We start from the raw sequence: 121,896 nt of genomic DNA, 5'->3' as shown, positions 1-121,896 counted from the left end.
TTAGTCCCCTGGAGGAGGAGGAGGGGTCCTTGTTCGGCCCAGAGAGAGAGAGACAGTGCCTGGGGAGGATCCGTCGGTGGTCCGCATTTTTCACAGGGAGGAATTGGCGGATCTTATTGAGCAGGTGTCTGCTATGCTCAAATTTGACCCGGCAGTAGATCCAGCTCCCTCTGAAAAGCAGGACCCGCTGGTTAAGGGGATCCGAAGGGTCTCTCGGACTTTTCCTATGAATGCGGATCTTAGAGAGATGGTATCGCAGGAATGGCTCTCGCCGGAGGCGCCGTGTAAGGTGGCACGGGCCATGGCTAAGCTCTATCCCCTTCCGCAGGAAGATAGAGATTCTTTAAAGCCTCCGACTGTGGATGCCGTAGTGCCGGCGGTGACTAAGGCTACTGCAATTCCTGTAGATGGAGGGGCTGCCTTGCGGGACCCTCAGGACAGGAAATTGGAGACATTTCTGAAGCGCAGTTTTGATTTATCGGCGCTGGCTTTGCAGGCTTCAGTTTGTGGAGGTCTGGTGGCTCGAGCATGTTTCCGCTGGGCTGAGCGGCTGCTAGATGCTCCGCAGGTTGATAGAGCCGCCTTAGTGCAGGATTTGGCAAAGTTGGAGATGGGCTCGTCCTTCTTGGCAGATGCGCTCTACGATTTGTTGTGTGCATCGGCGAAGAATATGACCCTCGCAGTGGCGGCTCGAAGGGCCCTGTGGTTGCAGGGCTGGCTGGCAGATGCCGCGTCCAAGGCAAAGTTGTGTTCGCTTCCCTTTAAGGGCGCTTTGCTTTTTGGAGACGAGTTGGATAAGTTGGTTAGGGGTCTTGGTGATACTAAGATCCCGCGGCTTCCAGAGCTTCGGCCTAAGGCGTCTAGGGGCTCTGCGGGTGCGAGGCCGTTTTCAGGAAGCTAGACGGTATCAGCCGGGTAGGTCCTCGGGGGGGGTTCCGGGGTCGTTAGTTTCAGAGAACCCAGTCCTTTCGTGGGGGGGGGGGGGGGGGGGCGAGCTGCCTCTTCGGGAGCGGCCAGCACGTCCCGTGTGTCGCAATGATGGTTTGGGGGTCCAGCCTCTGGTTCGTGTGGGGGCTCGCTTACGCTTGTTTTACCAGAGGTGGGCCCAAATCACGTCAGACCAGTGGGTGCTGCAGATAGTGCGAGACGGGTACGCGCTGGAGTTCAACGGTCCTCTGTCCGATTTCTTTCTCGTCTCTCCCTGTCATTCAAGGTGCAAGGCAAGGGCAGTGCGAGACACTCTGTCACGTCTGGTAGATTTAGGCGCTGTGGTGCCTGTTCCGCCAGAAGAACGAGGTACCGGTTGTTACTCCATTTACTTCGTGGTGCCAAAGAAAGAGGATTCTTTTCGGCCCATTTTAGACCTCAAGAGGGTCAATGCGGCTCTAAAGATTCCTTCCTTTCGGATGGAAACGTTGCGCTCGGTCATTGTAGCGGTTCAGGAAGGGGAATTTCTGACTTCATTGGATTTGACAGAAGCTTATTTACACATCCCCATTCTAGAGGCGCACCAGCGTTTTCTTCGTTTTGTGGTGTTAGGGAGTCACTTTCAGTTTTGTGCGCTCCCGTTCGGCCTGGCTACGGCTCCTCGCACTTTCTCCAAGGTGATGGTGGTCGTGGCAGCGGCTTTACGGTTGCAGGGCATTTTGGTGCATCCGTATCTCGACGACTGGTTAATTCGAGCCAAAACGCAGGCGGAGAGCGAGGAGGCTACCGCCCGGGTGGTGACCTTTTTGCAGTCGCTGGGTTGGGTTGTCAATCTGGCCAAGAGTCACCTAGTTCCGTCACAGTCTCTAGAATATCTGGGAGTTCGGTTCGACACGGAGCGAGGCCGGGTGTTTTTGACGGCTCCTCGCATTTCCAAACTGCAGCTTCAGATACGTCAGCTCCGAGGGCGCCTGCGGCACGGGAGTATCTTCAGGTGTTAGGTCTGATGGCTGCGGCTATAGAGGTAGTACCTTGGGCCAGGGCCCACATGAGACAGTTGCAGAGCTCGTTGGTCCCCTCAGTCCCAGGAGTTGGAGGAGCGGTTAGCGCTGCCGGAGAGGGTTCGGCGCAGCCTCCGCTGGTGGCTTCACACTCCGAATCTAGCGAAGGGTATGCCGCTAGAGGTGCCAAATTGGGTGGTACTGACCACGGATGCGAGTCTGTTAGGCTGGGGGGCGCATTGTCTAGGGCAGGTGGCCCAAGGGTGATGGACGTCGGAAGAGGCGTAGTGGTCCATCAATCGCCTGGAGACTCGAGCAATTCGGTTGGCTCTTCGGTCCTTCCAGAGTCTGCTAGAGGGCAAGGCGGTCAGAGTTCTTTCCGACAATGCCACGGCCGTAGCTTATGTGAATCGGCAGGGGGGGGACGAAGAGCCCAGGATTAGCTGTAGAGGCAGCGGAGCTGTTGGGGTGGGCAGAGGCTCATCTTCAGGCTCTTTCGGCAGGCCACGTAGCAGGAGTGGACAATGTGGACGCAGATTATCTGAGCAGGCACATGTTGGATCCCGGAGAGTGGGCTCTCCATCACTCAGTGTTCGAGCGGATAGTGTTGCAGTGGGGTCGGCCGGTGTTGGATCTCATGGCATCGGCCGACAATGCGCAGGTCGCGCGGTACTTCAGTCGTCGAAGAGATGCTCGAGCCGAGGGTCTCGACGCGTTGGTTCTGCCGTGGCCGACTCAGCAGTTACTCTATGTGTTTCCGCCGTGGCCGCTAGTGGGCCGCGTGGTGCAGCGGATCGGTCGTCATCCCGGCTTAGTGATTCTGATAGCGCCCAATTGGCCTCGTCGGCCATGGTACGGAGATCTGGTGCGGTTGTTAGTGCAGGATCCTTTTCCCCTGGGGTCTCGGGTGAGACTGGTGCAGGGACCGATCGAGATGGCCGACCCCTCTCCATTCTTGCTTACGGCTTGGCTTTTGAAAGGTACAGATTGAGAAAGAAGGGTTTCTCGGCCAGGGTCATTGATACAATGTTGTGGTCGCGTAAGAAGTCCACGTCGTTGGCTTATGTGCGGGTATGGCGCATCTTTGAGAGTTGGTGTCTTGAACGGAATGTTGTCCCCATGCGGGCTTCGGTGATGGAGGTTTTGGAGTTTTTGCAGGATGGTTTGGATAGGGGGCTCTCCCTTTCTTCCCTGAAGGTGCAGGTGGCTGCTTTGTCTTGTTTCAGAGGTAAGATTCGAGGAGTCTCCTTGGCAGCTTCTCCGGACGTAGGGCGGTTCCTGAGGGCAGTGAAGTTGATTCGGCCGCCCCGTCGTCCGATGGTTCCGCCTTGGGATTTGAATTTGGTCTTGGAGACTCTGGTGGGGCCTCCGTTTGAACCATTGGCGTCCATCACATGTAAGGATCTTACCTTGAAGACAGTTTTTCTGGTGGCCATTGCTTCCGCTCGTAGAATTTCAGAGTTGCAAGCCTTGTCTTGTAGGGAACCTTTTCTGTCCTTTGCGAAAGAGAAAGTGACTTTGAGGACGGTTCCTTCCTTTGTTCCTAAGGTGGTTTCAGCGTTCCATGTGAATCAAGTGATCTCGTTACCGGTGTTGGGGGATCGTTCGTGGGATGCCTCTCAGCGTCGGTTGGCTAAGTTGGATGTTCGGCGTGCCTTGCGGTCCTATTTGAGCAGAACGAGAGAATTCCGGGCTTCGGATAGGTTGTTCGTTTTGTTTGGAGGTCCCAAGAGAGGGGCTGCGGCCTCCAAGGGGACTCTGGCTAGGTGGTTGAAGGAGGCTATTGCCTCGGCTTATTTGTTGAGGCGGCGTGCGGTGCCCCCGTTACTTAAGGCGCATTCAACTCGGGGGGTTGCTGCTTCCTGGGCAGAGAGTAGTTTTGTTCCTCCGCAGGATATTTGTAAGGCAGCGGCATGGTCGTCCATTCATTCCTTTGTGAAGCATTATAGGATTGATGTTCAGGCAAAGGAGGATGCATGTTTTGGAGCGGCTGTGCTGTCTTCTGCGTTTCGAGGGTCCCACCCTTAAGTTTCTACTGCTTTGGTACTTCCCACGCGTCTTGACTGGTCTGGAGGGTCGCTGAGGAAGGTGAAATTAGGCCTTACCTGCTAATTTTCTTTCCTCTAGACCCTCCAGACCGGTCAAGAGCCCGCCCTATGGATTTTCAGAGATATTGTTCGTATCAGAAGTATTTGAGCCGTGTTCTGCTATGACTATTACTTTTCTTTCTTTGGGCTGGAGAATTTTCTTCGCCCATAATACTTGACAGAGCGGGCGCTTGTCGTTCCGTCTGTCTGAGCACACTGTTGGTGTTGACTATTGGTTTTCCAGGTACAGGGGTTTTCTAGATTCAGAGTTCAGGTTGCAGGGGGTTTTTCTCTGCTTTGCTAAGTGTATACTGGCTTTTGTGGGATGGGCACAGATTATATGTACATAGTTGAAGTTAGTGTTCTCAGTCTCCCTCTGCTGGTAGGCGAGCATAACCCACGCGTCTTGACCGGTCTGGAGGGTCTAGAGGAAAGAAAATTAGCAGGTAAGGCCTAATTTCAGCATAAGTAGCATTATAGCCATGAACACTTACGCCTATGTTGTATGTGCAGAGATAACACTTTTCATAATCCACAGGTATACACACATACTCTGCTTGTCACAGTGTGTACTTTACTCTGGTTGTCTTTTTATAAAAGGTATTTATGCCCAAATGTGGCTATATAAATGTAAAAAGGACTTTACTTCCCTATGCTCCCAGCTGTGTCTTAGTGTGGCTGACATTGGCACTGTTTTCTGTGGAGGTACTTTTTCTTCTTTGCATTCCTCAGTATCATCCCTGTTTTCTTCCCTCCTTCTGCTCCATCTCAGTCCCAAGAGGTGCTCTATTTTGGCAGCCGAGTGGGCCTGAGCTCTCCCCAGTCACTGTATCATTCTATTCCACCAGAACTGCTGCCAAAGCCTGGACTTTTGATGAGTGCCACTGGTGACATACTTTAGCTGATATGACCTCCTACCTGCCACCCAAGCCAAACGCACATATACAGATATGAAAACAGTGCCTGTGTTCCATGCTGTCTTTCATCTGGAATTAGAGTAAAACATTGCCATCCCAGCTGCCTTTTAAATTTTTTTTTTTTTACATGAAGTATTGTACAGCTGTGTTGCTTGATTTATTAGTAGTGGCCTAGAAAAATTCACAGGGATTTAACCACCAAGGTATAATTTTCATCTGGCCCTACCATCTTTATAAACAGTAACTGATTCCTTCAGCTGTAGAGGCTTATCTGCAGCCTACCACACACACACACACACACAAAATACCAATGACAGCATCTAGTGAAATACAAAGTAAGAAATCTTTACAGCATATATACACTATGTATTTGAAATGCTGTACAGCTATACCTGCTGTTGTGTAGCAAGACCACTTTGCACCAGGGTCTATATACGTTCTCTTAAATTGTTTCTGAATAATTAATGATTATAGAAAAGTTTTATTTTCAGGCAAGCAACACCAGTTCTGAAAGGCAGATGGCAATAATTACATGAGACACTACTGGCATTTCAGCAGCCATTAATCCCTGTGATGCCAGACACTTCACTCTTCTCACATAATGTTCCACTTTTGATTTATGATTGAAATTCAAGCAAAACACCAATGAAATGGAGATCTTACAATCAGACCCCATGCCTTCAAATCACAAAGCTGTAAAAGAGAAAAGAAAGAGTAAGTACAGAGATTGCAAAGAAGTCTGATTCTTATCAAGCCTGTGCATCCCACAATCCAGATGAGAGTAAAGCATCATTATCCCTGCAAAGTAACTGTGGGCAGTAACAATCTGCCAAACTATGACAGGGCTGCTCTATAAATAAGCACTCTAGGTGATGCTTCAAGCCTCTGGTCTTATGCCTCCATACACACTTGAATATTTTGTTTTGTAAGTGTTTTTGTATTTGAGGCTATGCATGTTTGCTCTCTGTTCAATGTGTTAATTAATCCTTAATGAACACCGCTAAAAATGGGCTTTTGCTGATCTAGCAGCTCAATTTGTTAAATCTATGTAGAAGGGGTTGGAGGGAGGTTAATTCACATTTAATCGCAGTGAAAAGACAACTCTGCACCCAAAAAAAATAAAACATACTAGGGACTGTGCAAGCTTTACTTACATTAACTACTACTACTTAACATTTCTAGAGTGCTACTAGGGTTACGCAGTGCTGTACAGTTTAACAAATAAGGACAGTATCTCTCCCTCCCCCAGAATCCTAAAAAGAAGACTAAACTGCCTCTAACCCTTGTTATGGCACAGATAGAACATACACTTCTGGACCGGGTTTACTTTAAAATATTGTATCCAATAAGACTAGTCCAAAGTATTCAATGCAGTGAGCAATCACACATACACAGTACAGCACACAGATCATGGTGCACTGAAGAGGACAGTACAAATAAAAAAGTAGCACATATGAATTTATCTTCTTGGGCAGACTGGATGGACCGTGCAGGTCTTTTTCTGCCATCATCGACTATGTTCATGGAAATTCTACATATTTGTGCTCATTGTGTGCGTTTGTGTTTATCAGTTTTGGCACATCTATTTTGTGTGCATCTTTGTGGGATAGTATGTCTGAGTGAAGAGGAGGACTGTTTGAAAGGTGCAATTCCTTAATCGCTATCTTACTGCAAATTGGTGTTTGTATGCTACAGCTGTTAGAACTGCTCTTCCCACAGAAATGCATTTTGGGATGGGGGGCTTCACTTCTGCCTCTTCCCCCATATGTATAAACATTTATGAGCCCTGCCCTAAATAGGCTACACAGTGCTCTAACAAACTCCCAGCTAAATCCTGCTGCCAGCCTTCCTGCTAGGCCTCAAACACCTTCCAAACCTTAGCACAGGCCAAGGATGTAGCTCTTTTTACACACTGGTAGCAGCATTGCAGCCTCAGGAAAGTAACCCTTAATACCTCAGTCAAGAGGTGAGCCACACCATAAGCCAAAAGTAAATCAGGTCCTCCATCAGAACTGGTCCTTCTGACAAAAGCCCCCTTCTAAACATACCATGAACGACAACTGGAAAAACAAATGGGAGACCTAAATCCAAAATCTGTTCCCTTCCGTCTCCTACCTTTACTTTGATCAAATGTCTATACATTTGCCCAAGAAGCAGGCAGGGAGCTGTTCTATGTATCTAGACTCAAGAATAGCCATACCAATGGTCCATCCCAGTATCCTGTTTCCATGGCCAATCTAGGTCATAAGTATCTGGTAGAATCCCAAAGAGTAGCAAGATTCCATGCTACCAATGCCCAGGGCAAGCAGTGGTTTCCCCCCCATCTATCTCAATAGCAGACTATGGACTTCTCCAAACTTTTTTTTTTTTTACCTAACTGCTCATATCCTCTGGCAATGAGTTCCAGAGCTTAACCATTGAATAAAAAAAATATTTCCTCCTGTCACAAAACACCTAGCCACCTGCCTGGGGTTACCCCGTGGTCACTTAGAGGGACTTATCCCCAGCACGGCTCAGGGCCACCTGGCACCTGCCGCTTGTGCTCTACACTAGCACCCTCCTCCCACGGACTGGGTCCCAACCGTCTCTAGGTGAGTCTCCTGCTCTCCAGTTATCCTGTGATTTCTAGGTTATTGGAGGCCATAGTTCCCAGAAAGCACTCATAGACACAATACACCACAAGAATTCATTATCTGTCCAAAGAGGCAATAAACTGAAACACTGTTCAGTTTTTAAGACAATAAACAGTTAACATAAAAAGTGCAATCAGTAAACAATAACAGGTAACTAAAATTGGATCAACTATAACACTAACTAAACATGTATTTACTTTCTAAAAAGTACCTGGGAACATCAGGACATACAGCTGCTCACAAGTTATCAAACGTAACTGTTTACAGAGCCTTAGCAAAGAGATCTGTCTCTCTCCTCCTGGGCTAAGACTGTGGCAAAAGCCTGTACAATCCAAATGAAGAGCTCCTGGGCCAATTAGAGCTCAGACAACAAGTTTGAATAGTGCAGACTGGCTTTCCAAAAGGCTTAAACAAAGAGCACAGCCTTGGTTCTGTAGCAGCTTCAAAACATAAACATGCACCACCTGTTGACCAAACTAGAAAAATACACTTCAGGAAATACCGAATACATTTTACAGGCTTAAAACACACTGTTCTGTCGGCCACTACAGACCGCTGATTGAGTCTCAATAGTCCAGTGTCAAGGTGGTTCTGGCTTTTCCTTTCTGGAGAGGCCATCAGGGTTACCAGGTTCATTGCCCTTCTGGTACTTAACAGAAGTTTTTACCACACTCAGTACATGCTAACAGCTTTAATCCTGTAAGCTTCATTTTGTGAATGGTGAGGAGTAGCTTCTGCTAGAAGCTCTTACCACGCTCGGCACATGTGAATGGTTTTAGTCCTGTGTGTATTCTCTGGTGCTTTGTTAGCTGTGATTTATGAATAAAGCTTTTCCTACTACATTCAGTGAACGTAAATGGTTTCATTCCTGAATGGAGTCAATGCTGCTTTTACAGTAATTTCCAGCAACTGACATTTTCTTACACTCTGAACTTGAAACTGGTCTCTCTCGTGGGTGAAAGTTTGCATTTTTTGTGGAGCTTCTATTATTTTGTGAAGATATTCTATTATCATAGTAGATGACGGCAGAAAAAGACCTGCACGGTCCATCCAGTCTGCCCAAGAAGATAAATTCATATGTGCTACTTTTTTATTTGTACTGTCCTCTTCAGTGCACAGACCGTATAAGTCTGGCCAGCCCTATCCCCGCCTCCCAACCACCAGCTCTGGCACAGACCCTATAAGTCTGCCCAGCACTATCCCTGCCTCCCACCACCGGCTCTGGCACAGACCGTATAGGTCTGCCCAGCACTATCCCCGCCGCCCAACCACCAGCCCCGGCACAGACCGTATAAGTCTGCCCAGCACTAGTCCCGCCTCCCAACCACCAGCTCTGCCACCCATTCTAGGCTAAGTGTTTTTCGTTTGCTTTGTTGATACAGCTTTTCCCATATTCTAACTTATACATATTCCAATTTCTTTATTACTTTTAGGTGCTGCATTAGCTCTTTCTTCATACTGAAATCTTTCTCATACTTAGAGCATGTAAAATGTGTCTCTTTTATACATGTTTCCTGTTGTTCTTCTAGTTCTACCTTTTGACTGAAGGTTTTTCCAGTCTGTACATTGACATGTACTCTCTTCAGTGTCAGATCCCTCTAGTAATGTCTCTGCTAGGCGGTCAGGTATGGGCTCACTATACTGACATTCTTCTGGTAGGCTACACACAGCTAGCACCATACCTGTGCAATTTGCATAGGCCTTTAACATATTTACAAGAAAGGTATCCTGCTCTCTGTCTTGAGAATCCATAGATATAACATAGTTTGTATCATTTAGGTACTGCATGACCTTGTAAAGTCTCACCCAATTAGCTTGAAGTTTATTCTGACAAACTGGGACTAAAACAAGTACCTGCTGGCCCTCCTAAAACTCTAGTTTGGGCCTTACCATCATACCAGGTCGTTTGCATGTCTGGGCTGCCTGCACGTTCTCATCTCTGCCACATATTAACTACATATGCAATTACAGGGGTGTCAGAGGTATCAACTTTCTCTTCCCAATGTTCTCTTATTAGATCAAGGGGCCCTCTCACCCTCCAGCCATAAAGCAGCTCAAGATAATGAGCAGATTAGAGTGGACAGATGTAAAGCGTTTGTTTATACTTTCAAACAACAACAAAACCAGGGGACACAAGATGAAGCTAGAATATGGTAGATTTAAAACAAATAGGAATTATACAAATGATTAAACAAATAGGAAGTGCTACCTCACTTGCTTATTTCCGATCTGAGGAAGAAGGGCAACCTTCGAAAGCTAATCAAGAAATGTATTAAGTTATGTCCAATAAAAAAGGTATCATCTTATTTTCTTTTCCATGTTTTATTTTGTTTGATTTCTATTGATAAACAAATAGGAGAAAGTTTTTCTTTACTCAGCGTGTAGTTAAGACTCTGGAACTCGTTGCTGGAGAATGTAGTGACAGCAGCTGGCCTTACGGAATTTAAAGGGGGGGAAAAGTCCATTGAACATTTTTTTTGGGGGGGGGGGGGGGTGGGGGGGGTTGCCGGGTTCTTGAAGCCTGGATTGGCCGCTGTCGAAGACAGGATGCTGGGCTTGATGGACCCTTGGTCTTTTCCCAGTATGGCGGTGCTTATGTACTAACCCTGTATGCAAACAGTAGGTAGGGCAAGTACTTCTCCCAATCCAGTCTCCTGTTTCTATGGAAGTCTTTAACATATGCTTTAAGGTTCACCTGCACCTGCCGCTTGTGCTCTACACTAGCACCCTCCCAACTGCCTCTGGCCAAGTCTCCCTCTCTCAAATTAGCCCCAGTGATTTCTAGGTTACTGGAGGCCACACTCCCAGTGGTCCCCCAGTTCCCAGAAAGCACTCACAGACCCAACACACAAACCACCAGGATTCTTTATTATTATTATTTATTGCATTTGTATCCCACACTTTCCCACCCTTTTGCGGGTTCAGTGTGGCTTACAATACGAGTTAAATGTTGGAAATACAATTTGTTACAGATTGGTTATGGATTACATTTTGCAGAATTATGCGAAACAATTGAAGTGTCGTTAAGGAATGTAACACTGGAGCATAAACATTGGAAGGAAACAATGGGAGCTTAGAGGGCGATAAAAAGGCATAAAGACATATGATATATATCTTTCTGTGATTGAAGGTATGAATGATGTGATGTTACGGGAATGAGAGGCACCAAAAGGCCAAAAAGATATTGAAAACTGCTGGTGACAGAAAGTTCCCCCCCCCCCCCCCCCCCCCCCCCCCCCCAAGTATAATTCCCTGCTGGTTAACTCCTTACCCATTAGACTCTGGGTTTTGGAAAGTCACAGCACTCCCAATCATCTTGCTTACAACAACAAAAAAAAAAAAAGTCTTCTTCACTATGAATCTACTAAAGAGCATTTCCAGGAAGAACAGAGGAACCTGATAATACTTCTGATTACTGTGCAGAGAGGGACCCTCTCCCCTAGTCCAACTAGCACCCTATTCTCCTTCCAGGCCTCAGAAATCTATTCAGTTGGCTTGGGGCAGATTGTGGGGGAGAGTACAGAACAGGGAAAAAGCTCTCTTTTTCATCAAGCACTGCCATTTCCTCCCCTCACCCTCCTCACAGCCAGTTTGAACTTCGTGGGTGTGGCTTGGATCTCTTTCAGGGAGAGAAAACTAACAACTTATAGCAGCAGCTTCAGAGAGCATTTTCCATCTCACAGATAGGCTGCAGAGAATACCTTCTCCTGCTTTAGACTTAGCCTGGCCTCAGAACGACATCCTATAGTATATCTCCTATCAAACTGAGCTCTCTTTTTCATCAAGCACTGCCATTTAAATGCATTACTTTTTATCTATTAGATTGTAAGCTCTTTGAGCAGGGACTGTCTTTCTTCTGTGTTTGTACAGCGCTGCGTACACTTTGTAGTGCTCTAGAAATGTTAAATAGTAGTAGTAGTAGTAGTAGTAGAATTCTGTCTTTCAAACTGCTATCTTTCACTGTATCTTAAGTTTTGATGCCATCAACATGTGTAACTGTAACATCTTAAAAACTTCCAGAATTGTCTTATAATGTCCTTTGCTTTAACACTGTCATGTATTCACCACCATGTAACACATAACCCTCTGTAAAACCAAATGTATATTCTCTTCTATTTCCAGTACCCATGATGAATTGTAAGCCACATTGAGCCTGCAAAGAGGTGGGATAATGTGGGATACAAATGCAAAATAAATAAATCTTTATTTGTTCCTCCCTCCACTGTCTTGTGGCTACTATTTACCCCCTTTCCTCAACCTTGTCTCTAATCTCACTAGCCCCTCCCCTTTTGCCAAACCAGGCAGGCTGCTTGTATTTAGCAAGTGGGATGCTTCAGAATTAGTCAGTATCTGATCTTTGCAATTATATCTGAAATAGGCATGGCAATTCAATAAAATAAGCTACTACTTGTGCCTAAGATTGGCATATCAAACTGTTTTCATAGAAAAGCTCCTGCCAGATACTTTGACCCTGAGATGCTGATGTCACCGCATGGTTCATACCTGCCCAGGGTGCCTCCAGCCTGTGTGTAGTACTTGTTGTAGTCCAGTCGTAAAAGTAGCTGTGCAAGGTCTGGATTGATCTGGTGATTCCGAACACTGGAGAGAATTTTGAAGAGCAGGGAGGATTGACAGCTGAAGCCCTGAGAAACACAGCTCTCTGTCACCACTCAGTATAATATTCCACGATCCATGTTTAATTCCAACAAAATGTTACTATGCTTCATCCTTTTTACACTAGTATAATATTCCACGATCCATGTTTAATTCCAACAAAATGTTACTATGCTTCATCCTTTTTACACTTAACTGTATGCACATTTTTAACATGACATTTAGCTAAATGTGTAATACATGCCTGTCCTCACCAGGTTTTTCATTTGTAAAATTCAGAATCCATTCTTACGTATGAACGGCTGATCCAGACAGGAAGGTAGGTAGAAATTAAATATTTGGGGAAGGAACAGCTGACTGGACTGTGATCCACATCTGACAGCCTTTAAACAGCCACTCCACACGTGCACCTACACTGTTAGTACCGAACACTCTTCTTAATTGTGGATATTTAAAGCTTTTCCTCTTTGCTAGCAAATTCTGGAGTAGCAAACTGACTTATGCGTTAATATGAACACCAAATGAGAATTAGACATATGATGCAAAAGTAGCACATAGTTACAGAGAGGGTTTCTTGCTGCTGAGTCCCACCTTGACAAGGATTTCCAGCTGTGCTACTCCACGCTCATCCAGGGGCCCCAAATTCTGACTGACCAGGGAGCAGAAACTGAGACAGAGATCCAGGATCTCATTCAGACAATGGAAAACCTACAAAGATAAGCACAGAAAGAAGAGAAAACATTTTGATGATCTGCTTGGGTACAGTAGAATTTCGAAGAGAAGCTTACCCAGGGGACTCTGGTTCTGTCAATAAATCAGAATACAGTAAGCCATGACACGAATGCTGACACTTTTTTTTTTTTTTAAAATGGCACCCAGTGAAATTATATAGAACAACAATGAAATATACAAAATATAATTTGGTGGGGGGGGGGGGGAGTCACAAGTTTTCAAGTCCTTGCATCACTTGCTGATACACAGGTACGTTGAGATAAATATTTACAACATTTGGCCAACTAACTTTGGGATCCTTTTACACAGCTGTGTGGCTTTCGCATGCCCTTTCCTTTTTTTTTTTTCCCCCAGCAGGCTAAAGCTATTTGTACTGCAGCAATAAAATGGTCAATTTTCTAATTTCGATATTAATGGCCATGTGCTAATATCTTACATCAATATACTACAACAAATGGAGAATTTAGATCACTAATTCCAAGTTTACACTCTATATCCACAATAGTGATCAAATATACGTAACACATTTAGGGATCCTTTCTCAAAGAGGAAAAATGAGCCTCAGTCAATGCTGGGAATATGACTTAATATCAAAGAGCTGTATACCACATTACTCTCCTTCCAGCTACACTCAATCATAGACTCCCAAAAAACCTCTGCGTTGAATACTTGTATAATAATAATAATATTTTCTTTTTTTTTGTAATCTTTTCTTGAATTAAATCACAAATGTCCAACAAATCCCTAAACAAACTTGCAAAAGAGACAGACGTCCAAAAAGTGACGTCAGCATTTGGACGTTTATCTCACAGAAACATCCAAATCAGTATTCTCCAAGGACAAGCACGCTGCTTGTTCTCACATGTGGGTCGACGTCTGCGTCGGCCCAGGAATTGGCATTTTGCAAGCAAAATATTTTAAAAGTTTTGCCAGAGTCTTCTGGCGCACGTGCGCGGACTGATTTCCCGCCCGTCGCGTGAGCACTTCTCTTCAGTTTTTCTTTCTCCACGTTGAGGTGCGGCAGTGCTGACGACGGATGCATCCCTCCTGGGGTGGGGAGCTCATGTAGATGGACTTCACACTCAAGGAGCCTGGTCCTTTCAGGAAAAAGGTCTTCAGATCAATCTTCTGGAATTGCGAGCAATCTGGAACACTCTAAAGGCTTTCAGGGCTGTTCAACCAAATCATATTGATTCAAACAGACAATCAGGTTGCCATGTATTATTACACCAACAAGCAGGGGGGCACCGGATCTCGCCCTCTGTGTCAGGAAGCCACCCAGATGTGGCTTTGGGCGCGCCATCACGGCATGTTTCTGCAAGCCACTTATCTGACAGGCGTAAACAACAGTCTGGCCGACAGGTTGAGCAGGATAATGCAACCTCACAAGTGGTCACTGAACATGGGCATAGTCCGCAAGATCTTCCAAGCGTGGGGCACCCCCTCGGTGCCTCTTTTTGCCACTCAGGTCAATCACAAGGTCCCTCAGTTCTGTTCCAGGCTTCAGGCCCATGACAGACTAACGTCAGATGCCTTTCTTCTACATTGAGGGACAGGCCTTCTGTATGTGTATCCTCCCATACCTCTGGTGGGGAAGACTTTGCTGAAACTGAAGCAAGACCGTGGAACCATGATTCTGATTGCACCGTACTGGTCGCGTCAGATTTGGTTCCCTCTTCTGGAGTTGTCCTCCGAAGAACCGTGGAGATTGGACTGTTTTCCAACTCTCATCACTCATCACTGAAACTGAACATGTCCAAGACCGAGCTTATCGTCTTTCCACCAAAACCCACTTCTCCTCTTCCTCCACTTTCTATCTCAGTTGATAACACCCTCATCCTCCCCGTCTCATCTGCCCGCAACCTCGGAGTCATCTTTGACTCCTCTCTTTCCTTCTCTGCGCATATCCAGCAGATAGCCAAGACCTGTCGCTTCTTCCTCTTTAACATCAGCAAAATTCGCCCTTTCCTCTCTGAACACACCACCCGAACTCTCGTCCACGCTCTCATTACCTCTCGCCTGGACTACTGCAACTTACTCCTCACCGGCCTCCCACTTAGCCATCTATCCCCCCTTCAGTCTGTTCAGAACTCTGCTGCACGTCTCATATTCCGCCAGAACCGATATACTCATATCACCCCTCTCCTCAGGTCACTTCACTGGCTTCCGATCAGATACCGCATTCAATTCAAGCTTCTCCTTCTTACCTACAAATGCACTCAGTCTGCTGCCCCTCACTACCTCTCTACCCTCATCTCCCCTTACGTTCCCGCCCGTAACCTCCGTTCACAGGATAAATCCCTCCTCTCAGTACCCTTCTCCACCACCGCCAACTCCAGGCTCCGCTCATTCTGCCTCGCCTCACCCTATGCTTGGAACAACCTTCCTGAACCCTTACGCCAAGCCCCCTCCCTGCCCATCTTCAAGTCTTTGCTTAAAGCCCACCTCTTCAATGCTGCGTTCGGCACCTAACCCTTACCGTTCAGTGAATCCAGACTGCCCCAATTTGACTGCCCCGATCGGACCGACCGTTCACTTGTCTATTAGATTGTAAGCTCTTTGAGCAGGGACTGTCTCTCTTTGTTAAATTGTACAGCGCTGCGTAACCCTAGTAGCGCTCTAGAAATGTTAAGTAGTAGTAGTAGTAGTAGAACGAGGGGTCGCTTCTACATCCCAACCTCCAGTCTCTGGCTCTCACGGCCTGGATGTTGAGAGCTTAAAATTCGCCTCCTTGGGTCTTTCAGAGGGTGTCTCCTGAGTCTTGCTTGCTTCCAGAAAAGATTCCACAAAGAGGTGTTATTCTTTCAAATGGAGGAGGTTTGCGGTCTGGTGTGACAGCAAGTCCCTAGATCCTCTTTCTTGTCCTACACAGACCCTGCTTGAATACCTTCTACACCTGTCAGAGTCTGATCTCAAGACCAACTCTGTAAAGGTTCACCTTAGTGCGATTAGTGCTTATCATCGCCGTGTAGAGTATAAGCCTATCTCTGAACAGCCTTTAGCTGTTCGCTTCATGAGAGGTTTGCTTTTGTCAAAGCCCCCGGTCAAACCTCCACCAGTGTCATGGGATCTCAACGTCGTTCTCACCCAGCTGATGAAAGCTCCTTTTGAGCCACTGAATTCCTGCCATCTGAAGTACTTGACCTGGAAGGTCATTTTCTCGGTGGCTGTTACTTTAGCTCATAGAGTCAGTGAGCTTCGGGCCTTGGTAGTGCATGCACCTTATATTAAGTTCCATCACAACAGAGTAGTCCTCCGCACGCACCCTAAGTTCTTGCCGAAGGTGGTATCGGAGTTCCATCTGAACCAGTCTATCTTGCCAACATTTTTTCCACGTCCTCATACCCGCCCTGGCGAAAGCAGTTTACATACTTTAGACTGTAAGAGAGCATTGGCCTTTTACGTGGAGCGGACAAAGCCCTTCAGACAGTCCACCCAGTTGTTTCTTTCTTTCGATCCCAACAGGAGGGGAGTCGCCATTGGAAAACGCACAATCTCAAATTGGCTAGCAGATTGCATTTCCTTCACTTATGCCCAAGCTGGGCTGACTCTAGAGGGTCATGTCACGGCTCATAATGTTATAGCCATGGCTGCGTCATTGGCCCACTTAAAGTCAGCCTCCATTAAGGAGATTTGCAAGGCTGCAACGTGGTCATCAGTCCACACATTCACATCTCACTACTGCCTTCAGCAGGATACTCGACGCGACAGTCGGTTTGGGCAGTCTGGAATTTACTCCTGAGGGGCCCCGTATAACTCGAGACTACCACTTCAGGAAGCAAGTGAAAGCCTGGCTCTTCTCCCAAGCCTTTAATACATAGGGTGACTGACTATACACCCATTCTACACATGGTCTAGCTTGCTACACACATTGCAACTTAGGCCAGGTCCTTATATCTTGATTAACTGTACAAAGAATTTGCCTTTAGCCATCCATTTATTTATCCCAGCTGACTCATCTTATCCCCATCTCTATATCTGCAATTGGCCCCTCAGCATTAGTATCATAGCAATGTTATTTGAATGTTCTAATTGTGTGCTTATTAGATATTCCATCACTATTATGCTTACATCGTACTCAGTGGCGTTCCTAGGGGGGCTGACACCCGGGGCGGATCGCCGATGCGCCCCGCCCCCCAGGTGCAGCACCCCCCCTGGAATAGCGCGATGCCCCCCCCCCCCGGCGAAAGAACCCCCCCCCCCCCCGGGTGCACGCCGCTGGGGGGGGGGGGGGGGGGGGGGGGGTGCCGCGCGCCGGCTCTTCGTTTTCATGCTCCCTCTGCCCCGGAACAGGAAGTAACCTGTTCTGGGGCAAAGGGAGCATGAAAACGAAGAGCTGACAGGCGTGCGGCACCCCCCCCCCCCCCCCAGCGCCGTGCACCCGGGGCGGACCGCCCCCACCGCCCCGCTCTTTGTACACCACTGATCGTACTATATCTCTGTTATTTGAATTTCAGTGCTGTTAAATGAGCATCTAAAAAACATTCTAGGAGCTCGCCTCTCTCTGACATTAGAGGGAAATCAAGTGGTGCGATACACAAGTGTTAGCTGAATTTGATTTGGGCCCAGGAGTACCTTGGCAGTCAACTAAACAAAAACGCACTGTGGTACAACTTTCAGTTTAAAATCAATAGTACTATGATGAATTGTAACCAAGGAATTTGAACAGTGAAAGATTTAATGGAAGGTAATGGCTTTTTGCCGTTTCAGGAGCTTGTGCAGAAGTACTGGATGCAAACTCTATGCTCTCAGCATCCAAGCTGTGAGGGCTAGAGATTGGAGGCTGGGATGCAAGCAAGACCCCCTCATTCTGAGTGACAAGAGTTGAAAAGCACTCCAGTCTACATGGATCTTCTGATGATAACTCCAGAAAGCAGGAACCAAATCTGTCTCAGCAAGTAAGGGGCAATGAGTATGGGGGGATGGGACTTGATATACCATCTTTCTGTGGTTACATTAAAGTGGTTTACTTATTATATACAGGTACTGATTTGGTACCTGGGGCAATGGAGGGTTAAGTGACTGGCCCAGAGTCATAATGAGCTGCAGTGGGAATCAAACCCAGTTCCCAGGTTCTCTGGCTGATGCACTAACCACTAGGCTGATTATCATGGTTTCCAGATCCTGCTTGAGTTTCAGTAAAGTTTTCCCCACAAGAGGTAATGGAGATACATATAGAAGCCCCTCCCCCCCCAAGGAAGGGGGACGGCATCTGACACTAGCCTGCCATGTGATCTCAGTCTGAAACAGAACTGAGGGACTTTGTTGTTGAGATGAGTGGCAAAGAGATCCACTGAGGAGGTGCCCCACTCTCAGAAGATCTGGTTAGCTACATCCATGTTCAGAGACACTCATGTGGTTGCATCACTCTGCTCAGTCTGTCCACCAGGCTCCTGTCTTTACCAGTCAGATATGTGGCCCTCAGCTCAATGTCGTAACTGGAGGTCCAATGCCACATCCTGACTGCCTCCTGACACAAGAGGTACGAGTCTGTGCCTCCCTGCTTATTGACATAATACACTGCAGCCTGGTTGTCCACCTAGATCAGGAGGTTGATGTGAAATTGAACCTCCTAAGTGGACCAGTGACCTCGAGTGTGAAGTCCTTCCATGTGAGCTCCCCAGCTCAAGTTAGATGCATCTGTTCTCAAGGTCTTGTGTGGAGGAGGAATTTGGAATGGAAGTCCTATGATCAGATTGGACTGAATTGTCCACCACATAAGAGAGACTCCCATAGAATGGGAGTGGCAGAGATGACGTAGAGAAACGCATGCACTCCCAGTCTGCGTAGATATGCTGTCTCTCACTCCAAGTCTCTTTTCTTTCTTTCTTTCATTTCTTATTTTTTTTGTACCACAGAAGAGAAAATACAGGCATCCCAAGAATTCCCCTAAAGTCTGACCCATCTTCAACAGACCTGGGTGCACAAGATCACACAAACCTACCACCTCCTGGAGACTGAGAACTACTGCTTAGCTCTGGAATGCACAAGGTACTTATAGGACCATTTTCAAACTAGTAGTCCTTAGTCTCCATCTGCTGGTAGGAAAGCTTAAACCCTCACGTCTGAACTGGTCTGGAGGGATGCTAAGGAACTGCTTTATACAGCGCAACAACCACTAACTTGAATCCTTGACAAGCCCAACCAAGTTCCTGACCTGTCCTGTTTGCTTAAACTAGTTTAGCACAATAAAGCTAAATCAAATCAATTGTTCAGTTGACTGAAATATAATTCAAAGTCCCTAGTAAAATATAGCAGCAGCAAGCAATTCCACACCCATAAAGCAAGTTGTATTTAAAGGGGGTATTTATTTATTGCATTTGTATCCCACATTTTCCCACCTTTTTGCAGGCTCAATGTGGCTTACAGTGTATTGTTATTGGTAGATAGTACATTGGGGATAACAGTTAAATTGGGAATCACAGTTAGATTGGGAAAACAAATAGAGTTACATAGATGATATCATAATCGAATAGCAGTTAGATTGGGAATCCTTACATGTTTCAGTAAGATGAATGACTGGGCCAGGAGGTTACTCAGGAAGTGATCGTGAGCCAGTCGAATGCTTTCAAAATCCCTTGTGGAGTTTATCTGCTGCAGCAGCTGCGAGAATTGGGACTCGAGCACATCCACCTGAAAGAGAAGCACTGAATCATTTATTGATCTGGACTGCTCAGACTGGCTGAAGAACTAGTTCAGAAAGCAGCACTTTTCCCAGACTTGCAGATCACACTATTAACACATTTTCCCCCTTAATGAGCTTCAGCGCTGTCCAGTTGGACCCAGAAGGTAAAATTATGTATCATACCTGATAATTTTCTTTCCATTAATCATAGCTGATCAATCCATAGACTGGTGGGTTGTGTCCATCTACCAGCAGGTGGAGATAGAGAGCAAACTTTTGCCTTTCTATATGTGGTCATGTGCTGCCGGAAACTCCTCAGTATGTCGATATCAAAGCTCCATCCGCAGGACTCAGCACTTAGAGAATTACACCCACGAAGGGACACTCTGCCCAGCTCACCACCGCCGAAACGGGGGAGGGGAATTAACCCAGCTCATCCCCACACAAGTGGGGGAGGGGAATCCGTCCAGCTCATCCCCGCGGAGCGGGGGAGGGACACCACACCCGCCGATGCGGGGGGATCTGGCTTATCCTGCAACCGCAACCGCGGGAGGAGCTGACTGACCCTAACACCGCCGAAGCGGGAGGGGTACAAAGCTGCCCTACAGCCGCACGAAGCGGGAGGGAGTGCCGGCAGAATTTAAATCTCAATCCAGCCCCGTAAAACGGAGGGGAGAGGAATGCAGCAGCTCACTGTAACACAAACTCGTCTCAACTCTTGAAGAATCCAAGTGAAAGAAGAACTTGAACACGAAGTCCTCCTGAAGTAACTGAAGGCTAAACTTGAACCTAAAATTCAACCAGAATATAAACAGTACAGATATCTGGGAGGGGCTATGGATTGATCAGCTATGATTAATGGAAAGAAAATTATCAGGTATGATACATAATTTTACCTTCCATATCATCAAGCTGATCAATCCATAGACTGGTGGGATGTACCGAAGCAGTACTCACCCAGGGCGGGACATAGAAATCCCTGACCGCAACACTGAAGCTCCAAACCGGGCCTCCGCCCGAGCAGCCACAGTCAAGCGGTAATGCCTGGCAAAGGTATGGGCCTTCGCCGCGGCCACCTAAGCCGCTGCAATGGCTTCCTTGCCCATCTTGCCACTGTAGGCTTAGAAGCCTGCAGACCCTTACGAGGACCTGTAAACAGGACAAACAGATGATCCGATTTCCGGAAATCATTGGTCACTTCCAAGTATCTGATGATGACTCGTCTCACATCCAGAAATTGAGAGCAGAGTATTCCTCTGGGTAGACCTCCCTACGAAAGGAAGGGAGACAGAGCTGCTGAATCACATGGAAGCGAAAAACAATCTTGGGCAGGAAGGAAGGCACTGTGCGAATAGTCACTCCTGCCTCAGTGAACTGCAGAAAAAGCTCTCGACATGAGAGTGCCTGGAGCTCGGAAACTCTTCTGGCTGAAGTGATAGCCACCAAAAAGACTGCTTTCAACGTCAGGTCTTTCAGAGATGCCCTCGACAAGGGTTCAAAAGGCGGCTTCTGCAATGCTCTTAGCACCAGGTTGAGATTCCACGCAGGCACCACTGAGTGCAGAGGAGGGCGCAGGTGATTAACTCCCTTGAGAAAGCGCACCACATCTGGCTGCGAAGCCAGGGAAGCACCCTTCAGGCGGCCCCTGAAGCAAGCCAGAGCCGCTACCTGAACTTTCAGGGAACTGAGCGACAGGCCTTTGTCCAGACCTTCTTGCAGGAACGCCAACACTGAAGAAATTGGAGCAGTGAAGGGAGAAAGTGAGCCTGCTTCACACCACGCTGCAAAGATACGCCAAACCCTGGCGTAAGCAGTAGAAGTAGAGCGCTTCCTCGCTCTCAGCATAGTGGCGATGACCTTGTCTGAGAAGCCCTTCTTTCTCAGACGCTGCCGCTCAATAGCCAGGCCGTAAGACCAAAGGGGGAGGGATCCTCCATCACCACGGGACCCTGATGAAACAGGCCTTGCTCCACTGGCAACCGCAGAGGATCGCCGACTGAGAGCCTGATCAAGTCCGCATACCAGGGACGTCTGGGCCAATCCGGACCCACCAGGATTACCCTGCCGGGATGCTTTGCCACCCGGTCTAGCACCCTGCCCAACATGGGCCAGGGCGGGAACACATAGAGAAGCTCTTGTGTCGGCCACTGTTGGAGAAGAGCATCTACTCCCAGGGATCAAGGGTCCCGTCCTCTGCTGAAAAAGCGCGGCACTTGACAATTGGCCGATGATGCCATCAGATCTAGGCTCGGCTGGCCCCAGCGCTTCGTGATGTCCAAGAACGCCTGAACAGATAGCTGCCACTCTCCGGCCTCCAAGGTATGGCGACTGAGAAAGTCCGCCTTGACATTCATGACTCCGGCAATGTGGGCCGCTGACAGCTGTTCCAGGTTCGCTTCCGCCCACTGGCATAGATTCATGGCCTCCTTGGCTAGAGGGGCGCTCTTGGTACCTCCCTGGCGGTTGACATAGGCCACAGCCGTGGCATTGTCCGACAGGACCCGTACAGGCTTCAACACCAGTACCGGGATGAACTCCAACAACACCAACCGAATGGCTCTGAGTTCCAGGAGGTTGATAGACCACTTGCCTCTGCAGGAGACCAGAGCCCCTGCGCTGTCCTTCCCAAGCAGTGGGCTCCCCAGCCCATCAAAGAGGCGTCTGTCGTGACGACAATCCACTCCGGGGTCACCAGAGGCATTCCTGCAGACAACTTGTCTGTCTGCGTCCACCAGCTCAGCGCCTTGCGCACTGCTGGGTCCAAGGGAAGGCGCACAGCATAATCCTCCGACATCGGAGTCCAGCGCAGCAGCAGAGATTGTTGTAGTGGTCTCATATGAGCCCTGGCCCAGGGCACTACTTCCATCGTGGCCGTCATAGAGCCCAACAGCTGCACGTAGTCCCAAGCCCGAATAGGAGAGGCTACTAGGAACTAGTCCACCTGAGCCTGAAACTTGACAATCCGATTGTCTGGCAGGAACACTCTGCCCACTTGGGTGTCGAATCGAACTCCCAGATACTCCAGGGACTGAGTCGGGCGCAGCTGGCTTTACTCCCAGTTGATGATCCACCCCAGGGAGCTCAAAAGAGCAACCACCCGGTTCACAGCTTTGCCGCACTCTGCATAAGAGGGGGCTTGGATCAACCAGTCGTCCAGATAAGGATGGACTTGAACTCCTTCCTTCCTCAGGAAGGCCGCGATGACCACCATTACTTTGGAGAAGGTCCGCGGAGCAGTAGCCAACCCGAACGGGAGGGCTCTGAACTGGAAGTGTCGGCCCAGTACTGCAAAACGCAGAAAGCGTTGATGAGGAGGCCAGATGGGAATATGCAAGTATGCTTCCTTGATGTCCAAGGATGCCAGGAACTCTCCTGCCTTCACTGCCGCTATAACAGAGCGGAGGGTCTCCATGCGAAAGTGCCGAACTTTCAAGGCCCAATTGACCCCTTTGAGGTCAAGGATAGGCCGTATAGAACCTCCTTTCTTTGGTATCACAAAGAAAAAGGAGTAACATCCCTTGCCAAGCTGATTTTCTGGCACCGGAACGACCGCCCCCAGGCGGATCAGATTGTTCAAGGTCTGCTGCACTACCACAGCTTTGACCGGAGACTTGCAGGGAGAGAGTACAAACCCGTCTTTTAAGGGTCGGCAGAACTCTAGCTTGTAGCCGTCTCTGATGACTTCCAGCACCCAAGCGTCTGAAGTTATTGTGGTCCACTCGCCCATAAACGAGGACAGCCGTCCTCCAATCTGCACTGGGGCGTGGACCAAGGCCCCGTCATTGGGTACGAGACCCTGGGGGAGGACCGGAGGGAGCACCTCCGGGACGGCGGTCTCTGCGAAAGGAATGCTGCTTGGGGGAGAAGTTCCTCTTGAAGGAAGAGGGGGCAGAGGAGCCCGACCTGCCCGGGCGGTACCGACGGGCTTCCTGAAACCGTCCTCTGGAGGTACCAGGGCGAGTACTAGCCCGAGCCCTGACCTCTGGTAACTTCTTGCCCTTAGACGTGCCGAGATCGGTCACGATTTTGTCCAGCTCGACCCCAAAGAGCAGCTTGCCTTTAAAAGGCAATCTAGCCAGGCGGGATTTAGAGGCGTGGTCAGCAGACCAATGTTTCAGCCAAAGCCACCGCCGCGCAGAGATTGTCTGAGCCATGCCTTTCGCTGAGGCCCTCAAGACATCATACAGCAAGTCTGCCAAATAGGCTAAGCCCGATTCCAGGGCCGGCCAATCAGCCCTCAAGGAAAGATCCGAGGGGAAAGCCCGCTGCACCATAGTCAGGCACGCCCTGGCCACATAGGAGCCGCAAATTGAGGCCTGCAAACTTAAAGCAGCTGCCTCAAAGGACGACCTTAAGGCCGCCTCCAATCTTCTGTCTTGGGCGTCTTTAGGGCCGTGCCACCTTCCACCGGCAAAGCCGTTTTCTTAGTCACCGCAGTGATTAAAGAATCCACGGTAGGCCACAGATAGGCCTCACGTTCACTTTCAGTCAAAGGATAGAGGCGGGACATAGCCCTAGCCACTTTAAGGCTCGCTTCCGGGACATCCCATTGAGCCGCAATTAAGGTGTGCATGGCATCATGCACGTGGAAGGTTCTAGGCGGGCGCTTCGTCCCCAGCATAATGGCAGAGCCAACAGGGGCTGAGGGAGAGACGTCCTCCGGAGAGGAAATCTTCAAAGTGTCCATGGCCTGTACCAACAGGTTGGACAAATCCTCTGAGCTAAAAAGCCGCGCTGCAGAGGGGTCATCCGCTCCATCCGAGCGGGGATCCGTCTCCTCCAAGGAATCCGCAAAGGACCGTTGGGAGACCTCAGATACGCTGCCCTCATCTACATCGGAGGAGACAAAGTCCTCCAAGGCCTGTGAATCAACCCGAGGGCGTTTACCTCTGGGAACCTCAACCTCTTTACCAGACGAGGGAGCAGGGGCAGCGTTTTGCATACGGAAGGCCTGATGCAGCAGCAAAACAAACTCGGGGGAGAAACCCCCCAGACTGTGTACTTCCGCAGCCTGGGCAACAGCCCTAGACGCACCCTCAACCGGCGCTCGCAAGAGCGGGGGAGAGACATGCTGCGCATCCAAAATGGCGTCCGGCGCGACACTCCGCGAAGGAGCCGCGCGGGAAGAACGGCGCTTAACTTTAGCCGCTTTTGTGCCGTCGCCCAAATTAAGGGCGTTCATGGCATTAATATCTCCAACCTCAAGGGCGGCCCAAGAAGAAGCCGTCCGAGCCGCGTGGCCAGCCAAGATGGCGGAGGCGAGGAGCGGGGGATGGGCGTTTATGGCGGGAAAATTCGCCACGCCGGAGGAAGGACCGGGACATTCATCGGCCACGAAACTGTCACCCAACAAGGGCGAATCAGGCTTTAAGACCCCCGCATCCCCTCTAGAAGCGCCCAAGCGATCCGGGGAGCGACTCTTTACGCCCTCGCCCTCCGACGCCATATGCCACGTGGAGATAAATCGGGGAACCCCCTGCCCGCTATAAAAAAGTAAAAATTACCTGCTGTCCGCTCCGAGCTGTAACGACCTGGTGTCCCAGTGAGTAGCTGCAATAAACGTTTAAATAAACGTCGAAATAAACGCCTTTAAGGACGTTCAAAATTTTTTTTTTTTTTTTTAACGGAGCCAGCGGGAGGGGGGAGAAAAGGAGGGACCTGGCACCACCAGGTTTGCACTTGCTCAAAAGAGCCCTCAACCCCAGGCACTCAACAAAACCTAAAAATTAGGCTTGGAGGCCTAGCCAGAGCTGCTGCTGTGTGTGACCACCACCTGCTGAGATAGAGAACATACTGAGGAGTTTCCGGCAGCACATGACCACATATAGGGAGGCAAAAGTTTGCTCTCTATCTCCACCTGCTGGTAGATGGACACAACCCACCAGTCTATGGATTGATCAGCTTGATGATATGGAATACATCTTTAGATCAGTGTGTGCTGATCATCAACTCTATCACTAACCTGAAGGTAATACTGGAGGTTATCCACCAGAAATGCCATGTGGTTCCTGAGTCTCCATTTGATCGCATCAGTTCTGTTGGACTTCAGATGCTTCCGTTGCATTTGGAGGGCCCAACAGTGCTGCAACTCGGACTGAACCCGTCGTACACTCAGTAAGTACTTGAACACAACGTTGTACCTGTTGACGAGACGAGATCATCTTTGTCACCTTCAGGAGCTGCATGTCATTACAGTACCCACATATCAACAAAGCAGTAGAGAAAAAGAATGAACAAGAACATAGAAAAATTAATGGAGCTACAAGACTTTCACTTCTCTGTTTCAATATCTTATGCTTTTAGGGAAGGAGGAAGTCAGGGGAAAAACTAACAATCCAGCAAAGGTGTAATGTACAAGCGGAATCTTTACTCAAGGCCAGTGTGTAATCAAAATACAATGCTATTCTCTTCCAGGAATAACATGTATAGAATGTTTGTACGTCTGGGAAGCTTGCCAGGTGCCCTTGGCCTGGATTGGCCGCTGTCATGGACAGGATGCTGGGCTCGATGGACCCTTGGTCTTTTCCCAGTGTGGCATTACTTATGTACTTATGTCCTCTACTTGGCACACTTTTATTACATAGAGCAGTGATTTAACCTATTGTGATGTCATAGTGGCTCATTCCACCAATAAGAGCCAACCTCATTAGTGATGTCACAATGGCTTGATTGTATAGAATGTTTGTACGTTTGGGAAGCTTGCCAGGTGCCCTTGGCCTGGATTGGCCGCTGTCGTGGGCTGGATGCTGAGCTGGATGGACCCTTGGTCTTTTCCCAGTGTGGCATTACTTATGTACTTATGTCCTCTACTTGGCACACTTTTATTACATAGAGCAGTGATTTAACCTATTGTGATGTCATAGTGGCTCATTCCACCAATAAGAGCCAACCTCATTAGTGATGTCACAATGGCTTGATTGTATAGAATGTTTGTACGTTTGGGAAGCTCGCCAGGTGCCCTTGGCCTGGATTGGCCGCTGTCATGGATAGGATGCTGGGCTCGATGGACCCTTGGTCTTTTCCCAGTGTGGCATTACTTATGTACTAAATGCAAGATGAATCCAAAAGTGTTATAATACTACATATTTCAATGGGCAGCAAGATTAGACTTACTTTTCTAGCACGGCTGGTGTGAAGAGAATGTGTAAAGGCCACTGCACTTTATAGGATAGACCCAGAGCTGCCCAGCCAGAAGAGGGAGGCTCCCGTGGGGAGGATTCTCGTGAAGGACCTTCCCGGGCCTGAGACGTATCTTTGAAGCAAAGCAAACCTTGTGCTACTACTTTCTGTTTTGTAAACCAGGCAAAAAACTCCCATATTATTAAAAGCTAAAGAGCTAAAACAAGTTTAAGTACCCTCTTCTTTAACATGTTAAAACATATGTAGAAGCCAGAATTAAATTAGTTTATAATAAGCTCCGTTTGGTTCACATGGAAATGATAGAATACAAGAAGCCCTACCTTTGTGTTCCTTTCCTTGATAATCAATTGTCAGATGGAGCAGTGGTAAGAGGTTATCATCATCCAATAACACTTTGTGTGCCGACAGCTGGAATGCCACGTTAACATCTGAGAGATACAAATGACTTACTCAAAGCTACCTCAATACAGGGCAAAACCAATAGATCTACACAGGTCAGTTTCAGAATTATGAGAGAGAGAGAAGAGAGAGAGAGGTGGGGGGGGAGGTACGGAAGGAAGAGAACTGGACACTTCTGTTCTATGCTGTTCCTTTAATACAGTTCAGACTTTTACTGCAGTGGCTGAAGCTTGCTGGGATTGGTGGATACAGCAACAGGCATGGAATGCAGTAGCCTAGAGGTTAGAACACCAGGCTGATAACTAGGGAAACCCAGTTTAAATCCCACTGCTGCTACTTGTGATCTGTTGCAAGTCACTTAACCCTCCACTGCCTCAGGTTCAGAATTAGATTATAAACCCTCCAGGGAGAGGAGAATATTTAGTATACCTGAACATAATTCCCCTTAAGCTACTACTGAAAAAGGTATAAGCTAAATCCAAATAAGGACTGATGAACAATACTCACCGTGTTCTGTCACAGCTGTGGGTGGAGTTTTTAACATATTCTGTGCTACATCAATGAAGGCTTGGAACAACTCCCCTCTCCCAAGAAGGTAAAAATCTTTAATTATCTAAAATAAAATAAAATAAAAAAGTCCCAATCATATAAGGGTGGCACAATTTTTTATCCAAAATCTTTTGGACCAAGCACATTTTGGAATTCAGAATTGTTTGGATTTTGGAATGGTTTAGTTTAAGTCAGAAAAAGCTAGATCATGTGGCAGGGGCATTTTCCATATGACATCTAAGTCCGACTTTGGACGTTTTCCAAAAAATGTCCAAAATCTGAATAGGAAAGGTGGTCATTTTCAGAAAAGAAAAACGTCTTTTTTTTAAATACTGTTTTGAACAAGATTTTGTGATTTGGATGTTTTGGTTTTTGGTCCATTTTCGAAAAAAAAAAAAAAAAAATGTCCAAGTGCAAAACGCACAAAATCAAGCCCCTGGGATGTAGGAGGAGCCAGTATTTTTAGTAGATTGGTCCCCCAGACATCCCAGGAAAGCAATAGGGCACCCTAGGGGGCACTGCTGTAGACTTCATAAAATGCTCCCAGGTACACATCTCACTATTGCTCCCTTACCTTGTCTGCTGAGCCCCCCCCCCCCAAACCCACCCAAAACCCACCACCCCCAATTGTACACCACTACCATAGCCCTTACGGGTGAAAGGGGCACCTATATGTGGGTACAGTGGGTTTCTGGTGAGTTTTGGAGGGCTCACAGTTTCCTCCATAAGTGTACAGGTAGGGGGAGGTATGGGCCTGGGTCCACCTGTCTGCAGTGCGCTGCACCCACCACTAGACTACCCCAGGGAGCTGCATGCTCTTCTAATGGGCCTAACATCTGAGGCTGGCATAGACGTTGGCAAGTAATGTTTTTAATCACATTTTTATGGGGTGGGAGGGGGGTTAGTGACTACTGGGGGAGTAAGAGGAGGTCATCCCTAATTCCCTCCATTGGTCATCTGGTCATTTAGGGCCTCATTCGTTACAAAATCATGTTTAGCTCAAAACATCTTAATTTTAGACCTGGATGGTTTTTTGTTTTGTTCCATTATGGCTGAAAAACGTACAAGTGTTAGGAACAATCAGATCCTGCCCTTAACATGCCCTTGACACACACCCCTGTGATTTGAATGCAATTCTGACTGACTTCATAGAAAAAAAAATCTAAAAATTGGATTTGAAAATACCAATTTGGACGTTTTTGTGAGAAAAACATCCAAATGCAGATTTATGCCACTTTTTGGATGTTTTTCTCTTTTGAAAATCAGCTCCAAAGTTGCCAGCATACTTTTTTTAATTTCAAAGTGAAACATTCAGTGAACTTCAAATATAAACAGGCTCAAACCAAGCTAAACATGCATCACCTTCAGGCTTTGGCAGCACTGTGAAAGATAGCCTTTTTAAAGACTTCTTCCAGTGCCATCTGTCTAATTAATATAGGCTTCTGTCTGACCAGTCTCTCTTTAGTCAAGTAAACTGCCATAAATCTCATGCCAGCTGCTAAATGCACATTGTTCTATGCCTGCAATTAATTAGTCCCACATTTTTACTATATCGTCTATAAGGAGTTTTTTTCCTATATTCATAATGTCATCATCATAATCATTACTATCGATATACTTATCTTTATTTAATACTATTTCAGCAATCTCTACTTCACCGAAACAATGCACAAGATGTGCATCATTGTCAATGTTCAGCACTTCATCGACATCAGATGCCTCTAACTTAACATTTTCAGCTGATAGACTTCTGGCGTAAGCAATAGGTTTGATATCATCATATTCTCTTCACTTATATGGAAAGGGAAAGGGAATGGGGCTTGATATATCGCCTTTCTGTGGTTTTTGTAACTACATTCAAAGCGGTTTATATAGTATATACAGGTACTTATTCGTACCTGGGGCAATGGAGGGTTAAGTGACTTGCCCAGAGTCACGAGGAGCTGCAGTGGGAATTGAACCCAGTTCCCCAGGATCAGAGTCCACTGCACTAACCACTTAGCTACTCCTCTACTCCTTTAAACCTTCAAAGTCTTTATCTGTCAGTCTATTTTCATCAAACATCGTTGATGGCCAAAGTCTGTGTCAAACAAACACTCATACAACTTCTCACAATAACCTGAACATTCTCAGGTCCAATCAATCACACAATGATAGTTTTATGGACCTCAGCAACGCCACACAGGGTCAATATACTTCATCTTCCATAATTTACACACTTTGTCATTGGTCCTTTCCTTACAACTTCTTAATATTATTTTCACTTATTTTTAAATGACAGTTCATATAAAGTAAAAGTATTCATCTCAATTTTGTGGGCTCAGGGAGTGTTTCGCTATGAAGTTTTTTCAAGGACAACCCCCTAGAAAAACAAAGGTAATTAAAACCTCTCCTTTCATATGAATAAACTATACTATACTTAATAATTTTAAGTACAAAAGTCTGCCTTTCAAAAAATCCGACTCATCTTGCCGACATGATTACTTACTGCAGTCAAGATGGTGGCCAAGTCTCTCATATGTAAATGTATAGTACCAGCTGACTCCTAAACCCACCAAAGGGACCCCACATTTCAAACCAATGTCATACATTCTGTCTCAACATTGAGCCCAGCCAGACTTACAACAATTAAGAAAAATATCCAGTGTTGCTCTTTGTAATTTAAAAAATTGACAGAACATAAATAAAGGATTTGATACACAGCATGAGAAAGCACCTCTGGTGCAACATTTATTTATTGTATCTGTATCCCACATTTTCCCACCTATTTGCAGGCTCAATGTGGCTTACAGAGTCCTGTTATGACATTATCATTCCAGGATAGTAGATACAATTAGTGAAGTACAGAGATTAAGTCAGAATAAAAAGGAAGGAGTTAGGTGGGTAAGTATAGAGGTAGAATGTCTTAACTGGTTGGGTTGGCGAGGTAATTTAATGAGGCTATGGGTTTTCTTTGTAGGCCTTGTTGAAGAGATATGTCTTCAGAGATTTACGAAAGTTGGTTATTTCGCTAGTAGTTTTCAAGTCAGTAGGTAATGCATTCCACAGCTGCTAAAAAGGGGCCATATCGTGCAAGATCTCAAGTGGCGAATAAAAGATCAAGTGGTGGGTTGGAGGGAAACAACTCTGAGAAATTTTTAAATTACAAAGAGCAACACTAGATATTTTTGTTAACCACTAAGTCCACACCGTGGAGCAATAAAAGGACATTATAACATCCTCATTTTTGTCTTCCATTTCTTTCCTAATAATACCTAACATTCTATTTACTTTCTTAAACACCACCACACACTGAGCAGAGGGTTTCAACAAATCAACGATGACGCCTAGATCCCTTTCCTGGGCAGTGACTCCTAATGTGGAACTTTGCGTTATGTAGCTATAGTTTGGGTTCCTTTTTCCCACATGCATCACTTTGCACTTGCTCACATTAAATGTCATCTGCCATTTGGATGCCCAGTCTCCCAGTGTCGTAAGGTCCTCTTGTAATTTTTCACAATCCTCTTGCGATTTAACAATTTTGAATAACTTTGTGTCATCTGCAAATATAATTACCTCAGTAGTTACTCCCATCTCTAGATCATTTATAAATATGTTTATAAATGATATAAATATGTTTATAAAGGAGACCAACTGTGGAAGGAGTGGTACCACCACACCAAGTAGAGAGAGCAGCACACCGTGAGCAGCCCACAAGCGAGCAAATACAACACTGTGGATCTGCATATACCGGGGCGACACACCTGGGCTGATCTACAGCGACCTGTGTTGCAGAAGCCCAACCACAACAGGAACCAAACTGCAACATGGAAGGATCTACAGAAATAGATCCACAGGAATCACAACAGGAACCAAACTGCAACATGGAAGGATCTACAGAAATAGATCCACAGGAATCAGATCACCACGCTATGGGCATCCCAAGCAGAAGCCTGCATCACAGGAGTCCGACTACTGGAGCGTCGCTGAGGGAACCTGATCACAGGAGCTGTGTCTCACCTCCTACACCTCAGAGAACGACTGCACCAGCTGGAAAAGAGAAAACACCTCTGCACATAGGAATACCCAATATGCCTCTTCAACCAACAGGCTCCAGGCCCAACCTCTGAGACAAAGCACCTGAAACCCAGTCGATTTCCACTTTCAGATAATCACCTTCCTTCAATCTCCACCTCCAGAGGATTATATTCTCCAGAAACTCCAGTTTCTCTCAACTAGTTCTCGCAGCTAGTTACAAAGGACCCCAGCTCCTCAGCTTTGGCCTAAAGAGAGCATTGCACCATTTCACTATCCTTCTCCACCACAGTTTTCATACAAACCAGCACAACTCAAATCACACAGCCCTACACAAAATTTAAAAAGTTGGTTATGGACACCATAAAATTACTCCTAGGAATATATACCCTGACACTAATACAAGCAATAGGAGCAATACCTCACGATGAACAAAACATTATACCCATACTACACAACCAGTACCAGAAACCAGACTTACCACTTTCTACCAGACTGACAACAGATCACACAAACGAAAGGTACCAACCTGTAAACAAACACAACAGTCAGCAAAAAATGGCCCACACAAATCCAACCCACCAAACAAACGACAACTAATAAAACTCCCCACAATCACAAAAACAGAAGATACATACCAACGAATTCAAGTGGGTTACATAAACGCCAGATCAGCAGTAAACAAAACAGAAACCTTAACAGACTGGATAGTGATGGAAGACCTCGATCTAGTGTTCATCAACGAAACATGAATTCACAACCAAGAAGATTTCATAAACCTGGACCTCTGCCCACCAGGATACAAAATCCTACATTGGACCAGAAAGGGAAAAAGAGGAGACAGCGCACTAATTTACAGATCCCACCTCACTAACAAAACCTTTGCAAAATCCATAACACCACAACTCAAAACTGCCTCGATTAGGATACAAGGAAAAACCCTACTCAACCATATGAGCTGTATCATATTCTACAGACCCCCAGGAAACTGGAAAGAAGCCCAGACAAACCTCTTGGACTTTATATCAAATACATGTGTAGCAAACCCTAATGTGTTGGTCATAGGAGATATTAACCTACACTTAGAAGATCGAAATTCAAACTGCACACGAGGATGTAAGGAATTCCTCCAACTATGGGACTTCCAATGGCCACTTGTGCAACGACAGACTCTTCTGGAAGGACTTTGCTCGAATCAACCAGTCATCCAGGAAGGACCAGGATGCCCTCTTTGCACAAGGCCGCTCCACAACCACTATCACCTTGGAGAAGGTCCTTGGTGCCGTCACAAGGCAGAACACAGTACTGATAGTGCAGTGCTGTCTTAGGACCATAAACCTCAGGAACTGTTGGTGGAAGCTGTTTAAATTTTAAGTTTCCTTATTGACAGGGCTTACGGCTTTACTTTTCCTTTGTCAAATCTCTGTTAGACATCAAAATATAACGCTGTACATAAATGAGTTAGAGAGGAGATCAACACAATGTATGAAAGATTAAAGATCTCACATCTATTCACTGACGGGGGCCTGAAGAGTGGCAGGAGGGCTTTCCTAATACCCCCTCACAAACTACAGATAATATAATGTCATGTTATTTCAGTTTGGGGAGTCATATCATTCGAATAATCTGTTCATACCTTCAGCTGTCCCAGCAAATCGGATTCTTCCACCATCAGCTTCCACAAGTGCTAGACAGGGGACAAAAGGGAGAGAGAAGTACTGACAGAGCTTACTGCTTTTAGGACCTCTCTAATCTTCTGAACAGACGCTGTTGTTTACAGTTGGGGAGACAGCAAGGTCCTCACTGCTTTGGTTTACAAAAGATGATAGTTCCATGCAATTTAGTGTAGAATACAAAATCTGGGTATACCATACTGAAAGGATTTTTTTTCAATGCCATGGTTATACGCCATTGTCCATATGGTAAAACCTACATCTCAGTAATGAGTTTTTTTTTATTAGAAGATCTAGGATTTCTCCTACAAAAACAGTTTACAAGAAAACATTTGGTTACCTCAGCAACAGTACTCCGGATTCGATCAAGCACAGATTCAAAGTCCACCAGACTGAACAGTGGCTGTTGCTTGAGCCTATGAAGCTCAGCAGCAAAAGTGTCTTCCTGGTTTTTCAGGATGGAACCTAAGGAGGAATCCAGATTTCACTGTAGCATGCACCCAGTCTAGTCACAGGGTCACAAGGACAGGCAAACATGGTGCATCAGAAGGGAGGACCCTAATCTTACCTTTAAAAAAAAACCCTTACCCACACCCTTATCACCTCTCGCCTAGACTACTGCAATTTGCTTCTCGCTGGTCTCCCGCTCAGCCATCTATCTCCTCTTCAATCTGTCCAAAACTCTGCTGCGCGTCTTATATTCTGCCAGAGTCGCTATACTCACGTTAGCCCTCTCCTCAAGTCGCTTCACTGGCTCCATATCCGCTTCCGCATATGGTTCAAACTTCTGCTTTTGACCTACAAGTGCATCCACTCTGCAGCTCCTCAGTACCTTTCCGCTCTCATCTCTCCCTACACTCCTCCCTGTGAACTCCGTTCGCTGGGTAAATGTCTCCTGTCGTCCCCCTTCTCCCCCACTGCTAACTCCCGGCTCCGTTCCTTCTATCTCGCTGCTCCCTATGCCTGGAATAGACTCCCTGAGCCAGTACGTCAGGCTTAGTCTCTGGCTGTCTTCAAGTCTAGGCTTAAAGCCCACCTCTTTGCTACTGCTTTCGACTCCTAACCATGACTCTCTTACTCAACACCCTCACTTATCACCCCTACCACTGCAATTTCCCCACCCCTGTCTGTTCATCTGTCCAATTTAGATTGTAAGCTCTGTTGAGCAGCGACTGTCTTTTTCATGTTGATTTGTACAGCACTGCGTAAGTCTAGTAGCGCTATAGAAATGTTTAATAGTAGTAGTAGTAGTAGTAGTAATCTGTCGGTCTATTGCACTAGCAAAGATATTTCTCAAACACACAGATATTTCTTACCTGTTCGGGTGAAATTCACATTTTGATTCTCAAACATCTGGACAGACTCGCCTACAAAGAGGATCTTTTCTGCAACCCTCACTGGAATATAAGATGGCAGCATTTCTACTCGCAGAGAGAACTGCTTCAAAGATGGTGCCAGCATATTCTCTTCTTCAATCAGACGCTGTTACAGACCAGAAAGGGAATATAATCACAAGAAGAACCACAAAAATCCTACAGGAGTAAAGTAAGAAAGAGTTGGGGAGAGGGAGGGCAGACCACACTGGAACAGTAATGCACAAGAAAAGTTGGGGGCAGACCATATATTTTACTGACAATTAACTGACAACCATCAATATTTTAGGAGCCTATTTTGCATTTTAAATCTTGTCTTTCAATATAATAGCCAGAAGTAACTCTTTTAAACTGGCCCACCATAAACATAATTCAAAGTTGATGGAGTACAAATATTTTTAAGACCTTCTTAAGATGGAAGTGAATGAACAGGGAACCACATGGATTTGAAAGCTCATGTACAACATATCCTTACAAACATTTTATGCTGGTTCAGTAAAAGGTATCACAAAATGCAAGCTGGGCTCCTAAGTTTGGGGGACCCTATTTTCAGGAGCTTAACAGCCTAAGTTTTCAGCTGAAAATTCATCTCACTTTAGAAGCTTAAAAGTTATGCTTAGAAAATTTAACCATGCCGTTCGTTTGCCTACATTTAGGAGTCTAATTTATGAGCCTAGTGCTGAAAATAAGTGCAAAGCTCCTAACTTTTTTTCCCTGCCCTGAACTTGCCACTCACTTGTTACATTTCTAAATTTAAGAGTTTACTGAAATTTTGAATAAAAGTTTAAGCACTCAGACCTAGTAACTTTTCAAAGAGTCCAATTTAGGTGCATAAATCTTTTGAATAGCAGGTCCAGAGTTTTCATCAGGACTAGTATGGCTATTAGAATGCTGCACTCCAAGATGACAGCTGATATGGTTATCATTCCCTTCTTGCTGTTGCTTTCCGACTTCCTGGATTTTAGGGAAATGCCAAAAAAGAAGCCGTTCGGAAAATGGCACTTAGTACAGAATTGTGCTAGTCCACTAGGTCCTGTTACTTGAATATAAAACTGCTTTTACGCTTACTGGTTAAGTCAAACTCCAAGCTTGATACTGTGGTGATGTAATTAAAGCCGGACAATCTGTAATTCATATATCTGAAAGTTGCAGAAACAGGACCGCAAAAGACAAACAAATAGGAATGGAGGGGTGGTAGTCCCTGAACGATTTTCAAAGGACTGTGCTCGTGAGGAGCTGGCAAAACTAAAGGTGGACAAAGCGATGAGGCCAGATGGCATAAATCCGAGGGTACTGCAGGAACTTAGAGAACTTCTAACGGCTCCGCTGGCTGACCTCGTCAATGCTTCTCTAGAGTCAGGAGTGGACCGGAGTAATGAAAAGAACAGATGTAGTCCTTCTCCACAAAAGCGGAAGTAAGAAAGAGAGTGAGAACTAAAGGCTGGTAAGTCTGACTTCTACGGTAAGTAAATTAATAGTGACGTTTTTGGAATCCAATGGATTACAGGATCCAAGGCAACTTGGTTTCACTAGAGGCAGGTCTTGTCAGACAAATCTGATTAATTTCTTTGACTGGGTGATCAGAGCATTGGATCGAGGGAGAGCGCTAAATGTGATGTATTTAGATTTTAGCAAAGCCACTGACACGGTTCCGCATAGACGACTAATAAATAAACTGAGGGGGTCTTTTACAAAGGCACGGTAGAATTTTTAGTGCATTCTAAACTCTTGAGACGCCAAGAGAAATATATGGGCATCTCTAGTGTTTAGCATATGCTTATTTTTAGCACATGCTAAAAACGTTAGCTCACCTTTGTAAAAGGCCCACTGAGTGCCTTTGGAATGGGCCCTAAAGTGACTGACTAGGTTAGGAACTGGTTGAGTGGAAGGCGAAAGAGGGTAGTGGCAAATGGAGCTCATTCTGAGGTGTGCTGTAAGGATTGGTTCTTAGGCCAGTTCTTTTTAACATTTTTGTGAGCAATATTGTTAAAGAGCTGTCTGATAAAGTGTGCCTCTTTGCAGAAAATATCAATATCTGCAATAGACACCTCTGATAGTGTGGATAACATGAGGAAGTGAAGCTAGAGGAACGGTCTGGAATTTGGCAGCTAAAATGCTAAAAAATGTAGGGTCATGTATTTGGACTTCAAAAACCCGAGGGAACAGTACAGTTTAGGGCAGTGATTCCCAAACCTGGTCCTGGAGGCACCCCAGCCAGTCAGGTTTTCAGGATACCCACAATGAATATTCATGAAATCGATTTGAATGCAGTAGAGGCAGTGCAAGGAAATCTTTCTCATGAACATTCACTGTGGGTATCCTGAAAAACCTGACCAGCTGGGGCGCCTCCAGGACCAGGTTTGGGAACCACTGGTTTAGGAGATGAATAACTTTTGTGCACGAAAGAGGAACAGGACGTGGGTGTGATTGTATGTGACTATCTTAAAGTGGCTGAACAGGTAGAAAAGGCAACGGTGAACGCTAGAAAGATGCTTGGGTGCACAGGGAAAGGAAATGCCAGTAGGAAAAAGGTGATGATGCCCCTGTATAAGACTCTGGTGAGACCTTATTTAGAATATTGTGTACAATTCTGGAGACCTTCAAAAAGATATAAACAGGATGGAGTTGGTCCAGAGGGCAACTACTAAAGTGGTCAGTGGTCTTCGACATAAAGCATATGGAGACGAACTTAAAGATCTCAATATGTAAACTTTGGAAGAAAGGTGGGAGAGGGGAGATATGATAGAGACATTTAAATATCTACATGGCATAAATGCACAGGAAGTGAGTCCTTTTCAATTGATATGAAGCTCTGCAACATGAGGGAATAGGATGAAGGTGAAAGGAGATAGATTCAGAAGTAGCCTGAAGACATACTTCTTCACGGAAAGGGTGGTGAATTCGTGGAACAGCCTCCCAAGTGAAGTGACAAAGACGAAAACAGTACCTGAATTCAAGAGAGCTTGGGACAAGTACATAGGATCTCTAAGGGTGTGATAGGGACAGCAGATGGCATGGATGGGTAGGCTGGATAGGTCATACGGTCTTTATCTGCCTAAATTTTTCTGGGGTTTTTTTTTCTCTGTTTCGCACTTGATTTTTGCTGAATATTAAAAGCACTAAAAATTGATGATGCAGGAGTGAAGCAAAGAAACCACGCTGAGATGTGCAGAGGTAAGAGAAATACATCAGAGATATCTAGAAAAACAGGAGGAAACACCGAAAGATCTCACCAGGTCCTGCAGTTCTCGCAGTTGTTTCCCTGTCAAGCCTCCAATACCCAAATCTTCTTCCTCTTCCTCTGGCTGGACAGGGACATTCCCAGAGGATGGGCCTTGCTTGATAAAAAACTCTTCATACTGATCCAGCAGAAGCCCGTGCAGCATCCAGGCTGAGAGCTGTTTGTACATGACCCCATGACACACTGCCAGGATTCTGAGGGGCGAAAGAGTCGCTGGTTTAGCACTATACATGCTAACGGACAGGAAGGTAACATTACAGCACAGCTGTGTTCATACAGGCACCCAAGCATTCAGCCAGACATACATGGACATGATCTCGTGCACAGTGGAAAATCCTCCCATAATGCATTTCACAACGCTTTATATGTTATGACACCAAATCAACTAGCTCAAAGGTTAGCAGCACCAATGAAGCGTACTCCACTAAAACCTTCTCAAAGCCTAACTGAAAGCCCAAAGCCATACAGCCCCACAATAAAGACCATGTCCACAGGCTCTCCACTTGCTGGCTCTCAGGACTCACTTTCAAGTAATTGCTCCACTTCCTTTCCACATGACTCAGGATAATTCACAGAAGCTGACAGAGCTAGAAGTAGGTTTAATACACATCAAAAATTCAGCAAGAAACCTTCAAATCAAAATTATGTGCCCCCCCCCCCCTCCAAAAAAAAATCCATTGTATGATATTAAGGGAAAGTTTGTGCCTGTCAGTATGCAGCACCAGTACAGGACACACAGGTATGATTTCAGTCAGAATGAAGACAATTTTAGATGCTGAGGACTAAATTCTATATATCACACCTAAAAATCTGGTGCTGAAATGAAATTCGCCTACGCACATTCTATAAAGTATGCCTTAATTTAGGCGTACTTTATAGAATAAACCTAAATTTCCACACAGTTTATAGAATACATTGAGTGCCCAGCCGCACGACTAAATTTAATCGCAGGCAGTTACGCCAAGTAAAACCTGGTGTAAATGCTGATGCCTAAATTAAGTACAGACTGGGTGTATTCTATAACAATGCACACAGATTTTAGAAACGCCCATTCCATGCCCCCTTTCAACTATGTGACTTAGAATTTACACGTAGCATGTTACAGAATATTTCCTCTGGGGGTGGAAGTACTGCTGGCGCCCGCGTTGGGCCAGCAGCAGCTCCAGATTGGAGCGTGGTACCGCCGCTTAATAAAAGGGCCCCTTAATGCCATATTCTGCAAATACCCACATAACACGTATCTGCAAGGAAGTGTACACAGGGGCAGAGCATGTGCAGGAGATATGCAGGGTTCCCACATACCACACATCCCTGCCACACTTAGGCACTTACACTTTAAGTGCAGGTGCCTATATGCTAGGCACATCAATACTGGATTACGTTAGAACCTAGGTGTCTTGTGCCGCTATAGAATAGGTTTCTATCATGTTGCCTTGGGGCATCTAGATGGAGATGCCCAGTTACAGAAATTCCCCTTATTTTTTTTCCTATTTATTATGATTAAATGATGGAATTGTTTATATGCCATTGTTTTATGTTATTGACAAGCCATTCAGCCCATTAAAACGGGCAAGAAAGCGGTCGGAGCAACGCCGGGTGCAGCCGAGCCCCAGCCCAGGAAAGCCGCCCCGGGCGATGGTGGCAGAGGAAAGTGCCCGGGTCACAGCAGCGGCAGCAGCTCAATGTACCTGTCAGAGACGGAGTGCGCCTCAGAGCTGCTGTCGGACGATCCCCGCCCGCCCGGTGCTCGCTGGTCAACGTCGGAACTCGGAAGAGATTTGTGACTTGCTGTTCTGCGCATGCGCGGCACGTCGGTCACTCTTTATTTTATTTTTGTTACATTTGTACCCCGCGCTTTCCCACTCATGGCAGGCTCAATGCGGCTTACATATTGCATACAGGTACTTATTTGTACCTGGGGCAATGGAGGGTTACGTGACTTGCCCAGAGTCACAAGGAGCTACCTGTGCCTGAAGTGGGAATCGAACTCAGTTCCTCAGGACCAAAGTCCACCACCCTAACCACTAGGCCACTCCTCCATTTATATAGTAGGATTCTATGCTAGAGTATGTACTATTTTAATTGCACAGTTTATACGCTACTACTACTAAGCTAGACAAATTCCAGGTGCCAGGTCGCCATGGTGCCTAGAAATTGCATTCCGATGCCTGGGATTTCATACCCCCAAAGAATATTTTTTTCTACCGCAGTGCTGTCCAAAACTGCTTCCCTCCGCCCTGCATGGGGCTCTCTATATACTAGAGCCATGCGGTGCAAGGGGCTCAGGAAGTCTTGCAGGATTTGAAACCACAAGACTTCCCCAGCTCCCTGCACTGAGCAGTTCAAATATATGGAGCGCCCAATCGCTGTGCACAGCAGAGAAAAGGCTGTGGGATGGGGGTATGAGAGAGACAGACTGACTGACTGGGTGAAGGCTATGGGATGAGGGTATGAGAAAGACAAACAGACTGACTGGGCGAAAGCTGTGGGATGAAGGTATAAGAGAGAGAGAGAGACAGACAGAGGTGAAGGCTGTGGGATGAGGGTATGAAAGAGACAGACAGACAGACTGGATAAAGGCTTTGGAATGAGGGTATAAGAGACAGACAGAGGTGAAGGCTGTGGGATGAGGGTATGAAAGAGACAGACAGACAGACAGACTGGATAAAGGCTTTGGAATGAGGGTATAAGAGACAGACAGAGGTGAAGGCTGTGGGATGAGGGTATGAAAGAGACAGACAGACAGACAGACTGGATAAAGGCTTTGGAATGAGGGTATAAGAGACAGACAGAGTGAAGGCTGTGGGATGAGGGTATGAGAGAGAGAGAGAGAGAGAGAGACAGACTGGATAAAGGCTGTGGGATGAGGGTATAAGAGACAGACAGAGTGAAGGCTGTGGAATGAGGGTATGAGAGAGAGACAGACAGACAGACTGACTAGATAAAGGCATGAGAGAGAGACAGACTGACTGGATAAAGGCTGTGGGGTGAAGGTATCAGAGACAGACTGACTGGGTGAAGGCTGTGGGATAACGGTATGAGACAGAGAGACAGACTTGGTGAAGGCTTTGGGAAAGGGGAATGAGAGAAAAACCGATGGGGACCCAGGCTATGAAGATAGGTGAAACAAAGAGGCAACTGCTTCTTTGCTTCACCTATGGGAGTCTATGGAATTCTGCAAGCAGAGGCACCTCAAGGAACTTGTTTATTGAAGTGTCTTTGCCTACAGGCACAAAATAGGAAAAAGAATCTTAGTAAGTCCATTTCTAAAAGAGCTACTGCTAATTCCACCCCCCAAACTTCACTGAGGATAATGTTGGAAGGGTGGGAACAGAGAAGAGAAATGTCTTAGACACTGGTTCCTAGACTTAATGAAAAATTTGCCGAGGTCTGTACTACTGTAAGCAACTTTGGATCATATTTGAGAAAAGCAGGTTAAAAGTGTAAATCATGATTTATAGTTGTCAAAATAAACCACAACCTCAAGGACAATATAAAAAGAACCAAAAATCAACAATGCAGTTTACCAGCCAGAATTAAAAAATGGACTACTTTGGACACTTTTCTTCAATCAAAGATTTCTTAATTAAGGCTATGAATAACCACAGTAGCTTGTTTTTTGCAGCTCTCATGTTCTACTACTACTTTTTTTTTTTTTTAATTTATAGAAGTCTTTATTCAACATTGTTAATCCAACATAAGTTTTAACCTTCTTTACATAATATCCATAAGGTATAGTGATTCACTTTCAATCCAGGTCAAACTAATCAAGATAACTAATAACAGTGTTAGCAGATTAACAGTTTCAGATATGGAGCTCGCAGTACTTCAAAGATTTTATGATTTTACATTTACATCTACCCCACCTTTATATCCCTTCCCCCCTCTATCAACTCTAAACCTCCCTCCCCCCTCCCACCCGTCTTCCCTCTTATTTCTTATAACATCCAAAACATATATTATTCTACGCACTTAGCCAAAAAGGGTTCCCAAATTCTCTGCCATTTAGGCAGCATTCTTCGTTTTACGGCAGTCAACCGTTCCATTTCACAGGTATAGCGAACCTTGGTTATCCATCTTACCATTGAGGGGACCATAGGGGATTTCCAGCTTTGAGCCAAATTCACCCTTGCCACATTGAGAGTGGCCCGCACCAGGAGCCACTGGTGGGCTTCAAGACCTTCAGGTCGTGCCCCCAGCAAAAAGATCGAGGGATGCCACTGCACAGACCTGCCAATCCATCCCTGAAGGCGTGCTTGAATCCCTCTCCAATAAGCTTGTGCTTTCAGACATTTCCACCAAATGTGCCCTGCAGTTCCCACCTCTCCACAGTTTCGCCAGCACCTAAGTGATATTTGAGCATTCATGTGATGTAGTCTAGCAGGAGTCAAGTACCATCTGTATAGCACCTTAACCGCATTTTCTTGTAAGGCCACTGCTAATGATACCTTCCTAATATTCTTTTCCAGAGTCAACCAATTGGCCTTAGGAAGTGTAAATTGTAGTTCTTGCTCCCATCTCTGTCTATGTAATACATGCGGTTTCGAAAGCCGCATTAAGTAATCATATAAAAAGGATATCAGACCCTTCGTACGCTTCGTGTCTACACAAATCTCCTCCATCGGGTGTGTGTCACGTTTTAAGCATATACCATAAACAGGTCCCTTGAGAAAGTGATGAAGCTGCAAGTAGGCATAGTGATCACCGGAGCTAAGTCCATAATCTTTCATCAAGTTCTCAAAAGGGGTCACCCTATCGCCCACATGTAACTGCCCTAACAAATCCAGGCCTGCTACAGCCCAGTCACTGAAAGGTCTACTACCCACACCCGGTTCAAAGGAGGGGTTATCTGCAATTGGGGCTAAGCCTGATAATATCGGTTGACGGTCTGTGAACATAGAGTCCCAATAATGAAACGTAGCCTGGACTGTGGGAGGAAATCTGTCTGTCCTTCCTCTATGTTTGCTAGGTAGCCACATTAAATGGTTCAGGGGTCGCGAGCCCACCAAAGCTTGCTCTATAGCCACCCATCTTTTATGGTCCTCCCCTCTAAACCAGTCTATAGCACCTCTCGCCTGGGCCGCCCAATAATACCACGTCAGGTTGGGGACTCCAAGGCCTCCCTCCCTCCTACTCTTGTATAGCAATGTTCGGGGCAATCGTGGTCTTTTATGATTCCAAATGAATCGGATCAAAATATCCTGAAGGCCAGACAGGAAGGATCTAGACACCTTCAAAGGCAAGACCTGGAACAGGTATAGCAGCCTGGGCAAGACGTTCATTTTAATTGCTGCAATGCGCCCGAACCAAGACAGTCCCACACCCAACCATCTGTCCAGATCCCTCTGTATCTCCCTCTTAAGGGCTTGGTAGTTATTATCAAACAGAGCGGCTATATTACTAGTGATCTTCACACCCAAGTAACTCAATGCACTCTCCTCCCACTTAAAAGGGAAGGATGTCTTCAAAGTCTCCATTACACTCGAAGGCACCCCAACTGCCATTCCTATAGACTTACTAGCATTAAGTTTATATCCTGAAATTTCCGCGTATTCCCGTATCACTTTCATGAGGTTAGGTAAGGAGATCAGCGGGTTTGTTAATGACAGGAGGACATCGTCAGCAAACAACGCTACTTTATATTCTTGTCCTCCCACCTTCACCCCGGCTATGTCTGGATGTTTTCTAATCGCCTCCGCCAGGGGCTCCATTGCCAGAGCAAAGAGTAGGGGAGACAGCGGGCACCCCTGTCTCGTACCCCTTCCTAGCTGAAACATCGCCGAGTGTCCCCCATTCACCCTCACACAAGCCCGTGGCCCCGTATATAATGCCCCAATCCAAGTTCTATATTGGGTACCTATCCCAGCCCTAGCTAGGACCTTGTCAAGAAACCCCCAGTGGACCCGGTCAAAGGCTTTCTCAGCGTCCAGCCCCAGTAAAACCACCGGGTTAGCCCTCGTCCGAGTTGCATATAAAAGGTCCACTGTTCTCCGGATATTATCCATAGCTTGTCTGTTAGCTACAAAGCCTACCTGATCTGGGTGAATTAAACAAGGCAAGAGCCTCCCTAACCTAGTGGCCAGGACCTTCGCCAAAATTTTTACGTCCGTATTGAGTATCGATATTGGGCGGTACGAAGAGCATTCAGTTCTATCCTTACCAGGCTTTGGTATTACTGCCACCCATGCCTCCAACATCGTCAATGGCAGTGGAGCTCCCTCTCGCACCGAATTAACGATCAAAGTCAAATAGGGCGCTAGTTGGGTTACAAATGTCTTATAAAATTCGTTTGTAAAACCATCTAGCCCCGGCACTTTCCCCGTTGGCAGATTCTTGATGGCCTGAATAACTTCATCTACTCCCACCGGTCGGTCCAGGTCCAATCTCTGTGTCTCAGAAAGCACATTCAAGCCCCTCGCCTCCAAATATTCATCTATTTTATCAATCTGTACAGCAGCATCCTCTCGATACAATTGTTCATAATATTGTGCAAAACAATCTCTGATTTGTGTGGATTTGTGCACCACCTCACCTCTAGTACCCCTCATCCTTAGTATATTTCGGTCAGATCTCATCTTTCGTAACTTAGTGGCCAATAATCTTCCAGGTTTATTAGCACCTGCATAGTACACCTGGTTAAGCCTTGCGTGCACAAATTTCAAACTATCCTCATGCAGATCAGTCACCTCCAGTCTCATAGCCTGCAGCCTCCGATAATCGGCCACCGACCCAGTATCTCTATATTTAAGCTCTAGCTCCCCCAATTTATCCATACATTTAGACAGGCGTTCCTTATGAACTCGAGCTTTTTGACCAGCCTGCTTGAGAAAAAACCCTCTCGCTACTGCTTTACCCAGAGATGGTCCAGAATCTATATTAATGTCAAAATACTCTTTTAGTACTGGGTAAAATCTCCCCACCAGCTCCGGGTCTTGTAATAGAGAATTATTAATCGTCCATCTTCTGTCACGCTGCTCCTCCCTCAATGATGGAATATTGACCCAGACTGGAGCGTGATCTGAAATCGTTATGTGACCTATATTAGCCCCTCCCCCTCCAATCGACAATGCCTTGTCCAAGAAAACATAGTCAATTCTGGAGTAAGAGAGGTGTACTGTTGAGTAAAAGGTGTACTCCCTCCCCCTGGTATTCCCAATTCTCCAGGGATCATATAAACCCATCTCATCGACCAAATAGTTTAAAGCACTAGAATTTTTACGGTCAATCAGAGCAGGAGGAGCTGACCTATCTAAACCTGGCTGCATGGTGGCATTAAAATCACCAGCCACAATCAGTTTACCTTTAGCAAAGGCCTGTAGTTCCTTCCTCAGGCGCATGAAAAACTTATCCTGCCTCTCATTCGGGGCATATACATTAGCCAATGTGCATTCCTCCTGCTCCAACATCACGTGCAATAGCAAAAATCTGCCCTCTTTATCCTTTCTAGAGTGTAAGACTTGTACCTGAGTGTCTTTATGAAACATTATTGCTACACCACGTTTTTTAGAACCAGCCACATCGGAGGCACAGAACACTTGCTGGTATTGTTTAAAATTCAACAGCCCTTCGTGTCTTCGCTGAAAATGAGTTTCCTGCAGGAAAACAACCCGCGGTCTCATCAAATTCAACTCCCGCATCAGTGCGTGCCTCTTGTATGGAGAGTTCAGCCCCTTTATGTTATATGTGCAAACCCTAAAATCAACCATTTATATTTCGGTACAGTGAACAATAAATTATAACCCCGGGAAGACTTAATCCTAACTCTAGCTCCCTCTCTCCCCTACTATTCCCTACCCTTACTATCCCCTCCCCCCCTTCCATACCCACCCTAACTCCTTCTCCCCTCCTGCCTCCCTCCCTTCCCTTCCCTCTTAACAACCCACCAAGCAGCTCCTTAAGATACTGCTTGGGATTTTGAAGAAGAAACTCCACTAACTGATTTCCAACCTTTTTTTTTTTTTTTTTTTATACTACAATTTTTTAACCCAAAATAAACGGAACCCCTCAATCCCCTCCTTCTCACGTCCCCACCTCCACTTATCTTCTCAGATACATATGAAAATCCACTGTCTTATTTCGTATGATAATGTTTAAGTCACTCTCACTCTCCCTTAATCATAAAGTCATCGCTTCCCCTGCTGGGGCTTTGAACTCCAGAGCTATCTTTGCACCACACTGTCCAGTTGGTGCTTCTCAGGTCTGGTTTCGTGGTTTCTTTGCTCCTTTTTCAACTCTTTTCCATCTCTGCAGCCGTGCTTTTGTTGCGGGAGCCAACTCCGTCGGCGGACTCTCTGTAGATGTTAATCCCACCTCGTAAAGGCTCTTCCATGCTGCCTCCACAGTGCGACAGCGGAGTTTCTCCCCTTTAATCTCAAAGCAAATTGCAAACGGAAATGCCCATCTGTACAATATTTTTTCCTTAGTTAGGACCTCTATGACCGGCTTCATGTTCCTTCTCAAGGTCAAGGTGTACAGAGAAAGATCCTGGTAGACCGCAACGCGGGCCCCCTTGAATTCAAGGTTGGTGGATTGTCGAGCTTTTTGCCAAATCCTTTCTTTGCAAGCATAGTTGGTAAAACGCACCACAATATCTCGCGGTCTGTTGTCCCTCGCAGGCCCAAGCGCTCTATGAGCTCTGTCCATTTCTATCTCACTGGTATCAAAATCTGGGCCCATCAACTGTGCACATATAGATCGCACCACTGTCTGGACATCTTCCTGGTCTCCATTTTCCTGAACTCCTCGAAAGCGAAGATTTTGCCTGCGCCCCCTGTTTTCAAGGTCATCTAATTTCAAACGCAGATCCTCCGCCTGGTCTGTCAATTTTTGCAAGCGTTTGTCTGTCTCGTCGTGTCTCTCCCCCAGCTCGTCTGCGCGCTCTTCCAAAGCTTCAACCCTCCCCCCCAGCTCCCTCATTTCGGCGCTCAGAGCATCCACATGCTCCAGGATTTCGTCTTTTGACGCAACAATTTCAGCCCTGAGTGCCTCCAAGCATTGAGTCAGTTCCTGTGAGGGAGCCTGAGCGGGGATGGGCTCGCAGCGCACTTCGCGAGGCGAAATCTGGCTAACTTCTGGGAGTCTGCATACCTTGGGGGAGGCGGGGTGCGCTAGGCCTCGATCCGGTTGCTTCGACGACAGACGCTCGCTCTCCCGATGCAGCGCGCCGCTTCTTTTACTCATTTTTCTGGATCCAATTAATTCAGCACCAGTTCGCCTTTCATGCGAATGTTGTGAGAGATTAATTTATAGCGAATAGTGCCTTTTTCGCAGAGGTAGGAACGGAGCTCCGGGACTAAGCAGCCATTCAGTTTCGTGACGTCACTTCCTCCATGTTCTACTACTACTTAACATTTCTAAAGCGCTACTAGGGTTACGCAAGTTAAAATAATAAAAAGAATTGAAAAAAAAAAAGAACCTCCTTCAAAACAGGTGGTTTGTGGCATACTTCTATATTTCTGCTTTGAATTTTTTAGCTCCTGCTCAGGATAATTAACAAAATGGCTCTAAGACACCACAGTGACTTTACTTCTCAAATTTGTAATTCTGACCTCTGCAAGAATCACAAGCATACAGATCCCGGTATGAAAGGCACTGAATGTTATTTTAAAAATCTCCATATTGGATCCAGCCTGCCTGCCTCCAGTAACCCAACATTGTTCAGTAAGCCTCTACCCAAGCCTTACTGTGACGTCTTGACTCCTTACTTCTCCAGAGCACTGCGGGCAGGCGGTAAGCCTCCACAACTGTGCTTGTGCACTGTCTCCAGAATCTGGCATCCATGGATCTACAGAAAACAAGAAAAAAAAATGTCTACAAAAGGTTTGAAGTGGGATGGGAAATCATTTTCAGCAGGTGTATCTAAACAAATTTATATTTTCAAAGAATGAAAGCAAAGGGCAGCGGTTAGCTTCCAGTTCTGGAGGTTATCGGTTGTGTGCCCAGAGAAGCCCCTACTTCCCTTCAGCTTCCCTGGCTGAAGAAGTTGCTGCCATTACTGACTGACAATGAAACCAATGTGTTATCATTCCTCCACTGCTGCAGGCAGATTCTTTCCTCTCCAGATGAAGCTCGCCAACAAATCAGCCTCCATAACCACTCAGACAAAATTACTTCCACCCCACAGCTATAAAACTTTGGAATGACATAATTCATTCCAACTATAACATCTTTTATAGAATGCTCTGTATATAGAAAAGGTTCATCAGTTAGAAACTTTTAGCCCTATGGAATATGTCTTTTAGGCAGCCTCCATAGTAACAGTTTACTTTAGTTTACGTAATATATCACCCTTCTTTTCAATAAAAATATCAAACTGGAGGATGGAAAGGTCACAAAGGAGCAGGAGCAGTGCTCTATAGAAGTGGAGTACATCAGAATATTCACTTCGACAGTCACGTGGAGGACAATTCTATAACTGGATGTCCACATTTACATGCTTTTTTGTGTGTAAATGTACAGAACACTAGCACTTTTGCAGGTAAGTGTGCACTTATGGAGGGAATTCTATTTATGGCGACTCAAGTTGCATGTGCAAATTTGGCAGTGCAGCCAAATTGTGCGTGCAACTTAGTTAACAAGCCAATCAGCGCCGATAATTGGGCGATAACAAGTAATTATTGGCACTAATTAGAATTTATGCGCGCAACTTTTTAAACGTATTGTGTAAAGTGGTGCGCGTAAATTCTAAAGTGCTGCTCTCAAAAGGGGGCAAGACCTTAGGAGACGCATGGCGTGTCATGTGCGTTCCTAAAAATTACGCGGTGTTATAGAATATGCCCGATCTGTGCCTGTGACAAAACGGTGGATTTTTTTAAGCCTGTAAAACTGTATTATTTCTTGAAGTGTATTTCTCTAGTTTGGCCAGCAGGTGGTGCATGTTTATGTTTAAAGCTGTTACCGAGAAATGACTGTTCCCTCTTTAGTTACAGATAAGAGGTAACCTGCAGTGATGTGGCCAGCTATTTTTTAAAACTTGTTGTTCTGGGCTCTGATTGGCCCAGGAGCTCAAAATTCAGCTAGGATATACTGGCTTTTTCTCCAGTCTCAGTTTGGGAGAAAAGAGAGAAAGATCTCTTTGCCAAGACCCTGTGAACAGTTAAATTTGATAACCTGTGAGCAGCTATATTACCTGTACTCTCCAGGCACTATTCAGGTAGTGAACAAATGTTTAGATAGTTTTATAATTGATCCATATTCAGTTACCCATTATTATGTGCTGTTTTTGTTCCATTTGTTTTTATGGTTCACTGTTCAGTATTTTTCATGAAAATAAACATTTTTTGTTTATTGCCTCTGCTTGTTTGAACTAAGAATCCTGGTAGTTTGTGTGTTGGGTCTGTGAGTGCTTTTCAGGTACTGTGGGACTACTGGGAGCGTGGTCCCAGTAACCTAGTAATCACTGGGGATAATCTCAGAGAGGGAGACTCGCCCAGAGGCACTTGGGACCCAGTCTCTGGGAGGAGGGTGCTAGTGTAACAGCACAAGCAGCAGGTGCAGGCAGACGTTAGCTGTGCTGGGGATAGACCCTCTAAGTGGCCGCAGGGTAAACCCAGTTGGGTGGCTAAGCGTTTTGTGACAGTGCCTAAGTTAGACGTGGGCATTTACACCAAGTTTCAGTTGGTGTAAATGGTTGCGCTTAAATTTCAGTTGTGGGGACGGGCGTACACAAATTTTATAAACCGCGCCTAACTCTAGGCGAGATTTACAGAATAGTGCTAAGTGCAATTTTTTCAGCACGATATACAGTTCCCCCCTTAATGTGTTTAAGTGCTAGCAAGTTGCTTAAGTGCTATTCTGTAAACAAACACACAAGTATCATAAAGGATAGTGCTATAAACAATGCACTCAAGGGTGAACAAACCCCAAATGCATTTTATTACTTGTAGTTAGAACATAAGAAGAGCCATATTGGGTCAGACCAATGGTCTATCTAGTCCAGTATCCTGTTTCCAACAGTGGCCAATCCACGTCACAAGTACCTAGTAGAATCCCAAATAGTGGCAAGATTCATGCTATTGATCTCAGGGACAAAGAGTGGCTTTCCCCATGTCTATCTCAATAGCAGGCTAATTCCATGCTTCCTGCTAGGAAAATGAAAGAGAAATAAATGAATCAGCCTAGGCCCAGTTCTTGGAGCAGGATTGTTTGTTCTCAAGACACTATCTTTCTAATTATTAGAGAACTGAGAAAAACAAACTCACCTTCTGACTTTTGATCTGTTCCAACATAATCATCACTGAGGGGAAAAGGAGCTGGAACTGGAAAACATGGGCCAAAATATAACACTTGTCACTAACAGAACAAGCTCTCAATTTAAAAAGATATCTTAAGATAGATGATTCCCCACAGATTCATGGGGCTTAAGCAGCCTATTCTGAAAATCTGCCATAATCTTCAATCAGGATCTTCAGGTTGGTTTTGGAGGAACAGATTTCAAAAGCTACAGGATCCTCTACTTCTAAAAGCTAATATGTACAACAATACAAACATGGAAAGACTAGCAGACATTTTCAAATTTTAGAACCTGGAATAATATTTCTAGACACACCACTCTTTCTGGTCCTCTTCCTAATTCTTTTCCAGAGAAAGTTCTTTCTCAGAACTTTCTCCCTTTCTTTCCATCCATCCATTTATTCTATGATCTTGTCCTATGCACCTAATCATTTCCTCCAAGTTTTGGGTACTGCATTTTTACATTATGTTTGAACTGTATTATTTTATATGGATTTTTTTGTAATCTGCTTTGGAGAACTCAGAAGGACACTGTAGACATTTTATAAATTTAGATTTTTTTCCCCATAAATTTTTCTCAGGATACTCTCATCCCTATATACAATAGTCTTTTCTTCACTGTTCACCTTCCTTGTCCAATTTCCAAACATCTTAAAACCTTTTCCTTCTCATGTTGTTGGAACATTTTCCCTGGTAACATTCCCTAAAGAAACCTTCTCTAATATGTGCTAAAATGATCTTTATCAAATGTATGCATTGCATGCACAGCTATAATAATTAGAGATGTTTTATTACAGATACCCAGCACTTCATGGCACATGATTCTGCTTCCTAACCCACCTGCTCTGTAGCTGGTAACACAAAAGCAGAAACAGAAACTAAAAGGGGTTCTAGATTGGGAACACACCTGATCCAGGGAATAGTTGACGTGAGAGATGCATAGGTGAGGATCTGCCAGGAACTGCAAGAAAATAAAGCTGTAAAGGTAATACCTCCAAAAAAAACCACAAAGAGCAGTTAAATTCAGCCTGTCAAAAACTAGAGGAATAAATCTGCTCCTGTCCCACCAAGAATTGGATGCACTACCACATGTCCTTTTCCTGTTCCCACATCAACACAGTCAATAAAGAAATTGGAAAACTGGAAACTGCAGTGCTGCTCCTAAGGCCTCAGTTAGGTTAAAGTGGATGGGCAAAGTTTGGGTTATCTTCAGCATTTCTCACAAGTAACAGGAGCTAGAAGCAGAATTTCCTTACCATGTCCCTTGGAGAAAAAGGTGAAAGGAGCAATTAGGTCTTACCTTCTAATTGGCTTTCTTTTAGTCCCTCTTGACCAGCACAGATGGGTTATGCTTTTCTGTCTTCTTTTAACTCTCTTTCCAAGGGTCTCATGTGTCATTTTTTTCTCTTCTTCGCCTCTTCCACTATAACCAACTTCAACACTGATCTGCTCCAGCTCTGTGGGGGCTGTGGGGGCTTGAGCACCCCCAATATTGACCAAACCCTTTGACTGTGTCCAGGGAGGGGTAATTTCTATTGGGTTTAGAATCCCCAATCATTTTGAAAAGTTGACTCCTATGTTCCCACCTATCCAGTCTTGCCCAATTTCTCTCACTCTCCCCAGCCCATAGCCTCTATCGCCCCCTTCTTTATCCAGTATCGCCCCATTTCTCTCCCTCCCCTCCCACCCAGTCTTGCTTCATCTCTCTCTCTCTCCCCCCCCCACCTATCCAGTCTTGCAAAATTTCTCTCTCCTTCAGCTCACAGCCTCTGTCTCTCCCTTACTTTTATCCAGTATCACCCCGTCTCTCTGGGTCACTCTCTTTCCCTACCCATCCAGTTTTACCTAAATTTTTCCCTCTCCCCTCCCCTCCACAGCAGCACAGTCTCTCTCGCTCCCTCCCTCCCACGTACACCAGGTCCGCACTAATAAACTACCATGGGAGTCATGCAAGACCCAACTCTCTGAAGCGCTGTTAGTGCTTCCTGCACCAGTCTCGGAAGTTTACATTAGAGAAGGAGGGCCTGGAGCAGGAAGCACTAATGGCACTGCAGACAGCCGGGTCCCGCGCATCTCCCATGGTAGTTAATTAGCGCGAGCCTGGCAGAGGTGCAACGGGAGGGAGCAAAACTGTGCTGCAGGACCATGGTGGATGAGAGGGGAGAGGAAGCAGGCCCTGCACGCAGAGAAGGTGCAGTTCAGGCTAGGGAGGCATCTGAGCCTGACAACAACAAAGTAACAGCTAATCAGCAGCTGTTCTGGGCAGGTGTAGAGGGCGGGGACTAGGGTTTCCAGATGATATCAGACCTCTGATTGAGCCCAAACTTCCAGTGCCAGTTCAGCTGGTTTTGGCACCGGAAGCTCGGGCCCAATCAGCTGCAAGCTGCATCTGACATTGTTTGGAAGGCCTGTAGAGGGAGAGAAGCAGAGGGATGGAAAATTCTTTTTTTTTTTTTTGTTAAGTACTTTCCAAATTTGTACTTTGTTACTAAGTACAAAAGTACAGCTTAAATTTAACAAGTTACAAGTAAAAACTATGGTAAAAAAAAATGCAACTTGTTAACTTGTTACAAGTACTGCCAATTGTACTTAAGTACTGTAATGAAGTACAAGATAAGGAACAGTCTCAGACACCCAATAGGATGGATGGGGTAAGACAACATTCCCCCTCCCTACATATTATGAGTTCGACAGATCCTTGAAGAACTTGGCGCATTCAGAAAGGACAAGGATTACTTAAAACACCTCTGCTACCTTTATGAAGGTACCTGTTGTAACTAGAGTGCTTATAATAACCAATAAGCAAATGAAGTAGAACCCTGCAGCTTTGTATGAGGAAGCTCTTCTAACAAAGAGACCTACACATGCCTCAAGCTGATGCACCTCTCACCCAAGAGAAAAGAAATAATGAACTATCTCAGACAGCAGGATCTCCCTAAGCCCCTATAAAACCTAACTTAATCTGTCCCTCTACCTCAACTATGTATTTCTCCTATCCTGAACTGGTAATCACCACTTACGGAACTATGTAAGCCACATTGAGCCTGCAAATAGGTGGGGAAAATGTGGGATACAAATGTTATAAATAAATAAAACACTGTCAAGACATTATTCTCTTACCTCTTGCTCTAGGTCAAGTAGCGCCTGCCGGTATGGCTGCAGCATGGAGTCAAGGCCTGTGCAAAAGGCCCGAAGGTAAATTCCATGCAGCCCACACTGACCCTGCTGAGATGGGTGGTGATCCTGAAAAGCAAAAACATATAGATTACCCCTCGGATACAGCTCATCAGTACAGGAGACAAACTAACATGGAATCAGATTCCTCAACACCCCACCCCCCCACCAGCACACATTCTGCAAAGACTTCAAGTTTAGGGTGCCCCCAGACTGCTACAATATATCTTGTGAAAAATACACTGAAGTGCTTCATTCAGCAGATTAAGACATGAACTGAGATCGCACGTGGTCTTTGCCAACAGTTTTCAAAATGAAAGTACACATTTCCAAAGGAAAAGGTACACAAAGAGATTTATGCTGGCTTGTTCTGCAAACACCTCTTTTGATTAAAATAATACACATAGCGGCCCTTTTGCTAAGCTGTGGTAAAAGGGGCCCTGAGCTAATAGCGTCAGATATTTTTGCCACGCTCCAGGGCCCCTTTTAATGTCATCCACTGAGGTGGCGGTAAGGGCTCCTGTGCAAACCCGGCAGTAACCAGGCAGAACGCAATGCTGCTCGATTACCGTCGGGTAACCCCCTGCAGAAATTTTTTCAATATTTCCGCTAGCGCCGGAAATGGCACATGCTGAGGGCGGAACGACTGCTGGCTCCCACGCTGGGCCAGTGGTAGTTCCAGGTTGAAGGGCCCCATAGTTTTGAAAATCCCAAAACTGCATGGTTTATTTTCTCCCACGAGTTAATTTTGCCTCAGAAACACCTCCACTACAATCTAATTGCCCTGTTTACTAAGCCATGCTGTAGACGTGCAAACGTTTTAGCGTGCGCTAAAGTTTGTGCGCCTACAGCACAGCTTAATAAACAGGCCCTAAGTTAAAAAAAAAAACACTGTGCAGTCATCTGCACACTTTCACCTGCATACAGTGGAGGTTTTTCATCTGCAGAAATTGCTCTGAAAATTGTGCTCTAAAATTGACAGCTACGAGATAAATTCACACTTCATTCCACCTCCCGCCACTGGGTGGCAGAGCCAGTGGCGAGAGGAGAGAATGGTGCTGGGGAGACTTATACGGTCTGTGCCCTGAAAAGGACAGGTACAAATCAAGGTAAGGTATACACAAAAAGTAGCACATATGAGTTTATCTTGTTGGGCAGACTGGATGGACCGTGCAGGTCTTTTTCTGCCGTCATCTACTATGTTACTATCCAGCTTATAATCGAAAGTGATCGCCGGCCATCTTCCGACATAAATCGGGAGATGGCCGGCGATTTCTTAAAAGTGGCGAAATCGGTATAATCGAAAGCAGCATTTTTGACAGCATCACCGCTTTCCCGTTGCTTCGCCGGCAAAAGTTCAAGGGGGCATGTCGGTAGATTAGCGAAGGCGGGACATGGGCGGGCATGGGCGTGGCTACCAGATGGCCGGCTTTCACCGATAATGGAAAAAAAAAGCAGTATTTCGCCGGCTTTACTTGGTCCTTTTATTTTCACGACCAAGCCTCAAAAAAAGTGGCCCAACTGACCAGATGACCACTGGAGGGAATGGGGGATGACCTCCCCATACTCCCCCAGTGGTCACCAATCCCCTTCCAAACTAAAAAAATAAAACTAAAAACCTTTTTTCCAGCCTGTATGCCAGCCTCAAATGCTGTACCCACCTCCATGATAGCAGAATGTGTTGTATCCTCTGACAGCCTTTCCCTGGTTGCGATGTGGCTCTCGGGTGAGTGTGACACCTTTTCTGTTAGGTGCCCTGCAGAGAGTCACATTAGCAATGCATTGTGGTGGGTGTAGGGTACTGGGCTCTACTCCCATGGTGCTTTTCCCCCCCTGTAAACTGGGTCAGAGTGTGCCCTGTTTTGTTTCCTGTTGTAGTCCATGCGGTAGTGGCCATTTTTGTAAGCCAGTTTTAGTTCCCTTTCCTGTGTTACCCACGTTAGAGAACGTAGTTCTTACCTTGAATGGTGCTGAAAGAGGGCATTGTACACCATTGTGCCAGCTCTGACCTACTGCTAATCTTAGTACCAGAGGACTCTTTGCCAGTGGGGCACAACCTCTGATCTGCAGTTAACTGTGAGTAAACGTGGTTATTTCAAGAAAGGACTTTTTCAGAGAGATTAGTCTTCAGGTGTGAACTGGTGTGCCAAAGTTATACAGCAGCAATAAGTCCTAGAGGCTATATGCCGGTCCCTGGAGCAATTTTAGTGGGTGCAGTACATTTGTGGGTAGTGGGTTTGGGGGGGCTCAGCTCCCAAAGTAAGGGAGCTATGCACGTGGTGGGAGCTTTTCTGAAGTCCACCGCAGTGACCCCTAAGGTGGCTGGTTGGTGTCCTGGCATGTCAGGGGGGCCAGTGCACTAAAAATGCTGGCTCCTCCCACGGCCAAATGCTTTGAATTTGGCCGGGGTTTGAAATGGCCGACATAACTTTCCATTATCGCTGAAAAACAAACCCGGCCATCATTTGGCTGGGCTAAACCGTATTATCTTTATTTATTTATTTATTTGTTGCATTTGTATCCCACATTGTCCCACCTGTTTGCGGGCTCAGTGTGGCTTACAATACAGTGTGAATGATGGAAATACAATTTGTTACAGTACAGTTATGGGTTACATAGTGAGGAGTTATGGGAAGACAAAGTCAAAATCAAAAAAATCATTTGGGAAATAGAACAATGAAGTGTATCAATGGGGAAACGATAGGGCGATAGAATGTCATTTGGGAAGTAGAACAGTGGGATGTATCAATGGACAAAATATCATGTATGAAATAGAACAATGGAAATGATAGGGCGATAGAATAAAAGCAAGAGAACATTAGGGTATAGCAATTTTATCTAAGGGTAGGGTTTTAAGTGTGGTGAAAATATGGGGAAGAGAATTCAGAAGAGAGTGTATTGATGCATTTCTGTTAGTGTGTATGGACTTCATGTGTTTTGATCCTTGCAATAAATTTTGTCAAAGAGATGAGTCTTCAGTAGTTTGCGGAAGTCGGTTAATTCGTAGATTGTTTTCAGGTTGCGTGGTAGTGTATTCCAGAATTGCGTGCTCATATAAGAGAAGGTTGATGCATGCAGTACTTTGTATTTTATGCCTTTGCACTTAGGGAAGTGGAGATTGAGAAAAGTTTGGGATGATCTTTTAGCGTTTCTGGGTGGCAGGTCTATTAAATCAGCCATCTTTTTCGATAATACAGTTCCGGCCAGCTGTAGCGCTGCCGCCAACATAGATCGCCGGCAATCTATTTGGCCGGCGACGTTCGATTATGCCCCTCCAAGTTACTATATATTCTAATCTAGTATGCCTGCCCTACACCCATCCACACCACCCCTTGATATCTTATTTTCTTATTTCATCCCTTCTCTATATTAAAGTAGTCAGATAACCTACCGCACATTAGCCATGGTGAGATAAAAATGTTCTACCTGCCTGCCAAACAAATATTGACACACTATACAATGATTTCAAGTTGTGCACTCACATTATATTAGAAAAAAAAATAGTCGCTGTCATTTTTTAAAGGGCATTTAAACTCATGTTTTAATTCCCACCTATTAGAAATGAAGCAGAATGACAACAGATAATCACTTGTGCCCTAAGCACTGAGTTAGATCCCCATTATTTGAAATCTATTTTATTGACGATCATAATAATACAGCCAATACGAAGGCACATATACATTGTCATCATAAACCCATAACAATCTTTAACTAGTTCCATAACGTCAATACCTTTAATTTCCTCCCCCCTCTCCAAGTATTAACAATTCCCTTCCTCTTGGCCCATTGAAAATAACACTCATATATAGTTAACACATATACATCAACACTTCAATATGAGGCTTGCCTCACCCATACAAATTGCCACCTTACACAAAACGTTAACTTGGAGTACTCTTCCCCCCTCCCCCCCCCATTCCTTATAGGCCTCCCCCACAGAATGATCTTATACCCCTTCCCCCCCCTTCCCCAATCCCCAGACTACAACGTGAGAGTATTCATCAGTAAACTACGAGCTCTGCTAGACAGGGCCTGCACATATGGTTCCCATACCTCCCAGAATCGTTGCTTACTTCTAGGACCACGACTCGCTCTATATGCCTCCATCATCACCAGTGAGTGAAGCATATTCCTCCACAGCCAGTAAGATGGCCCTGTTTCCTGAGTCCAATATTTCAATATACATTGTTTCCCAATGATTAAAGCCTTATATATTAATAGTCGCTCCCCTTGCCGAATAGCTAGCCCACTCTCATCCAGTCCCAGCACCATATTCTTGGGTGGCAGACTTATCTTCTTTTTTAGCAATATTTCACAATATTCCATGATTTTACCCCAAAACTGCCTAATTACTGGGCATTCCCATAGCATGTGAAATACAGACGCTCTCTGAAAGTTGCATTTACTACAGTTTGGCTCCTGAATTCTTCCAGCATAATAGGCCTGCACCGGGGAAAAATATGCTCTCAATATGATTCTAAATTGTATCTCCCTATGTCGAGCACTGGTTACTTTATGTGTTATCTCCTTCAGGTATTTAACTATGTCCCCACTTCTTATCTCCACTCGCATGTCAGTAGACCATTTCTGAGCCACTACCTCATAACTTCGGGGTGGAGCAATCATTCTTAGCTGTTTATAAAGTATGGATACCGAAGTCTGTTCCCTACCTTGTGGTAAAAATAAGTTCACCAATAAATCATAAATTCCTCTATCACACTTACTTCTAATTAATTGCATAATGTAGCTATGTAGCCCCATTATTAAATTCTTGTTTTTCACAGACAGTAACAGAAAGACATGTCAGTATAATCATTTTCTTCTTGACCTATACTACTACTACTACTTAACATTTCTAAAGCGCTACTAGGGTTACGCAGCGCTGTACAATTTAACATAGAAGGACAATCCCTGCTCAAAGAGCTTACAATCTAAAAGACGCGTGAGCAGTCAGACCGATATGGGCAGTCAAATTGGGCAGTCTGGAATTCCTGAAAGGTAAGAGTTAGGTGCCGAATGCTCTCTGTCTCCACATTGCTGCAGCCCCATGCCAGCATCTCTGACGGACACATATAGGCACTACTGTTTCCTTGATGTTAAGTAGGTTTTTAATGTTTTATGATTGTATCCCATTTTGTGATGCCAAGGAGAAGGTATATACATTTTTATAAAATAAGAGGTCCATTTACTAAGGTGTGCCGAAAAATGGCCTGCGCTGGTGTAGATGTGTGTACTGTATCCACACAGGTCTATTTTTCAGCGTGCCTGCAAAAAAGGCCTTTTTTGTTTGGCCGAAAATGGACGTGTGGCAAAATAAAAATTGGCGCGCATCCATTTTGGGCCTGAGACCTTTCCACCACCCATTGACCTAGCGGTAAAGTCTCACGCATTAACCAGGCTGTAATGGTCTATGCTCGTAACGTACAATGCTGATTACCGCTCGGTGGAAAATTTCCGGCGCACTTAGTGGAAACACGTAAAAAATGAAATTACCACCCGGGCCACACGGAAGCTGGGCGGTAGGCCAAAATTTACGCGCGTAGGAGGCACGCACCCACCCACGTGGCTTAGTAAAAGGACCCCTAAATAAATAAATATTAGGATTCCTGCAGCAAGGCAGCTGTTATTCTACCTGTTGCTGTACATGGCCAGTATACTGTTCAATGAACTCTGTGAAGCGGATGTAGTCTGTACCAAGCCTGCAAACACGATTCAGCACACTGGTCTCACTAGGGTGAAGAAAAGGCAGCTCCTGTGACACCTGAGAACATAAGAGTCCAGTTAGTGAAAAGGTATGACTATAAAATCTGTTCTGTCCACTAATGTTTAAAATCTCTTGGACATGAACCCAGCCAGGAATAGAGAGACAGTCAAAACAAATCATTTGAGACTCTCATCAACATTACCTCTTCCACATTCTGACCAGCAGCTGGAGCTAGCAATCTATGATATATAATAAGCAAGCAGATTTCAAACACAGCAAAAAAGAAAATTCCAAAAAGCATCATTCATTTATGACTAGTTTTCAAGACCTATATGTTGCTTTTATGATCAAAAACACCAAATCTTGACGCAGCTCCCCCAAGGGCCATTTGGGCCAACATCTGACTATGGCATCAGCAGTGAATTAAGTAAGTTTTTTTTCATTTGCTTCCTCTTTTTCTTGTTGACAGGAGGTGAGAGCAAGGTTGGTGATGGAAGAAAAGGCATTTCATTCTGGTTTGGTAACGTAAAATTTCCCAGCTTTGACTTCCCATTTTTCTAAATTACCAATAAAAATAAAAGACTGTGTGGTTTAGTTAATATAAGCTCAACAAAAACAGTGGAATCAGCAAAAACTTTTATATACCCAGAGGTATCAATATACTCTATACACTGTTTGGACCATAAAAATATATATCTTGGAGGAAAAAGCCTCAGTGAATGCTGAAAACTCTCAGTGACAGTGAAGAGGGTATATTCACAATCCATCTAAATTCCAGCTGAAATCTATCATTGGCTTTAAAAACCTCCAAATTCAGTCCACAATTTTTATCATTTTCCTATTTTCTTACATGTAGAGTATAAACATTCCTCTGTAACTTTTTCTTTAAATATTCTTGCGGGCGAAAGAGCATTTATCTTAGTCCAGACAGTCCCAACAGGGACTCATTTCACCACTACTTCATCAGGGAATGTCTCAACATGCTTTTCTTTCCTTTGTATGACCTCAATCAGACCAGTAGCAAGCGGGTAAAAGGTCGGATTGAGGTCATACAAAGAAAAGCACGTTGAGACATCCCCTGATGAGGCGCTGGTGAAATGGGTTCCCATTGGGATTGTATGGACTAAGATAAGTGCTCTTTATCCTGCAAGTATATTTAAAGAAAAAGTTACAGAGGTACAGTACGTAAGAAAATAGGTAAAAAGAAAAATAATGATAATAATTGTGAACTGAATATGGAGGTTTTTAAAGCCAATGATAGATATCAGCTGGAAGTTAGGTGGAGTGTGAATATACCCCCTTCATTGCCACTGAGTGTTTTCAGCATTCACTGAGTCTTTTTCCTCCAAGATATATTTTTTATGGTCCAAAGAGATAAATAGAGTATATTGATACCTCTGGGTATATAAAAGTTCTTGTTGATTCCACTGTTTTTGTTGCGTTTTCACTGAATTGTTTGAGTGAAACATATTCTCCCATTGTGAATTGTACTGTATTATTTATTTAATTTTCATCAAAATTTAACAACTCACAAGAGAAGATTACAGTATGAGAAAATGTGCAATATCTGTAATATAATCTATTACAATTGAAATGTTTATACTCTACTTTCGATCAGAAATATAAAGTAATAGGATCCAAGAAGAGAAAAAGAACAAAAAGAAAAAAAAAATTTACAGTGGGGTTGTTGTTGACAAGTAAACCTTCCCTAAGCATATCATACATTGTGGTCTGGTACATACTACTACATTCACATCCTCTTTTGAAACTAAAAACTCCTCTGTTTAGGATCAAAAAACTGATACGATTTGGCTTGATATAATACTCTACATATACAAGGAAATTTTAACATATAATTTGCTCCAAGTGCCAGAGTCATCTGACGTAGTGCTAGAAAAGCACGTCTTTTTTGGGTCTCTCTAGCCACATCAGGAAATATTCTTATTTTACATCCAAAAAAAGTAGATTCTAAATGTCTATGACTAAAGGAAAGAAAATTACCAAGGTAAGAACCTAATTTTCCCATACAAGTTGTCTTCTTCTAATGATACTGGAAACTTGGGCTGAATTGCTTTAAAATTCTATGGGGCCACTAAATGAGCACCAAAAATCATGGTGTCAAGCAGTATTCTGTAAGGGGACTTGTGTACATAAATTCCATTATAGAATACGTGAATAAAGTTCGATTTACACACAAGCACGTAGCCACAATCACTTATTTCATGTCCGTATCTGGCGTAAGTGTTCATGGATATGTGGTAAAACAGGTGGTGTCCACACACCTCCCTCAAGGAGAATCAAAAAGCAACAACACGGCTGGAAGAAAGAATGTACCAACTGACCAAGGCAAACCACAGAGTAAGTGTGTCTAAAAATTTGCCAAAGGTAAACTGGCCCAAAGAAAAGACCCAACATGGGGTTGTAATGGTTCAAACCAATCAACTTCAGAGTCATAAAAGCATATAGAACAAAAGGGCTCTTGAAGTGATGATGTCGCTGAGAAATCTGCACTTCTGCTGGTGTGGTAAGCCATCAGTTGAGCATGATATGCGGCGCTACATTTGCCTGTAATTACCATATTCAGTAAGTTATGCACATATCTGGTAGTGCTATGCCTACATGAATGCTTCTCTTTCACATACACGCAAAAGTGAATACTTGCGTATTTTATAGAATTGTGGCTAGCACATACACAGGTAAGTGCTAATTAGGGTGGTGCCTGTTACCTGATTATGTGTTAGTATTGTCTAATATATATGAGCATTTGGCACCTTCTTATTCATGTGAATTTATAGAATTGCCTTCTATTTGTTTTTGAAGGTTTATTAAGCACTAACAATGCAACAAGTGAGTTTATCTTGTTGGGCAGACTGGATGGACCGTACAGGTCTTTATCTGCCGTCATTTACTATGTTAAATGAAAGTGTTAAGACTGCGTCGCGATCCATTTCTAAAGCAAAAACAACCAAAGCAGTCAACCTCTGGGAAATTACTTCCAAAGATGATTCAAGAAATGATGTCAAGTTCATCACTTCTCCCTCTGTTCGGTTGGAGAGTCTCTGAATTTAATTTATTTTGTAGATATTGTACCCGAACAATAGGAGGTAAGGAGTCGCTTGCCTCAGTCAGATATTTTTTCACCATATCAATCGGGGAGATTAAGATCTTGGAAAGTTTGTGAATCTCAAATTAAGTTTTCTTGATTTATTTTCAAGATATTCTTTTTTTTGTTAATAATTTTTATTAGCAAGAGAAATGCACATGTGTAACCATTAACATTAATACAATAACAACACACATCATCATCTAATATGGGTTTCCCCCATTTAACAATACTACCTAAAGAATACCAAGATAATACAATATTCATATGCACCAGTGAAAAAGTAGGGGTCAGTACCGGTGAAGTCCACTTCCACTCAAATCCACTAACCCTGTTAATAGAGCGTCAGATGTAGTAGTTCTCATCCCTCTTTCGTAACCATATCGTGTCATATTCTCTTGCATATATTTCCATTTTTTCCTCCCCCCTCTCCCTCCTCCCCCCGAGTTCCCCCCTCCCCCCCAGGAGACCAGCTGCAGTGGATGTTCACGCACACACCAGGAGGCATATTTTCAAAGCACTTTGGGAGGCTAAGTTCCATAGGTTTCTATGGAACTTTGGGAGGCTAAGTGCTTTGAAAATGAGCCTCCAGGTGACAATTATTCAGTTGTCCTCGTTCTGGGTAGTTGTGAAATACACTCGTAACTCCCAGGTAATCTCTCCCTTTCACCTTCCATTGCTAAGTCCTTCCCTCCCTCCCAGATTGCCATCTGTTTCATAGCAGCGTACCATTGGGCAATAGGTGGTCGGTCTTAGGGAGAGTGGCACTTGTTAAAATGGTTTTGTTCCCCAAGATCCTATATGCTTTACAAATGATGCCGTTGTGGGTAGCTCGTAAGGATGAGGCCGGGTATAGAGGAGTGATCTCGTCCTTTATATGGAAGGGACGCAGGGCCAGAGTAGGATATCAGAAGCTTACATGGGCACGACAGGAAGGGGGCGTTAACTTACCGGATCTCAGGATGTATAACGTATCTACACTCATTAGATGGCTGCACGAAATATACACAGGGCACTATAGATTTGCATCCCCAGAGGTTTGGGAAACCGCTGCTCACCCTTGGTCAGTTTTTAATGCCCTTCACGCTAAGAAGGCGGGGATCAAACTGTCACCCATATTGAAACCGCTTCGCCTAGTATTTTCAAGATATTCTAAACGTCGTAACATATCATTTTTATCCCTAATTGAGGTTTGACTAATAACTTCCAAAGAATGCATTTTCTCTCCCAGTTGTTCTATTTTAGAAGTATGCTGATTAGTTGTCTGTGCTTGCGGAAGGGCAACTTGAGATAACTTAATTTCAGCTGACCTCTTTATTGTTTGTTGTTGTAAAGAGGAATGCAAGGCAGCAGTTTGATCCCAAAGTGACTCTAATGTCACCACGTCTGGTTTTTTTACACAATCAGCTTGAAAAACCAGAGGGGGGGGGGGTGGGCATTAGCAATTTGCCTCAGTGTACTCACAGTCTGCTCTTTCACCGGTTCAGCCCTCGATGTTAACACAGCTGAAGATAGGCTCCCTCCCTGTTCTCTCGGCTCCTCTTCGGGAAGCCGTGACACAGGACTTTCTCCAGCTTCTAACCCTCTTGGTTGCTGGGGAGCCGTGCGCATGACGGGGCTGAAAGAAACCCCGTCTACACTGTCGGCCAGTTCATTAGTTCCAGCTCCGATAGCAGGGGAAGATGTTTGACTCGGGCCAGAGACCACTCCAAATTGCTCGAGCGTCGGCTGCTGTAGAAGGTGGGTTCCACTCGGAGTTGAGGGATTAACCCGAGTTTTCCCTTTCCTTTTCCCCATAATGATAGGGAATCAAAGCCCTCCCGCAGCGTTCCTGAAAGAGCAAGTTGAGCACATCTGGTACAACAGCTCTCTAGGTGGCCATCTTGGATGAATTGTACTGTATTAATATGAGCAGCATAACTTAGAAAGCCATACTTCAAGAGAGTACAGGGGTCAGGTGAGATTTAATAGGGGAGAGAGGGACCAACAGCAAACCAACTTTAACAGATGCCTGCAAACTAAGTACAGAAAATAATAGCAAAAGAGGCAAATTAGAGAATCACTCATGATAGCATTACTGTCATTCACCTGGATAGATAGGGAATCATATGTAATATGAATCTGTCTGAAGCAGACCCATTTTACATTTCTTCAAGTGCTGGTTTTTTTTAATCAACTGATATTTGAATAATACAAGTCTATCAAAAGGAAAAATAAAACAACAACTGAGAACTCCTCAGGACTAGTGATGTCCAATTCACGATTTGAATCAATCTGACAATTTATTTGGGGAAAATTGATTAATTTGGGAAAAAAAATCATGACTTTCGATTCTCTACCTACCTCCCTCTCATGGTCACCCAAGCAGTTGCTGCTGCTTCTCTACAATTAGACAGAGATTGAATGAACATTGTAGCAGATTAAAAAACAAAAAACCCAAATTATAGCTACGTCATGCAAAGTTCCACGTTAGGAGTTACGGATAAGGACCAAGAAAGGGATCTGGGTGTCGTCGTCGATAATACACTGAAACCTTCTGCTCAGTGTACTGCTGCGGCTAGGAAAGCGAATAGAATGTTGGGTATTATTAGGAAAGGTATGGAAAACAGGTGTGAGGATGTTATAATGCCGTTGTATCGCTCCATGGTGCGACTGCACCTTCAGTATTGTGTTCAATTCTGGTCGCCGCATCTCAAGAAAGATATAGTAGAATTGGAAAAGATGCAGCGAAGGGCAACTAAAATGATAGCGGGGATGGGACGACTTCCCTATGAAGAAAGACTAAGGAGGCTAGGGCTATTCAGCTTGGAGAAGAGACGGCTGAGGGGAGACATGATAGAGGTATATAAAATAATGAGTGGAGTGGAACAGGTGGATGTGAAGCGTCTGTTTACGCTTTCCGAAAATACTAGGACTAGGGGGCATGCGATGAAACTACAGTGTAGTAAATTTAAAACAAATCGGAGAAAATTTTTCTTCACCCAACATATAATTAAACTCTGGAATTCGTTGCCGGAGAAAGTGGTGAAGGCGGTTAGCTTAGCAGAGTTTAAAAAGGGATTGGACGGTTTCCTAAAGGACAAGTCCGTAAACCGCTACTGAATGGACTTGGGAAAAGTCCACAATTCCAGGAATAACATGTGTAGACTGTTTGTGCTTTTGGGGGGCTTGCCAGGTGCCCTTGGCCTGGATTGGCCGCTGGCGTGGACAGGATGCTGGGCTCGATGGACCCTTGGTCTTTTCCCAGTATGGCATTACTTATGTACTTATATTTTCATAGCCCGTTTGGTCAGCCATTGCACTGAATTTAACCATAGTTTTATAGACATGCAATGGTTAATCATTGAACAAATTTCTCCTTTCTTTCAGGGAGACTTAGAGGCTTATTTAGATCTGCAGGAACAATATTGGATCTTTGAATTAAACTCTGTGGTTCCCAATGGACTCAATGATTTCATTAAATGGAATGCTACTATTTGATACTGTGTAAGAATTGAGTGACATCAATGCGTTTTTTACGTAAGTTTGTTCTTTTTAAGGGTTACCTTGCCATGCTGTGCAATTCTAAATGAAGAAACCATTGACAATGCAGCATTGGCATCCCTGAGGAAGCAATGGATGTTTCGAGAAGACAGTGAGGAAACATGAGTTAAGATAAATTCGCTCCTGTCTGCTTGTTTATATTCTGGTGCTCTCTTGTATTTTGCATGGACTTTCTATTTTCGATCAGACTATTTTTGGATTGTTTTTTTCAGTCAACGGATTTTTTGAGGGAAGGGCGTATAGTATTTCTACTGAAGTGTTCACACTCCTGTTTGGAATATAAACATGCATTATGTTTAGCATGACATATAAATATAAATTCAACATATAATATTTGCTCAATATTTTAGAAATATTTTGCTCAGCACCAAAAATATTTATCAATTTTTAATAAATGGCCTCCTAAACCAAGGGTACCAGACATTAATAGGACACCCCTTAAACGGCTATCATCATTATATGTTATTTTGACTTCTTTTGCTCTTTCTCCTGATGAAGTGGCGAAACAGTTTGAGCTCTATTCCTGTCGAGAAATGAAGACTTGGGACGATTGAGTCCATGATGTTGATAGAATGACAGATTGCATTGACGTTACCAGAGGATATGAATGAAATAAAGGAAAGACACTGGATATGACCTGAAGAGATTCAGTTAAAATTAAGTGCTTTTCATTTCCAGAACTCGTGCTCTGTTATATATATGGATATTTTCTACTTCTTTTCTTTCTACTTTTTAATTGAAGAAAATTTTGTTGGATTTTGTTTTTTGCACTAAAATAAAATATTTTGTTTTCCCTACCGACCTTTCACCACAGACTTTTCTCTCAGCTTGTTATGAGAGTTTTTCTCTGTGGTTGGTTTGGCTGGTGGTGGGGCCAATGATGATAGCCGTTTAAGGGGTGTCCTATTAATGTCTGGTACCCTTGGTTTATGAGGCCATTTATTAAAAATTGATAAATATTTTTGGTGCTGAGCAAAATATTTCTAACATATTGAGCAAATATTATATGTTGAGTTTCTATTTTTATATTTGCTGATGCAGTTTTGAATTTTTGATATATACATAAATCAAAAATTAAAGGATAATATTAAGGAGCATAAATGATGTATAGAGCTTTCAAGAGAGCTGTTTTTCGGCCGCGGTTACTTACGTCAGACGGGGGCGGGTCCAGGTCAGGAAAGCAGAGACGTCCTGAAGACTGGCAGCGATCAGATGTTCCTCTTGCCCGTGCAGCGCCTTCACACAGAGGTGAGAGGCGCTGCGCGGGCCCGGGAAGGCGGAAGGGGGGCAGAGGATGGCGGGAGGCAGAGCTGTGGGAGAAAGTAGAGAGAAAGAAAGAGAGGAAGGGAAGGGGGTCGGGGCTGCTAAAATTTTGATTTTTGATGCAGGGGGAAGCGGGGAGCATTGGCGACCTCGGGCAAGGAGGGCACGAGGGTGGAGGATGGCGGGAGGCGGAGCTGTGGGAGAAAAAGGAGAAAGGGAAGGAGGGAGGGGGGCCGAGGCTGATAAAGTTTTATAGGTTTTGTGCTTTTTAATGCAGAGGGAGCGGGGAGCAGCAGCGACCTTGGGCGGGGGGCGACAAGGACGCTCCTGACGAGTGTTTTTGCCCCCTCCCTCCCTCCCGATTTTTTTTTTTTTTACATTACAGTTTGGAAGCCGGGCAGCCCTAACGAGAGGTACAGACCTCTAGTTAGTTTTCCAGGAGTTTTCCTGCGTTAGGGCAAGTGGAAAACTTTAGTGCATCTCATTCCAATAGGGTTTCTAAACAATTTGCTCATCTGCATTCCGTTTTCGTTAGCTGCTGTCGTCTTCGGAAAAAGGTCTTTAATGCATGTCACGTTGGTTTAAAACTTGTTCGTTAAAGGGTTGTAAAAGGGTCATTAAAGTTTAGTGCATCTGGCCCTTAATTAGACCCAGCTGATGAGGAGGAAAATCCCAGCAAGGGGAGCAAGGAGAAGAGCTGAGACAGCAGCACAAAGTTAAGTTCGGCAGGGACAGCAGGACTTGGAAAAGAAGCAAGTAGTGTCCGACACCGAGTAATGGAGAGAGTGCTAAGTAATAAGGCAGCAGTTGTAGAAGGAGAATTGCAAGAGTGAGTAGGAGGGAGATAACCCTTGAAAGGCCATACAATAGGTTGAAGGAGGCTCAGACATGGAGGGTCAGCACTGGAAGGTGCAGAATAAGTTACTGGCCACCCATGTCCAAGGCACTGCAGCAGCCACCTGTTCTAGATAAGTTTGACAGGGTTGATCCAGTAGCTCAATGTAAAAAGTGTCTGGCAGGTTGGACACATTCAAAACTTGCCTGCCTGTGAGGTCTGCAGAACAGTTTTGAGAAGTGCTACCACATTATTGTGCAAAGGAGCAAGTTTTCAAACCTGACACTCCAGACTGTGACAGGGGGGAAACTGCAGAGCCCATAGTATCAGGGAGATCTTTAAATGCAAGACTCTGCAGGGAGCCTCAGAACATCAAAGAGTATGCTAGCAGGAATGGAGCCCTGTAACGGGAAGGGGTAATACTGGCATGAGGGAGGCACCAGTGAGATTCATGGAAAGGGTGCTTACACCCAGTCAGAAGATGGTCCAAATGGACCAGGAGACCCTGGCAAAAGAGTTAAGAAAAGAGAAAAGTGGAAACCACAGAGACGATTACAAAAATGAAAAGTCCAAACAAAGATAGAAAATTTTATTTTATTTTCTATTTACTGACAGTAGCCTTAAAGAACAGAATCGAATTGGAAAAACTGATTCATACAAGCGAACCTTTTGGCCGAATTTGCCAGCACAAGTCCGGAGTCAGACCCTCCTAATTACTCCAAAACCCATCTGGTTCATAGAAAACAACTTTTCAAAATTATTGGGGGGTGCTAGACCCAATGCAAATTCCCTCTCCCTGCCCTGGACAGGCCCATCCATCGCCGAGGGCACAGCTCCCACCCCCAGCCCCTAGGTCTGGCATTCCCATGTCCTCCTGTGACAGGACAGTGCATTAATAACCCTCCTGGGCCGCTACCTGCAAACCGCTCCGTTTGTTCCAAGTGAAGATGTTTCCCGGGTATCCGCTCAGCGCCAAAAGCAGCTCGTGAATCATCTCCGCTGTCCTCCCTCCTGATCCTCCTGGTCTCTGGATTCAGAGGACAGCTTTCTCTCCCGCCTCCATCACCGCCGACGTCGCTCACCAATGACGTAACACCTGGCGCCGGTGGTGACCGCGCCGGCGAAATGGGCGAATGAGGAAAGCGTGCCGGAAAAAACAGCCCCGCCCTTTCCTCACCCTTTAGGGGTGTGAATATGAGGAGTGGAAAGGGAAAAGTTGGAACCCGTGTGTACCGTGTTTAATACATTTTGTTGTAACAGGCGAGGGCGTTTAGTAAATAACATCTGTTACTGTAGTAATGTACCATATTGTAACTAAACGTTGCTGGAGGATATTATTATTATTAGCATTTGTATATAGCTACCAGACGCTCGCAGCGCTGAACGCCTGATACAAAGAGACAGTCCCTGCTTAAAAGAGCTTACAGTCTAAATAATACAGACAGACAAGACAGTTGCGGGTGAGGGAGTAATGGGAGCTAAAAAAGCAGCAGTGAGAAGGTGGGTTTTCAGCATAGATTTGAAAACAGGTAGAGAGATGAATATGTAAACTGTTTTTTAAATCAAATCTTGTTTTATTGGCCCCTGGGGTGATGGGGAAACTGGTAGGACATGGGGAGCCGGGCAGTGGAGGGGTCTAAATAGTTTTTACCATTTGTAGCTATGGGGAAAATGTCTTAGTATCTGTGGGCCATAATTTGTATAATCCTGTCGTATAGAAAACCTACTTTGATCACAAGAAAAGTAAATTCTGGTTGCTCGCTTATTTCAAATAGGTTATCTGTGCAGATACTCCTGGTATGCTTTGACATAGAGACATGAATTTTATGTGAAATTTTCTTCATGTAGACTTCGATTGATCTAAGATGCATCACTTTTGCTGCTAATATTCTTTAAATTGATCTTAGAGTTGAACAATATTCTAACACTAAAGTGTAGTTTTTTTCACCATGTATGATTTTTTTCTCCACATAAAGTACAATTGAGGTTTGGCCTCAATAATTGAATTTGTTCCATAAGAGCATTCTGCCACAGACAAAGCAGAGAGACCATTTCTTGATCCTAGCGAGATAGACAGCAAGGTACCCCCATTACTATAACCTTCCCATCAGACATGGAATTTCTATCCATAAGAATTCACAGTGCATTTTGTTTCCTGCAGAAGTTTTATCCTCTTTTCCTTACAGTACCACCCTTCCACCAATTTGATTTGTCATTTTTATATCATTTGTAACCTAGTGTCATGGTGTTCTATTGGTTATTCTTCTTCCAGCAGGTATCTGAGATACCTATTACTTGAATATCTTCATTTGGTGCCACGTGGAGGGGCATAATCGAAAGGGGCGCCCAAATTTTCCTGAGGACGTCCTCACAGGATGTCCCGGGTGAAGGGGCGGGGAAACTCGTATTATTGAAACAAGATGGGCGTCCATCTTTCATTTCGATAATACGGCCGGGGACGCCCAAATCGCAAAATTTAGGTCGACCTTAGAGATGATCCTGCCCGATTTTCTGCCATAATGGAAACCGAGGACGCCCATCTCAGAAACCATGGTCATGGGAGGAGCCAGCATTCGTAGTGCACTGGTCCCCCTGACATGCCAAGACACCAACCGGGCACCCTAGGGAGCACTGCAGTGGACTTCAGAAATTGCTCCCATGTGCATAGCTCCCTTACCTTGGGTGCTGAGCCCTCTAAACCCACCCCCCCCCCCAAACCCCACTCCTCACAACTGTATAACACTACCATAGCCCTATGGGGTGAAGGGGGGCACCTACATGTGGGTACAGTGGGTTTCTGGTGGGTTTTGAAGGGCTCACATTTACCACAAATGTAACAGGTAGGGGGGATGGGCTTGGGTCCGCCTGCTGGAAGTGCACTGCATCCACTAAAACTGCTTCAGGGAGCTGCATACTGCTGTCGGAGCTGGATATGACTTTTGAGGCTGGCAAAAATATTTTAAAAGATTTTTTTTAGGGTGGGAGGGGGTTAGTGACCACTGGGGGAGTAAGGGGAGGTCATCCCCAATTCCCTCCGGTGGTCAACTGGTCAGTTCGGGCACCTTTTTGAGGCTTGGTCGTAAGAAAAAATGGACCAAGTAAAGTCGGCCAAGTGCTCGTCAGGGACGTCCTTCTTTTTTTCATTATCAGTCGAGGACGCCCACGTGTTAGATACGCCCCAGTCCGCCTTCGCTATGCTTCCGACACCCACGTGAACTTTGGTCGTCCCCGCGACGGAACACAGTTGAGGACGCCCAAAATCGGCTTTCGATTTTGCCGGTTTGTATTTTTATTGTAAGCCATCATTATTTATTGTTTGGTAACACATAATGGATAATCAAAAACCTTGGCTCTGACCAAATTGTATGCCGCTCTTTTGTACATATTAGGCTACAACTGCCATGTCACAATTATTCGGCTATAGCAATAATTAGCTCTTCATGTACCGTACTGTTTATGTTATATCTTCTACACAGATACCTGCTACTCTTTAGTCAAATTTTAGAAACTCTTCAGGCAGTATCACTTACAATTATTTTTGATCAGGTATAATCAGCAATACAGGTCATTCATTCTGCATGCTATTTTTTGCACATTTTCTATAGTACATTTTCCATATCACTGCCATTGGTTACATATACCATTTCTTTTTTGCTTGGAGCTAATTCTTATTCCATTTTTTATCATTTTTATCATTTCATCTTTTATCATTTCATTTAGCAACGTGATGACGGTCTTTGGCTTTTGGGCACCACTTTTCCTGTGGCATTTTATGAATAGACAAATAAATTAAACAACAGCATTTTTTAACACCATGTGTTATTTTTCTTTTTTTTATTTTAGACCCATAAACCTTGGCACTCACACATTCCCATGTCACATATTTAGATATGTTTTACACTGCAATCGACTATTCACTTCAAAACAGTCTCACATCATTTATTCAGATATATTTCACATCGTTATGAAATATCATCTTTCATTACGTTTTGTCCCAGTTACGTCTCGAGGTATGTAAAGTATTTGTAACTGTTCATTCATTCATCGTTCACTTCAGAGTTACATGGCTCTACGTCACATATGCAAATAGGATTTTCGTCACACACCTTAATAGACTATCACATTTTGTTTTTTTTTTTTACGTTACACAGCAGATGTCACCATTTTTGTTTTATGTTTTGAACCAATTTTTATTTTTTCAATATACTTTTTCGTTTTTCTTTTTCTCTCTACTTTGTACATCATCAATACATCATATCCCTCAAGTTGTCGTGCACTTCTTTGTTTTAAAGGCGTTCTTTTTCTGTCAGCTGGATAGTAACTGGATACTAAGACGAGCAGCTGTTTTTAGCATTTTCACACGGCTGCTCGTCTTAGTTGCTATTATACGTCATGGTCTTTTTAAAGACCATCACAGCAGCACTGTGATTCCTAAACTCTTACTCTCTGATACAAGTACAAAGGTCAGTAAAAGCCCTCTACATATTTAATATAAAAGTTCACTATCTGGCTCATTTTCTAAAGAGAAGGACGCCCATCTTTCGACACAAATCGGAAGATGGGCATCCTTCTCACAGGGTGTCCAAATCGGTATAATCGAAAGCAGATTTTGGACATCTCAAACTGCTTGCCATCACAGGGACGGGCAAAGTTCAAGGGGGTAGGCGGGACTTGGGCATGCCTAACACTAGGACGTCCTCGACCCAAAATGGGAAAAAAGGACGTCCTTGACGAGCACTTGGACTTTACCTGGTCATGGTTTTCTTACGACCAAGGCACAAAAAGGTGCCCAAAATGACCAGATGACCACCGGAGGGAATCATGGATGACCTCCTGTTACTCCCACAGTGGTCACTAACCCCCTCCCACCTTCAAAAAATATCTTTCAAAATATTTTTTGCCAGCCTCTATGCCAGCCTCCGATGTCATACTCAGGTCCATCACATCAGTATGCAGGTCCCTGGAGCAGTTTTAGTGGGTGCAGTGCACTTCAGGCAGGTGGACCCAGGCCCATACCCCCCCTACAGAATTCTGTTGCCCCTACAGAATTCTTTTGCTCCACTACAGCACTGTGATGTTCCTGAAAATAAAACTGAGGCGGAAGAAAAAGCAAGGAAGGTCGAACAAAAAGATATGAAGGTACCCAAAGAGAAAAGACACCCCCAAATCACTAAAACCGAAACACATACTAGGAAATGTAGATGGAAAGCGATGACCACAAATGCTCGCAGTTTAAGCAATAAAGTTCATGACCTTCAAGCCCTGATGTTGGAGGCAGACTTGGACATAGTTGCAGTCACAGAGACATGGCTCAATGTTTCCCATGAATGGGATGCAAACATACCAGGCTATAATCTTTTTAGGAACGATAGAGAGGGGCGTAAAGGTGGAGGAGTAGCTCTGTATGTGAGAAATGATATCACAGCGACTGAAATGACAGGGAACTGGGGAAAGGAAGAAGCGATATGGATCACCTTAAAAGAGAGGCTAGAACCTCTGTCCACGTGGGTGTTGTCTACAGACCCCCGACACAATTGGAGGAACTAGATAAAGATCTGATCGCTGATATTCAAAAGTTGGGGAAGAAAAGAGAGGTGCTGTTGTTGGGAGATTTCAATCTGCCGGATGTAGATTGGAAGGTTCCATCTGCGGAATCGGAAAGAAGTAGAGAGATCGTGGATGCTTTTCAAAGTGCTTTGCTCAGACAAATGGTGACGGAACCCACAAGGGAGGGAGCGACGCTAGATCTGGTACTCACAAATGGGGATAGTGTGTCAAATGTCCGAATGGGTGCCCACCTGGGCAGCAGTGACCATCAAACGGTTTGGTTTGATATGACGGCTGAAGAGGAGGGTGGCCACTCAAAACTGAAAGTCCTGGATTTCCAGCGTGCTGACTTTAGTAAAATGGGGGAATACCTGAGGAAGGAGCTGATGGGCTGGGAGGACGTACGAGAAGTGGAAGGGCAGTGGTCCAGGCTGAAAGAAACTATAAATATGGCCACAAACCTCTATGTAAGGAGAGTAAATAAAAGCAAGAGAAAAAGGAAACCGATATGGTTCTCCAAGCAAGTGGCTGAGAAAATAAAGGCTAAAGATTTGGCGTTCCAGAAATACAGAAAAACTCAAAAAGAGGAACACGGAGAGGAATACTGGATGGAACTGAAGGAAGCCAAGAGAGAGATACGTCTGGCGAAAGCACTTGCGGAAGAACAAATGGCTAGAAAGGTAAGGAGGGGTGACAAAAATTTCTTCAGGTATATTAGTGAAAGGAAAATGACTAAAAAGGGAATTGTGAGACTGAAAGATGCTGCGAACTGCTATGTAGAAAATGATGAAGAAAAGGCAAATTTGCTAAATAGATACTTTTGTTCTGTTTTCACAGAAGAAAATCCTGGAGAAGGACCAAGATGGACTGACAAAAGTACATGTGAGAGTGGAGTGGATTTAGCACCGTTCACGGAAGAGAGTGTGTATGAACAACTAGGAAACCTAAAGGTGGACAAAGCCATGGGACCGGACGGGATCCATCCCAGGATATTGAGGGAGCTCAGAGAGGTTCTGGCAGGTCCTCTTAAAGATTTGTTTAATAAATCCTTGGAGATGGGAGAGGTTCCGTGCGATTGGAGAATGACGGAGGTGGTCCCTCTTCACAAAAGTGGTGATAGGGAAGAAGCTGGAAACTACAGGCCAGTAAGCCTCACTTCGGTTGTTGGAAAAGTAATGGAAGTGATGCTAAAGGACAGGATAGTGAATTTCCTGGAAGCCAATAAGTTGCAAGATCCAAGACAACATGGTTTTACCAAAGGGAAATCGTGTCAAACGAATCTCATTGAATTCTTTGACTGGGTGACTGGAGAATTGAATCAAGGACGTGCTATGGACGTAATCTACTTAGATTTCAGCAAGCTTTTGACACGGTTCCCCACAGGAGGCTCTTGAATAAACTGGACAGGCTGAAGATAGGACCTAAAGTGGTGAACTGGATTAGGAACTGGTTGACGGACAGAAACCAGAGGGTGGTGGTAAATGGAATTCGCTCAGAGGAGGGGAAGGTGAGTAGTGGAGTGCCTCAGGGATCGGTGCTGGGGCCGATTCTGTTCAATATATTTGTGAGTGACATTGCTGAAGGGTTAGAAGGTAAAGTTTGCCTTTTTGCGGACGATACTAAGATTTGCAACAGAGTGGACACAGGGGAGGGAGTGGAAAACATGAAAAAGGATCTGCGGAAACTAGAAGAATGGTCTAAGGTTTGGCAATTAAAATTCAATGCGAAGAAATGCAAAGTGATGCACTTAGGGAGCAGAAATCCACGGGAGAAGTGTGTGTTAGGCGGGGAGAGTCTGATAGTTACGGACGGGAGAGGGATCTTGGGGTGATAGTATCTGAGGATCTGAAGGCGACAAAACAGTGTGACAAGGCGGTGGCCGTAGCCAGAAGGTTGCTAGGCTGTATAGAGAGAGGTGTGACCAGCAGAAGAAAAGAGGTGTTGATGCCCCCGTATAAGTCGTTGGTGAGGCCCCACCTGGAGTATTGTGTTCAGTTTTGGAGGCCGTACCTTGCTAAGAATGTAAAAAATGGAAGCGGTGCAAAGAAAAGCTACGAGAATGGTATGGGATTTGCGTTCCAAGACGTATGAGGAGAGACTTGCGGACCTGAACATGTATACCCTTGAGGAAAGGAGAAACGGGTGATATGATATAGACGTTCAAATATTTGAAAGGTATTAATCCGCAAATGAACCTTTTCCAGAGATGGGAGGGCAGTAGAACGAGAGGACATGATATGAGAGTGAAGGGGGCAGACTCAAGAAAAATGTCGGGAAGTATTTTTTCACGGAGAGAGTGGTAGATACTTGGAATGCCCTCCTGCGGGAGGTGGTGGAGATGAAAACAGTAGCGGAATTCAAGCATGCGTGGGATAAACATAAAGGAATCTTGTGCAGAAGGAATGGATCCTCAGAAGCTTAGCCGAGATTGGGAGGCGGGTCTGGTGTTTGGGTGGTGGGGCTAGTTCTGGGCAAGACTTCTACGGTCTGTGTCCTGAAAATGGCAGATACAAATCAAGGCAAAGTATACACAAGAAGTAGCACATATGAGTTTATCTTGTTGGGCAGACTAGATGGACCGTGCAGGTCTTTTTCTGCCGTCATCTACTATGTTACTATCAAGCTCATTTTCAAAGCACTTAGCTTCCCAAAGTTCCATAGAAACCTATGGAACTTTGGAAGGCTAAGTGCTTTGAAAATATGCCTCTATGTTACCTGTTACATTTGTGGAGGAAACAGCGAGCCCTCCAAAACCCACCACAAACCCACTGTACCCACATCTAGGTGCCCCCCTTCACCCGTAAGGGCAATGGTAGTAGTATACAGTTGTGGGTAGTGGGTTTTAGGGGGGGGTTGAGGGGCTCAGCACACAAGGGAGCTATGTTCCTGAGAGCATTTTATAAAGTCCACTGCAGTGCCCCCTAGGGTGCCCGGTTGGTGTCCTGGCACATCAGGGGGACCAGTGCACTACAAATGTTGGCTCGTTCCACAACCAAAGGGCTTGCATTTGGTTGTTTCTGAGATGGACGTCCTTGTTTTCCATTATCGCCGAAAATCAGAACCGACCGAGTCTAAGGACAACCATCTCTAAGGGCGACCAAAATTTCAATATTTGGATGTCCCTGACTGTATTATCGAAACAAAAGATGGACGTCCATCTTGTTTCGATAATACGGGTTTCCCCGCCCCTGGATCGGGACATTTTGCAAGGACGTCCTCATCAAAACTTAGATGTCCCTTTCCATTATGCCCCTCCATGGTTTATATTTTATGATCATTTCAAGCAATATCATTTCAGTGCATTATCAAGAAATAAACACAAAAGAAATACAAAAATGACATTAAACGAGCCAAAAGAACGTATTACACAAAACAAATCACAGCCACCGGAACGGACATAAAAAAAACAGTACATAATCATAAAGAACCTTCTCAATACAAACTCAGTAACAACTTCATCCTTAAACTGCCCATCTGCCGACCAGATGGCCAAATACTTCAACAACAAAATTACTAACCTGTGCAACTCAGTTTCACACGATGATACCAAGATTGACATTTTCCTTGACGTACTGGACCCAGACTCTGAAGAGATCCCAGCAGATCGCTACTGGACTAACTTCGTTCCCCTCAGCACCAAAGAAATCTCCTCAGCATTATCCAAACTCTCCAAGTCTCACTGCCACCTGGATCCATGTCCCAATTATCTGATGAAGAATGCTCCAGAACGATTCATTACAGAACTCAACTCCCACTTAAATTTCCTACTTCAACAAGGATCCTTCCCCTCCAAACACGGTAATATTCTACTCACACCAATACCGAACCCCCCCCCCCCCCAAAAAACGACGAATGACATTACCAACTATCGACCTGTTGCCGCCATCCCTCTCCTAACCAAACTGATGGAAAATAGAGTGACCTTCCAACTTAACGAATTCATACAAAAATTCTCCATATTACATGAATCGCAATTGGGATTTCGACCTGCACACAGCACAGAAACAGTATTTCTCACCCTGGTATCCAAGTTCAAACAAGAAATTTCAATTGGCAAAAAAATACTTCTTCTGCAATTTGACTTGTCCAGCGCATTTGACATGGTAGACCATGATATCCTCGCAAAATTACTAGACAAACTAGGGATCGGCAGAAACATCATTAAATGGATAAAAAGTTTTATCACCATCAGATCTTATCAGGTCAAATCAACCTCATCAATTTCGCCAGCGTGGTCGTCAAAATGCGGAGTCCCCCAAGGCTCACCCCTATCCCCAATCCTCTTCAACCTTATGATGATTCCCCTGGTCAAGACCCTATCCAAATCTGGCCTAAATCCCTTCATCTACGCTGATGACGTCACAATATTTATCCCTTTCCAAGCCACCCTTACAGAAAATTCGGAGAAAATTATAACTGCCATGAACATCCTAGCATCCTGGGCCAACGCATTCAAGATGAAAATGAATAAAGAAAAAACTCAATGTCTAATCCTTTCATCACAATATGCTACTCAGCTCCCAACCACCCTGACCACCCCTGACGTTACAATCCCAATATCTGACAATCTAAAAATCCTAGGAGTAACTTTAGACAAACACCTAACTTTAGAAACTCATGCAAAAGCCACGATGAAGAAGATGTTCAACATGATGAGGGTACTGAAAAGAGTGAAACCATTCCTCCCAAAGAAAACTTTCCGCAATCTAGTACAATCCACAGTGCTCACCCACGCTGATTACTGCAACAGCATCTTCATCGGCTGCAAAGCCCAAATCATGAGAAAACTCCAGACCGCCCAAAATACAGCAGCTAGACTCATTTTTGGCAAATCACGATTCGAAAGCGCAACACCACTTCGAGAAAAACTTCACTGGCTCCCCATTAAAGAACATATAAACTTCAAAACCCACACAATGATCCACAAGATCCTCAATGGTGAATCTCCAAGCTACATGTCCAACCTGATCGATCTTCCAGCCAGGAATTGGTCCAAATCTTCTCGAACATATCTCAATCTTCATCTTCCCAACTGCAAAGGCCTCAAATACAAAACCTACTACGCATCCAACTTCTCTGTTATAGGTAGCCAACTCTGGAACACCATACCTCGACACATCCGAAAAACCAATGAATACCTACCCTTCCGAAAACTGCTGACGACTTACCTCTTCAAACAAGCCTACCCAAATGACAAAGCCTAAACCCTGATCCTAAGTCACACCACTAGCACCACCCACACTCCAATTCTCTCCCCACACCTATCACTTTTGTCCCACTCTATGAAACTCTATCATCTATGCGACACTCTGTCCCATACTTTGTATTATTTCTGTTATACTTTGTTCCATACATGTAAGCCGCACTGAACCTGCTATTGAGCGGGAAAGAGCAGGGTATAAATGCCACAAATAAATAAATATCGTTTTATGTTTTGATAACTTTAATAAGCTCTCAACATATTTGTAATGTAGAGTATTTCATCACATGTCATTAGCACATTTGTGTTGTAAAATGTTTTCCCATCCATTGTACAGTAGACTTGGAAGAAACTGTTAAAACTTCCAGCACTCAAACATCATATAATAAAGGATTTTAAAGTGCCTTAAATCACCAGACTTTTGGGCAAAGATCAAAGCAGTATTAAACCTTTCTCTCCTTGATTCTAATGGGACCCATTTCATCAGGGTCATCAGGAGACATGCAGATACTCAAATACGGAGCTCTCCTGCATATGGCTATGAGTCAGTCCAATAATTAAATCATGGTGCCACTCTAATTAATTTAATTAATTGCCCTGACGAGACTGGGAGACTGGGTGTCTAAATGGCAGATGACATTTAATGTGAGCAAGTGCAAAGTGATGCATGTGAGAAAGAGGAACCTGAATTATAGCTGCATAATTCAAGGTACCATGTTAGGAGTCACCGACCAAGAATGGGATCTAGGTTTCGTTGATGATATGTTGAAACCTTCTGCTCAGTGTGCTGCGGCAGCTAAGAAAGCAAATAGAATGTTAGGTATTATTAGGAAAGCAATGGAAAACAAAAATGAGGACATTATAATGCCTTTGTATCGCTCGATGGTGTGACCGCACCTCGAATATTGTATTCAATTCTGGTCACCGCATCTCAAAAATGATATATAGTGGAATTAGAAAAGGTGCAGAGATTTGCGAAGAAAATGATAAAGGGGATGGGATGACTTCCATATGAGGAAAGGCTAAAGCGGCTAGGGCTCTTCAGCTTGGAGAAAAGGCAGCTGAGAGGAGATATGATAGAGGTCTATAAAATAATGAGTGGAGTGGAACAGGTAGACATGAAGCATCTGTTTACTCTTTCCAAAAATACTAGGACTAGGGGGCATGCAATGAAGCTACAAAGTAGTAAATTTAAAACGAATCGGAGAAAATTGTTCTTCACTCAACATGTAATTAAACTCTGGAATTTGTTGCCAGAGAATGTGGTAAAGGCAGTTAGGTTAGCGGGGTTTAAAAAAAGGTTTGGATGGCTTCCTAAAGGAAAAGTCCATAGGCCATTATTAAAATGGAGTTGGGGAAATCCACTGTTTATTTCTGGGATAAGCAGCATAAAATATTTTGTACTTTTTTGGGATCTTGCCAGGTATTTGTGGCCTGGATTAGCTACTGTTGGAAACAGGATGCTGGGCTTGATGGACCTTTGGTCTGTCCCAGTATGGCAATACTTATGTACTGATGGGTTGGAAGGAAAAATTTGCCTTTTTGTGGATGACATGAAGAAACAATGAGAAGGGATCTCGAAACATTAGAAGAATGGTCGATTGTCTGGTAGTTAAAATATAATCTATGAAATAAATCTGGGCTCTACACTGCAATACTGGTGTAAAATCCGAATACTTGCCCTACTTGGAAAATTATTAAAAAAAATTTTTTTTAATTGTTAAAATTTTTTGGTGTTCAGTGTAAATAATGTGCATGTCATGAGGTACAATCACCTGTTACTGCACTATATAATAATCCATCATTGCACCATGTCTATGAGTTTTGTACTGCTTTTAAAAATGTTTCAGCTGATATATGCTCTGTATATATGAAAATGCTTGAATTCCCTGATACATCAATATGCTTTGACAAAAAATTTTAAGTCATTTAGCTCAAAAGTCAATTGGGGATGGTGTATGTTAGCTTGTAACTCGGGTGATTTTATCCTCCTGTGGATTCATGATTCAAAAAAACAATCCCCTGCCTTGTTTCTTCCTATGCTCATTCTCTTCTCGTTCTCGATGTGTTGCCAAGTCAAACTCCTACGTCATTTTCAACTACTATTGTCTTTTATCAAGAACTTGTAATGATTCAAACATGATGTTACTTGGATAGACCTCTCTTCAGTGTCCTCTCTGCTGCTAAAGGACACCGACGCATGCACTGTGTTGTTACATTCACTGCCTCTTATTACTTTCAAACACACAAGTCCTCTGCTCTGATTGGTCCATCTGAAGTGTCTGTCCTTCAAATTATCCATTTGATTTCCTTGTTTAAGCCCTTGGGAGAAACTGTTGCCCAATCAAAAATGAAACGTTGTTCTTTCTGTATTAATAAGTCTGCCACATCGCCACTCCCCCATCTTAAAGTAATCCTTGACAGCACTACAAATCGCAGTTCATTTTCCAAATGATTCTGAGCTATCTAATGGTCCACTAGCAGAGCATATTTTCTATGAGTTCTTAAATTGCAGAGATGCTCCCCTATCCTTTGTTTGATTTTACGATGAGTCTGACCGATGTACCTTCTGGAGCAGGGACACTGAATACCATACACCACTTGATCTGAATCACAATTTGCACTGTCCCATAAATAAAATTATTTTCCCATTCATGGATGAATTAAATGTTGAGTGACTATAGCATACTGACAGTACATGCATCGTTGGCAAATGGTGTGACCCCCTATTGTTGTAGTATGTTGCCTTTCTTGCCTACTTTTAGCAAAAGGTCCCCCAAATTACTAGTCCTTATGTATGCTATCTGTGGTTGCTCTATCAATTGTGGATGAAGTTGAAATATGGGCCAGTGGTTTTGGATAATGCGTGTCAAAGCTGCCCCCCTGGTTACCATAAGGAAAAGTGCATTGTACTGCTGACTCTTATTTCTGTTGACAGCAACGTTTCCTTTTTGGTTGGGCAACTGTTTCTCCCAAGGGCTTAAACACATGATAGGAGGATGGGAGATGGTGCAATGATGTACACTTGAACATGAAGAGACAGTCCCTGCTCCAAAGAGCTTACAATCTAATTAGGACAGACAAACAGGACAAATAACAGATAAGAGAATTACTAAGGTGGGGATGATAAAATAAGAGTACTGAACAAGTGAGTAAGGGTTAGGAGTTAAAAGCAGCATCACAAATGTGACTAAAAAGGGAATTGTGATACTAAAATACACAGCGAACCGCTATGTATGTAGATAATGATGAAGAAAAAGCCAGTTTGCTAAATAGATACTTTTGTTCTGTTTTCACTGAAGAAAATCCTGGAGAAGGACCATGAGGGACTGGCAAAAGTACATTTGAGAATGGAGTGGATATAGCACCGTTCACGGAAGAGAGTGTGTATGAACAATTTGGAAAGCTAAAGGTGGACAAAGCCATGGGACCGGACAGGATCCACCCCAGAATATTGAGGGAGCTCAGAGAGGTTCTGGCAGGTCCTCTTAAAGATTTGTTTAATAAATCCTTGGAGACGGGAGAGGTTCCGAGGGATTGGAGAACGGCGGATGTGGTCCTTCTTCACAAAAGTGGTGATAGGGAAGAAGCTGGGAACTACAGGCCGGTAAGCCTCACTTCGGTTATTGGAAAAGTAATGGAAGCGATACTGAAGGAAAGGATAGTGAATTTCCTGGAAGCCAATAAGTTGCAAGATCCGAGACAACATGGTTTTTCCAGAGGGAAATCGTGCCAAACGAATCTCATTGAATTCTTTGATTGGGTAACTGCAGAATTGAATCATCGACATGCTATAGACGTAATCTACTTAGATTTTAGCAAAGCTTTTGACACGGTTCCCCACAGGAGGCTCTTAAATAAACTCGATGGGCTGAAGATAGGTCCCGAAGTAGTGAACTGGATTAGGAACTGGTTAACAGACAGATGACAGAGGGTGGTGGTAAATGGAGTTCGCTCGGATGAGGGAAAGGTGAGTAGTGAGGGAGTGGAAAACATGAAAAAGGATCTGCAGAAGCTAGAAGAATGGTCTAAGGTTTGGCAATTAAAATTCAATGCTAAGAAATGCAAAGTGATGCACTTAGGGATTAGAAACCCATGAGAGATTTATGTGTTAGGCGGTGAGAGTCTGATATGTACTGAGGGGGAGAGGGATCTTGGGGTGGTAGTATCCGAGGATCTGAAGGCGACGAAACAGTGTGACAAGGCGGTGGCCGTAGTGAGAAGGTTGCTAGGCTGTATAGAGAGAGGTGTGACCAGCAGAAGAAAGGAAGTGTTGATGCCCCTGTACAAGTCGTTGGTGAGGCCCCACCTGGAGTATTGTGTTCAGTTTTGGAGGCCGTACCTTGCTAAGGATGTAAACAAAAATGGAAGCGGTGCAAAGAAAAGCTACGAGAATGGTATGGGATTTGCGTTCCAAGACGTATGAGGAGAGACTTGCTGACCTGAACATGTATACCCTGGAGGAAAAGAGGAACAGGGGTGATATGATACAGACGTTCAAATATTTGAAAGGTATTAATCCGCAAACAAATCTTTTCCAGAGATGGGAAGGAGGTAGAACGAGAGGACATGAAATGAGATTGAAGGGGGGCAGACTCAAAAAAGATGTCAGGAAGTATTTTTTCACGGAGAGAGTAGTGGATGCTTGGAATGCCCTCCCGCGGGAGGTGGTGGAGATGAAAACGGTAACGGAATTCAAACATGCGTGGGATATACATAAAGGAATCCTTTGCAGAAGGAATGGATCCTCAGAAGCTTAGCCGAAATTGGGTGGCGGAGCCAGTGGGGGGAAAAGGGGTTGGTGGTGGGGAGGCGAAGAGTGGAGTGGAGGAGTGGCCTAGTAGTTAGGGTGGTGGACTTTGGTACTGGGGAACTGAGGAACTGAGTTTGATTCCCACTTCAGGCACAGGCAGCTCCTTGTGACTCTGGGCTAGTCACTTAATCCTCCATTGCCCCATGTAAGCCGCATTGAGCCTGCCATGAGTGGGAAAGTGCGGAGTACAAATGTAACAAAAAAAAAAGATAGTGGTGGGCAGACTTATACGGTCTGTGCCAGATCCGGTGGTGGGAGGCGGGACTGGTGGTTGGGAGGCGGGGAATAGTGCTGGGCAGACTTATACGGTCTGTGCCAGACCCAGTGGTGGGAGGCGGGGCTGGTGGTTGGGAGGAGGGGATAGTGCTGGGCAGACTTATACAGTCTGTGCCCTGAAAAAGACAGGTACAAATCAAGGTAAGGTATACACATGAGTTTATCTTGTTGGGCAGACTGGATGGACCGTGCAGGTCTTTTTCTGCCGTCATCTACTATGTTACTATGAGGCATATTTTCAAAGCACTTAGCCTTCCAAAGTTCCATAGGTTTCTATTGAACTTTGAAAGGCTAAGTGCTTTGAAAATATGCCTCTATGAGGCATATTTTCAAAGCACTTAGCCTTCCAAAGTTCCATATGAAACTTTGGAAGGCTAAGTGCTTTGAAAATATGCATCTATGTTACTTTTAGCCTAGATTTGAAGACTGCCAGAGATGGAGCTTGACATACTGGCTCTGGAAGTCTATTCCAGGCATATGGTGCAGCAAGACAAAAGCAACGGAGTTGAGTTAGCAGTGGAGGAGAAGAGTGCAGATAAGAGAGATTTCCCCAGTGAATGGAGTTCCCGGGGAGGAGTGTAGGGAGAGATGAGAGTGGAGAGGCACTGAGGAGCTGCAGAGTGAATGCAATTATAAGTCAATAAGAGGAGTTTGAACTGTATGCGGAAACGGATAGGGAGCCAGTGAAGTGACTTGAGGAGAGGGCTAATATGAGCATAGCGATACTGGCGGAATATAAGTCGTGCAGCAGAATTTTGAACAGATTGAAGAGGAGAGAGATGGCTTAGTGGGAGACCTGTGAGAAGCAAGTTGCAATAGTCTAAGCAAGAGGTGATAAGAGTGTGGATAAAGGTTCTGGTAGTGTGGCTAGTGATATTATAGAGAAAGAAACACCAGGTTTTAGCAGTCTGCTGAATATGTGCAGAGAAGGAGAGAGAGGAGTCGAAGATGACCCCAAGATTACGAGCTGATGAGACAGGGAAGTTGAGAGTGTTATCCACAGAATTAGAAAATGGGGGAAGAGGAGAGGTTGGTTTAGGGGGAAAGATAAGAAGCTCAGTCTTGGTCATGTTTAGTTTCAGATGGCGGTGAGACATCCAGGCAGCAATGTCAGACAAGCAGGCTGATACTTTGGCCTGGATTCCTGCTGAGATTTCTGGTGTGGAGAGGTAGATCTGGGAGTCATCAGCGTAAAGATGATACTGAAAACCATGGGATGAAATCATAGTACCAAGGGAAGAAGTATAGATGGAGAAAAGAAGAGGTCCCAGGACAGATCCCTGAGGTACACCAACTGACAGTGGAACAGAAGTGGAGGAGGATCCACCAGAGTATACACTAAAAGTATGATGAGAGAGATAAGAAGAAAACCAGAGCCCTGAAATCTAAGTGAGGACAGCGTATCAAGGAGTAGGCTGTGATCAACAGTGTCAAAAGCAGCAGATAGATCGAGAAGGATGAGGATAGAATAGAACCCTTTGGATCTGGCCAGGAGCAGGTCATTTGAGACTTTAGCAAGCGCTGTTTCAGTTGAATGAAGAGAGCGAAAGCCCGATTGAAGAGGATCAAAAATAGCTTGAGATGAAAGAAAGTCAAGACAACGGCAGTGAACAGCACATTCAAGTATCTTGGATAGGAAAGGGAGGAGGGAGATGGGGCGATAGTTGGAAGAACAGGTAGGGTTCAATGAAGGTTTTTTAAGGAGTGGTGTGACTACAGCATGTTTGAAGGCATCAGGAACAGTCGCAGTAGAAAGTGAAAGATTGAGGATATGACATATAAAAGGGATGACAGTAGGAGAGATAGAGGGGCATAATGGAACAGAAACGCCTATCTCCATGGGCGTTTATCTCCGAGAACGGGTCCGTGAAGGGGCGGGGCGGATCGTATTTTTTAAAAGAAAAAGACGCCCATGTTTTATTCGTCAAGGTGTGAGCTGGGCGTTTTTGCTTTTCAGCGATAATGGAAAATGAAATCGCCCAGCTCAAAAACGAATAAATCCAAGGCATTTGTTCGTGGGAGGGGCCAGGATTCATAGTGCACTGGTCCCCCTCACATGGCAGGACACCAACCGGGCACCCTAGGGGGCACTTTTACAAAAACCAAATAAAAGGTAAAAGAGCTCCCAGGTGCATAGCACCCTTCCCTTGGGTGTTGAGCCCCCCAAATCCCCCTCAAAACCCACTGCCCACAAGTCTACATCATTACTATAGCCCTAAGAGGTGAAGGGGGGCACCTACATGTGGGTACAGTGGGTTTGGGGGGGTTGGACGACTAGTAGCATTAAGCAGCACAATTGTAACAGGTAGGGGGGGGGATGGGCCTGGGTCCACCTGCCTGACGTCCACTGCACCCCCTAACAACTGCTCCAGGGACCTGCATACTGCTGCTTGGGAGGAGGGTATGACATTTGAGGGTGAAAGTAAAAAGTTGTGAAACATCATTTGTTGTGGTGGGAGGGGGTTAGTGACCACTGGGGGAGTCAGGGGAGGTCATCCCCGACTCCCTCTGGGGGTCATCTGGTCATTTAGGGCACTTTTGGGGGCCTTATTCGTCAAAAAACAGGGTCCAGGAAAAGTGTCCTAAATTCTAGCTCAAAACTGTTCCATTATCGGCGAAGGGCGCCCATCTCTGTTCGCCCGATAACCACGCCCCAGTTCCGCCTTCGACATGCCTTCGATACGCCCCCGTCAACTTTGTCCGCATCCGCGACGGAGTGCAGTTGAAAGCGTCCAACGTTCGGCTTTCGATTATACCGCTTTATTTGTTTTTGTGAGAAGAACGCCCATCTCCCGATTTAGGTCGGAACTTGGGCGTTATTCTCGTTCGATTATAAGCAGGATAGTGTTAAGTAGATGGGTGGGAATAGGATCAGGGGAACAGGCAGTTTGGACAAATTCACAGTTCAACTTTGTGTAATATACCGCAAATAATAAAATAAGCAGTTTACATTCCAAAATTAGATCAAGAGTAGGACAATTAGTAGAGATATAAAAGGTAAGGATCGAAAGTACGTGGGGGACTTATAAAATGCCAAGAGGAGAAGAGTTCCTGGAGGAAAAGTCCATATGCTATTGAAATAGACATAGGGGAAGCCACTGTTTGTTCTGGGATTGGTAGCATGGAGTGTTTCTACTATTTGGGTTTCTGCTAGGTATTTGTGACCTGGATTGGCCACTGTTGGAAACAGGATACTGGGCTAGATGGACCATTGGTTTGACCCAGTATGGCTATTCTTTAGTTAAACACAGAGAGAGTTTCTGAAGTATCCAGGAGAGGGTTTTGGTAGCAAGGCAGACTATGGTGACATGGAACACTACTAGTTATTAATCCAGTAGAACTTTTTTTTCTGCCATTTTGCATGCCCATAAAATGCCAGAATGTTCTTTTGGTAGATAAAGGTCATCGCTCTAGGCAATCAATACAACTTTATTTGATAGGAAAGTTGATAGATCTTTCATTATCGGTCAAAATGACATCAGAATCAGACCTCAGGGCAGAACTTCTCTTAGAAAGCCTACAGCTAATAGAAAATGATAATGGACATCACATTTCACTCAGCTCCAACATCTGAAACTCAGGCTTTCAGTGACACTTGTTATCTTTATTGTGTTTAAAGTGGTACACTATAATTGGAAAGTTATTTATCCTGATAGTTGAAAAATAAATACTAACACAAGCAGGCTGTTTCTTACACCAAAGGTGAAACCAGAAAGTAAGAAGTTGGAAAGGGAAGGAACAATTTCATGGATTTCATGTACCACCTTTCTGTGATACAACTAAAGCACTTTACATTTATTAATATTTGTAGGTGCTTTCTCTGTCCCTAGGGGGCTCACAATGCAAGGGCCCTTTTACTAAGCTGCGTAGGCCCCTACACGTGCCAAACATGTGCCAAATTGGAGTTACCACCCAGTTACCGTATGACCCTTGTGGTAATTTAAATTTTGATGCGTGTCCGTTACACGCATCAGCAAAATATTTTTTATTTTCTGGTGCATGTAACAGATGCACGCCAAATGGCATTTCACACACATAGGTCATTACCGCCCAGATTCTTTACTGCTAGGTCAATGGCTGGCAGCAAGGTCTCAGATCCAAAATGGACGTGCGGCAATTTTGATTTTGCTGCACGTCCATTTTCAGCAAAAAAGAGGCCTTTTTTACAGGGAAGTAAACAGAATCCAGAAAAGGAGAAAAATGAGCCCCAAGGCATAATGCGCTGTTACTGAGGATAAAATCTATCAATTAAATATTTGGGAAAGGGGGAGAGTCAGAGTTCTGCGAAGGTGAGCTAGAACTCCACATAAGAGTAACCATACTGGGTCAGACAAATGGTCCATCTAGCCCAGTATCCTGTTTTCCAAACAGTGGCCAAGCCAGGTCACAAGTACCTGTCAGAAACCCAAATCATGACAACATTCCATGCTACAAATCCCAGGGCAAGCAGTTGCTTCCCATGTCTGTCTCAATAGCAGACTATGGACTTTTCCTCCAAGAATTTGTCCAAACCTTTTTTAAACCCAGATACACTAACCACTGTTACCAGAGCTTAACTATTCGTTGAGTGAAAAAATATTTCTATTTTGTTAAAGGCAATATTAGCGCATGAAAAATAGTGATCAAACTCAACCTGCTAGCATGTTCAGGAAGTAATAATCATCGTTCTATATCTGTAGGACGGAGGAAAAAGAGCCTCAGTTGTTGCCGAAACCAAGACAATGTTCCAAGAGAACTATGCATTCCAAAACTTCCCTGGGTCGGCTATGTTCACTCATTGGCTCACCCAAAAAATCTTTGAATGCAATTGTTAAATTATATGATTTTTCTTTTGTTTTGTAATATCTTTTTATATTTTATTTTTTATCTTATTCCTTTATCTTCTTGTCAATCTGAGTCAAGCTAGCAGGTGCATTTAATATCAGCATCTGTACCTGTCGTTCTTATTACATAAATCGAGCATTAGAGAGACTGAGAGAAACTTGTTTTCGGACCATCCCAACGGGGGAACCCGTTTCACATCCGCTTCTTCAGGGGAAGTCCTGGAACAGTCTCAACTCAGTGCAGTGCTCTCATTCCTTAAAGCTCGGGATTATATGACTGATTGGTGCCAAAAATTGGCAGGTATGTACTGTGATGGGTCCTTTCCCAGAAAGAGGAAATGGAAAAGAACTCTACTATAAGATGCAAGTAGAGAAGTCCACACCATGGGGCACTTTCCCTTTCCAGGGAGCACAATCCTATTCCTCCAGGGCAGGTGATTCCAGGATTCTTTATGCCACTCTTCAGCAATGTGAGACCTTCTACTTGTTGTTAAGTCCCAGCTATCTCAGTCAAGGCTGGTCCTCTACATATTGTCTTTAAGACGTCATTCCTGGTACCATCATGTGATGGAGGTTTCTACAGCCACAGGGTAGAAAAAGAACCCTATACTACAAGAAGCAAATAGAGGTATCCATACCATAGGCAACTGTTGTCCCTTTTCTAGGGTCAGTATTTTTTTATTCCCCTTTAACTCAGGGTGAAATAGGAGCATATTAGTCAATGCATCACAACTTGAAAAAAATATAAACACACAAACTTGGTGGCAACATGCAGCACTTTGGCAATATCTAGGTTTCAGTTTCCTTTTCTGTGTATAGAACACCCTCCCCCCCCCCCCCCCCCCCCCGTTAAAAAATCCAACCAAGGACTGTGTGAGCTTTATGCAGATGAACTTCTCCATAGTAGTTCCTCCTTTTACTGCTTTTCAAAAGAAGGTCCCTCTTTTTTAAACAACTTAATGTCTCTTCCTTTTCCTGAAACAGAGTTTACCAGGGGAACAGTCTATGGCTCAGTCTTTAGGCAGTAAAGAAAGTTCCCAAATACCCTGCTTCCCAAACAGTCTCATTCCATGAAAATGCTGGTGCAAACAGAAACCTACTTAGCAGTCAAAAAATATCTATTTCAGTTGGCCCCATCACAGTATATAAGTGCTAGGCACTAATGGTATATGTTTCCTGTCCAGGGCAAACCAGGCATTTTCAGTGGCACTTAACTGGATAGTGCAGTGAAAATGCCCAAGCCCGATGTGAACCCTTGTACCTCTGATCTGTTAGTCTCTCACTCACATACCCAAGGAGTGACATGGGCTGCACATACTGCAGCAGGACATGTTTATCCACTCCTACCCCAGCTGAGATCATATTTAACCATCTCTCTGACCTCATTTGCACCTTTCTTTAAATTAGTCATCTTACTTTCTAACTCTTCTTACGCTCTTATCTATCTATATGACCTCATGTGCAACTTTTTATAAATTAGTCGCCTTATTTTCTAAGTCCTCTTACTCTCTTACCTTTCTAGATGTTCCATCTTTGCGTATACCCTACACTGTCTATTAAAATGTTTTATTAAGTATAGTGTTGGCATTGCAAGTAGTATACTGTGCCATAGTTTGTATGGTTATTTGAATATTTTTACCGTTGTAATTGTCTATTGCTCATGTTTGATTTATTCTTACTGTACACCGCCTTGAGTGAATTTCTTCAAAAAGGTGGTAAATAAATCCTAATAAATAAATAAGCTGAAATCAACAATTTTTGGGATGTTCCGAGGTTGGAGTTGGCATTTAGCCAGTTAGGTGTTGATTTTCAGCATTTACCCAGCTAAGATAACCACATAAATAGGAATGCATAAAATGGATGCCAACTTTATGTGGCTCTTCATAGCCAGTTAAGTGCCGAATATCACACTTAAACAGCTATGTTTTCAGTGACTCCATATATCCAGAAATCCAATGCTGGAGCCCGGGCATGGGCCGGCATTGAATATCTGGGTATAATGCCAGAAGTGGTCAGCAAAACGCTGATTGCTGCCAGCTGAATATCAGGTCCAGTGTGCCTAAATTGCTTACTCCAGGATTCTATAAAGGTCACCCAAATTTGGGTGCAGATCCCAGATCTACATGCAAAGTAATTAGTTAATGAGCCATTAACAATCAATTATTCATGTCAATTGACACTAATTAGGTCTTATGGATGGATCTGCCTATGCACTATTCTATGACAGTGTGCTTAAATTGTTTCATGTGCTACTCAAAAGGATCATGGGCAGGTCAGGGACATTCCAAAAATGTGGGTGCAATGTTATAGAATACGGTCGTTTAGATGCCCAACTGTCTTTGGTTGTGTGACAGCAGGCGTAAGTACTCGCACCCAAAGATGGACATGGGAATCCACACTAAGCGCTATTCTAGAAAGGTTCCTTATCACTAATCACTTATCATTATAGAATTGGTGCTTAGCAAAGACCTTTCCAGCTCCTAACTTTGGGTGCCATTTATAGAATTTTCCCCCTTAGTGCCCAACTGTCAGGGGGATACATGTGTGCAGAGCGCAGGTGTGCCAATGGAATGCCACCAAGCAATGCACACAACTTTGCTGGAGGATGTAGTCACAGCGGTTAGCATATCTGGGTTTGAAAAATGTTTGGACAAGTTCCTGGAAGAAAAGTCCATAGTCTGCTATCAAGATAGACATGGGAAAGCCACTGCTTGCCCTGGGATTGGTCGCATGGAATGTTGCTACTCTTTTGGATTCCAAAATGTTGCTACTATTTGGGTTTCTGTCAAGTACTTGTGACCTGGATTGGCCACTGCTGGAAGCAGGATATTGGGCTAGATGGACCATTTGGTCTGACCCAGTATGGCTATAATTATGTTCCTCTGTACAGAATATTATCAGTTGTGTGCACAGCATGGCACAATTAGGTGCACACACTTACGTCTGACATAAGTAGGTGTGCCTAACTTTTGGATGTACCAATGTAGCATTGTGCTAATATTCTATAACAGCTTAGGCATGCCCTTAAGCCACCATAGAATTAGTGCTAAGGGTACCCCTTTGTGGCACCTAAAATGATGTGCCACCTAAGGCTTTTCTCCTATTCTGTGTCTAAGGGCAAACCTTGATTAATCAGCTCTACATAGTTCATTTAGTTAAATGCAATGTGCTTTGATTCTCTCCTTATTCCAATGTACACTTATGCTAAAAAGTGGTTGCAATATTGATTTGAATCAGGGTGTGGGCTAATGTGTACTTAAAGTCCATAGCTCTAGAAAAGAAAATGTATTAAACATGATGCATTTGTTTTTCAAGACAGGATTCCATTATTGTGGTTAGTTTTCTCAATGTGGCAATACATGATTAAGCAAATTGAGAAAAATCGTTTGTAGCACTGGGTGACAGTTGTCACAGAAAAGCTAAGCATAAGATAAAATGTTGCAATAAAGACTGAATATGAAAATGCTTTAGAATTATTATGGAAGGAATGACAGGGAAGACTTCATTTTTCATCTCTCTGCTTCCCACTCTTGTTTTATTGTTCTGATTTAATTTGCAATCTTTGGTTAAATTTTGCTTATTGTATAGTTATTTTAAAAGGAGAATGATAGGTTTTATTTAATAGCCTTATTAAATGTTTATCTTCATTACTTGGTAGTGGGATTTTTTTCCCTTATGCACTAAAGTGTCAAGTAAAATCTACTATAATAAAACTCACCCTCAACGTTCTGAGGACACTGACGTCAGTGAAGCCAAGCCCTGACTTCCTTCAAAAAGGTTCGAAGGTTCGTGGTGGTGAAGCCACCAAAATCGCTCCGGGCCCCGCCCTCGAGGGCGGAGCAATGGCAGAACAACAAAGGGGTTGGCAGGGAGGGAGGCGGGGGGGTTGGCGAGAAATCGCTCCGGGCCCCGCCCTCGCGTCAAACATCATGACGTTGGGGGCGGAGCTATGGCAGAACAACGAAGGGGTTGGCTAGGGAGGGGGGGTGTTCGCGACAAAAACCTTGCTAGCGCCCGTTTCATTTGCTCTGAAACAGGCCTCTTTTACTAGTATAATGATAAAATCCTAGGGATAATGCTCAGTAGTGGTAGCCAGTCTATTAATTTAGACAGTGGCCACAGTGGTGCTGGACATACATGTTGGCCACTGACTGCTGCCACTGCTGTTCATTGTTTAAGCCTGATGAATATCACCACTACCCACCTAATTCTATAATCTTAGCTCCTAAATGAAAGTGTCATTTGCATGCTAAAATTATAGAGTACTAGCACTTGACATGTAAATGTAACGTTCATACATATAAGTGATGGTTGGGCACTAAGTGGTATTTTAAAGCTTAGCACACAGCTTTTATACCCCCAGATTCTATGTATGGTAACTAAGGGTTCTTTTTACCAAGCTGCAGGAAAAAGGGCCCTGCGTTAGTGGCAGGGGCCATTTTCCCCAATGCGCCAGGGCCCTTTTTACTGCAGCAGGTAAAAAGCTCCAGATAAACATGGCCTGCCATGTGGCAAGGAGCCCTTACCACCACCCATTGAGGCGATGCTCGATTACTGCCAGGTTACCATCACGCAAGCCATTTCTGGGGGGGGGGGGGTCTTTTTCCCCTGGAAATGGAATGCACTCGGGGTAGAACTACCACCAGCGGCTGCGTTGGGCCAGCAGTAGTCCTGATTTAGAGTTGGGTAAGCCACCTAAATTTGTGCACGAAAATCAGCATGCAATAACAATTTATGTGTGCAAATTAATTGATTAATGAGCCAATCAGCATCAAGAATTGGCTGCTATCAATTATTGGCATTAATTGGGATTTATGCATGCCTCATATTCTATAACAATATGTGCGGAAATCCTATAGCATGTAAATTCAAGGGGATGTGGCTGGGGGCATTCCAGGGGACATTCCCACAATTTATATGGATTGTTACAGAATAGACCCGATCGGCACCTAACTTAAGGAGCCGGCATTTACACCTGCTTTCAGTAAGGGCGCTCAGACTTAAATTTTTCAGCGACAATTTCTCTGTGTTACATAATCTAGTCCATAGCGTGCAACTGAATACAGGGCAAACACATGGGTGGAGCATGGACAGGGATTGGGTGGATCCCAAACTGAATCGGTAACTTATAGAATAAGTTACCCGCTAAAGTGCAACTTTTACACACTAGGGGCCCCGTTTACTAAGGTGTGTTAGCATGCGCGCTGTGTAGGCATCTATAGGGATATTGTAGGCACATACATGCTAACGGACCTATAACGCAGCTTAGTAAACAGGGCCCTAACATTTATGCATGCCTTTTACATGGTAGAAGTGAAAGTGCCTAAATGCTGCCACACAAATGCTGGTTTATGCTGTGGTCCATAATGGAGTGGAGGAGTGGCCTAGTGGTTAGTGCAGTGGACTTTGATCCTGGGGAACTGAGTTCAATTCCCACTGCAGCTCCTTGTGACTCTGGGCAAGTCACTTAACCCTCCATTGCCCCAGGTACGAATAAGTACCTGTATATACTATGTAAACCGCTTTGAAGGTAGTTGCAAAAACCTCAGAAAGGTGGTATATCAAGTCCCATTTCCCTTTCTCCTTCCCATATGGATAATGTTTTTGTTCCACCCTTCCTCCAGTCTTTCACTGTATGCATAGCGCTGGGGTAGTTAGGTGTATTTTAACCTTGGTGCTATCTTTATAGCTTCTGAGGGGTCATATAATGGATTTCCTAGTTTAAACTAATTTGTGTGTTATTGTCCAGTTTTAGATTTGTAAACCATTCTGGCTTGCTATGCAATAAGTGACGGTATAGTAAACAATTAAATGATAAATAAGATGTTTTTCCATAAACACAGAAGGGGCAAATCAGACCCATAGAAGTGTATTTTCAAAGCACTGAGGCTTGCAATATTACATGTAACCTATGGAACTTTGCAAGTCAAAGTGCTTTGAAAATGAGACCCTAGTATCCTACAGATACAACCGAAATGATTTAATCAACTTGTAACCTGAATAAAATAAAAGATAGCTCTTATTGAAGGAGAGATTTTTTTTAGTCTGGGTTTTTCCTTCAAACCTGTTTAGGGTTTACGTGGAGGGGAATAATCGAACGTCGCCGGCGAAATAGGTCACTGGCAATCTATTTTGGCGGCGGCGCAACAGCTGGCCAGAACCGTATTTTCAAAAAAGATGGCCGGCCATCTTTTTTTTCGATAATACGGTGTGGGCTGGCGAAATGCCTTGGATTTCGCTGGGTTTGAGATCGCCAGTTTTGTTTTTCTGCGATAATGGAAAAAACTGCCGGCGATCTCAAACCCGGCGAAATCCAAGGCATTTGGCCATGGGAGGAGCCAGCATTTGTAGTGCAATGGTTCCCCTCACATGCCAGGACATCAACCGGACACCCTAGGGGGCACTTCAAACATCTTTTATAAACAACCAAATTAGCTTCCAGGTGCATAGCACCCTTCCCTTGTGTGCTGAGTCCCCCAAATCCCCCCCAAAACCCACTGCCCACAAGTGTGCACCATTACCCTAGCCCTAAGGGCTGAAGGGGGGCACCTACATGTGGGTACAGTGGGTTTTGGGGGGTTTGGGAGGGCTCAACATTACCCACCACAAGTGGAACAGGTGGGGGGGGGGGGATGGGCCTGGCTCTGCCTTTCTGCAGTCCACTGCAACCAACAACAACTGTTCCAGGGACCTGCATACTGCTGTCAGGGTGCTGGGTATGACATTTGAGGCTGGCATACAGGCTGGAAAAAAAGGTTTGTATTTTAATAATTTTAGTGTGGGAGGGGGTTGGCGACCACTGGGGGAGTAAGGGGAGGTCATCCCCCATTCCCTCCGGTGGTCATCTGGTCAGTTGGGGCACCTTTTTGAGGCTTGGTCGTGAAAATAAAAGGACCAAGTAAACCCGGCGAAATACTGCTTATCGCCGGGTTTTATTTTTCCATTATCCGCGAAAGCCGGCCATCTGGTAGCCACGGCCAAGCCTGCCCATGTCCCGCCTTCGCTTCGCCGCCAACACACCCCTTTGAACTTTCGCCGGCGAGGCGAAGGGAAAGCGGCGAAGCTATCACAAATGTAGCTTTCGATTATACGCTTTTCGCCGCTTTTGCGAAATCGCCGGCCATTTCCCGATTTGTGTCGGGAAATAGCCGGCGATTACTTTCTATTATAAGCTGGATCCCCATAAAGGCAGAGAGCAAAAGGACTACTTTACAAAAGAGAAAAAAGATCATTTATTTTACATATATCAGAAAGTGCGCATGTTTCAAACAAGATGGTATACAATAACAAGAAGATAGGTTGAAAATCACATTGGAGGCTGCAGAAGACTGTAACAGTCATTCATACTTTTTTTTCCAGGATGAATCCTTTCCTTCCATTTTTCTTGACTCTTAAAAGTAATTGTTGCATCTTCTGTACGGATGATACATGGCGGGTACCCTTTTTCTTTACAAACATTTCAGCAAGAAAAAGTTGCAGACGGCTCCTCGAGGACAGTTGCATAACTTGCCAATTCTAGAGGCTTTTCGGACTGCACATTGTTCCCCAATATCGCACTAGGAAAGAGCAAAGACAACAATAGAAAAAACAGAGATAACTTGTTTCAACTGAACTCCGACCGTATTTTAACTTTCTTGTTTTATTCAGATGCCGTTCTCCAGTCACTAAGTTTTATTTGGAGACTACTCACAAAAACTTTTTAGCTTTCTCCCCTTATATTGCCACATACTGTTTTTTTTAATGCTGATTATAAAATCTAATGACATTTACCGTGGGAACTTGTCCAAATTTCTTCTCCCAGACTGGGACTCGTTTACTCTGCAGTTTCTCAAGGACTTCCTGCAAAGCTCCAAGCTGGAAAACAAAACATTATGACAAGTATTTGTGATCTGTGGTTCCAATTATACTTTCGATGCCTGTAATTAAGTTAAAAATAACAGTATTTAACGATTATGGACTGCTGACCAGATTACTTATAATAGTTAAATACAGCTATGTTCAAAGCAATATATTTTGCCAATAATTGAAATGGGAAGTCGGTCAAAAATTATAACTCGGAAGCCAAAACAAAAAGTACTATTTGAAGCCAACTAAAGATAACCGGGTCAAATCTCCATAATTCTGACATAGATTGCTGCTAATATCTACAGCTGGAGAATATCTTTCACTAAGCAATGATCACTAAAAGTGGTCTTTTCATTTCTGCATTTCTGACATGCGGGACAATTCACTGTAGGCAGTGAAGTTTAAACGCATTCTGAATAGACCTGTGCCAGACAATCTGTAGATCAGTGGGGCAGAGAGCGAGAGACAGGCAGTATGGTTTAATAAAAGTCACTCACTAGTTCCTTCTCGCTGGAAGGAATTGAGTCCTTGGGGTAGAAGTCCCTCAGCGCCCTCGTCTCCAGTTCTGAGGTCTCCTGAGCGCACACGGCAGCCAGCAACAGCAACCAGCAGCCTACAGCAACAAGAAGCATCCTGGAGCTCTCCATGGTGCTACAATCCCTTCCTATGGTCGACAGGCACACGCAAGAAAAAAAGATCGATCCGTACAAGTCCTAGATTCTGCCCGAGTTAAGTCACTTCTCTCTATTTATCTCTTCAACATGAGGTCTTTCTCCTGTTTATTTAACTGACTCCTCCCTGTCATGACGCCAGAAAGCAGCGTGGGGGGTTCAAGCAGAAACAATTGAGCTATTTATCAAAGCTACTGACTGATCTTTTTGAATTGAAAATAAACCAGCAACTCTCCTTGGGGCAGGAAGAGCATTCTTCGGTGGATTAGAGAGACGCATGTTTCCTTTCTTGCTGTTGTTCAGTTTAACTCGATAGAAAATTAGAAAGTTCCTCCCAAGTAATGTTCACTCCCCACTGGTGAGATTTAACAGAACATATGTGCCTGTGTGCTTGCTATGTGCTTGGTGTACGTTAAGACAGAAACCTTTTCGAAGAAAATGTTAGCTCCTTTCCCATTTTTTCATATGTGCAGTAAAAACTTTCATAACATATTGATTAGATTTTTTTCCAGCAATCTGTGATTTACAACAACAGAGCACCAATATCCTTAGGTGTTTATATAGCATGGGTGGATTAGAGGGTTTTTTTTCTCAATAGCTTGGCGATGCAAAATAAGAAATGTAACAAAAATGGTGAGCATTTTAAAGATGATTATAACTTGGGTCAAGACTGGGCTATCTTTTTGGAAGAGGAATATAGCCCTTGCTTAGTATTACTAATAATAACAATGATATTTGGATCCTTTCAGTTTCTAGATTCAGTTAGCATTATGTGAACCACTATCACTTCTTAACATTAAGCCAGTTACAATACTTCAGATACATTTCCAAGTACTCCATTTCAGGGCCACCGAGAGGGAGGGTGGGGGAGGGGCAAAATTCCTTGGGCCTGGCTTTCAAGGGGGGCTAGGCTCAGTGCCGGCAAGTTTCTTCTAGCCTGCCTGCTTCCAGGTTTGTCCTCTCCTGCTCCTGCGTGCTGCCCAGGACCCAATGATTGCATTAGCACACTATCACAGGAGAGGAAAGACCATGGAAGCAGGCAGGCAGGAAGAGGCTTGCTGGGGCTAGGCCCAGGCCCCCCTTAGAGGCAGAGACCGAAAGGTAAGGGGGTGGGCGGGAGAGAGCGGTGTGGTGCATGGCAGTCCAATTCTGCCTCTGGCCCAGCTGTGTCTCTTGGCGGCCTTGCTCCTTTTTGTAATATATGTGTACTATATTGTCAATTTTGAAGAAACAAGTCTCTTCCAATTCTTCTTCACTGCAACAGAAGTGAAGATTTGATATTAGGTTTGGAGTAAGTATAATCAGGAAATCCAATACGTTTGCGTTTAACTTTCAAAAAGGAGACTATGATAAAATGAAAAGAACGGTGATAAAAAAAACTTAGAGGAATGTCTGCGAGGGTCAAAAATTTACATCAGGTGTGGATACTGTTCAAAAATACCATCCTGGAAGCCCAGGCCAAATATATTCCATGTATTAAAAAAGGGGGGAGGAAGACCAAACAACAGGCGGCATGGTTAAAAAGTGAGGTGAAGGAAGCTATTAGAGCTAAAAGAAAATCCTTCAGAAAATGGAGGAAGGAACCGACTTAAATTCATAAGAAACAGCATAAATAATGTTAAGTCAAATGCAAAGCGCTGATAAGGAAGGCAAAGAGGGACTTTGAAAAAAAGATTGCGTTGGAGGCAAAAACACATAGTAAAACTTTTTTAGGTATATTAAAAGCCAGAAGCCGGCAAAAGAATCAGTTGGTCAGCTAGATGACCGAGGGCTAAAAGGGGTGATCAGGGAAAACAAAGCCATAGCAGAGAGATTAAAGGAATTCTTTGCTTCGGTCTTCACCGAAGAAGGTTTGGGAGAGATACCAGTGCCAGAAATGGTATTAGAAGCTGACGAGTCGGAGAAACTGAATGAAATCTCTATAAACCTAGAGGATACAATGGTGCAACTTGACAAATTGAAGAGTAGAAAATCTCCTGGACCGGATGGTATTCATTCCAGAGTACTGATAGAATTGAAAAATGAACTGGTGGAACTATTGTTAGTAATATATAATTTATCTTTAAAATCAAGTGTGGTACCGGAAGATTGGCGGGTAGCCCATGTAATGCCAATATTTTAAAAAGGTTCAAGAGGGGATCCGGAAAATTATAGACCGGTGACCGCACCTCAAATATTGTGTTCAGTTCTGGTCCCCCATCTCAAAAAAGATATAGTGGGATTCGAAAAGGTGCAGAGAAGGGTGACAAAAATGATAAAGGGGATGGAATGACTTCCCTATGAGGAAAGGCTAAAGCGGTTAGGGCTTCAGCTTGGAGAAAAGATGCCTGAGGGGAGATATGATAGAGGTCTATAAAATAATGAGTGGAGTGGAATGGGTAGATGTGAATCATTTGTTTACTCTTTCCAAAATACTAGGACTAGGGGGCATGCGATGAAGCTACAAAGTAGTAAATTTAATATGAATCAGGGAAAATCTTTCTTCACTGAATTTGTAATTAAACTCTGGAATTCATTGCCAGAGAATGTGGTAAAGGCAGTTAGCTTAGCGGGGTTTTAAAAGGGTCTGGATGGCTTCCTAAAGGAAAAGTCCATAGTGCATTATTAAATTGACTTGGGGAAAATCCACAGCTTATTTCTGGGATAAGCAGCATAAAATGTATTGTACTTTTTTGGGATCTTTGCCAGGTATTTCTGACCTGGATTGGCCACTGTTGGAAACAGGATGCTGGGCTTGATAGACCTTTGATCTGTCCCAGTGTGGCAATACTTATGTACTTATGAACTTACAATAGGAGTAATGAGGAAATGAAAGAGTGTCATACAATTAATGTCTAAAACTAACATGAGAATCAGTGCAATTTCTCCATTCTACTTTTCTGATGGATCCTTATTATACAGCTATAAATTGATTCGAAAGAAGTTCTGTAAAAACTGAGTGGAAAACATAGATAGCAAAGTAGGGTGAGCCATTGGGGCCATGGCCCTATCAATATTTTGTCCAGCAGTCTGCATCAGCAACTAGAGAGCTTGGGGGCAGGGCCAGAGATTGGTCTGTTTGGCACCCTCCAAACAAGTGTTGTGTTGCCCCTGAAAAGTGTCTTAATTCTTCCCCAAAAAATATTTAACTAATTCCTTCTTAGTTAAAAGAAACACCTGCTAATAATCGGCTTATGCCAGAGTTTAAAAATAAAGGGCCCTGATTACTAAGGTGCGCTATACAAATTAGCACATTCTAGTGCTAGAAATTCTCTATGGGTGTCTTTAGCATTAGCGCGAATTAATTTTTAGCACATGCTAAAAACGCTAGCGTGCCTATGGCACAACTTAGTAAACAGGGCCCTATATGACTGAGCTCTTTGTACTAAATTTTACAATAGTGATATGCATGTCCTCTTAACTGAAATACATATTGGGCTAGATTCAATAAATGGAGCTTAAAAATCAGCACAAAAAAAAATCAGCACTAAGAATTATTCTACAAAGGATGCTGCAAGATGAGTGCCAGCACTTATACCAAAACCTGATTTAAAGGCTGCCGTGGAACTCGTAGCATTTCAGCATGTAAATGGCGCGATTCTATAAAACAGTTCAGAAAAAAGCAATGCTACAATCTTTCAATTGGTAAGCCCCAGGCTATCATATATTTATATTGCATTTGTATCCCACATTTTCCCACCTCTTTGCAGGCTCAATTTGGCTTACAATACATCATGGATAGTGGATATGAGGAGAGGTTAAACATTTAGAGTTACAGAAGGGTTTGGGTTGAATGGTAATGGAATACATAAAAGTAAGAAACATAAGGCATTAATTTACATTCATGGTGTAAGTGGGAGTTTCACATGACTCGATCTTTGTGATAAGTCTCGTCGAAGAGATGGGTCTTTAGCAGTTTCCGGAAGTTGGTCAGTTCATAGACCGCTTTCAGGTTACGTGGTAATGCATTCCAGAGCTGTGCGCTCATATAAGAAAAGGTTGATGCGTGCATTAATTTGTACTTTAGACCTTTACAGTTGGGGAAATGAAGATTAAGGAATGTGTGAGAAGATTTTTTTAGCATTCCTGGATGGTAGGTCTATCAAGTCTGACATGTAGGCTGGGGCATCGCCATGGATGATGTTATGTACTAGGGTGCATACTTTGAACATGATGCACTCTTAGAGTGGGAGCCAGTGTAACTTTTCTCGTAGGGGTTTTGCACTCTCGTATTTTGATTTGCCAAATATGAGTCTGGCTGCCGTGTTCTGGGCTGTTTGGAGTTTTTCTTTTCTGTTACTTCACTTATATTGTGGGTGCACTAGTTTTCGTTCTCACCATGTTTCTCTTTCCTCTTAATATATATTTACATTTTTTCCATACTCTGTTCAAGTCATATCTACTTTTTACAGATTATTTCACTTTAGTTATATTTCACATGGTCAAGTATCACATCATCATTGTGTGTACATTTGTTTTCACTAACCTCTGATTGGGTTCATTATTGTAATTCACATGTTACTGGAGTTTAATATTTGTTATTTTGGTCAAAGTATAGCTCTTAATTTATTTTATTGTACAATTTTTAATTATTCAATGTAGTGTTTTGTGTCATTTTTGTTTATATTTTAGATTGACCCCTGAGGCAGGCATTGGTTTTTGCCGAAGCATGGCCCATGTCATGTCATCAATAAAGTGTACTGGTTCCACTTTTGAGAGCCCTTTGTGCTTTTTGCTGGACTGTTTGTGCTGTGTATTTTAAACTCTGGATATTAAACTCTGGAATTCGTTGCCAGAGAACGTGGTAAAGGCAGTTAGCTTAGCGGAGTTTTAAAAAAGTTTGGACGGCTTCCTAAAGAAAAAGTCCATAGACCATTATTAAATGGACTTGGGGAAAATCCACTATTTCTGGGATAAGCAGCATAAAATGTTTTGTACTTTTTTGGGATCTTGCCAGGTATGTGTGACCTGGATTGACCACTGTTGGAAACAGGATGCTGGGCTTGATGGACATTTGGTCTTTCCCAGTATGGCAATACTTATGTACCCTCTCCATTGTATGTTGCTGTTCTATAAAATGGTACACAACTTTTTAGAATACCCATACTCCTCCCCTGGCCATACCTCCTTTTTGAGTTACATGGTTGAGGATTTAGGTGCAGGGTGTTTTAAAATAATGCACAGGGAGATGCATGCGCATATCCATATTAGTTCCAATTATGTGCTATTATTGATTGTTAAGGCCACATACTAATTTCCAAATTAGCACATGGCCATTAATAGAAAAAAAATGGAAATTCGGCCATTTTCGAGCTGCGCTAAAAGTGGCCGGAGTGTGCGGGGAAACCCACATGCTTTAACTACCACCCACCACTTTTTAGCATGGCTTAGTGAAAGGACCTCATTATTAGTAAACAGGTGCCACTGCTTGAAATGGTAATTAGCATGCATTATAACGTGTTAACACTGTCACATCCTTCGCTCCCTCAGGCTGCTCCTCTGCGGGAAGCAAGGGCCGGGAGGAAAGTTCTGCAGCCAGAGAGGACTTACCCGACGGTTCCCCGGATGGCCGGCTATCTCGAGTACAGTCGGGGCCGAGCCGGTATTCCTTGCGGCGATGGCCGGCCATTTTAGAACCGCGGCCAAAAGCCAGGACTCGTTCCAACGATAGCCGCCCTGTCCGCGGCCGGGCCCGTAGGCCGGCGATTGCGGCTTCCAGGCTCTCAGTCGCCGGCTATGGAGTCCGCGCTTGCACTAGCAGGGAAGATGGCGCTGAGACGCGATGGCCGGCGTCTTCTCCATTTTCGGGCACGGGAACCCGAAGCTCCGCCTCAAAGGGACCAGATTGGGATGCCGGTGCTGTAGCTCCGCCTGAGAGGCCGGACGGAACCAATCAGAGGGATCTCTTCAGTAGCCGGGTTCCGATTGGCCGGCCATGTCGGCTGGGGCTGGGCGGCTGAATGCTGACAGTATTTAAGGAGCGGGGCTGAAACAGAACATTGCTTCAGGTTCTGTTTCCCGAGGCCAGTCTTCTTGTGCTCCTGTTCTCTGTGCGTTCTCTTGTTTTCCTGGTTTGACCTTTGGACTGTTACTGGACTACCCTGATAGCTGCCTGCCCTGACTTGTTGCCTGTTTTTGGATGACTCTGTTAGCCGGCTACCTTGACCTGCTGCCTGTTCCTGGACTTCTCTGACTTTCCACCTGCTCCCTCTGCTCCCGGTTCCAGTGCTAGGTCAGCCCGTCAACCCCGCGGTTCCAGAAGTCCCGTTGGCCGCCTGCAGCTGGGGGCTCAACCCTCGGTGAATGGCGGTCGCCGCGGGTGAAGACTTGGGGTTGCACGGCTGTCCTCTGAGGTCCTTCGGGGCCTTACGGGACCTAAGGGCTCACTTTCTTTCCAAGACAAGACAAACACATACTATTGCATTAATGCGTTTAACTTAATCTAGATCAAACTCTGGAATTAATAGAACAAATGACAGCTCATACTGTATGTAATGAAAGGTTTCATGAGACAAATGACGTGACATTCACTTTCCACGTCTGAACTTGCCTTTTCTAACCCATTATCCGAGTCTGAGCTGCTTTCAAGCACAATTAGGCTTTGGTACTGACAGTTCATCATTCTCCAGCCCATCATTTCAGAAAGACGTTTTGATGCCTTGACACAGCTTGATCAGAATGAGATGGGATATGACTAAGTCAGATTTTTTTTTCACCCAACAATTTCCTGCTTTACACATTGATTTTCAGCAATTTACCACATTATTTCCCTATTAAAAGGAAAGTATTTGACCTTAGTGCTACTGTTAGTGAATAACACCCATATCCTCAAAAACGCAAAAGAGAAAATTACCTTTAAAAAAAATCTCCAAAACATCCAAGTGCTATGACATTTGTACATGTGATAGCTTAGCAGCATGAGATGAAGAATATGAGTCTTCACACCACTGTGGAATCAGAAATATGAGCTCTTACCAATGTACCTTCTTTCTAACTGTGCATAAAAATAACTTTTCTATTACTTTACGTTAGGGTGTTGAAAAAGTGTGTAATTTTATAAATGTTTTTTCATGGGTGAATCTTATTTTACCTGAGGTAAATGGATATTGTAAAATTAGCCCATAAGTTATACACATATAGGGCTAAATTTTATATATGGCACCACAGAAAGCGCTATTCTGTAAGCCCACGCTTAAAGTTAGGTGTGGTTTACAGAATAGGACTTATGCCCGGGAACTGTGTCTAACTTTAGGTGAGCCATTTGCACCGTCTGAAACATGGTGCAAATCTATGTACCTACAGTAAGCATGTATCCCCCAATTATTCTATAACAATGCATGTTAATTTTAGGAACGCCCCATTATGCCCATGCCCCTTCCATTTCCATGTCCTGTGTTTTAGATTGTGCATAAATGTTCGGCACGGATCCCAATAAGAGCCAATAATTGCTTTTTGAAAAGCCAATTATTGGTGCTAATTGGCTTGTTATTCAATCAAATTGTGTGCACAAATTGGGCACATGCTCAAATTTGCATGCACAATTTTTGGTGACTTTTATGGAATTAGGGGGATAAAATAGATTTGCAAACTGTTCACACCTAAGAACATAAGAATAACCATACTAGGTCAGACCAATGGTCCATCTATCCCAGTATACTGCTTCCAACAGTGGCCAATCCAGGTCACAGGTACCTGGAAAAAACCCAAATAGTAGCCACATTCCATGCTACCAATCCCGGGGCAAGCAGTGGCTTCCCTCATGTCCATCTCAATAACAGACCATGGACCTTTCCTCCAGGAACTTGTCCAAAACGTTTTAAAACCCAGATATGCTAACTGCTGTTACCACATCCTCTGGAAATGAGTTCCAGAAATAAACTATTCACTGAGTGAAAAAATATTTCCTCCTATTTGTTTTAAAAGTATTTCCATTTAATTTCATTGAGTATCCCCTGGTATTTGTACTTTTTGAAAAAGTGAAAAATCAATTCACTTTTACCTGTTCTACACCATTAAGAACTTTACAGACCTCAATCATATCCCCCCTCATCCATCTCTTTTCCAAGCTGAAGAGACCTAACCTCTTTAGCCTTTCCTCAAATGGGAGGAGTTCCACCTCCTTTATCGTTGTGGTTGTTCTTCTTTGAACCTTTTCTAATTTCGCTATACCTTTTTTGAGATACAGTGACCAGAACTGAAAGCAATACTCAAGGTGAGATCGCATCATGGAGTGATACAGAGGCATTATAATATTCTTGGTCTTATTTTGCATCCCTTTCTTAATAATTTCAATCATTCTGTTTGTTTTTATGACCACTGCCACACACTGGGTAGAAAACTATTGTCTATAATAACACTTAGATCTTTTTCTTGAGTGCTGACTCATAAAGTGGACCCTAACATCAGGTAACTATGATTCAGATTATTCTTCCTAATGTGTATCACTTTGCATTTGTCAACATTATATTTCATCTGCCATTCGGATGCCCAGTCTTTCAGTTTTCTAGGGTCTTCCTGCAATTTTTCACAATCCTCTTGTGCTTTGACAAATTTGAATAATTTTGTGTCATCTGCAAATTTAATCACATCACTCATCATTCCAAATTCCAGATCATTTATAACTATGTTAAATAGCACCGGTCCCAGTGCAGTTGGTTTTTTTTTTGCAATAGAGATGTTACATTTCTTAGTTGTAAAATTAGAATTTATCCTGTGTCATACAAAAGCATCCAGTGAGGCACTGTGATGAGTCAAGACTCTGCTTGACAGGCTGAAGCTTTAGGCAATATCTGAAGAAAGGATCAGGAGAGCACTCTAATACACTTTTAAATAGTACAGAAATCCATACAAACAAGTCCCTCTTCCCTGTATCTTGTGCACTCAGGGTAAGAGAGATATATTAATAAATATCTGTACTCTGGAGGGACTTTGAAAAAAAGATTGCGTTGGAGGCCAAAACACATAGTAAAAGTTTTTTTAGGTATATTAAATGTAGGAAGCTGACAAAAGAATCGGTTGGACCGCTAGATGACCGAGGAGTAAAAGGGGCGATCAGGGAAAACAAAGCCGTAGCGGAGAGATTAAATGAATTCTTTGCTTCGGTCTTCACAGAGGAAGATTTGGGTGGAATACTGGTGCCAGAAATGGTATTCAAAGCTGACGAGTCGTAGAAGCTTAATGAATTCTCTGTAAACCTGGAGGATGTAATGGGGCAGGTCTACAAACTGAAGAGTAGCAAATCTCCTGGACCGGATGGTATTCATCCCAGAGTACTGATAGAACTGAAAAATGAACTTGCGGAGTTATTGTTAGTAATATGTAATTTATCCTTAAAATCGAGCGTGGTACTAGAAGATTGGAGGGTGGCCAATGTAATGCCGATTTTTTAAAAAGGTTCCAGAGGAGATCCGGGCAATTATAGACTGGTGAGTCTGACGTTGGTGCCGGGCAAAATGGTAGAGACTATTATGAAGAACAAAATTACAGAGCATATTCAAAAGCAAGGATTAATGAGACAAACCTTATTTTCGAAAGAGATCGCTGGCCATTTTCCGACACAAATCGGGAGATGGCCGGCTATCTCCTGAACCCGGCCAAATCAGCATAATAGAAAGCCGATTTTGGCCGGCTCCAACTGCTTTCCGTCGCAGAGCCGGCCAAACTTCAAGGGGGCATTTTGAAAGGGTATGGAAGGCGGGACGGGGGTGTGGTTATGAGATGGCCGGCTTCGGCCGATAATGGAAAAAAAATGGCCGGCTCTGATGAGCATTTCGCTGGCTTCACTTGGTCCATTTATTTTTTGGACCAAGCTTCAAAAAAGTGCCCCAATTGACCAGATGACCACCGGAGGGAATCGGGGATCACCTCCCCTTACTCCCCCAGTGGTCTCCAACCCCCTCCCACCCAAAAAAAAAATATTTTTTTGCCGGCCTCTATACCAGCCTGAAATGTCATATCCAGCTCCCTGACACCAGTATGCAGGTCCCCGGAGCAGGTTTTTGTGGGTCCCTGGAGCAGTTTTTTGTGGGTGCATATGCCTTGTAGCGCTATAGAAGTGATAAGTAGTAGTAGTGGACCCAGGCCCATCCCCCCCCCACCTGTTACACTTGTGGTGGTAAATGGGAGCCCTCCAACCCCCCCAAAAACCCACTGTACCCACATGTAGGGGCCCCCCTTCATTCCTTAGGGCTATGGTAGTGGTGTAGAGTTGTGGCGAGTGGGTTTTGGGAGGGATTTGGGGGGGCTCAGCACCCAAGGTAAGGGAACTATGCACCTGGGAGCAATTTTTGAAGTCCACTGCAGTGCCCCCTAGGGTGCCCGGTTGGTGTCCTGACATGTCAGGGGGACCAGTGCACTACAAATGCTGGCTCCTCCCACGACCAAAGGGCTTGCATTTGGCCAGGTTTGAGATAGCCGGCATTAGTTTCCATTATCGTCGGAGACCAATGCCAGCCATCTCTAAAGCTGGCAAAAATGCTGAGATTTGGCCGGCTCCAACCATATTATCGAAATGAAAGATAGCCGGCTATCTTATTTCAGGCTCCGTTCGGTTATGCCCCTCTAAGTCAACATGGATTTAGTGAAGGGAAATCTTGCCTCACCAATCTACTACATTTCTTTGAAGGGGTGAACAAACATGTGGATAAAGGTGAGCCGGTTGATATTGTGTATCTGGATTTTCAGAAGGCGTTTGACAAAGTACCTCATGAAAGACTCCAGAGGAAATTGGAGAGTCATGGGATAGGAGGTAGTGTTCTATTGTGGATTAAAAACTGGTTAAAAGATAGAAAACAGAGAGTAGGGTTACATGGTCAGTATTCTCAATGGAGAAGGGTAGTTAGTGGGGTTCCCCAGGGGCTGTGCTGGGACCGCTGCCTTTTAACATATTTATAAATGACCTAGAGTTGGGAGTAACTAGTGAGATAATTAAATTTGCTGATGTCACAAAGTTATTCAAAGTCATTAAATTGCAGGAGTATTGTGAAAAATTACAAGAGGACCTTACGAGACTGGGAGACTGGGTGCCTAAATGGCAGATGACGTTTAATGTGAGGAAGTGCAAAGTGATGCATGTGGGAAAGAGGGACCCAAATTATAGCTATGTCATGCAAGGTTCCACGTTAGGAGTCACAGACGGAGAAAGGGAATCTAGATGCCGTCATCGATGATAGGTTGAAACCTTCTGCTCAGTGTGCTGCTGCGGCTAAGAAAGCAAATCGAATGTTAGGTATTATTAGGAAAGGAATGGAAAACAAAAATGAGGATGTTATAATGCCTTTGTATCACTCCATGGTGCGACCGCACCTCGAATATTGTGTTCAATTCTGGTTGCCGCATCTCAAAAAAGATATAATGGAATTAGAAAAGGTACAGAGAAGGGCTGATAAAGGTGATGGGACGACTTCCCTATGAGGAAAGGCTAAAGCGGCTAGGGCTCTTCAGCTTCAAGGAAAGGTGGCTGAGGGGAGATATAATAGAGGTCTATAAAATAATGAGTGGAGCTGAACAGGTAGATGTGAAGCGTCTGTTTACGCTTTCCAAAAAGACTGGTTCCTCTGTTTCAGCAGCTTGAGCACAATCTTAAAACAGCCTCCTCAGCCTGGATAGGACAGGTCTCAACATGACTTACATCTTATCCTCTGCCCCTAGCTGTTAAAAATTCATTAAAAAAAAAAAAAAAAAGCATATGCCAGCCAGTTCCCTTTGCTGGCTACCCACATCTATGTACCTTTAAGTTTGAACAGAACATTACTTTGTCCCTTTCTATTTATATCAGTTCCAAACATTTGCTTTGGTTCTGGGGAGCCAGTTTCTCTGTCATTTTCTTTCCTTCCCAGCTTCTGGCTTTCTCCTTGTCCTCTGGCAATTTCTCTCAGGCTGAGTGGCTCCTCCCTTCCTCACTCATCATGGGGGACTGACACTTCCTTCTCCCTTCTCCTCTGGGCCACTCAAACGGCTAATGTAAAGCACCCTAGTGGCAGATTGGTGTTACTACAGCTTAGGTAAACTTTTTTTCACAGTGTTAGGGTTTCCTTGTTAACCAACCACTTAGGGAATTCACAAAGAAAAGTAAGAAAGCGTGAAGTGAATTGAACAAGTACCAAAGCAGTTAGACAGCATAATTGCACTAAGAGTTTTGTAATAAATAGAATAACTTTATTCTGTTAAAAATCAGATGTTAAAATATATGTTTTAAAACAGATATTAAAATACACAGCTACATTAAAATCAGTTAAAGTGTGTAGATGTTTAAAGTGCACAACCAAGAATAAAGTGCTGTGGTGGTGAAGTGTGCAAACCAATTACTCAAGAATTTTGACTTAAACAGATTTCCTTCCCAACAGCTCTACCTAATTTTTCAGTGGTCATTTGGAATGAGTGCATCAGAAGTTTCCTGTTAAATTCTTGCAACTTCCACAATGACAACCATGGCCAAGAATATCTATCAGATAAGTATTCCCATATTAAATTAACCCTTTTGATTAGAGTTTGAACTCTTCTATCTCTTAACTTTCCTTTAAAGAACTGATCCTTTGTGGTTTCATTATATTTTTCAGGTTCTTCTGACTAAGACACGTACCAGGTCTACAGACTCTTCTCAGGTAAGTGTTTTAACTCCTTCCCCACTGCTAGTCAAGTCCCTAAAATCATGTTTTGCTCTCCTTAAGCATGTAGGTGCAGTCACCAGTTACCTGGAACTCTCTCTTGGCAGGGCTTTGGACTTGCTTGCATGGGGGCCCGTGATACTGTTTCCAAAGGTGTGTCATAAGCCTTGTCACCTATCTTTACTTTGAACTCGGAAGCAAAACTTAACTTCCTCACTTATCTGCACAAGCAAGCTTTCTGGGTATGAGTTACTGTGGGCTTTTAGCTAGTATTAAAATACAATTTAATTATTTTTCCCCTACAAAGCTGCTTCCTACTCTTTAACTTTGTACCCTAATTTATAGGAGCTTTTATTGTGCAGCCTCAATACAGGCTCTCACTTCCAATTTCAGGCAAACGGTTATCTCTCCACACAGTCTCTTTCAAACTGACTCTCAACATTTCAGTTAGATTTTTCAGAACAAACCACCTGCCACATACACTCAGAGAAATATCCTTATGGCAAATTACTTTGGTTTGAAAATGATTTCTCTCCTTATCTGTCACAATAAATTGAAATCCAGCTTTCCAGCTTCCATTCACCAAATGCCAATCCCCACTGATGTAAAAACTGCCTTTGACCACAGGCTAGCTACCCAGACTCGCAGTGGCAGGCCACCGTCAGTCTTGAGCAATGCTCACCCAGTACAACATGCAGGATGTCAGACTCACAGAAACAAGCCTTGCAGATCAGCAACGCGGCTGCGCCGGAGAAGAGGACTTTGGCTGGCAGGGGTTGGGGACCCCCGCCAGCAAAGGTACCCGATGGCGATGGCAACAGGGGAGGGTTGGTTGTGGCGGGAAGGAGGGATCGAAAGGGTTGGCGCCGGGGGGGGGGTCAAAGGTGGTGGCGGCGGCGGTGGTGCCGGGGGGGGTCAAAAATGGTGGTGGGGTCGGCGGCACCAGGGGGTGGGGCTAAAATGTGCCCCCTCACCTTGGCCTCTGGATCCCCCCTCCCGCCAATGTCTGGCTATGCTCCTGTTTTTAGACACTCCACACTTAATGCAGCAGAAATAATCATTTAAATTTTTTTTAAATTCCAACCACCTGAGCCCACCTAAAGAAGACCTCAGGCCTCCCTGACCATAAAAAGAAAATTGTGAAAACTATTCTGGAGAGCCCGAAAAATAACCCACCAAAAATGACCCAAATAAAATAAAATTAAATTAAACCAAGGTCAGAAAACCTCTTACCTTGGTCTGCAGATGCTCCTCTGGTGACCCCTATTCTTGTCCAGGGTCCTGGAGGACCCCCTCTGGTGCTGGCACTCAGGCACAATTTCCTGTGAGATCCTGCTGGGAAGCCTCAAAAATTAAGACCCCAGCTTCACTCGAGACCTATTGGAGTTCCCGGGCACATAGTCATGCATGCATGAACCCCTGCGCATGTGCAGGAACTCTGGTGGACCAGGCCCAAAGCTGGCCATTTTCTTGCTGGCTCTGCCTCATTGCTTTCATTCGCGGCTTGCCTGATTGTGCCTGCTGCGTTTTGAGTGCTTCCAGCCCTGGAACTTTATCCAGACCCAAAACCGGCTTTGGCCAGCATCAGAAGGACCCAGGAACACCCCGTACTGGTCACGAGCCATCCCAGCAGCACCAGAGGCCCCCCTGGCCACCAATACAAACTGGAATTGGACCAAAAATAGCCCAGAGCCCAGGTAAGCCCCGAACTGGGCAACATCTTTTTTTTTTTAAAGTATACCCATAGGCGCCCGGTATAAGAGGCTTGGAGAGGCTAAGCCTCCCCCCTGCTGCAGCAGAATGGATCAGCTGTGGAGTCCAGCTGCTCTGAGGGGATTAAATTGTTGATTTACCTCCATCCTCACAGCAGGAGCTGCAGTGAAAGCCCTCTAGCAGTTGTAGAAATTGGTTTATGGTTTGTTTACCTTACTGCTGGGAAAGCAGTGGGGGTTGGCTGGAGGTGTCCTGGGTTGCCAGGGAGATATTTAAGGAGGATGACTTCCTGACCTGCACTGAGGACAGATAGCAGCAGAACGGATACTGGGCCAGCATGATCAGAAAAAGTCACCAGACAACAAAGGTAGAAAAGATCATTTTATTTTCATTATAGTGTTTGGAATATGTTCACTTTGAGAATCAGGTGCTCAACATTAAAAGTTTATATTTATTTACTTATTTATGGCATTTTATCCCACATTAAACATGAATTAGGGTGTTTTGTGGCTCTACATGAGAATTGTGATGATATGATCCCTTGTTTCATATTGTTGACGGTCTGCATTTTCCGTATGGGTGGTATATTGGTGTATTAGGTCTGCTCAGTGTAATATTTATGGTACAGTAAGGTTCTGAGTGTGTTTTTGGACAAAGTTGTGCATAGTGTTTTGCAGTTGAGCGATTATGGTTAGAATATGCTTTGAGCAACCACTTTATTCTTTGACAGATGATACATATCTAATATCTAAATTTAATAAAAGGTATTAATTGTGACTTTTATTTTTATTTATTTTTTCTGAGTGTTATCAGACAATTATGGATTTAAGCTCCACCCCTGGCCCCACCCCTAACCCCGCCCCCTTTAGCCTCCCCAAACAGTTGGGCCACCGACCGCCTATGAGTATACCCCTTTACAATAATCCCTGGGTCATGTGGTTAGGCAGCCTGAAAGCTCACTCCATCTAGTCCTAATCTGTGTACAACTGGCAGGTTTGTTTTAGTGATCAGAGAAAGGCATTCTCCACTTCCCCAACCTTTAAAGGGACATATATACTCGTTTCCTTAAATCCCTCAGCTGAACCAAGACTTGCGGTAAGTGCAAAGGCAGTGTAGCAACTGTTGAGGGTGTGCTCAGCATGTCCTCTGCAGTTCCCAAGAAGAAATGTTTATTAGCATGTGTTAATCCTGGTTTCAATTAGCAGGGATGCTCTTCGCACTAACTGTACAGGTAACAGCACACAGAATGTACCCCATGCTAACTGCAGTATACTATCCATATACCCATTCTCCAGCCATACCTTGCCTAGTTCAGTTAACAGATATCACTCATTTTTGTTTTCTAAATGCAATCTCCAAATTCCAGACCAGATTTAGGCATAGGCAATATAGGCTATTGCCCGGGGTGCCTGATTCTGCTTGCTTTAGCAGTGTGCTGTATTATCTTTGGGTGAGAAACTTCCCCTTCCCACTCTCTGGCCCTGCCTATGGATGCCAACATCTTATATCCAACTCTGCCAAGTGCATGCATGTCAATGAAGTGAACTTCCTGTGTTTCTCATTCAGAGAAATTTGAGCCTGTTAGGCCACAGGAACAATAATAGCTCCCAGTGGAATATTCCTAAATCTGCTACAATCTTATTAAGAAGAAAACATTTCTTTTCTCAGTTGCTTGTAAAGAAGTCCTGCATTCACCTCCTGCCCTTGTCACACTTAATCATCCTTCCTAAAGGTTAGGCTTCACTCTAAATTAGGACTTTGTCAGAACATTCCAGCCTCTCATTCTGTAGGCTAGCTTCTCTAATAGGTGCAAGGCACAAGTGCATGGAAGCTGTTTCCTTCCCCAGAAAGCTGGAGAGTAGAGGGTACAGGAGGGGATGAAGGTAATGGGCCACCAGAGAATGTTTTGAAAACACGTTTGACTATGACAGTTGAGATCATTTTTGTGCATCAAAGAATTTCTCTGAAATAGTCCAGCTAAAAACAGCGAGAGCAATATTGAAAGTATGTGTGTATGTGTATAGGGGTGGGGTGGGGGGAGGATGGTAATTCTATAAAAATGGTGCTACATTTTTACAAGTTGAAAGTTGATTATGTGCATAAATGTTTAGACTAATGACATTTACACACTTATGCACACATACACACGTGGCTGCCAAAATTCTACCTTAGTGCTATTAGTGCTTAGCGCTAGTACTTAGGAGTGGCCTAGTGGTTAGAGCACCGGTCTTGCAATCCAGAGGTGGCTGGTTCAAATCCCACTGCTGCTCCTTGTGATCTTGGGCAAGTCACTTAACCCTCCATTGCCTCAGGTACAAACTTAGATTGTGAGCCCTCCTGGGGCAGACAAAATATCCAGTGTACCTGAATGTAACTCACATTGAGCTACTACTGAAAAAGGTGAGAGCAAAATCAAATAAATCTTAAAGAGTAGTGACATTCCATGTAGAACCCCAATGAATAGCAGGATTCTGGAGTGGAGGAGTGGCCCTAGTGGTTAGAACACCAGTCTTGCAATCCAGAGGTGACCAGTTCAAATCCCACTGCTGCTCCTTGTGATCTTAGGCAAGTCACTTAACCCTCCATTGCCCCTCCTGGGGCAGACAAAATATCCAGTGTACCTGAATATAACTCACATTGAGCTACTACTGAAAAAGGTGTGAGCAAAATCTAAATAAACAAATAAAATATTCTGTGAAGAGAAACATGACAGCAGATAAAGGCCAAATGGCCCATCCAGTCTGTAACCCCTAAGTCTTCCTTTTCCTAAGTGATCCCACATGCTTATCTCATGCCTTTTCAAATTCTGACACAGTCCTCAACTCCACAACCTCCATCGGGAGGCCTTTCCACTCTTCCACCACCCTTTCCATGAAATAATACTCTCTTAGATTACTCCTAAGCCTATTCCCTGTTAACTTCATCGTATGCCCCCTCGTTCCAGAGTTTTCCTTCAGTTGAAAAAGGCTCACTTGCTGTACATTAATGTCCTTGAGATATTTAAACGTCTCTATCATGTCTCCTCTCTCCCTCCTAACTTCCAGCATATACACGTTGAGGTTCATAAGCCTGTCCCTCTATTTTTTGTATTCCAGACCGCTTACTAATTTTGTAGCCGCCCTCTGGACTGACCCCATCCTATTTATATCTTTTCGTAGATGTGGTCTCCAGAACTGCACACAGTACATTTGTGCTTAATATACATAGCGAATATTTAAAAGGAGGGCAAATGCATGGGAGGAGACAGGCTCATATTTACATGTGTAACTTACAGTATAATATAAATCGCATGGGTATCTCCAGCAGCTAGGTTCCATGGCTGGCATAAGTGCTCACACCTAAATGTACATTCGCAACAGTTGTCAATCCTGGTCACGAGTACCTGGCAAGTTCTTAAAACAGTACAATACATTTTATGCTGCTTATCCTAGAAATACACAGTGGCGTTCCTGGGGGTGGTGGTGGGTGCGGTCCGCCCCGGGTGCACGCCACTGGGGGGGGTGCCACGTGCGCCTGTCCTTCGTTCGTTCCATGCTCCCTCTGCCCTGGAACAGGTGTTCCGGGGCAGAGGGAGCATGGAATGAACGAAGGACAGACGCGCGCGGCACCCCCCCCCAGCAGCATGCACCCGGGGGGGGGGGGTCTTTCACGGGGGGTCCTTTCGCCGGGGGGGGGGTCACGCTGCATCCAGCCCCCCTAGGAACGCCACTGGAAATACAATACAATAACTAGTAGAAAAGCAATGCGTACAGCTACTGTGTTGTAGGGAAAGTCTCATACAGTCGTCAGGGTTATTTGTATCAACTTTCTCGGTAACCCCCTTGGTTTTACGACACTTATAATCATCGACAGTCCCTTCCTCCAACCTCAATTTTGTTATGGGTGTTTAATGCCTTGTTTTCTTTTTTTCTTTATTTCTTTTTTTTCTTCTTTCGTTATCTATATACTGTATTGTTCAGGAGGTGTCACCTTAATCATATCAACATCCCAGCATACACATTGTGAACTTTTGTGCTGAGTATTTACGGCTGGGCTGCATTTATATACTGTGTTAAATCTTTACTTAACTTAAATCTCCAGGTGCTCGTGTTGCCCTGGTCTGCTGCCTTGCCGCCGCCTTGCCTCTCCCCAACCACTGCCGCAGCAAATACCTTGGCTGGCCGGGGTCCCGAACCCCTGCCAGCTGAAGCGTTGTCCAGCGCCGGTCTCCGGCGCCACCAGGTTGCCTGCCCTGCTCTGTCTTCCCCTCACATCCTGCACGCTCCTTTTAGTGAAATTGAGCGTGCTCAGTTTCACTAATAAGAGCGTGCCGGACATGAGGGGAAGACAGAGCAGGGCAGGCAACGAAGCGGTGTCGGAGACCAGCGCTGGACAACACTTCAGCTGGCAACCAGGGGCCCACAGGAAATTTGGGGGGGGCCCAGGCCCCCTTGGTCCCACATAGCTACGCCACTGTCATCTGCTATTTTACTGTGTTGCTGTATTCAGGACGGCATATGTAGTGGTCCTAATGAAACAGTGCTGCTCAGAATGTATCATACACAGAGGCAGATAAACATTCAGCTATCTTTCTGCTAGCATTGACCTCAGTATGTAAGAAAATTGCATAACCATCTTTCAAAACACTGACTACTTCAAATCTACAGATAGTCACATATTTCCAACTGAAGCTGAGTAAATTTGGATTTAAAAAATATATATAGTCAGATTTGAACTAGGTTGAATAGGAGGGTGATTATGCCAGTAAACATGAAATCAGATAGATTCAAACAGGGTCGGTGGAGGTTTACCTAACCCTCTCCATGATACACAGCATATAACACACTCATATTACAAAGTAGGAACTCGCAGTGCACTTCCTGGTGAGCTTTTCTCAGCATTTCATTATCCAAGGAAAATGGCTCCGCTCAGGCCTTTTGTTCTAAAATCTTATTTTGATCAGAACATTGGAAAAAAAATTCTGCCCTACATAAACAGCTGCAGAAATGTGTCAAGCAAAGTCTGATCAGACAAAGCAGCCTCGTAGCTCACTGATTTCCATTTACATAACCATTGCTGAAGTAATCGTTATTGCTTTTATTTGGTTCACTGCCACTTTTGGCATTGGAGTCTACTTTTGTTTTTATTTGTTGACAAATGGCAACATCTGTCCAGATATACACAACTACTGGATCACCTTGGAGATGTCCTTATTCTAAGTCCCCAAACATGGTAACATAGCAAACAGAATGTCATGCAACTAGAGCTAGAAGTGATCACTCTGGATAAGCGACAATAATACACTACCACTAATTCAAGAAACTGTACACAAGAAAGCAGCTGTTGTCTACAAGTCATAAGTACATAAGTATTGCCATACCGGGAAAGACCAAAGGTCCATCAAGCCCAGCATCCTGTTTCCAACAGTGGCCAATCCAGGCCACACATACCTGTCAAGATCCCAAAAGTCCACATAAATGGGAAGAAGAGAAAAGAAAATCCTACTTATTGCCTGTTTCAGGGAATGCCCGCCTTTGGTACTGTTCCCTCCAAATTGAGCAGGAGTCTTCTAACTGCATTGCTACCAGAGGAAGGTGGTGCTTCAATATTGTGTTTTCAGTCACTAGGTACAGGCAGGCTCTCTGGAGTCCTGAAGAGTTTGCCTGTCCCTCACTATTGAAAATGTGATAGTGAAACAGCATCCTTTACTGGCAGGGAACAGCGGCATCAGAGGTATACTATTATGTGGAGAAAAGAAGGCATTGTCCAAAACATGACGGCAATGCGTGCAGTATGAGTTTTGCATTTCTGCATTCTAGCTTGCAGTGCAGGAGTGGCCTAGTGGTTAGAGCAACGGTCTTGCAATGCAATGCAGAGGTGGCTGGTGCTGCTCCTTGTGATCTTGGGCAAGTCACTTAACCCTCCATTGCCTCAGGTACCTCTCGCAGCACCTTATGCCTGGAATAGACTTCCTGGACCTATACGTCTAGCTCCATCTCTACCTGTTTTCTTCAGTGCCAGTCTCCGGTGCAGCCGCGTTCGCTGCCTGCCCCCTGCTCTTCTTTCTTCTTGCTCCTCCTGTGCACACTGATGCTCAGCATCAGCGTGCACAGGAGGAGCAAGAAGAAAGAAGAGCAGGGGGCAGGCAGTGAATGGAACTAAAGGCTTTGGCTGGCTGGGGATGGGGACCCCCATCAGCAAAGGTATTTGTTGGCGAGGAGTTGAGGCGGTGGGAGGGGCGAGGAGGCGAGGCGTGGCAGTGAGGGAGTGGGGGGCGGTGGGGCGGCATTCAATATGTGCCCCCAGCCTCGGGTTCTTGCCCCCTCCCACCGTGAGATCTGGCTACGCCCCTGGTATGGTCACACAATTTTATAAATCCTTTTATAAATTCACCTCCTTATTAATTCTATGAAGCAGCCCTTTAATAAATGCTATTATTCTGCCCCCATTGCAAGGGAACAGATCTTGCTGCCTGTGTGTAACAGATTACACTGTCTGAATATGTATTAAGCTGTGTATAATGAACTACAAGTCCCTATAGTTTGGTAGTCCTTAAGTGATTGGATCTTTTTGAAATACCAGAGTTCTATTCCCAGTGCCTTGTGGGATCTTTCTTATTAACTTGCTTGCCCTATGCATGCTGAGAGGAGGAGCAGTGTTGCCAGGTGGGTGGTTTTCCCGCCCAATGGGGCGGTTTTCCGCGACTCGCCGCGGGAAATTTTTGCCCGCGGCGGGTCGCGGTTTTTTGGGCTTTTTTTCTTTTCCGCGATTTTTCGGGCGGTTTTTTCGGCCGCGGGGGGCGGGGTTAGTGACGTTTTGGGCGGGGTTAGTGATGTTTTGGGCGGGGCCGATGACGGGGGAGGCGGGCCGATGACGGGGGAGGCGGTGACGGCGGGGGCGGGGTTGATGACGGCGGGGGCGGGGGTGATGACGCGGGGGTGGGGGTGTCAGGGGAGGGGTTTGAGTTTGGGCGGGTTTTGGGCTGTTTTTACGCTGGATTGGGTGGGAAAAAAATTTTTCCACCTGGCAACACTGAGGAGGAGGATTCCCCCTCTTAACAGAAGACAGAATACCCACATGCCTGAAGTAAAGAGACCAGAATGCAGTGTGCTGAGAGAGCTGTACTGGAGTGGGAGAGGATTGTAAGTTCTCCATGGTGAGGCAATACTACTGCTGTTTGTACTCTAGTCTGAGGCCCTCAGCAATCCATGGTGTTTTTCACCCAATAAGTATTTGTATATTACCAGCCAGTGCCAGTCCCTCCACCCTGTGAGAGGGGCTAATCACAGTATAGACTCAGTCTGTAAGGGGCATAATTCCTAATCCAGTACATTACAACTGTAAGTGTAAGTTTTCCTTATTATTATGAGCAACTGCATTAAAGAAAGAATTTGGATTAAAAATGCAGGGTTTAGCTATCTGAATATACACAGCAAGGAACACTGTGTAGAGATCAGAATAAGTATTAAGGACTAGATTCTATACATGATGCCTAAAAAATCAGCACCAAAACGAAATATACCTAGGTGTATTCTGTAAAGTACGCCTAAATGTTGGCATACGTTATAGAATAAGCCTAAATTTCCATGCAGTTTATAGAATATACCAAGTGCCTGTCCTCACGACTACATTTAGTTGTGGGCAGTTTTGCCAAGTAAAACTTGGTATAAATGTCAATGCCTAAATCATGCACAGATCGGGTGTATTCTATAACCACATGCATAGATTTTAGAAATGGCCATGCCCCCTTTTCATCTATGCGACTTAGAATTTACATGCATTACATTGTAGAATATGCCAGTTCTGCTCGTAAATTCTAATTAATGCCAATTAGTGTCAATAATTGCTTGTTAATTGGCAATCATTGGCATTGATTGGCTTAGCTAATTAAGTTGTACACACAAATCCAGAATACGACTGGATTTGCGCATACAATTTACATCACACTATATAGAATCCCGGGGTAAGCGCTTAACGTGTGGTTAATGCACAGAAACAGGCTATTGCGTGACCGCTTTAAGGGATTTTGTGGTAGTTTGCCTCTTTCCATGCATTAAACCACAAGTTACTGAATTTTTCAGAATTTTTCTGTCAGGGGGCTAGGCATGGATGGAGAGTGGGTGCGGAAGCATTAGCCAGCTAGCGTATCACATTTACCATGTGCCAACTGGTTAACATTAAATAGGAGGCGCTAGGTCTGCGTTAACCAGGAGCAGGTATCATGTATTAATCTAAATGTTAAAGCAAGACCTGCAATAAAAAAAACAGTGGGAATGCCCCTTCTTGATACAGCATTAGTTTTGGGCTTGCAGCACGTTAAAATCCTGCACTAGAGCTAATTAAGCATAAAATGAATGCACTTATTACTTATGGTTTATTTAGGTTTCATATACTAAGGGCCCCAATGTGAGTTAAATAGTATATATCTGAAGTAGCTATTAAGGGATAAAGCCTAAACGATGTCTTCAAAAGTTCTTATTGGTTATGTCTCCTTATCGGTCATTTCTAATAAGAGGATAATAATAAGAGGAACACATTGGGTGAACCTCTTCATAAAGGCGGTTAATGAAACCCGACAAATAAATAAATAATGATACCGTGAGAGACTGCTAAAATGTCTAGCAAAATAAAAATCTAAAGGTAGAATCCCTCTGCAATTTATTATGTCTTAGCTGCACAGATTCCCACAGGCTGTGTTAAAAAATGCACAAGCATTGAACATTTCAGGCTCTGATGTATTCTGATGGGAGCAACATAACTCTCACACTGATTTAGATGAATGATCATGGAATGTTAAATAGTTAAGTAATACCTGACTTAAGATCCCATTTACTAAGGGGCTCTTTCACTAAGCCACGTAAGCGTCTACACATGCCCTTGTGCCAAACTGGAGTGACTGCCCAACTACCCTGTGGCTCGTGTGGTAATTTCATTTTTGGCGCGCGTCCAACACGCACGTCTGAAAAATAATTTTACTTTCAGGCGTGCGTAACGGACGTGCGCCAAGTGGCATTTGACGCGCGTAGGTCATTACTGCCAGGATTCTTTACTGCTAGGTCAATGGCTCTCAGACTCAAAATGAACGCGCAGCAATTTTGTTTTGCCACACGTCCATATTCGGCAAAAAAAATAAGGCCTTTTTACAGGCGTGCTAAAAAATGGATCGGCGTGCACCCAAAACCCGTGCCTACACTACCGCAAGCCATTTTTCAGCGTACCTTTGTAAAAGGACTCCTAAGTGTTTACCGCATCTTTTTTTTTTGAATAATCTTTTTATTGGTAACGAGCAGAGCAAACAAAAAGAAAAACAGAATCACAATCACAATTCAGATTGAACTTTCTGTCAAGAACATGACAAATGTGCGCATTAAATCTAAAACATACATGACAGCATATCTAGAACCCCCATCTTGGTTCTGAACTCTCACTCGTAATTTCTCTTTTTGTTGGTGAGCTTCCCCCCTCTAACCTGACCTCCCCCTTCCCCCCCTACCCTTTACCCCTACCCATGTCCAGGACCTACACACAAAAAGAAGCAGAGTCAACAGCAGCAGTACTAGTAGGATTACTAGCTGTATACGTATTCGGCATGCATTCCAAACAATGTTTCCACAGGCCACTGTACTCTCTAGATGACCTTCCCACCAAAGCGGCAGTCCTCCTACGCTCCCAGTCTGCCATCTGGCGCATATGTCCATACCATTGCTCTATAGGCGGAGGGAGCTGACTCGTCCAATGCAGCAAGATTACCATCTTAGCCAGCAACATCGCCAGCAGAACATATTATACTGGTTACTGTTAAGCCCCTGATCCTGCAACTCCTCGTCAGAGCCCATCAACATGATCCCATAGGACCATTCATAAGAGCCTGCCAGCACCTTCTCCAAAGATGCCAAAACTTTGGGCCAATAGTCCCTAAGCATAATACATTCAAGAAATCGATGTGTTAAGGACCCTCTGCCTACATTGCATCTGTCGCATGTATCTGTCTCCCACAGGCCCATTAATTTCCCCTTGTTGTTTTTACCGCATCTTAAAATGGCATATCATGGGACACGCTCAGCTGTCCTGCGGTAATTTTCAAATCTGCCTGCGCTGTGCTAAAAAATATTTTAAAATTTTTCTTGGAAGCACTGTAAGGGGGAGGGGGATTTGGAGGGGATTTTGACCAATAATGTGGAAATGTTTTGATGTAGATTGTTTAGGGGGAAGAAGGGTGAGAAAAATATGTAAAACAACAAGAATACTGAATGTTTTATTACTCAACGGATGAGTATTGAAGAAACAAGGTCCAAGTTTTACAGTATATACTGGAGCCTGTGAGTTTACTGTTGTGACTGTATTCACATTTTATCTTACTTGTTCAATAAAGATTCTTGTTTAAATCAAAAAAAAAATTTCTTGGAGGGCCTTATCTGGAGGCGGAGAGTGGGCATTCCCACGCTAATCAGTTAGCACATTGACATGACCATGCGCTAATTGATTAGCAGAGGATTACCGCGTGAGCCTTTACCACCTACAAAATAGGTTGTAGTAAGTGCTCACGTGGTAATTTTTTTTAATGGCCACGTACTGTTAACATTATTGCATGACCATTAATTCAAAATAATGGAAAATCAGCCATTTAACTGATGTAGTAAAAAATGGCACAGAAGGGCACACTAAGG

The 121,896-nt window shown here is 44.3% G+C and overlaps 2 protein-coding genes across 2 annotated transcripts; both read right to left on the bottom strand.

The window, feature by feature from the left end:
- Positions 1-4,892: 4,892 nt before the first annotated feature.
- TUBGCP4 (tubulin gamma complex associated protein 4) lies at positions 4,893-68,845 on the bottom strand. Its single transcript, XM_030189636.1, has 18 exons — positions 68,695-68,845; positions 58,963-59,091; positions 53,277-53,399; positions 51,064-51,117; positions 50,126-50,182; positions 47,630-47,709; positions 37,918-38,119; positions 34,628-34,793; positions 33,652-33,776; positions 33,275-33,325; positions 27,583-27,688; positions 26,997-27,104; positions 26,650-26,788; positions 25,499-25,676; positions 19,410-19,544; positions 12,771-12,887; positions 12,069-12,208; positions 4,893-5,625 (listed from the first exon to the last, which is right to left on the bottom strand). Exons 1-18 carry the CDS (start codon positions 68,770-68,772, stop codon positions 5,613-5,615), a joined length of 2,001 nt encoding a protein of 666 aa, XP_030045496.1. The 5' UTR covers positions 68,773-68,845; the 3' UTR covers positions 4,893-5,612.
- Positions 68,846-95,885: 27,040 nt separating this feature from the next.
- On the bottom strand, positions 95,886-96,929 carry LOC115460661 (cocaine- and amphetamine-regulated transcript protein-like). The gene is made up of 3 exons (XM_030190427.1): positions 96,780-96,929; positions 96,208-96,291; positions 95,886-95,993 (listed from the first exon to the last, which is right to left on the bottom strand). Exons 1-3 carry the CDS (start codon positions 96,927-96,929, stop codon positions 95,886-95,888), a joined length of 342 nt encoding a protein of 113 aa, XP_030046287.1.
- Between the last annotated feature and the right edge of the window lie 24,967 nt (positions 96,930-121,896).

The sequence above is a fragment of the Microcaecilia unicolor genome, chromosome 1 (assembly GCF_901765095.1).
Source record: "Microcaecilia unicolor chromosome 1, aMicUni1.1, whole genome shotgun sequence".
Lineage (NCBI taxonomy): Eukaryota > Metazoa > Chordata > Amphibia > Gymnophiona > Siphonopidae > Microcaecilia > Microcaecilia unicolor.
This window is presented reverse-complemented; position numbering and strand designations above follow the sequence as displayed.

What these genes read in the sequence shown, in the direction of transcription:
- LOC115460661 (XM_030190427.1), bottom strand. Translation starts at nt 96,929, where the DNA reads ATGGAGAGCTCCAGGATGCTTCTTGTTGCTGTAGGCTGCTGGTTGCTG. An exon ending in CTTCCAGCGAGAAGGAACTA is followed by an intron (nt 96,292 to 96,779) that starts GTGAGTGACTTT and finishes TTTGTTTTCCAG; the next exon opens with CTTGGAGCTTTGCAGGAAGT. An exon ending in AATTTGGACAAGTTCCCACG is followed by an intron (nt 95,994 to 96,207) that starts GTAAATGTCATT and finishes GCTCTTTCCTAG; the next exon opens with TGCGATATTGGGGAACAATG.
- TUBGCP4 (XM_030189636.1), bottom strand. Translation starts at nt 68,772, where the DNA reads ATGATTCACGAGCTGCTTTTGGCGCTGAGCGGATACCCGGGAAACATC. An exon ending in TACTTGACCTAGAGCAAGAG is followed by an intron (nt 51,118 to 53,276) that starts GTAAGAGAATAA and finishes ATTTTCTTGCAG; the next exon opens with TTCCTGGCAGATCCTCACCT. An exon ending in ACACCAGCCGTGCTAGAAAA is followed by an intron (nt 25,677 to 26,649) that starts GTAAGTCTAATC and finishes TCTCGTCAACAG; the next exon opens with GTACAACGTTGTGTTCAAGT.